At 31.6% G+C, this 134,294-nt stretch overlaps 12 protein-coding genes and 1 pseudogene across 17 annotated transcripts; 9 read left to right on the top strand and 4 right to left on the bottom strand.

Moving 5' to 3' along the window:
* The first annotated feature begins 10,478 nt into the window (after positions 1-10,478).
* LOC108466561 (myb family transcription factor PHL5-like) lies at positions 10,479-14,522 on the top strand. Of its 2 annotated transcripts, none has more exons than XM_053025151.1 (7): positions 10,479-11,492; positions 11,579-11,774; positions 11,848-11,924; positions 12,023-12,062; positions 12,149-12,185; positions 12,265-12,334; positions 13,985-14,522. In XM_053025151.1, the coding sequence occupies exons 1-7, from the start codon at positions 10,980-10,982 to the stop codon at positions 14,192-14,194; spliced, it is 1,143 nt and encodes a 380-aa protein (XP_052881111.1). In that variant the 5' UTR covers positions 10,479-10,979; the 3' UTR covers positions 14,195-14,522. The 2 variants fall into 2 exon arrangements, with proteins under 2 accessions (XP_052881111.1, XP_017622420.1); XM_017766931.2 differs by having other exon boundaries at positions 10,484-11,492; positions 12,140-12,185.
* Positions 14,523-61,176: 46,654 nt separating this feature from the next.
* On the top strand, positions 61,177-63,530 carry LOC108466529 (transcription termination factor MTEF18, mitochondrial-like). Its single transcript, XM_017766892.2, has one exon. The coding sequence runs from the start codon at positions 61,177-61,179 to the stop codon at positions 62,914-62,916; it is 1,740 nt and encodes a 579-aa protein (XP_017622381.1). The 3' UTR covers positions 62,917-63,530.
* A 1,872-nt stretch (positions 63,531-65,402) lies between these two features.
* Positions 65,403-67,421, top strand: LOC108463298 (uncharacterized). Of its 3 annotated transcripts, none has more exons than XM_017763250.2 (2): positions 65,403-65,871; positions 66,716-67,421. In XM_017763250.2, exon 2 carries the CDS (start codon positions 66,752-66,754, stop codon positions 67,163-67,165), a length of 414 nt encoding a protein of 137 aa, XP_017618739.1. In that variant the 5' UTR covers positions 65,403-65,871; positions 66,716-66,751; the 3' UTR covers positions 67,166-67,421. The 3 variants fall into 3 exon arrangements, with proteins under 3 accessions (XP_017618739.1, XP_052881109.1, XP_052881110.1); XM_053025149.1 differs by lacking the exon at positions 65,403-65,871 and adding an exon at positions 66,212-66,230; XM_053025150.1 differs by lacking the exon at positions 65,403-65,871 and adding an exon at positions 66,234-66,252.
* A 577-nt stretch (positions 67,422-67,998) lies between these two features.
* LOC108461916 (outer envelope pore protein 16-3, chloroplastic/mitochondrial) lies at positions 67,999-70,470 on the top strand. Its single transcript, XM_017761903.2, has 3 exons — positions 67,999-68,151; positions 68,981-69,321; positions 70,049-70,470. Exons 2-3 carry the CDS (start codon positions 68,985-68,987, stop codon positions 70,192-70,194), a joined length of 483 nt encoding a protein of 160 aa, XP_017617392.1. The 5' UTR covers positions 67,999-68,151; positions 68,981-68,984; the 3' UTR covers positions 70,195-70,470.
* A 2,250-nt stretch (positions 70,471-72,720) lies between these two features.
* LOC108465426 (rhodanese-like domain-containing protein 9, chloroplastic) lies at positions 72,721-74,833 on the top strand. Its single transcript, XM_017765753.2, has 5 exons — positions 72,721-73,092; positions 73,586-73,824; positions 73,918-74,068; positions 74,284-74,369; positions 74,458-74,833. The coding sequence occupies exons 1-5, from the start codon at positions 73,043-73,045 to the stop codon at positions 74,631-74,633; spliced, it is 702 nt and encodes a 233-aa protein (XP_017621242.1). The 5' UTR covers positions 72,721-73,042; the 3' UTR covers positions 74,634-74,833.
* A 706-nt stretch (positions 74,834-75,539) lies between these two features.
* Positions 75,540-77,907, top strand: LOC108467280 (zinc finger CCCH domain-containing protein 14). Its single transcript, XM_017767879.2, has 3 exons — positions 75,540-75,848; positions 76,064-76,124; positions 76,839-77,907. The coding sequence occupies exons 1-3, from the start codon at positions 75,776-75,778 to the stop codon at positions 77,590-77,592; spliced, it is 888 nt and encodes a 295-aa protein (XP_017623368.1). The 5' UTR covers positions 75,540-75,775; the 3' UTR covers positions 77,593-77,907.
* A 1,567-nt stretch (positions 77,908-79,474) lies between these two features.
* On the bottom strand, positions 79,475-81,575 carry LOC108461009 (late embryogenesis abundant protein 46-like). The gene is made up of 2 exons (XM_017760765.2): positions 80,049-81,575; positions 79,475-79,979 (listed from the first exon to the last, which is right to left on the bottom strand). Exons 1-2 carry the CDS (start codon positions 80,133-80,135, stop codon positions 79,572-79,574), a joined length of 495 nt encoding a protein of 164 aa, XP_017616254.1. The 5' UTR covers positions 80,136-81,575; the 3' UTR covers positions 79,475-79,571.
* LOC108461015 (amino acid permease 2-like) lies at positions 80,049-82,570 on the bottom strand (annotated as a pseudogene).
* Positions 82,571-84,015: 1,445 nt separating this feature from the next.
* LOC108466272 (18 kDa seed maturation protein-like) lies at positions 84,016-84,731 on the bottom strand. Of its 2 annotated transcripts, none has more exons than XM_017766608.2 (2): positions 84,558-84,731; positions 84,016-84,397 (listed from the first exon to the last, which is right to left on the bottom strand). In XM_017766608.2, exons 1-2 carry the CDS (start codon positions 84,642-84,644, stop codon positions 84,143-84,145), a joined length of 342 nt encoding a protein of 113 aa, XP_017622097.1. In that variant the 5' UTR covers positions 84,645-84,731; the 3' UTR covers positions 84,016-84,142. The 2 variants fall into 2 exon arrangements, with proteins under 2 accessions (XP_017622097.1, XP_052881108.1); XM_053025148.1 differs by having other exon boundaries at positions 84,016-84,355.
* Positions 84,732-98,507: 13,776 nt separating this feature from the next.
* LOC108466821 (VQ motif-containing protein 17-like) lies at positions 98,508-99,426 on the top strand. Its single transcript, XM_017767179.2, has one exon. It carries the CDS (start codon positions 98,709-98,711, stop codon positions 99,156-99,158), a length of 450 nt encoding a protein of 149 aa, XP_017622668.1. The 5' UTR covers positions 98,508-98,708; the 3' UTR covers positions 99,159-99,426.
* A 16,887-nt stretch (positions 99,427-116,313) lies between these two features.
* Positions 116,314-117,467, top strand: LOC108466854 (uncharacterized). The gene is made up of 2 exons (XM_017767213.2): positions 116,314-116,726; positions 117,378-117,467. The coding sequence occupies exons 1-2, from the start codon at positions 116,346-116,348 to the stop codon at positions 117,465-117,467; spliced, it is 471 nt and encodes a 156-aa protein (XP_017622702.1). The 5' UTR covers positions 116,314-116,345.
* A 2,406-nt stretch (positions 117,468-119,873) lies between these two features.
* On the top strand, positions 119,874-124,982 carry LOC108463401 (metal tolerance protein C2). 2 transcript variants are annotated; one of them, XM_017763348.2, is made up of 10 exons: positions 119,899-120,479; positions 121,731-121,839; positions 122,329-122,368; positions 123,028-123,104; positions 123,248-123,336; positions 123,888-123,957; positions 124,067-124,105; positions 124,259-124,409; positions 124,506-124,595; positions 124,687-124,982. In XM_017763348.2, exons 1-10 carry the CDS (start codon positions 120,050-120,052, stop codon positions 124,786-124,788), a joined length of 1,197 nt encoding a protein of 398 aa, XP_017618837.1. In that variant the 5' UTR covers positions 119,899-120,049; the 3' UTR covers positions 124,789-124,982. The 2 variants fall into 2 exon arrangements, with proteins under 2 accessions (XP_052881107.1, XP_017618837.1); XM_053025147.1 differs by lacking the exons at positions 124,506-124,595; positions 124,687-124,982 and having other exon boundaries at positions 119,874-120,479; positions 124,072-124,105; positions 124,259-124,393.
* A 789-nt stretch (positions 124,983-125,771) lies between these two features.
* On the bottom strand, positions 125,772-128,160 carry LOC108464225 (probable L-type lectin-domain containing receptor kinase S.5). Its single transcript, XM_017764393.2, has one exon. The coding sequence runs from the start codon at positions 127,881-127,883 to the stop codon at positions 125,910-125,912; it is 1,974 nt and encodes a 657-aa protein (XP_017619882.1). The 5' UTR covers positions 127,884-128,160; the 3' UTR covers positions 125,772-125,909.
* Between the last annotated feature and the right edge of the window lie 6,134 nt (positions 128,161-134,294).

The following is a 134,294-nucleotide window of genomic DNA, read 5'->3' as shown; positions in this document are numbered from 1 at the left end:
TGAATTAAGGAAATTGACAGAAGGAAAATGGAAAAGGAGCCAATGGGGAGAGGGTCGCTAAATCGGTACAGCGTCCCTCCGAAGCTTTAAGGGGCAATTTTCCATCTTTAGTAGTTAATGTGCATTTAAAAATAAAATAAAATAAGCTAAAATAAAGAAACTTCTTTTGATTTTATCCATTACAATGTTTTTTTTTTCTCATGTTAATCTTTTTATTAGACGAATAAATTTATTCATTTTTTTTAGAATTTTTATTTTAGACATTTAGCTTTGAACTTTTTACAATTTAATCATCAACAATTTTTGTTATTGTCATGATTTATTTGTTAGAGTAAAAAATTAGATATAAACCTTAATAAATTAGGATCTGTCATGTTAAATCATCAAAAACAAAATTAAATGCAAAAGCATACCTGAATCCATTGATATCTTGAAATCTTCGAGTCTTGTAGTTTTGATCTTCTAAATTAACATACAAGTAACTTAGAGAAAGTGACTCTTTTTTTTAAATATGAGATATTAAAAAAGTTACGTATATATAATGTGAAGACCATAATCTTAATATATAATTTTTGCACATTAACCTTAATTTTTAATCAGTCTATCATTAATTAGAAATTAGTTACGAGAGTATCTATACATATTTGACCTATATTTTATTTATTAATTGAAGTCAAATTAAATCACTTTTAATTTAGACTAATATTTTATAATAATAAATAATAATATATAATTATGCTTATTATATATATGATATCTATATTTTACCAACGTTATTATGAAATTAGGTTTAAAACTATTAATGATGGAAATGTTTTCGAACCACAACACTAAAAGCAATGGTGCTCAAGAGCAGAGAGAAGCCGATGAGTAAAAGTGGAACATCCCAAAAATGATTCAAGATGATGAAGACACCTAAATTAATCTTGATGAGATGGCGTGAGTTCACAGAGTAAGGGAGTAACTTCCTAGATAATCTCAAAATAAATGATTAATGTGTAAAAGTTTTAGATTTTTTTTTTTTTGAAAGATAATGATTTTCATTGTCAATGTTTACACGTTGATGAATTGAATGAAGGTACTCTTCAAATTCAAAAAGATTAAGACATGGACAGTAATCCTAACTCAGTTAAGACATGGACTTGTTTGCTAGCTTAGACACCCAACTAAAAAGTTTATCCGGAAAATAAGAAGATTTAAATAAAAATATAGGTATGAAGAAAAATAGAGTTGAATAAAAGTAAGGTTCATTTTCCAAATAGATTAGGGTTCGAGTAGGATTTTTTAGCCTGAGCTCGAAGAAGCTATTTTGTTGGTTTGCTGCTATTTTACTATCATTTTATTATTATATTACTACTATTTAATTGTTATTGTTTGGATGTTTTATAATTTTTTTTGTTAATTTTAATATAATTTTAGAAGCATTTGTTTGTTAAGTTGCAATTATCTTACTATATTTAAGTATAAAGACTTTTTTATTATATTTTGAATTTGTTAGGAGACATTTATTCTAATGTTTTAATATATTTGATGTATTATGTTTTCAAATTTATTTTTATTTAAAAATAATTTTAAAAATTAATCTGAATGGACTGAGTTAAACTCGAGTTTAACATTTTTATTATGAGTTAAATTTAGATAAAATTTTAGAACTATTTTTCGAATCGAACCTAAACTTAAAAAACATATCTAAAATTTTACATTCACATATAAAATCTACTCCCCGCATAACACAAATAGGAATAGGATAGATGCCCATCCCTCTTTACAACCATTCATAATAAAGCAATATAACAAATTGTTGAGACTAACTTATTACAAAGTCGTATTTGAACTTGACATTTATTTTTTTTAATTTGATATTTAAGGTTTTCTTTTTTCTTTTTTTTTACAATTTAGTACTTTTTACTCTTGTTTTCTTTATTATCTACTGTTCGGGAGAGCACAATTTTTTTATAAGTATTTTCGGACAAGTTCTTCCTCATGAAATTGAAATCTCAAAACCCTTTACAAAGACTCCAAACTCTCTTTTCTCTCCTTACAAGAAAAAAAAAAACCATTTATTCTCTCTTTTATGAATTTATATTTTGGATGTTTTATGTGTGATACAGGGATAACTATATACCTAAAATAGAAAATTTTCTATTTAACTAAAAGTAAAATGTACTTTGACTCTTCTGAAAATTATAAATTTTTATTTAATTTTTAAAATTATAAAAATATAGACTATTAAAATAATAAAATTATATTTTTATTATAAAAAATTACAATTTAATTTTGATTATCCTAAAAATAATTTCTAGTTTCGCCTCTAGTGTGATATGCTTCAATGTCTTCAAGGGAAGGGATTTGTAAAATTGTATGAGGGTAAAAATGTAAAAAAAAAGTGTATATTATGGAGGCAGAAATCACCGTACTAAAATTATCTATAGCTTCTCTCTAACCTGTTAATAAAGAGAATAATGCACTTCAACTTACTCAAATCTACATATTCTTATATTAATAGCAATATTCATATCAATCAAACTAAAACTCAATCAATTAATATTTAAACCGTAAAGAATGTAGATTTATTTGCCGTCAGAAGTTAAACCTGAAGACCTTTTTGTATAAGTAATAAATATGAGATGATTGTGATTTATTAATAATTCAGTATCCTAATCCAGAAAAAAGCCAAATGAGTTTTCCGGAGCTTCCCATGCAGAAATTAATTAATTATAAAATTATCATCGTTTATAGTGCATTGCTGCTTTGGATGCACCCTATTGAAAATGCCACCTCACCTTTTTCTTGTTTTCACTTTTTGTTTCTTTCTTCTTTATTCATATGTGATTTGTGAATTTATCACAACTTTGATTAGGAATTAGTTGTATTATTTTGTCACTTACTATTCCAAAATTCAAACCCTAACTAAATATGTGAAATCCAACAAAATTTCAACATCAATTATGAGATGGCATTATGTGTAACGACTAAATTATATAACTTAAAAAATCTCTTTTTTATTTTTTATTTTTTTGGTATATAATCAATCTTTAAGCTATATGACATGATTATATGATGCCTAAAATATCTCCAATGTCGAACTTATTCATCTAGATAAGTTTTTAGATAAGGGTGTTATAATAAACATTGATAATGGCGGTAGAACAATTGTAAAATAATAAGAAAAAAAAAAGAACACATAGATTTTGTATGAAAATTCTTTTGAAAAAAAACCACGAGTAGAGGAGAAGAAATTCACTAATGTCGAAAAATGAATGATACAATAGCAATTTCGACTACTTCTATTTAAGGGTTAAAAAACCCTGTTCTAATCAAAGTCAAATAGAAGAAGAACAATTCTATACGGATTCAACTTGTGTTGTAATGCCCTCGGCCTTTCGCCCTACAAATTCTCTTATTTTGCCATTGTATTTATTTCTTCAATAAGTGCGGAATTCAGGTCACACAATCTTTAACAAAGGGTTTTTCAAAAAGATAAATTGAAGTTTCAATCAATTTAAAAATAGTATTGGTGGTGAGATTAATTGTTGTGATGGTAAGATTAATAATGTAGCTATGAGATTAAAATTAGTGGTTGAGATGTGTGTTTGGATTCATGCGTAGCTACAATGGTGAAGTTGGACTAGAAATGAAATATTTATATATCATATATAAATAATATTATATTTATATTAAATTATAAAGGGTAAACTATACAAATGGTCATCTAACTTTAAAAATTTTCAATTTAGGCACTAACATTTATATATGTTTCTGTTTTGATCACATGTCATTAAATTGATAATGGAAATAATGAGATGGCTTTTTTTCTAATTGGTATAATAATACATTCAGTTCTCAATACTTATATATTCTATCAATTTGATCCTAATTCTAAATAATTCAATAAATTTAACCCTTCACATTTATAAATTTTATCAATTTGATCCTCAAATTTCCTAATCAAAGTTTTTCATTTTTAAAATAGAGACATTCCACATATATAAAATTACTAACAAGTTGTTTTCTGAGATTGTTATCAGTCTTGGCTCCATTAATGCTGGAGAGTTTGGGTGTTGATGCAATAACGGTTGAGTCGTAAGATTGGCAAGATTGCATGTAACATGCCAAACCCGATCCTTTAAAAGAATTCGAGTATGACGTGTCATTACTTAGAAATAATCTTAAATTTGAAACCAGTTCTGGAAAAAGCTTTGTAAAACTTCAATGTTTGAATTAAACCATTATTGGATTAAATATAATGTTTAAATCTAATGGCATGTAAACTCAAGTACAGTATAGTAACATTGTTAAACAACATATAATACTTAAAATCCAAAGCATGAAATTTCACTAAGATTTCATAGAAACAAAGTTTTAACAAACAAAAGTTTGTTACACAAGTTCTTCTAAAATATACATTTAGATGTCACCCCCACGCTTCATGGATAATAAAAACAAAGCATCTATCTCACATAGCAGCAGCGCTTTGGCCTAGTCCTTTAGATAAGGTTTCTTTCGGTCAGTAAGCTTGAGAAGGAAAAAGTTACCGAGTAAGTTCGTATGAACTTAGTGAGTTCTAAAGAGATCTTAAGTAAGAAAGTTAACTGCACAACTACATCTTTAAAAAGGAATTCACACATTAACATAGAGGATGCCCAACGACGTATACAGAACTCAGATAGAATCAATACGCCGATGGTGTATCACATAGGTGAATTCTATATGCCAACTCAACATAACTTAGACAATTCTTTCTCATGCCAGCCACGTACCCAGATTTTAGAGTCAAATATATAACTTACAATCTCATTCATATACATTCTTCACCATAACTCCTTATATCATTTTCACTCAGTATAAGATGTTTTATGGTGTTTTATCAATCCGGTTTGCAATATACCTACCCTAGTGGAGGCTACACAAACATATCTCCTCATCTCCATCTCCACATATCAGAAGTAGTTCGTAGTGGGTTAAACATGAAGAATGACTTGTACTTCATATCACAGACATATTGAACTCATGACTCTAGACAACCATTATTCACACACATACACTTTTCATCCTTTACAAAGAAAGGATACTTACCTTATACAATTATAAAACAAAAAAGGCCACAAAACATGGAAATAAGAAGGAACTCACCAGAAATAATAGCAAAGTTTATAAAACAGATCCTTTGCCTTTACCACTTGGACCTTTAGTAGCTTCTTGAGCTAAAAATTAGGATAATTATACATATCAGATCACTGATCTATCAAATCTAAACATGCATGAAAGAATAATCAACACTTAATCCAAAATCAGAATGTTTCCTTCATTACACACCATTCTAACATTTATGCACGCAGAACTAAAAATACGTAAATAACTTTGAAGATAACCTAGGGTTCATCAATAATTACTAGTGAAATGGTACAAACATATAACTTAGTTGAATACAACAAACCCAATTTTGGAGAAGTTTTTTGGACTTAAGCTTTTAGAGAGTTCAAAGAAAATCAAGAAGAAAGAAGAAGAAAAAAAGACGCAAAGATTTTTAGAGAAGTCACCGCTATTCTTATATACGTAAGTACGGTGACAAGGTTTAATAGAAGAATCAGATAATTCCACTAACACTCTTGATTCTCGTGATTAAGTACACTTATCATAATCTAATTCTTTTCATCTACAGTAGCTTAATTTCATTCTAACTAAATTTCAACTTAACTAACTGATTACCTTACTAAAATAATAAATAAATCTAATCAATTGCGAACTTGACTAGTTCGCCAAAGTATCTGAGATAGCGTATACTTAACAGAAGAGTCTGCCAAACCAAAAATCTCACCAAAACTAAGAGTTTGCCAATTGGCGTAACACTCACAACTCTATACTTTAACCAAAACAATCACTTACTTATTCTTATCTACCCTTATTTTACAAACTATATGCTAAAAGTAATTAGGTACAGAGACTTCGCCGGGCGGGCTGTTACATTACATTAGGCGGTGATCCAGGGAATTTGATGATGAATAACCCATTCCTGTTGGCTAGACAAAGTTGTGAGGGTGTTCTTTGTTCGGGGGTGGAGTTATAGAACTGTATTATCTTTTGCAGATTCACTTATTGATCCTTGACAAGTAGAGGCAAACACTAATTTTTAAAAACTAAAATACTTATGGACCTATCATTTTACTAAATGAGATGCTAGCAAAAGTACTCCTTTGAAAGGAGTAAACCTCGAAGTGGGATTTATAACATAATAGAGCAATATTAATTAAAACCTTAGAAATATTGTACCTATAGTCAATTGAAATATAAAAACCAAAGCAAAAAGTGGATTGATTTCATCGTTTTAAACATTTGGTAAGTAGATACAATTAACTAGATTTCTTAATTTTGAGCTAATGGTGCAAGTATCCAAGAAAACATATAGAACCATAGATAAAAAAAATTTTGTTTAGGGTTTTACAAATTTATAGACGTGGAATGCGTCTATTTTAAAAGTTGAAAGCTTCGGTTAGGAAGTTTGAGGATCAAATTGATAAAAAATTTAAATGTGAAGGGTTAAATTTATTGAATTATTTAGAATTAGGATCAAATTAATAGAATAAATAAGTATTGAGGACTAAATGTGTTATTATACTAGTTAGAAAAAGGTCACCTCATTAGTTCTGTTATCAATTTAACCGCGGGTGACTAAAACAATAATAAATACAAACGTTAGTACATAAATTGAAAACTTTTAAAGATGGGTGACCAAAAAAAGAACGTGAGCATAGTTGAGTGACCATTTGTAGAGTTCACCCAATTATAAATTAATAACATAAAAATTAAAACAAATGAAACATTATTTTGTATTTTTTATTATTTATGAGATTATTATTTTAATTTATATTTTTAAGATTATTGTATTTTAATTGATCATATTAATTATAATAACAGACTATATTTTTATTGAATTATAATGTAATAAAATTATTAATCATATAAATTTAAAATCATTTCACTATGTTATTTATTTATTGATTGGGTGGAAAAATTATTCACTAATTTATTATTTTTATAATTTTACAATTATTAATTGTTTTAATGGGAGAGCAATTTATTCACCAATAGTTCAATCCAAATAAACGGTTAACTGAACTGAACTAGTATTAACTGAATTAATCGAATTTTTATTTATTTAACCGTTAACTGAACTAAATCTTTTTTCAAAAAAAATTTAACTGAACCGAAATATTTGTATTTTTTGACCGATTTAAAACTACATATAATTTGTATTATTAATTATTAAGTTTGATTAATTCAGTTTATTATCTAATTTCAAACTAAATTAACTGATAACCGAACTTATAAAAAAAATTAGTTAACCTCAGACCGAATTAGATCAATTAATCGAATTAGATCAATTCGATTAATTAATTCGGTTTTAACTGAAGTTTGAACATCCCTACTCCAGTGTAGTCAAAAGGGCTTCAAACACTAATCGGATCAGAAATTGATCGATTCAACTATGTGTCTAGATTAATTGAATCAATTTTTTTTAATTTATTCAATTAAAATCGATAAATTATTTGAACTGATCAAATTGATTTGATTATCGAACTAACCCTTTCTTATCCAAAATCAACAAAATGATAAATTTGCGGAAACTCACTACACTGAAAGGCAGTGAGAATGGAAATGAAGCCTTAATCCAACTTGAAAGGTAAATTTATTTAACAATTATAGCCAAACATTCATTGGTGTTAAAATATGACTCCTATTTTCGGTCAAATTTGAAAAATAATCTTTCAGTTAAACTCTGTTTACTTGTTTCAATCAAACACTGATTAGTTTAGATTATTTTACTATTATTTGACTTATGAATTTAGCCTATAAATAGGCTCTTTTACAACCTTAGAAAACACCCATTAGAGATTAGAACTCATAACACATTTAGAGAATTTTGTGTTTACGTTTTGTGGGTTCTTTGTTTTTCAGGTTTTTGGGGTTTAGTTTTTATCTCCATCTTTTGTACTCTTCGTTCTTTTGCCATTATAGTAAAATTATCTTTGCCCGTGGTTTTTTATCCTCTTTGGAGGGGTTTTACTTGTTCACTACTTAATCGGGTTAAAATCCTAACAAGTAGTATCAGAGCTAGTTCAATTTTTATAGATCAGCCCGTTCAGAGATGGGAACAACAAGGTTTGAAATTGAGAAGTTTGATGGTGAGACAAATTTCAATCTGTGGCAAGTTCGGATGATGGAAATTCTAGTTCAATCAAGCTTGAAAAAGGTTGTTATCGGGAAAAAGCCTGAGAATCTAAATAAAACAGAATGGGAAGAGCTTGATGAAAAAGCTTTATCTGCAATCCAGTTGTGCCTCACGAATACGGTATTGCAAGAGGTATTGATGGAGAAGACCTCATCTGCCTTGTGGAAAAGGTTAGAAACTCTTTATGCGACTAAGTCTCTGGCTAACCGTTTAGTGTTGAAACAACGTCTATTTACGTTTCGTATGAATGAATGTGAGCTTCTTAGAGATCACATCAGTCAATTCATTACTCTTTTAAATGATTTAAAGAATGTTGAGGTTCATATTGACGATGAAGATCAGGCTATGCTATTACTGTGCTCTTTACCCCCTTCATACAAGTCTTTCAGGGAGACCCTGATTTATGGAAGAGACAAACTCTCGTTCGAAGATGTGAAGGGTCATTTGTTGAGTAGAGACAAACTCGAAAATGAGCTTCATTTGGATAGCAAGACAGATAGGCAAGCTTCCATTTTGGTAGCATCAAAGAAACGATATAAAAGGTGTCGCTATTGTAAAAAGTTAGGTCACGTCAAAGCAGATTGTTATAAACTGTGAAATAAAAAAGCTGCTGAGAGTAATGAGGAAGATGTAGCTAGTGCTAATTTGGCCGATGAAAATGGGGATGATTTCTTGTTAGTGTCAACAAGTGATAACACCAAGCTCACGTCCGAGTGGATCCTAGATTCAGGATGTCCTTTCCACATTTGTCCCAATAGAGAATAGTTCTCCACATACAGTTCGATTCAAGGTGGAGTTGTGCGCATGGGAAACTATTCATCTAGTAAGGTAATTGGTATTGGTACTGTTAAAATTAAGATGCACGATGGGACGATTAGGACACTCTCAGATGTTAGGCATGTACCTGATTTACGAAAGAATCTCATCTCCTTAAGTATTTTAGACTTGAAAGGATGCAAAATCAACATCGAGTCGAGCGGCATTAAAGTATCTTGTGGAGCTCTCGTTTTGTTAAAAGGTAAAAGAACCGGCAGTCTTTATATTCTGGAAGGTTATACAATGACCGGTGAAATCGGACGTCCCTCGTCCGTTACGGAGTTGAAGTCAAATTGTTTGGAGCGGAGGCAACTTGGTCATAAGAGGGAAAAAGGTATAACTATTTCGTTGAAGAGAAGTTCTCTTTTGGATGCAGGTTTTGAAAAGTTAGGGCACTGTGTTCGTGAAAAACAGACCCGGGTAAGTTTTGATTTGGCAGTGTACAAGTCGAAGGCTAGAAGTCTTCTAGTTTCTAAGCACAAATTTGACTCAGTTAATTTCCTGCATAGTTCAAGATAGGCTCGTGGCGGGCTTTGGCAAAGATGGCGTTGTGGAAATATGAGTCAAGGTGGAGATTTGTTAAAATATGACTCCTATTTTCAGTCAAATTTGAAAAATAGTCTTTCAGTTAAACTCTGTTTACTTGTTTCAATCAAACACTGATTAGTTTAGATTATTTTACTATTATTTGACTTATGAATTTAGCCTATAAATAGACTCTTTTACAACCTTAGAAAACACCCATTAGAGATTAGAACTCATAACACATTTAGAGAATTTTGTGTTTACGTTTTTGTGGGTTCTTTATTTTCGGGTTTTCGGGGTTTAGTTTTTATCTCCATCTTTTGTACTCTTCGTTCTTTTTCCATTATAATAAAATTATCTTTGCCCGTGGTTTTTATCCTCTTTGGAGGGGTTTTTCCACGTTAAATTTGTGTGTTCAATTTCTCAATTTATTCTGCTATTTTCTTGTTCGTTGCTTAATCGGGTCGAAATCCTAACAATTGGCATGAAGTTGATTGTATACACATTTAGAGAAAGATTCTATGTAAGTATATATACGATAATACATCGGCAAGATTCCATAGTTTTAACTTTAGAGATGAAAAAAAAAAATGAAGAGGTTAATTAATGAAGTTGGTATCATCCAAAGTAATTGGATTATCTTAAATGGAGATGGGATTTTCAACATGTTTTCGAATCTTACAGTTGAGAATCCACTCCCACTTTTAAGATATATTGGTATAATAGTACTCCATCAACTTTCCCTTTTTCTCTGGTAATTTCAGATACCCCATTTGATATGGGAAAAATGATAAAACAAAAGAATAATGCTATTTAATTTATACACATATTTGTTGAGGTGTCTCTGCTAAAATTGGAATTTATGCTGGTATCTTTTTTGAATTATGAAGGCTATAAGATGCCCAGGAGGAAACCCCCATAAATCCTTTGGTTTTGATGTTTTATAGACTTGGCTTTTTTGTCTTATTTCTTCTTTTGATTATTGAAAAGTTGGAAACATAAATTTTATATTGTGAATCAGTTTTCTCAAACAAGGACAATACCTTTATTTTAATTTATTATTATCTGGAATATATAAATGTAATGGCTTCGGTCGTGTCAAATTGGCAATAGATGAATGTTCATTCCAATCCATTAAATGTATAATAATAAATATAGTAATAAATATTATATATATTTTTTTGTTGTATTCATCATATCTTAAACTTCAAGTCATTGAGGAATATAAATCAGAATTTTTCTACCATAAATCTGAATTCTTCATCACACTGCCATGGTTCTCCTTCATCTTATCTGCATCTCCTTTTCTTTGGTTTTTGCGCGTATTCTGCGTGGCTTTTTCATCTTATAATTCATTCAATACTACACTCACTTGCTGGTGCCATCTTTGATTACTTTTGATTTGTAAATGAACACTCAGAAGCTTGATTGCCAAGAAAATGTAGGACAGAACCTTGGGTTCAATAGGGACTGCAATTTTGAATATGTTGGTTTTCAACAGCCATGGAACATGGCTACTCCCATGGTTGATGGAACTGTTTCGCATCACCCAAAATCATCATCTTCCAGTACAATTATGGGTGGTTTCCAGACACCAGGTGCTGCCTTTTATGCAACTGAAAGATGTATGGGGTTTCCACAGTACGGATCATCGTCTCAAGGAGCTGCCACTTCTTTTTGTTCTCAATACAACAAGCTGTGCAATTCTCAGCTTCCTTCATTCCATGCCTCCGGGGACAACTTTTCCCTCCAATCACTAATGAAATCCCAGATTTTTTGCAATCAATACCAGAAATCTTCGGATAAGTCCTGCACAACCACAGAAGATCCCTCACATGATCTAAGTAACTTGCTTGGAACCAATGCTGCCACCCTTCCCAATCACTTTTCAGTTCCTTTCCGAGGAAATCAAGATCAAGGGGTAAATTTCTTTTTCATTACTATGAATTCTAGTTAATCTCATAGGTGAAATGAAACAAGTTTGTTCTTAGCTGTTTTCCTCTGCAGGCTTATTGTAATTCACGTGGTTCTTCGCCTGCAAAGCTAAGTTTCTTTCTACAAGAGAAGCAGTCAAGTTCCGGAAGCTTTTCGGTTTCTCCTAGTTCAACCGGCACGGTGCTCACTAGTAAAACTCGAATAAGGTGGACACAAGATCTCCATGACAAGTTCGTGGACTGTGTTAAACGCCTTGGGGGTGCTGAGAGTAAGTCAATACTGCAACACCATGATTTTCAACTTTTTTTTTCTCAAATGATTTATTGCTTTGGACCTAACAGAAGCAACTCCAAAGGCAATTCTGAAACTAATGGATACTGAAGGATTGACCATCTTCCATGTGAAAAGCCATTTGCAGGTATTTGATGTTGTGTTGATTATATTATGCTGGTGAAGATATGAAGATCTTCTTGCTAAAATTCTAATATCAGACGTTTCCCTATGGTTTTCTTACAGAAATATCGAATTGCAAAATACATGCCAGACTCTGCTCAAGGTATAATTTGCATAAATACATACTGATTATATATGCTTCTGCAAAGACCAAAAGTTCATATCCTTTTATTGTTGCAGGAAAATCAGAGAAAAGAAACGATTTAACTCAGATTGATGTCAAAACGTAAACTTCTATTCTTAGTGTAGTGCTATTATGTTATTAGATGCTGCAATTTAATCACAGATTGTGATGTATATGGCAGTGGTTTGCACCTCACAGAGGCATTGCAGCTTCAGTTGGATGTTCAAAGACGTCTTCATGAACAATTAGAGGTAATAGCAATTGTTCTTTTTATTTTATCTCAATTTTTATACTATATCTCTTTTGGTTAAATTTCAACTTTGGTCCCTCTATTATGCTTAAATTTGATATTTTTAACGTAATTTGGTTTCTATATTTTTTATAATATTATTAATTAATCCAAATAGTTAATATCCTTAACTTTTAATTAAAATATTACATGATCATATATATTTTAATACTCCAAGGGTCTTGGTGGCATAGCTTCTCATGTTTTTTTTTTTTGTTTTGTCTTACCTTATTCTTTTAACAATAGTAAAATTTCAATTTTAGCTCTCAAGTGTAATTAATTAATATTGTTAACTATTTCAATTAATATGTCAAAGCCAATTTTTCTTAAGAACATTATTATCACAAAAATTATTTTATCATGGCAAGTTTGAATGAGTGTTTCTTAAAAATTCATATAATTATTTTCAATATTATTTTTATTGTTATATAACTACCAAGTGAATATTTTCTTAATTTCAAAATGTCACACTAGTGAAGTCAATAGAAGAATTTTAACTATGGTAACAATTGGACTTAAATTTTTAAATCCAAAAAAATAGAGCGACTAAATTCTTGAAGATAAAAATAGGGGATTAAATTCCAAATGTATAAAAGGTATAGGGATTTACAGCATATTTCAACCATCAAAATTTTACTTTATAATTTGACGTGTGCCCTTATTCTTTTTCTTTTATATACATTATAGGAATATGGTCAAATCTCATTGTAGTGCTTTAAAAAATCCAAGTCAACTACTAAAATTATAGGCACAACTCATTTTCCTCCTTTTATTTAGTCATTATTAGATATTAATAAGATTATAGCTACTATGTTTACATTTGAGATTTAGTCTTTATATTTTAATTCTACATAATTTGATCATATACTTTTACAATGGCATTAGTTAATCAAAATAATTAACATTCTTAATTATTCTAATTAAATGATGATGTAGATTTTCGTAAAAAACACATTTATAATACAAATAATATATATTTTTGCATGAAGTTGGAATGAGTATTTTTAAGAAAAATTTGACCTAAACATTTTAACTGGAGTAATCAAGAGTATCAACTATTTCAATTAACTAATGGTATTATGTAAAATTAAGGTATAAATATTAAATCTTAAATTTAAACATAATAGAGGATTATGTAAAATTTGATCTAAAACACTCCTCACTACCACAATCATTTGTCATTTGATTTAATAAAAAAATTTGATATTCAAAAAAAACGTATTTTTAATTTAATTGGTAAGTGATTATATATTTAGCCAAAGCAAAGTGGGGATAGCAAACTAGCATAACTTAAAGTAGTGTTTACTTATACTGATTAAATAGTGAGTTAACCCATTCCCACCTTGGTTAAATTTTATATTGTTTGTCGATTTTATATTCAAGTTAGGTCTATGTTTGTTCAAAGATTAAGCATTGTATAACCAGGGGTGGCGCTAGGAGGCTAACAGTGGGCCTAACCCCCTTAAAATAGAAAATTGCATGTTTAGCTATAAAATTTTTTTATAAAACTATAAGTTAGTACCTAGTGAAATTGCACTTTAATCCTATAAACTATTTGGTGGCTTCGTGTCATAACCTTACAATTAAGCTTTTGTTTCATTTTCATGGTCAGATTCAACGAAATCTACAACTTCGAATAGAAGAGCAAGGAAGGCAACTTAAGATGATGATTGATCAACAACAGAAAACTAGTGAAAGCCTCTTAAAAAATCAAGAATTCAACATCAGTCCATTTGATCCTTCATTTAGTTTTCAAGATGTTGTTGAAACTTCTATTCCAGAAAGTTTAGGAACTGGTAACTTATCGTCTAAGATAAGTTAAAGAGCTTAGTCAGTTACATGTCAAAAGGTTGGCCTAATTACAAGGCATGTCAACAAAGCCCAGTTCTTCCTCATAAAAACAAGACTATCAAAACAAAATGACTCTAACAAAAAAAATACAAAGTACAGAAATGAGTTTCAATCATATGAGTTGAGCCGCTTTATGAGCTTTGGACATGTGAATGTTTGTTAAACGATTCATGCACATCATCAAGCTCTTATGAACAACAATGACTAGTTATAACTGTCATACACAAGTTAATGTAATTCTCTCTTTTGATAGCTAGTTTGTTTGCAATAAAAATTCATTACTTTTTTATTTCCTACAAGTAGTGTTGTAATACATTTTTCTTCGGGCCGAGCTCTAGTTCAGAGTTTATATTGTGATTATTTTGATTTCTCATAGGTTCATTTTTTATAAAAAAAAAATTAAAGTTGAATCTTATTTCAGATTTTAGGGCTTGGTTTTAATTTCAATTTTTTCTTTTAATTTTGACTTTTTTTAGTTTTTATTTTATTTGTGTTTATTATTTTAAAGTTATTTTTAGTATTGTTATACCTTTATTTTAGCTTGAACATGTGGAAACATGCGGAACAACCCAAAAAATACCTACAGGTGACTCTAGCTTCGCGCCTTCCAATCGACCTAAAAAATGCGCGCTCACCATGAGGGGACCACTTAAGATCATTGAGACCTAGTAACCTTGTACTCCTTCTGTAGCATCCTTCACCCGACTCAATCATCGAGTCTGAATGCGAAGCACCACATTCATTACCAAAGCAACATGGAATAGCTTTTCTTTTATAATCAATTCAAAACATCATACATTTAACATATTATAGAAACTATTCATTTCAATCATAAACAAGTTTAAGGATATTAATTAAAACAACTAGATCTGCTTCTCATTCAACATCAACACAATATCATACTTTTATCACACTTTACAAAACATTCATATTGATTAGAGTTGACTTCAAGTCATTTAAAACACTTTTAAATCATTTTAATTTAAGTTCTAGGTGTTCAGAGATGATCCAAACCTAATCGGGTCTTTGAGGGTTAAAACAAGTCAAAACAGGGGAGGAACCATGTACTGACATGCTTGTATCGGTAACTTCTATCGGTTGAAGTCCCTACTACTATTCTTATTTTGGCTACTTACTTGTACTGATACATCTGACCACTTATATCGATAGAAGTTTGTTAGGACTACAAAATGACCCCAAAACACACCTATTTTGACCTAAAACAATACCATATCATATCCAAACATTATAATATATGTTTATCAAGTTCTAAACACCATTTTAAGCATGTTTAATACCTTAAATCACCTATTCACAAGTGTGATCACATCATTACTACCATCAAGCATCAATTTAACTTTTTTGGAAAGCAAACATCATATCAAATATGATCTAAACATAACATATTAGACAAGAATAACCACATATCCCTATATCCAACACATATATATACACAAGCATATATAGGCATGTTCATATTTCATACTATTAACACATTAAGTGACCAAAACATTCAACATGAAATCAAAGCAAACTATGACGCTAGGTACACGCCACTTGCTACAAAATATTTCAAAAACTATACAAACTTTGTTGAGTCAAGAATTGAGTCTTGGGTGTTGTCATTATAATGATCGGATCTTTAGTGGTACTAGAAAATGCAGTTTCAAAACCCCATTTTCGTAAACCAAGTCCATAAATATAAAATAGGAATATTTACAAAGTTAATATGGAAATATGCTAAAGAATGGTCAAGTAATTTCATCAATTAAAGCTCAGGGACCAAATTGTAAAAGCCCAATCTCTATTAAGTTTTAATTAAGAAAAGGCTCGAGGACCTAGAGAGCAATGGTCCAAAATGGTTATTAGATTATTTTTTAATTAAGAGTTAGTGGATGATGATGCCATTTTCCATTAAGTGTGATTAAGTGTTAATTATGCTAATTAAGCCATGACTAAATTAATTAAACTAGGTTAATTAATAACTAATTAAAGTATAAAAGTAAAATTAAGTGGAATTTCATCTTCATCTTCATCTTCATTATTTCACCATCCACAATAGCCAAATTGAAGAAACCTTCAAAATTTACCCTTTCACATTCAATCATTTGCTAGGTATGAAAACCAAGCTATTTTCTTGTAATTTTTTTGATTTATGATCATGAGAGCTTAATTTAGTTAGCTCATGTATCAATTTAATCAAAATTTAAAATTTTAAAAAGTTTTCATTGTTGATAAATTGATGAAATAGGCTTGAAATTGGTAGATATTAAGCTTAGATCATGAAAAGAACTAAATTGTACAGTTAGTTAAGTTTGTTCGATAGCTTTGTAACATTAGGGACCAAATTGAATAAATGTAAAAAATATCATAAAATTTTGGTAGAAATAGAAATTATAGGGTCCCTAATGAAATAATTCCAAATCGGATTTTAATTCGAAGCTAGGAATAAAAAATTATGCTTATCTTGACTTTAGAGACTAAATTGAATAAAATAAAAAATATGTATATATTGGAAAAATGTTTACTTTGAATAGTGAATTTCATGGCATTGTTGTTGCAATCCATTGAATGTCCATTGTGTGATAACATATGATAATGATGGGTATAAATCTATATATTTGTATAAAACCATAATTGGATAAAAGTGGAGCTTGTAGAGGAAAAGCAAAAATTGCGGAATAGGCCCTAAAAAACCTACTCGTTTTGTATTTTGAAAAATTTAAGTTCATATGGAACTTACTACCTTTCCTTATGTATGCTTATGTTTATTTCATTATATCAATGCTTTAACATAAGTTAAGCTTTGATGGAAATTGGCATACATAGCTAGTAAATGTGATTTGAATTGAAATAAATTGATATAGGTAATTTATGCTATATCTATTGGTTGTAACTAGAAGAATGACAAAGATCTTGAAACGTACCATTCATGGCATGTGTAACTCATGTTTTGATTCAACCGGCAAGATTCAGAAATTGATATGTGGCAGTTACAAGTTATGTATATGCGATATGAGTGATTAATGCCTATGTGAACTTAATAAATGTATAAGATATAGTTGGCATGCTAATAGGATCATATGCGCACTTGTGTATGGGATAGTTGATGATATAGAAAATCTGACTGTAATGACCCAAAAGTCAGTGGTGTCGAAAAATGCAATTTTTAGACTCCGTTTTTATAAATCGAGTCCGTAAATATAGGTGAATTGAATTTTGGATAAGTAATTCAGTTGAAACTACATGTAATTGAGCCCAATGATTAAATCATAAAGTTCAATCGTTATAGATTTTTAATTAGAAAAATGAATTGATGACTTAAATTGAAATTAATCTAAGGTCTGAATTAGCAATTATATCATGTATATACAGTATTGTCCGGTTAATTAAAGAGCGTTAACTTAAATAATTTAATTTTTAATTTATTAAATTAAGTTAAATTAAAAATAATTAAGAAATAATAAAAATGAGAAAGTGGAAGAAAAAGGAAACATTTCCTTCATCTTCTTCATTTTGACCAAACCTAAAGAAAGAAGAAAACCTAAGGGACGTTGGAAGTTTTAGCCCTAATTGGTATATTCAGTTGAGTCTCTTTTCTTTTAATTTTTATGTTTTTGAGGTCATAGAAGCTTGATTTAGCTAGACTATGTGCAAATTGTAAAACTTTTAAAGTTTTAGAAAGTTATCATTGTTGATTTGTTGATGTTTTAGGTATTAAATTGATAGATTTTAAGCTTAGAGTTGAAAAAGGACTAAATGTTGATGTTTATTAATAGTTTCATACATTAGGAACTAAAATGACTAAATTGAAAATTTGACCGAAGAAATGAGAAACAGGAGGTCCCTAATGGTTAATAGTGGAAACTGATTTCAATTTGGAGCTTTAAATTGAAAGTTGTGTTAGTCCTGATTTTAGGGACTAAATTGAATAAATTAAAAATTTTGTATAAAATGAAAATTGATTGTGAAATTGGTTAAATATTGATGGTGTTGTATGTTTATGTTAACTCATAGCTAATGACGATCTGGATTCCTCGAGAGGGAAAGGAAAAGCTAAAGTCAACGACAAATAGCTCAGAATTTTATGTTTGTATTTCTATGATTTGGGATTTAATTAAATGTTGTATTTTCATGTTATTTCACATTATACATGGTTGAGGTATGTCAGTAATGGTTAATTGAGTTGATTTGGTATATTCAGAATTGAATATCGAGATAGGTACCAAATTGAATAAAGTACAAATTTTTAATTTATTTTATTTGTAATAATTGATATGAAATATGGCTGAAACATGTTATGAATTCTATGAATTTGTGAAATGATGGTGGACTGTTGATATTGGAAGGTTTATTGAATTATATGTAATGAAATAGAAATTGGCTACCCTATTAGTTATTCAGACTGTGTTGGATATAGTTGGCATGCCATAAGATCAGAGTACTGAGTAAAACCATCATTGTTGAGCAATCTGGGATGGTAGATGTTATGCATCGAGTCATCATTTCCAGGAAATCCGGGTGACAAATTGATTGAGTTGAGAAAACCATTATTATTGGGCAATTTAGGGTTGTACTATGTAAAATTATAGCGTCATCATTGTAATCAACCCAAGGTGACAGATCCATTTAGTTGATTGAGTCTGTGTATGGTTAATAAGGTTATTACAAAAATGATGAATTGGATAAATGCATATGGAATGAAATGGAATCATGATATATGTTATTATGCAAATTGAAATGAAAGTGAGCCCGATGGCTATTTTGAATTATGAAGGAGCTTATCGGCTCAAATTGTTGAAATGAAAGTATGGACTGAATATATGTATTGGTGATATATATATATATATACTAAGGATGAAGATATGTGAAATTGATTGAACTCTATTTAGCCTTGAAATGAATCTTATAATTTACGAAATGGTTGGTAAGTTGGTGAACTTATATGTATAGTCATAGTTGTACTTGTACCATTATATAAGTGAAGGCATCATATACATACGGAATGGTTTGAAATTGATTGGGACTGAATTTGTGCACAATGTATTTGTATCATTATTTATCTTGAATCATAGATTACCACTGAATGTTTTACTCAGCGTATGGTTTGTTTTTCGTGCGTAGTTTAGGTTCAGTTAGTGTTTTTCCTGAGTATCAACTTCGATATCCAATCAACAATCCCGATCTCAGCAGTGTTTCTTTATTCTTAACTTTTGAGTCTAGTTGGGATGTACTTAATAAGCTAAGTTTTGTTGATATAGTGCAATAATTATACTTAAAGAGTTGCATTTGATTCCTTACCATAGTATATGTTTGATGTATATATATGGGTATGCAACTTAGAACTTTCATATATTCATTAAGGTATAAAATATTTGACGGCATCTTGAATGAAATATATATATGAACTTAGCAAGTGCTTGTTAAGTTATATGCTTATTGCATGCATATGGATATAACATAGAATTACTATGATATAATTAAGGATTACTTCATGAATGGCAATACAATTGTAATGTGAACAATGGAAAATAAAAACGGCATAGATGTGTATCTGGTATGACTTGAAAAATAGTTTTGAGTAGTGAGAATATTTAACATTGGAAGAATAAGTGATGTATATGTTAGTTGAATGTTTTTGATGGTGTTGGTGTTGGTGTTGGTTGTATCAAATTGATATTTTGAATGTGATATAAGTGTGCTTTGGACATGTTAAAAATGTCTAAGTACTGCTCATTTGGTCATTTATAAGGTAAAAATGTGGTTGTGAATTGGTTTGCTTGAAATTGTAGGTTTTTGAATGAAAATGCAAAAATAGTAGGTGACATCGCAACGTCACACGTATGTCATCGCGACAAGGTTTGGGCTTCAGGACACAGCGCGATGAGGAACCCTATTGTTAGAATTAAGTGACCCGAATTCTTATTTAAATAAAATACGATGGAAAATAAAATAAAAGTAAAATCCATATAGAACTAGATTTCTTTTATTTTATTTAGAATAAGGTTTTTTAAACCTTATTAAACTCCATCTATTTTATATTAATTAAGCTAAGGTGTTTCAATCCTACTAGAATATAGCTTTACAAGCCTATAAATAGACATAGTCTATTCCTCTTGTATTGATTCAAATTTTCGACATAGTGAATTTTCTTCTCCCTTGCTCGTGATTTTTTTCCTGAAAGGGTTTCCACGTAAAATTTGTGTATTTTTTTATTTTTATTTTTTTCACAAATTGGTATCAGAGCTTACGGGTTGTTCATCTCGATCACGGTAATAGCGTCTTTAAAGTATGAAATTTCACTGTTGGATCGCAACACCAGATTTGCATTGTGGCAAATTAAGATGTAAGCAGTTCTTGCGCAGATGGATCTGGAGGATGCCTTACTAGGGATAGATAAGATGCCTTCGACATTAACAGATGAAGAGAAGAAGCATAAGGATCGAAAGACATTAACACAATTACATCTGCATTTGTCCAACAAAATTTTGCAGGATGTGATGAAAGAGAGGACCGCTGCTGCATTATGGAAGAAGCTAGAACAAATATGTATGTCGAAAACTCTAACAAGCAAGTTGCATATGAAGCAACGTCTTTATGCTCATCGTTTGGAGGAAGGTGCGTCTGTACACGAACACTTAACAATGTTTAAAGAAATTCTCTCAAACTTGGAGGCTATGGAGGTTCAGTATGATAAGGAAGATCTAGGGTTGATTCTACTTTGTTCATTGTCCCCGTCTTATTCAACCTTTAGAGACACAAATTTATATAGCCGCGAGTCTCTCACAGTTGATGAGGTTTATAATTCTTTGACCTCGTATGACAAAATGAAGCATATTATGGTTAAACTCGACTCTTAAGGAGAGGGTCTCATTGTTCGTGGGAGACAAGATCGAAATGCTGATGATGATCGTGGAAGGATACAGGAACAAAATCCTCGCGGTAAATCTAACGATAGATCAAGTCTTCAAACAGAGGTAAAACTTGCAACTTCTGTAAGAAGAAAGGGCACTTTAAATCTGAGTGCTACAAGCTACAGAATAAGATTAAAAGGGAGGCTGAGAATTAAAAGGGAAAATAACCAGAAAATTTCGTTGAAGCTGATGTTGTAGAAGACTATAGCGATGGTGAACTTCTAGTCACTTCTGTCAATAATTCTAAAGTAAGCGAAGAGTGGATACTTGATTCAGGCTGCACATTCCACATGAGTCCCAATCGGGATTGGTTTACAACTTACGAAACAGTGCCTGAAGGTGTTGTTTTGATGGGAAATAATGCTTTGTGTAAAATCGCAGGTGTTGGAACAATTAAAGTTAAGATGTTCGATGGAGTTTTCAGAACACTTAGTGGCATACGACATGTTCCAGAATTGAAAAGAAATTTAATTTTGTTGAGTACTCTTGATTCAAAAGGGTACAGATACACAACTGAAAGTGGGGTTTTAAAGATTTCCAAAGGGTCCCTTGTTGTGATAAAAGGGCAGAGAAAGATTGCCAAGTTATATGTTTTACAGGGTTCTACTGTTACTGGTGATGCAGTTGTCACTTCCTCTTCCTTGTCAGATGATGATATTACTAAACTTTGGCATATGCGCCTAGAGCATTTGAGTGAGAATGGCATGGCAGAATTGAGCAAAAGAGGACTTCTTGATAGGTAAGGAATTTGCAAACTGAATTTTTGTGAGCACTGTATTTTTGGGAAGCAAAAGAGAGTTCGATTCACCAGAGAAATCCATAACACGAAGGGAACATTGGAGTATATTCATTCTGATCTGTGGGGGCCATCCAGAGTGCCTTCGAGAGGTGGAGCTAATTATATGCTAACCTTTATTGATGATTTTTCCAGAAAAGTTTGGGCATTCTTTCTGAAGCAGAAAAGCGATGTGTTTTTCGCATTTCAGTCTTGGAAAATTATGATTAAAAAATAGACGGGAAAACAAATAAAATACCTCCGCACAGAAAATGGCTTAGAGTTCTATTCTGATGAGTTTAATAGATTGTGCAAGTCAGAAGGGATTGTGAGATACTTGACAGTTCGCCATACTCCACAGCAAAATGGCGTTGCAGAACGAATGAACAGAACGATCATGGAGAAAGTTTGATGTATGTTTTCAAATGCCAACTTACCAAACTCGTTTTGGGCAGAATCAGCCTCTACTGCATGTTTTTCGATCAACCGATCTCTATCCATTGCCATTGAGAAAAAGACTCCACAAGAGGTATGGTCTAGTAATCCTGCTAATTATTCTGATTTAAAGATCTTTGGGTGTCCTGCTATGCTCCTGTTGATAATGGAAAATTGGAACCGAGATCCATTAAATGTGTTTTTCTTGGTTATAAAACTGGTGTAAAAGGGTATAAGTTATGGTGTCCTGAAAATAGAAAAGTTGAGATTAGCAGAGATGTTGTTTTTGATGAAACTGCTATGCTACCTAACTTATCTCTTAAAGACTCTTTCAATAAAGAAAATCAAAAGCAGGTGGAGCATCAGATTAATACAGAATCTACAACAGAGTCGACTTCTCAAGCCAGTACAAAATTTGAGAATAAAGTTGCTTCTTCACCACAATACTCTATCGCAAAAAATAGAACTAGAAGAGAAATTAAACCTCCAAAGAAGTATGCCGAGGCTGAACTAGTTGCTTATGCTTTAAATTTGGCTGAAGATATAGATGCAAACCAATAGCCATCTAATTATTATGAGGCGGTTAGTTGTGAAGACTCAGAAAAGTGGATGTTTGCTATGCAAGAGGAGATGGAATCACTCCACAAAAACAAAACATAGGATCTAGTGAACTTCCTAAAGGTAAAAAGGTTGTTCATTGCAAATAGGTGGATAAAAAGAAAGAAGGGACTCTAGGAGTTGAAGAACCTAGATATAAAGCAAAGCTTGTTGCAAAGGGTTACAGTCAAATTCCAATAGTGGACTTTACAGATGCGTTCTCCCCAGTTGTGAAGCATAGTTTGATTCGAGTTTTGCTTGGCATTGTGGCCATACATGATTTAGAGCTTGAGCAGTTAGATGTAAAAACTGTATTTTTGCATGGAGAACTTAAGGAGGATATTTACATGCAACAAACAGAGGGTTTTACAGTCTCAGAAAAAGAGGACTATGTTTGCTTGTTGAAAAAGTCCCTTTATGGTTTGAAACAGTCACCAAGACAGTGGTACAAGAGGTTTGATTCCTTTATGACTTCTCATGATTTCAAAAGAAGTAGTTTTGACTGTTGTGTTTACTTTAAAAAAACAATTATGGTTCTTTTGTGTATCTACTCCTTTATATTGATGACGTGTTGGTAGCAACAAAAGATAAAGGAGAGATAAGAAAGGTCAAAGCCCAACTAAGTGAAGAATTTGAGATAAAAGATTTGGGACCAGCAAAGAAGATACTTGGTATAGATAGAAAAACAAGTAAATTGTACCTAAGTCAAAAGGGGTACATTGAGAAAGTTCTCTGCAAGTTCAATATGAAAAGTGCTAAACCTGTTAGTACTCCTTTAGCAGCTCATTTTAGACTTTCATCGGCCTTGTCTCCACAATCAGATGATGAGATTGAGTACATGTCATACGTTCCATACTCTAGTGCAGTGGGACCTCTCATGTATGCTATGGTTTGTTCACGTCTAGATCTATCATATGCAGTCAGTGTAGTTAGCAGATACATGGCGAATCCCGGTAAAGATCATTGGAAAGCAGTTCAGTGGATTTTAAGATACTTACGAGGCACTACTGATGTTTGCTTACAGTTTGGAAGAACTAAAGATAGAGTCATAGGGTATGTTGATGCTGATTTTTCTAGAGACCTTGATAGAAGAAGATCTCTCACAGGTTACGTCTTTACAATCAGAGGTTGTGTAATTAGTTGGAAAGCCACTTTGCAAACTACAGTCGCTTTGTCTACCACTGAAACTGAGTACATGGCGATTACTGAGGATTGTAAAGAAGCTATTTGGTTGAAGGGACTATTTAGTAAACTCAATGAAGACCTTCAAATCAGTACAGTATTTTGTGACAGTCAGAGTGCCATCTTCCTTACAAAAGATCAAATGTTTCATGAAAGAACAAAACACATTGATGTTTGGTATCATTTTGTTCGTGATATTATTGCTCGTGGTGATATTGTTGTGAGAAAAATTAGTACTCATGAAAATCCTGCAGATATGATGACTAAGTCACTTCTTATAACCAAGTTTGAGCATTGCTTAGACTTGGTTGGTGTTCATTGCTGAAGTTAAACCCTTAAGGGGTTTTATGGAAGAGGTGGAGAATTTGTTCATTGAAAGTTTGCGATGAAGAACTTGTTCATTGAGAATTTGTGTCAAGGTAGAGATTGTAAGAATTAAGTGACCCAAATTCTTATTTAAATAAAATACGATGGAAAATAAAATAAAAGTAAAATCCATATATAACTAGACTTCTTTTATTTTATTTTAGAATAAGGTTTTTTAAACCTTATTAAACTCCATCTATTTTATATTGATTAGGATAAGGTGTTTCAATCCTACTAGAATATGGCTTTACAAGCATATAAATAGACATAGTCTATTCCTCTTGTATTGATTCAAATTTTTTACATAGTGAATTTTCTTCTCCTCTGCCCGTGGTTTTTTTCCCCAATGGGTTTCCACGTAAAATTTGTGTTTATTTTTATTTTTATTTTTTTTTCACACCTATCATTGTGATGAGAGCAAAACAGTATGTCAAGTTGCGATGAAGAAAACCTTTCACATCGTGACGTCAATCCTATATTTCAAAACTTTTACAATTCAATTCTAATTCAATATCGAGTTAACTTTAAAGCTTTCGTAAGGTTGTATAAAACCCAGGAATGAATATTTATATTATTTTTTGCTTATAGCTCTTATATTTTTATAATTAATGATGTGTATCCATATTTAAATTGATCGTAGTTGCTCCGGCAACGAACGTGGCACACTGTAGCTCAGACTTGACAATCGGGTCAAGTATAGGTGTTGGATTTGGTGCCCTAAGTGTAGTATTTTCGTATAAGTACAATTGTAATTTTTTTGAATAGGTTGGTGAATACAATTATTCATAAATTACATTAATACCTTGTATATTTTCCTTACATGGTTTTTGTACGCAAAACAACATGGAAACAAATGTTGCTCAATGGTTGTCTAAATGTTTAGCTAATACTAAGTAATATTACGTGGTCAGATTGTACTACAGAAAGACAACTTGTATTAGTAGACGAACCTAAACATGTCGTTTGTCTAATCAAAAATGAGAAAACTTATTAAAAGACTAATATTTTTCTTGTCAAGTCCAATTAAGGAGATGTCTTGTCTTGGGCATCGAAGCGGATAACTCCTAAAAGATAGAGACATAGATGTGACTGACTAGACTGATAGTACATCAGACAGGAGCCAATTAGAATAGATCCTAAATTCGTTTATAGATTTATTCACTTGTGACGCTCACAGTGTGGCATACCTAAATCCTGAGTGGATGGCGGACCACGTATGCATGACTCGTACACTTTGATGTAAGTAAAAGCCTGAGTTCAAATAGATAAGAAACAGAAAGCTGGTGTGTTGAGTGTAAAACTTTTGTAGTATGTAGTTTAATTCAAAATAGTGGGATTTATAGCCCGAGACATAGGTAAATGATACCTTCTCATTGGCATTACATGGTTGATGAAAGGTAAATGTTGCCACGAGTCATCCATCTTTGTGATGGATGACTTGATCACTATTTTATAGTGATTGACTTTTCATGAAGAAAGATGTAATGGTTACCATGAGATAAAATAGGATCATATTTAGAGAACGAATATTATCCTGAAGAGATCAAGGATATCCTATGAGGGTAATACACACTTATGACAAGGTCATTGGACGAGCACTAAGTAGTTATTTTCATAATGGTACGTCGTTGGGGAAAGCTCAGTCACGATACTATAGTGGAATGACTTCGCGACTAAATGAGTTTATAATTAATAGGCAAAAATTTGAAACTTAATTATAAATCATTTGAGCCTCAACCACATATATCCAATCGGTCCCTCCAGTAGCTCGTTCAAACTATAAATGAATTGTGTGTTTGAATAGAAATGAACAATATGATTAGGAAAAGAGAAATGGAAAACATTCAATAATGATTTTAGTTTTTTCTAAAATGGAAAAATGGAACCATTTGGAAATTAATGTAAGTTTCCAAAAATAGAAATGAAAATAAAAATCGAAATGATCCGTTTGCAATCTTATATAGATGACATAAAAAATGATCAAAAAGATGAGTTTATGTTTTTTAGACTGTTTTAAAGCCTAAAAATAAAAATAAAATCATTTGATGATAGTGAACATGTTGAATGCGAAATATTGAACATTTTTCTCGAAATTTTACTAGGGGCAAAATCATCAAGAGTTTACTAGGGGTAAAATCATCAAAATTTTGTTGTGGGTAAAATAGGGATGAGAAATTTGTTGTATATATAAATATTAAAGTTTATTTTTGAAAACAAAAAAATTGAATCGGGTTGGATCACATTACAGAGTATTAGGTCAAAAAGGCTTAGGAAGTACTCGTAATTGGATCCGATGTAAGAGAGGCATAAAAACCCCTCGTGGACATGAAGGAGGCGGCAACCCTAGTAGAAATACTAGGGTGTGTCGTCCACCCTAATCTTATTCTAATTAGGATGTTATTTTCTATTTGAAATAAACCACTACAACTCAACAAGGGTTCTACCTTCTCTTTATATAAATAGATGGGACTGATAGTGCTATTTACACAACTTTGATAGATTGTTATTCTGCCAAAAAATAGAGAGAATTTATTCTCAACTATTACATATATTTTCCAGAATGGCAATTCTATCGATTTCTTTTAAGAAGAGAGAATTTTCATTTTCACCCCAAAAGGAGAGAGAACTTTTTCTAGTTCTGTGTTTCGATTCAATTGGTCTGAGCCCACACTCGAAGCAGCTTGTGGTACGAGAATAATGGAAAAGATCATTTGGTGAAAGTTGAGAACAACTAACGTCTTCTAAGCCGAAAACATATGTACGAATTCAGTTAAACTTTATTGCTATAAATATTACAAATCAAGTTAGTTTTCAAAATTTTAATTTTTTACTGTGTACGAAAATAATTTTTAAACCAGATTTTTCCAACAATAGGGTGTTACAATGAAAGGTTAATTCGGGATCCAGCATCTATTGCGGATCATTGAGTATTCATTATCTCTATAGAGACCTTTGTGTGGTGGAGGGATGTATTTTAATATGTTTAAACATTTGATGCCTACAGACTTTGCATTTCGGTGCTTGGGTGTGGTTTAGCTTATGCTTATACAACCTATCTTGGTGTGGTATAATTCACTTACGTGTTTATAACACCTCATGCCCAACCCGATTGTCATGTCCGAGTGATAGGATGTCACATTCGTTTCCAGAGCAATTACGACCAATTATATTCAATTCAAACTATTCAACATTTAAATACGAGTGACATGTGTGAATAATATGTAATATAATCATTTTCGGGTCTTAGACAAGCTTACGAAAGCTCTTTTGCTAACCCGAGGTAGAATTAGGACCAAATTGTAAAGTTTGAAAAATGTTAGATTGACATCATGATGTCGAGGGTTTCTCATCGTGGTGCCACATGTTTACTTAGTCTTGTCGCGATGTTAGCGAATCGACATTACGGCATGACCCTTGTTTTCTACAAAGTTTAATTTTATGCATTGCCCAACAAGAATGCAGCATACATAGATGCCTTCAACACCCAAATTGATCAATTAACATGCATTCAACCTATTTAACAACCAATTTCTAAAACATCACACCATTTTCAAGCATAACTAATAACCATTTCATCAATTTACACTATCAATTCTCAAAATTGACCATTTGCATCATTTGAACAAAATAAAGCCTCGGTACATGCCATTTGACCAAAATGAAATGTGTTATACAAACATAGTTGAGTCGAAAATGGTGACCTAGATGCCAACTTCAATTTTTAAGGCTTCGAGGAGTACTTAAACCTACTCACGGATAAAACAAACTGTACCTTGAGCAATAAGGCTCAGTGATACATTTATTTAAGGTATATAAAACATAAGCATTTGCATTAAAGTTCAAGTTAAAACATGCAATTTGCACATAACATCTAGCCAATACATATACTAGTTATCAACCTTTCTAATATTAATCAAAGCGCATAACCATACTTGTCACACCCCAAATCTGGCGAATCTTACAAGAAAGCATGTAGTTATGAACTTATTTATTTAGCGTAATGTAGTCTGGCAATTTATAGTCTTCTGACGAATAAGAGTTGGTGTAAAGTATCTACCCTGGAAATAATTAAATATTTTTATCTTAGATTATTCTATGATCTAAGAAAAGAATATGACAAACGAAAAGTGAGTCAGGTGAGAATTACATTAAAACATATAGTACGTCTGATTTGCTTGAACACTGTGTAAAATGGGTTTTATAACGTGATCTGGTTAGGAGCCAACTGAACTGGTCAAATAGCATTTTTATAGGATTCTTATTTATTTTTCTTATATTTTGTAGGCCATTTATTAGGATAAATTCTAGATACAATCGACATTTTTCAAGTTCCACTAAGGGGAACTGGGTGTATATATATATGGTAAGAATAGTTTGCCTCAATGGTTTTTCTTTCGTCAATATTATTATTCTCTAGTTCTTTTTTTAAAACTTAAATGTTCTCTCGTCTTTATTGAGCTGGAAGTTAAGGTTTTTGAATTTATCAGTGGATGTTCCACCTCCTTGTAAGTTTGATAGCCTTATATGTTAAGTTTTTGAAAGAATAAGGTTGTTAAGAAGCATATAAATAGTAAGATATGAACAAGAGACCTTACATGGGGGTCGTCTATAGATGAGATTATAGAAAATTATTTGTAAATGGGTTTTAATGGTGATTTCATGTTCTTTAAGTAGTTGTTGTTGCTAGTTCTAGAAGGATGTTCAAGTTTGGAACTCCAAGCTACAAGATAGGTGAGCTTCTGGTGAGTATCTATCCTAACTCCTGTATATGAACTGTTCAAATAGAGATATATATGATGATAACATCTCTGATAACTGGTAAATGTGTATGCGAAGTATGATAAAGATTCTGCATGTGTAAGGATGATATGTGTGAGGTACTATTTGCAGAAGAAGTTACATGATAAGTATACATGTAAAATCTAATATGAGAAAGTAAGAATTAGGTCAAGTATGTGAATAAATCTGGGTAAGTAATTTCTAAGTAAAACATACCTTTATGATGCCTCTAGTAAGGCAATTATATTGCTAACCAGATTGGTACAGCACGATATGAATATATACGTAAGTCTATGTGGCAGATACCCATGGCATTATATGACAACAAATACACTTATGGTGTTGCCTCCAGTAAGACAAAGACTAGACTAATAGATCACGACGTGAGGATGTGTAAGTCCATGTGGTTGAGACTCATGGTATAATATGATAATAAGAATACTCATGGTGATGTCTTCGGTAATATATAAACCAGATTAGCAGCTCACAACATGAAGATATGTATAAGTTCATGAGAGAAAAACCTATAGCACCTTTTGTGAATGTCTTCTAGGACAGTAAAAACATGATCTTGTATGTTGCCTATGTGGTGTGATCTGCTAGGCCTTAGTGGTATGTTCTGTGTTGTCTTTGTGGTGAATTTTGAAATGCCTATGTGGTGTATTCGGGGATGCCTACAAGACAGAATCAAGTTATCCGCCTTTGTGATAAGATCTGGATAAATTCTGAGAGTTCTTCGATAGATAATTCTATGATAAGGATCTGATATGCCAGAATTTAATTTGGTTTGGTTAATATTTTGATGAAATTGAATGAATCTCAGAGGACGTTTCCTAAAAGAAAATATGTATATGTTTTTCTAAAGAGGGAATATGTTATAGTAGTCTACTAGTATAGGATATGGGCTTATTTGTAGTTATGAAAGGTATAAGTGTTCATTGGTCTGAGTTTGTCTACGCTATGTAGGGTCAAAATTTGAGCTCACTGGTACCCGTCATATCTAAATAGTATTATGTCTCATTCTGGGGTTATTTGGAATCTTAATCATTTGTCAATTTGGGCGTTCTTGTGTTATGTAACATAGAAGTTTGGAATTCTTCTGAATGATCTAGAACATTTCATCATCATTATGAGTTTGTTTTGGGTTTGAATTAGATATGCTCTGATTGGTAGTCTGATAGTTACCAAACTCAATATAGGAATCTGTAACACCCCCTAACCCTGTCCCGTTACCTAAACAGGATTATAGAGCATTGCCGATCGTTACACTGCATTTACAAATAAAACAAAAATAAATGCAATACTATATATCTAATCATAGATTTAATGGACCCATCGTACTTATTAAGTATAAATAAAACAAACCTAGGCTTGATTGGGAACTTAGAAAATTTTTCGTGCAATTTCAAATTTTCTTCTTTTGAACAGTACCACACGCCCGTGTGGCTAATTTAACATGCCTGTGTGGCTTGGGACACGCCCGTGTCTTTAGCTCGTGTGCAACACTGACTTTTATACACGGCCATGACACACGTCCCTATGACTTGTACGTGTACTAAACTGACTTTAAGACACGACCATGGCAACCAAGGCACACACCCGTGTACCAGGCCGTGTGGACTCAATAATGAGCCTTTCACACGTTACTATCCAACCCTGCAAATATCAATCCACAACCAATACAAATACCAATACTAAACTGTTCCAAACACATTTTATATACTATCCAATACTTAACTTTAAACACTTATCATGTATCATTATCAATTATCAATGTACTTATTTCACTATTACAATCACAATCCAATATAACACACTTAAGACATCCTAGGTACATGTCATTATCAACAATTAACATGCTTTACCTTATTGAGTTCGGGATCGGTCTGGGATGCTGATTCAACGATCTGACTTTAACTTAACCTGCGTACGGAAACAAACCATACGCTGAGTGTGAACCCAGTGGTATTTCTATAATTCGAACATTTAAAATGTAACATACACTTATTATCCTATAAGAATCGTAAATATTTATTTATTAATTTCATTGATAATTTCTTTATAACTCATACAACTTTCATCATCAAATAACTTGATTAGCTTTTCCATTTAATTCACAACAATAATATTCTCTATTCATATGTCTTACTTATATTTCTGTTCACTATTCAAAATCAGTAAACATATTTCAGTATCGATTAATTTTTCAGTTTCTTTCAGTAACATTTAGTTATTCGATAACATTTGTTATCCATGAACGATTATTCGTTCAGTAGCGATCATTTACTCGTAGTAATCAATTATTCGATGACAGTCAGTATTTTTCAATAACAATCATTTAATCATTATTATTCAGTATCAGTCATTTATTTATTCAGTAACAGTCAAATATTTGGTAGCAGTCAATTTTTCAGTACCTTAGTTGCCCTATTAACATGACTCAGACTTGGACAGATACACGAATCCAACCAACACACCGAGGATAGTATACAGTGTTTAATCGGCTGAAGCCGGAATACACCGTAACGATAAAGATATGATCCACGATCAGTGCATGAATACCTCTTCGGAATGAATCCAGAACAGTCACAGTAGTTGTCACATATAGTGTCCCATCGACACACAGTCGGAATATCCCTAAACATTTCCAATACTATGGCATGCCAACTATATCCGACTAGCCCGATACAGTTAATAAGGTATTTAGTGAACTTTCAAAATTTCAATTTCATTTGTAATTTAAATTCAATTCAATTTAATACATTTTTCCATATCAATCCATGCAATGCAATTTAATTACAATACAATATACATTTTGATTTATTTCAATAATCATAAAACACAAAAATGCTTACCTTAATTACTTACCATAACATTCAATCTAAATATAATAGTTAACAATTAAATTTCACTTTTCAATGTATCATTGTACACATTAAATAAAAAATTCAACAATTAAATATTAAGTTCGAATTATAGAAACACAAACCGTGATTTCCGAGCTAACCCTCGTTGACCTCGTCTTTTCCTTTCTTAACCGAGGATTTTCCAGGACCCCGTTAGCTATTTAAGCTTCAAGCATCAAACCCTCAATTTTCTCTTTTCTTCCTTTCTTTTCTTTCTTCCTTTCTTTTTCTCCCTTGCTCTCTATTTCGTTTCATTCTGTTTCTTTTCTATCCTTTTTCATTTCATTTTCTATTGTTTTACTTTTATATATATATATATATATATATATATATAATATGTTAACTTAATAAATATCTAATTAATATCAAATATTTATTTTACATTTGTATCCATTTATATCCATACACTTATCATAATTTAATATATTTATTACATAAAAATCTTATAATATAAAGAATAACAATAATAATATACTTATATAATAAACAATATGTAACATCCCGAAATAGGGCCTAATCGAAATAGTGGTTTTGGGACCAAAAATCCGACACCAAAATATTTATTTTATGATTATTATGACGCCTAGAATATGAATATATGCATGTGTTAAAGTTTCATGAAGAAATTCTAAGTATAAGATGTCTAATTTGAAATTTAGGGACTAAATTGAATAAATTTCAAAACTTGGATTCTAGAAGCAATTTGTATGAAATTGCTTTAAATTATGAATTAGAAGGTCTTAGAGAGCAATTTGCCTAAATTCTAATTTTTTGGACAAAAATGGGCAAGCATGGAAAATTTTGAAAGGTTATTAAGGAAGGGCATTTTGGTCATTAGGAATTTTAATGAAATAAAAAGGGAAAAATGGAGCAAAAATATGCTCATCTTCTTCCCATAGCTTCCAAAATTTGGAGGACACCATAGCTAGGGTTTCTTCAATTTTCAAGCTTAATAGTAAGTGCTCCCAAGCCCTATTTAATATTCTTTGTAATTTTGAAATCCCGATAGTTTGTTCTTTCCATTTCTACCCATATTTCATGCTAGGGTTTATGTTTAAAAATTTACCCATGCAAGAGCTATGTGTATTTTAATGGTTTATGGAGGAATATTAAAGTTTGATGTATACTAAACAACCTTTCCTGGTTGATTTTCATGAAAAACCCTTATAGGGACATTTTTGCAAAAGATGTAAATGTATGGTAGAAATGAGAAAATAATGGATAATGTGGGCCACCATAAGAATTAAAAGTGCTCGGCTAGGCTTGGGTAAGGTAAAAATTGGATGTGTTTCACTATACGATCCTAGGGACTAAATCATAAAAATGTGAAAAGGTTAGGGGCAAAACGGTCATTTGGACCAGGGGTAGATATTAAACTTGTGATGTATAATGTGGGGTATTAATGAATTAATCTTTTTGTTGTAAACCCCGAGGAACAAATTTCGAAGGTCGATCGTGGTAAACACAAAGTTTTGGAATAATCGAAACACAATCCCGAAAAAAATACCAGGTAAGTTCGAATAACCTGAAGTAAACATCTAATATGTATAATTGTATGATTTATGAATGCATTATATTTTCATTTATTGATGGTATGAAAATGCATGAAATGCATCTTTGGTAATGACTTGTTGATAATTGTCTCAGTTAAGGTTAAAAAGGTAATTCAATGGATAAACTATGTTTTACATGTGAATTGAGATCCTGCATGTGTTACAGTAAGGATTTAGCCTGATAGATAATCTGTGATCTGAAGTATGGAAAGGAATCTAGCCCGGACGGGTGTTCCTTGAATGATCGAGCCTCTCGAAGAATATGTGCATTATGGATTTAGCCCGGACGGGTAATCCGATTAGGGTCTGAATTTAACCTGGATTGGTAATTCAGATCCGAGCTCACTAAGGGTGTTTGTCGCCTATAAAGGATTTAGCCTGGACTGGTAATCCTGGCACCATCTTATGAGTTCATATAATGGGGGATTTAGTTTGGACTGATAATCCCGCCATATGATGTAAGGTTCGCGGAAGTGCATATATGGAATGATCATTAGTATGAATTGACGGATAATGGGTATTCCATCGAGATTTCCTAGAAACTCAACGAGATTAACATGGGATATACATATATGAATGAAATGTTGAATGATGAGCTCATCTAGTTAAATTACATGATACATGATTATGTGACTAACTCATTGATTAAGTGCATGTGATAGGAAATCATTTCATAATGGATGATTTCATGAATTAAGTATGGATGTATGCTAATTACTCGGTAAGTTTACTTTCCGGTTATTCGAGCTTACTAAGCATGAAAATGCTTACCCCCTCTCTTTTCCCTGTTTTACAGAGCTCGAGGACTTATAAGGACTGGAAGATAATTGGAGAGTCAACACACTATCAACTGAACAAGCTTTGGTACAAAGATTCTGTTTATTTTGTTCAATGGCATGTATAGTATTATTGAGTATTTTGTCATATGTGTCATTTGATTTGCCAAATGAAGGCCTGTAAAGATGTATTCATCTTTTTGTATAAGGCCATGAGAATTGGCATATTTGGAAGTAGGCTATGACCTACCTTTATATGCATGATTACATTCTTATATGACGGGTTGCTACAATTGGCAATGAGTTCAAAAACGAGCCAAACTTTGAATGTGCTACAATAACATAAGAACCCATAAATACTAGATGGGAAATAACCTTTTTGTATGAAACCAATGATATGAGGTTTCCATACAACTAACTTCATCAAGATCATTTACAAGTGTTTAATCATGTTTTACTTTGAATTTGGCATCTATTAAGAAAAAGAAGTAGAAAGGGGTGACTAAAGGCTTGGAAAATAGCCGTGTGTCCCCTGCACCTAAAACTTTAAGTTAAATTAGCACACGGGTGGGACACACGGGCTTGTGTCTGGGCCATGTTAATTTAACAAAATGCTCAAGTTTTGGACACGGGGTGAGGCCACGGGCATATGCCTTGGCCGTGCCTAAAAGTCAGTATTGCCCACGGGTTAAAGGCATAGACGTGCCCTAGGCCACATGAGCGTGGGTGACTACACGGCCCCTCATACACGGGTGTGTGACATTTCTAGTTAAGGAAATTTTCTAAAGTTAATGAATGTTCCCGATCCTATCCCGAATCATTTCTATGCATATTTAGGGCCTCGAAGGCCCATTTAAGGGACAAGATGTGAATGCCTGAAAGTTTCAGATCTAAGCTAAACCTGGTGAGTCGATCCATTATGTTTTAAATATAAAGTTCTGGTAATACCTCAAACCCTATCCTGATAACGGATACGGGTGAGGGGTGTTACATTTATTGGTATCAGTGCTATGATTTAGTCGGTTCTAGGACTACCGTAGAGGATGTTAAAGTTCGCTATACATGTCATTATTTGAATGTTGATAATGTGACGTCTCCTAATTGTTTAAATTATCTTGAATATAGTAAATGTCTTCCAATCAAGCACAAGATGAGTCCGAGGGAGCCGAAAGCCATGCTCCAGCTTTCGTACAACGAGCTGTATCTAGTAGTAGTAGAAAGCTGATGTCAGAAGGCCGAGAAAAGGCCCGAGCTACCTTCTTTGATATGATGGATGAATAGTTTGGGGATTATCTAAGAAATCTCCCAACATATCGAAACCTCCCCTGCCCCCTAACCAACCTATAAGGATGTGCCACGAGGTATGGCACCGGTGAGAATCGATAAAGCCCCTGTAGATAAGCTTAGAAAGTATGGGCCTGAAGAATTCAGAGCAAAAGTTGATGATGACGCTGAAAGAGCTGAGTTCTGGCTTGAGAATACTGCACGGGTGCTAGATGATCTGTCGTGCACACTCGAGGAACGTTTGAAGCGTGTTGTGTCCCTTTTGAAGAACACTGCATACAATTGGTGGAAGACCGTATCCTTGGTAGTGCCGAAAGAAAATATTACTTGGGATTTCTTCGAAGTAGAGTTTAGGAAGAAATACATTAGCCAACAATTTTTGGACTCGAAGCGAAAAAAGTTCTTGGAACTCAAACAATGGAACAAGACTGTAGCGGAATACGAGAGAGAGTTTGTACGACTAAGTCAGTACACAACTGAATGGGTCCAAACTGAATCAAAAATGTGTAAACGCTTCGAGGAAGGCCTAAATGAGGACATCAAGTTGTTGATGGGGATCTTGGAAATACGAGAGTTTACTGCATTGGCCGATCGAGCCAAGAAGGCCGAGAAACTTAATAATGAAAGAAAACAAGCTAAAAGAGAGGTTCGAGTTACGACCAAGAGGCCTAGCAGTAAAACACTCTCGTTCTTTAAAAAGAAAGCCAAGAGCCAGCATGAACGCTTCACTTCGTCAGTGGGATATTCAGGTAAAGCGAGAAGCTCTAACCGACGAGGTCAAAGATCTTCCTCCCCGATGGTAACTAGTGTGGCGAGTGTAGATGATCAAAAACCGAAGTGTAAGAGCTGCAACAATTTCACTTTGGAGAGTGCCGAATGAAAAGTGGCGCATGTTTTAGATGTGGTTCTCTTGATCACTTTCTTAGAGACTACCCAGAACGAACTGAAAAAGAAATGGAAATAGCTCCGAAGTCGAGTGCTCCCATTCCACGAGGTAGATCTCCGAGATACCCTGGGAGTGCTAGTGGCAGTCGAGTCGTAACTAAAGACGCTTAAAAATTAGAAGTTCGAGCCCCGGGAAGAACGTATGCGATACGTACCCAAGAGGAAATTACTACTCTTGATGTTATTACGAGTACATTCTCTCTTTTTAATATAAGTGTTGTTGCTTTAATTGATCCGGGGTCGACGCATTCATATATTTGCATGAGATTGGCATCTAGTATGAACATACGGAACATATTATTAGAGTGTCGAACCCACTAGGCAAGTCAATTCTAGTTGATAAAATCTGTAAGAATTGTCCTTTGACGATTCAAGGTTATTGTTTTCCGGCTAACCTTATGTTTTTACCATTTGACGAATTTGATGTAATACTGGGTATGGATTGGTTAGCCCTTCATGATGTAACTATGAATTATGGTAGTAAGTATATTAAGTTAAGATGCCCGGATGGTAAGATTCTACGGGTCGAATCAAGATAATTGGGTTCGCCGCCGGCTGTAATCACGGCAATGGTTGCCCAAAGATATATGAGGAAAGGATACGAAGCCTACCTTGCATTTGTGATGAACACTAATGAAATTGCATTAAAGATTGAGTCTATGCCGATAGTATGTGAGTATCCACATGTGTTTTCAGAGGAATTACCCGGATTACCTCCAGAAAGGGAGATAGAGTTTGGAATTGAGTTGGTGTCAGGGATGACTCTCATTTCTATTGCTTTGTACAGAATGGCACCAACTGAGTTGAAAGAGTTGAAGGCACAGTTGCAAGAGCTGACGGATAAAGGATTTGCTAAGCCAAGTTTTTCATCTTGGGGTGCCCCCGTGTTGTTTGTAAAGAAGAAAGATGATTCGATGAGGTTATGTATCGATTTTTGGCAACTGAACAAGGTGACTATCAAGAATAAGTATCCTTTACCAAGGATCGATAATTTGTTTGACTAGTTGAGAGGAGCCACCGTATTCTCCAAGATTGACTTGAGGTCTAGCTATTATTAGCTGCGAGTTAAAGACTCGGATGTACCCAAAATAGCTTTCAGAACGAGGTATGGCCATTATGAATTTCTTACCATGCCGTTTAGGCTGACAAATGTACCGACTGTGTTTATGGATCTAATGAATAGGATCTTTCAACCATATTTGGATAAGTTTGTCGTTGTGTTTATCGACGACATTTTGATCTACTCTAAAGATGAGATAGAGTATGCGAAGCACCTGAAAATTGTGTAGCAGACCTTGCAAGACAAGCAACTGTATGCTAAGTTTAGCAAGAGTGAGTTTTGGCTTTAGGAAGTTAGAGTTTTGGGTCATATAGTTTTGGGTGAAGGCATCCGAGTTGATCCAAGTAAGATTTTTGTAATTGTCGAATGGAAATTGCCTAAGAATGTAACTATGATTAGAAGCTTTTTGGGCTTAGCTGGTTACTATCGGAGGTTTGTAAAAGGATTTTCCATAATAGCGACTCCGATGATGAAACTGCTACAGAAAGATGTTAAGTTTGAATGGACGGAGAAGTGTCAGTAAAGTTTCGAGAAATTAAAGACATTGCTGACCAAAGCTCCTATTTTAGTGCTACCTGAACCGAGAAAAGAATTTGTGGTCTACAGTAATGCATCCTTAAATGGATTAGGTTGTGTGCTTATGCAAGATGGTAAGGTGATAGCCTATGCTTCATGGCAATTGAAGCTTCACGAGAAGAATTATCCAACCCACGACCTAGAACTAGCTACTATTATTTTTGCCTTAAAATTTTGGAGGCATTATTTTTATGGCCAGACTTGCTGTATATTCACAGACCACAAAAGTTTGAAAATGGCTCCTTATGAGGCCTTGTATGGTAGGAAGTGCCGAACTCCATTGTACTGGATAGAACTCAAGGAAAATCAGATTCATGGAGTTGATCTGATCAAAAAAACTGAAGAAAAAGTTAAAGTGATACGAGATTGTTTAAAAGCGGCATCAGATAGGCAAAAGTATTATGCTGGTCTGAAAAGAAAGGAAATTGAGTTTCAAGTTGGAGATAGAGTATTCTTGAAAGTATCTCTATGAAAAAAGGCATTGAGATTTGGTCGGAAAGGTAAACTGAGTCTACGATTTATCGGACCATACGAGATCACTGAAAGGGTTAGACCGTTAGCTTATCGTTTGGCGTTGCCACCCGAACTGGAAAAGATTCATGACGTGTTCCATGTATCTATGTTAAAGCGATACCGATCGGACCCCTCTCATGTGATTTCATCAACTGAGATTGAAATTCGACCGGACATGACTTATGGAGAGAAACCGGTTAAAATATTGGCTCGTGAAGTTAAACAGTTGAGAAATAAAGATGTGGCTCTTGTAAAAGTTTTATGGCATCGACATGGTGTAGAAGAGGCTACATAAGAGCTGGAAGAAACCATGAGAAGTCAATATCCGAATCTATTTTCTGGTAAGAATTTCGTGGACGAAAGTCCCAAAGGGGGAGAGAAATGTAACATCCAGAAATAGGGCCTAGTCGGAATAGTGGTTTCAGGACTAAAAATCTGACACCAAAATATTTATTTTATGATTATTATGAGGCCTAGAATATGAATATATACATGTGTTAAAGTTTCATGAAGAAATTCTAAGTATAAGATGTCAAATTTGAAATTTAGGGACTAAATTGAATAAATTTCAAAACTTGAATTTTAGAAGCAATTTGTATAAAATTACTTTAAATTATGAATTAGAAGGTCTTGGAGAGCAATTTTCCTAATAGTAAGTGCTCCCAAGCCCCGTTTTTAATATTCTTTGTAATTTTGAAATCTCGGTAGCTTGTTCTTTCCATTTCTACCCATATTTCATACTAGGGTTTATGTTTAAAAATTTATCCATGCATGAGCTATGTATATTTTAATGGTTTATGGAGGAATATTAAAGTTTGATGTATACTAAACATCTTTTCCTAGTTGATTTTCATGAAAAACCCTTATAGGGACATTTTTGCAAAAGATGTAAATGTATGGTAGAAATGAGAAAATAATGGATAATGTGGGTTACCATAAGAAGTAAAAGTGTTCGGCTAGGCTTGGGTAAGGTAAAAAGTGCATAAGTTTCACTATACGATCCTAGGGACTAAATCGTAAAAATGTGAAAAGGTTAAGGGCAAAACGGTCATTTGGACCGGGGGTAGATATTAAACTTGTGATGTATAATGTGGGGTATTAATTAATTAATTTTGTTGTTATAGACCCCGAGGAACAAATTTCAGAGGTCGATCGTGGTAAACGCAAGGTTTCGGAATAACCAAAACACAATCCCGAAAAAAATACCACGTAAGTTCGGATAACCTGAAGTAAACCTCTAATATGTATAATTGTATGATTTATGAATGCATGATATTTGCATATATTGATGGTATGAAAATGCATGAAATGCATCTTTGGTAATGACTTGTTGATAACTGTCTCGGTTAAGGTTAAAAAGGGAATTCGTTGGATAAACTATGTCTTACATGCGAATTGAGATCCTGCATGTGTTGCAGTAAGGATTTAGCCCGGACGGGTAATCCGTGATCTCAAGTATGGAAAGGAATCTAGCCCGGACGGGTGTTCCTTGAATAATCGAGCCTCCCGAAGAATATGTGTGCATTATGGATTTAGCCCGGACGGGTAATCCGATTAGGGTCTGAATTTAGCTTAGACTGGTAACTCAGATCCGAGCTTACTAAGGGTGTTTGTCGCCTATAAGGGATTTAGCCTGGACTAGTAATCCTGTACCACCTTATGAGTTCATATAATGGGGGATTTAGTCTGGACTGGTAATCCCGCCATATGATGTGAGGTTCGCGGAAGTGTATATATGGAATGATCATTACTATGAATTGACGGATAATGGGTATTCCATCGAGATTTCCTAGAAACTCAACGAGATTAACATGGGATATACATATATGAATGAAATGTTGAATGATGGTCTCATCTAGTTAAATTACATGATACATGATTATGTGACTAACTCATTGATTGAGTGCATGTGATAGGAAATCATTTCATAATGGATGATTTCATGAATTAAGTATAGATGTATGCTAATTACTCGGTAAGTTTACTTTCCGGTTATTCGAGCTTACTAAGCATGAAAATGCTTACCCCCTCTCTTTTCCCTGTTTTACAGAGCTCGAGGACTCTTAAGGACTGAAAGACAATTGGAGAGCCAACACACTATCAACTAAACAAGCTTTGGTATAAAGACTCTGTTTATTTTGTTCAATGGCATGTATAGTATTTTTGAGTACTTTTTCATATGTATCATTTTATTTGCCAAATGAAGGCATGTAAAGATGTATTGATCTTTTTGTATAAGGCCATGGGAATTGGCATATTTGGAAGTAGGCTATGACCTACCTTTATATGCATGATTACATTCTTATATGACGGGTTGCTACAATTGGAAATGAGTTAAAAAACGAGCCAAACTTTGAATGTGCTACAATAACATAAGAACCCATAAATACTAGATGGGAAATAACCTTTTTGTATGAAACCAATGATATGAGGTTTCCATACAACTAACTTCATCAAGATCATTTACAAAAGTATAATCATGTTTTACTTTGAATTTGGCATCTATTAAGAAAAAGAAGTAGAAAGGGGTGACTAAAGGCTTGGAAAATAGTCGTGTGTCCCCTACACCTAAAACTTTAAGTCAAATTAGCACACGAGTGGGACACACGGGCGTATGTCTGGGCGATGTTAATTTAACAGAATGCTCAAGTTTTGGGCACGGGGTGAGGCCACGGGCGTGTGCCTTGGCCGTGCGTAAAAGTCAGATTGCCCACGGGTTAAAGGCATAGACGTGCCCTAGGCCACACGGGCATGGGTGACTACACGACCCCTCATACACGGGCATGTGACATTTCTAAATAAGGAATTTTTCTAAAGTTAATGAATGTTCCGGTCCTATCCTGAATCATTTCAATGTATATTTAGGGCCTTGAAAGCCCATTTAAGGGACAAGATGTGAATGCCTGAAAGTTTCAGATCTAAGCTAAACCTGGTGAGTCGATCCAGTATGTTTTAAATGTAAACTTCTGGTAATTCCTCGAACCCTATCCTGATAACGGATACGGGTGAGGGGTGTTACATAATACTTTTATACAAGTGTACATTATTAATACATATGTATCCATATATCACCATGCATTTATCATTCTTTTCTTTATTCTATTTATTTAAATTTTATTATAATAAAAATCTATTTACTTAAATAAAAAGTAATTAAATAAACATATCACAATTGTACCAATATAATTATTACACATGTATATTTTTATTTCCATACATTTGTCTTTACTTTAATTTATTTCATAATATAATATCAATTTAATAGAAATAACATTAATAAATATCAAATAAAAACCATAATAAATAATAATAATAATAATATACATATTTATGCATAAAAATCAAAGATTTTTGTGCGTTTTCCGCCTCAACTATATCAAATGGCATATTTGCCATTTTGGTCCCCTTTTCTTTTATTAATCTATAATTAAACCTTTACACTTTATTCAATTTAATCCTTTTATCCAATTATCCTTAATTAAGTTAAATTTACTTAATTAAACTTTAATTAACCACTCACTTAACTTTGTAAATATTTGTAATAAATATTTACAAATTCATTTTTCAGAAATGAAGACCCAAAAATACACTTTTTCGATAACCGTAAAGTTCGGGTTATTACAGTATCCGCCAAGGAATAGTATCTATGAACAACCATTCTTGGGGGAAATATTAAATGTTTGTTTGAAAAGGAAACTCAAGTGGGCTCTGTATAGATATTCTTTTCAGAAGTACCTTCATTGATCAAAAAGAAAAGAATATATATATATATATATATATATATATTGTCCGGTAAGATCTAGAGTCAACCAAGGTGTAAATTGAGAGTTGATACATTAAGTATGGTAATTGGCGTATAAGTATATATCCAATATTATGATTGTATTCGCCAAATGATGTTCACAAAACTAACTATAAATACGACAAATGCAAGCGCACCTATCGAACAATAGTATAGCTACGGTGAGTAAAGACATCGTATCCACAAGGACTAAAAGTATTAGTAATTGTCGTTTTCTTATTATTTAGCCGACAATTTGGAGTGATAATTTTTAATCTAAAATTACTAAACTAATTTAACTAAGAATACAACAGAGAACGAATCAAGAAAATAATCGAAAGATAACCAATGAGAGAGGCAATACCTAGGAAAGAATCCACTAGACTTCATCTATTGTTATGACTCTGGATTAAACGATTTATTCACTTGGTGTCTTGATCCGTAGAAATCCCTAAATTATGTTAATATCTCTTTCGATACTAAGAACAGCTGACTTTAGGTTGATTAATACAAATGACTTTAAGTTGATTAATACAATTGACTTTAGGTTGATAAATTGAAATCTCTTTCTAATTAAATCCCCTATCGTCGCATTAACTCGATCTATGGATTCCCCTATTAGATTTGACTCTAATCCGGTAGATTTATGTCGTCCTATTTCTAGGATTGCATACAACACCACTCAATTATGCTAGATCTACTCTTAAACAGGGACTTTTCCTCCATTGAATTAAGCACATTAAACATGAATTAATATCCTAGAAATATTAAAACAAGAAATAAACACACATAATTGAGAACAAGAATCAAGTATTTATCATGTAAGTTAGAAGTCAAATAATAAAATTCATCTTAGGTTTCATCTTCCCTAGGTATCTAGGGAATTAGTTCATAATCCTGAATAAAAACATCTCAAAGTTAGAAAAATCACAATACATAAAGAAGCTTATAAAAACTTCAAAAGAAATTAAAAGGAGATCTTCAATCTTAATGGAGATCCGCTTCTGAGTTGGCTCTAATGGTGTTCTTCGAGTGTTTTCTTTGATCTTGATATTTATAGACTTTAGAATGCTCAAAAAGCCTAAAAATTGTGTTTTTCCATGTATTTGGGAAGCAGTCTGTGAAATCGACACGGGCTGGCACATAGGCGTGTGTCCAGCCAGTGTGGCTCTTAAAATCTACTCTTTTCTCTAATTTTCGCTCCTTTTTCTCCCAAATGCTCACCTATGTATAAGAACATGAATTAAAAGATTAGGAGCATCAAATTCACCAATTTGCATAAATAATCATCCAAAAACGCATTAAGAATGGGATTAAAATATGTTAGTTTTATCATTTATCACCAAAGATAGAGATGTAATCCAAAATCTTCAGAATGAGGAATTCAACTAAAAAGGCTCTAAGGTATTCTGTATTAAAACTCACTAAGTTTGCGTGAACTTACAAATACTTGTTCATGTGTCAGGTTTTGTTGTGATAGTGAGTATGCCAAGAAGGACCAAGCTAGGCATGCACCAAGAATACAGCGAGTTTGGGTTACTATGCATATAAAGGACATCTTAGGATTATGGCATATAGTATACCAAGCCTTAAAGAGTCTGTCTTTTAATGAAATTTTATGTTGTTGTAATGTATTATATTAATTCAAAAGCCTATTGTATTCTTGAATGTTTTCCTTATCTATTTTGTTCAGAAAATCTTTATTAAAATAATGTGAAGTATGTTTTAAAAGGATTATACGCAGATGTCTTAAAAATTATGCTAAGTGTTTGTATGTCGTAACATTCATATCCGGAATCAGTGACTCGGGTTAGGTAGAAGGTGTTACAATACTAGTATCAAATACCAAAACCACATATCCAATTTACCACAAGTATGACCAATTCCATCTTACCTATCAATAACTGACCATTATTTACATACCAATTCAATTTTAGCCATGAATCAAACATTCATTATAGCATATCATCAACATTACATTATTTATGTAGTATGATACACAATTCATTTACTTTGTTGTCATCTTATTCAACTCGTTTCTGGAGTCTATTGACTCCTTTACGTTCGTTTTGGCCCTCAAGACTTATTTTCATTTAATTTTCATAATCATAAGCGTAATTCCCTTTATCTCAATTTACATAAAATCATATTTAGTTCAATAGCATCATATGTTACCATATTCACATCATTTATCAAACTCACAATTTACAACCCCTATTAGACTTGGACTCGAACGAATACTCAGATCGTCCAACCAACATACCAAACTAGCATCGAAGTGCACCATTGGATAAAATGGAGTAAGGTAATTGACACGTAACGTGCATATTGGCGTGCAAAACGCATCCTAGTGCAAAAAACGCATACTAGCACATGAAGTGCATCCTGGCGCATAGAGTATGTATCTGGCACACAAGGTGGATCCTAGCATGTAAAGTGCATCATGGCGCATAATCGCATAATCCCGTATACAATTTTATGGCATGCCAACTATACTTGACTGATGCGGTCGTTGAGAGTACCAAAAATATCCTATCCCTATAAAATAATAAAAATAATAGTATAAGAGAAGTAGAGTCAAATCCTTAGGGACCGGATTTGCACAATTGCTTGTTCCTCGAAATCCTAGACAGAATCGTGCCCAATAAAACCTGCGTACCTGAAAAAAATAAAAAAATAGAATTAAAAGTTTTGATTTAATTAAAAGTGCAAAAATTAAAATTAAAATAGTAGAGATAAATAGAGTTGAAAAAAAGTTTCTTATAGAGAGGTTCTAACCTCCGGTTGTCTCAATCCACCTTGGGTTCAATCTTCAACTTTTAGGTGATCCTTCTTAAACAGAATAAGCCAGTTATAGTGGAAGAGGACGCCTACGACCACCAGTTCCAAGAATTTAGACTTACGATTTAGAGGAACCTGACTCTAGCCAACAATTGTTTCTGTTGGACCATCTTATGCTAGATCATCGTTTATCAATGGCGAATCCCACCCCATTTTGTCTCTTAGGCTCGTCAACCTCTGACGCAGTCAGCTAACGAACCAACTGTGCAACCTTCCCAAAACATACAAAGCGATCGCCTTTGCACGCATTGAAAAGATCACCTTTCAAGGGACATGGATGAAAGCATCAGCCCTGTAATGTGGAGAAACGACGAATACTCGTCGAGAAGGCTAAGTACGGATTCTAAACCTTATGAACCCTTTTTTGGGGAACTTTGACAACTTTTGACTAGATAAATTTAGCGGCTCATGCTTTTTGAGAAAAAAAATATAATGGAAATGGAATTTTTATTGAAAAAATATGGAAAGAATAAAAAGCTAAACTTTTTGGGGGAGAGAGTGTTTACAGAAAAGATGAGTGAAATTTGTGTCCCTCCATCCCCTATTTATAGTACTTAGAAAACCTAGTCCATTCCTAATTAAATTCTAAAAGATAATTAAAGATAAATAAGGATAAATAAAGATAAAAGCTAAAATTAAATCTAAATAATTATCCTTAATAATTATCCTAATATAATTGAAATTAAAATAGAGTCTTGTGCTATAAAATCTCTTCTTTTGCATTTTTTTCTCCCAAAATCTTCCACGCTTTGTATTTTCGACACCACTTCTCTCCCACTTCGCATGCTGGCCCAATTTAACTTGAAATTCACTCTTTCAGCCCTTAAATTTCTTTTTGCCTTCAATTTAGTCCCAATAAGATAAAAAAAATCATAAATAGCTCAAATTAGTAGGATCATACTCAAAATAAACATATAATTAATACATAAAAATATGTCATCCTAGAGTACTATCACCGACACAGCCCGAACAACCAATACGGTACCAATATTCAATTTATTTACAATTTAGTACAATTACCATTTATCAATTATATTCATAATCACAATCCAATCAATTAACATATCACATAAGCTTCATGTCATTCAATACATTTAGAAATATCAAGGTGAGTACCCAGTGATAGTGAAAGCTATTGAATTGAGCTTAATTATGAATTGCCGAAATGAGGGACTAAATTGAATTAAGCTCAATTCAATAGCTTTCACTATCACTGGGTACTCACCTTGATATTTCTAAATGTATTTAATATGAAGATGCAATCAATTAATACAAGCCTAAATCGTAAATGTACAAGTCGTAGTCTCGCGTCACTCGTCGTAACTCTCATTTTTCCTTTCCTTTTCGAAAGTTCCGCATCAACGTTAGCTACAAGTAGTCACAAAACAAAAAAAAAATCATCAATTTCCAGAAAATTCATAATAAATTATCAATTCAAGCATATTTTGAAATTTATTCAATTTAGTCCCTAAAATTAAGAGAAACATAACTTTCAATTTAGGACTTTGGATTAAAATCCAATTTCACTAAAATTCATTAGGGACCTTATATTTTCTATTCTTATCATAACATTTTTTTCATTTTATTCAATTTAGTCCCTAGTGTATGAAACTAACAACCAAGCTTTACAATTAAGTCTTCTTAAACTAAGTTTAATTTCTAACAATTTCACGCCAATTTTATTGAATTTTCAACAATGGAAACTTTCAAAAACTATAAAAAATTTACAAATTAGTATATGGGTTAGTTAAATCAAGCTCACATGATGCAATTTCCATCAAAATCTAAGAAAAATGACTAGGTACTTACTTGAATTAAAGATTAAAAGCTTTAAAAAAACCTTAGCAATGGCATTAAGCTTCTTCCTTTCTCTTATGGTCGACTGCAGAAGATAATGTTTTATCTCTCCATCCACCAAATTTCATTGTATACTTAGATTATTATTTAATTAACCTTAATTAATCCATAATTATCATTATTATCCACTAGCAAGTATTTAATAATGGTTTATTAACCATTTTGGCCCTTTAGATAACCGTTTTGGCCCTTTAGATAATTGCAATTTAAGTCCCCAAGCCATTTCCTAAGTAAAAATCTATAGCAATTTGACTTTACAATTTAGTCTCTAGGCCTTAATTAATTATTATTTCGGGTAAATCACTTATCTAAATTTTAATTCATCTATACACTAACTTCGTAAATATCCCTATTTAATATTTACGGACTTGGTTTACAAAAACGGGGTCCTAAAACCATTTTTTTGATACCACTAGAAACCAAGTTGTTACAGTGTCCAGGTCTGTTTTACTAGGGTTCCATTAGGCGAAACATTGAAATTGAATCTTGAAATTGGAAAATGAAATAAATTCAATTTGGTAATCTATTATGATATCTGATTTAAATTGAAATGGTATGAACTTGTAAATTGATTATAGTATATGAAATTTGATGATCTTGTATGAATTGGAATAAGTTGGTGATGTTTTGGACATGCTATAATGCCTAACACATTTGTATACTTATGCTTGTTATGCACTTTTTTGTGACATTATGTACCAAGCTTTAGCCAAATGTATGTCAAATCCTTTTGGTAGTAGCAGGTAAGTGTTGTAATTTTTATATGAACTTACTAAGTGTGGGTTTGGATGGACAGTGTGGTGCAGTGCATTTAGTTTACTTTTTGTCTCATGCTACAGTATCTAATTTCACTGCTACCTCTACCTTTACACTAACCGCAGGTAAACGCACCGTCCATCCAAACTTACACTAAGCATTAAATGCTTATCTATCTTTGTTTTCCTACATGCAGATCCCCAACTTGCGGAACTCACCAAGCCAGATCAGTGTGGATATCCCACTATCATCAAGACGGTAAAAATATGTACATTTTGGTATCTCATGTTGTGGCATGTATATAAGGTCTTTAATATGTAAATGGTCATCCCTAATTATGAATGTTATTGTTGGATTTGTGCCTATGGGTATGTGTAATTAAGCTTGATCTATGGCCTAATTATGCCTAGTTTTTGGTCATGAGTTGTGTATGCCATTTGAGCATTTGGTTATAAAGGTTTTTTAAGCCTTAATTGCATAAGTTGGCATGATATGATGAATTGAGAAGCTGGGATGAAATTTTACTTGTTATGCTTGCCATTATAGGTCCTAAAGTTTGGTCATTTTATGTGATTAATAGGGTGGAACCAAAAATGGATTGAACTTGTAGTAGACTACTCTCAAGATCGCAACACCACCTCATAGATGTCGTGACACCAGCCTTCAATGTCGCGACATTGTACCCCTATTATTGTGACACTAACTCAATGAAGTCTGGAAACTTTACATTTTAATCCTCAAGTTGTAATGCCAACTTACTGTTTTGGAGGTCACAACATCGAACCCTTAAAGTCGTAACTCCAACCCGAAATATTTTGAAACTTTGCAATTTAGTCTTTCAATGGTATTAGGTTATGAAAAGAGTTTTTGCAAGCTCGTATAAAGCCAGGATAAGATAATATATTATAAGATAAAGGTGTAATAATCAGGTTAGTAGATATAATATGTTGAATCAATATAAATTATGTTTTTGATTGTAGTTGCTCTAGCAATGGATGTGACATCCTATAGCTCAGACCCGACGATTAGGTCTGGCAAGGGGATAGTTATACTTCTCAAGTGTTAGAATTAAGTCACCCAAATTCTTATTTAAATAAAATACGATGGAAAATAAAATAAAAGTAAAATCCATATAGAACTAGACTTCTTTTATTTTATTTTAGAATAAGGTTTTTAAACCTTATTAAACTTCATCTATTTTATATTGATTAGGATAAGGTGTTTCAATCCTACTAGAATATGGCTTTGCAAGCCTATAAATAGACATAGTCTATTCCTTTTGTATTGATTCAAATTTTTCAACATAGTGAATTTTCTTCTCCTCTGCCCGTGGTTTTTTCTCTGAAAGGGTTTCCACATAAAATTTGTGTGTTCTTTATTTTATTTATTTTATTTTATTTTATTTTTCCACAAATTGGTATCCGAGCTTCCGGGTTATTCATCTCGATCACGGTAATGGCATCTTTGAAGTATGAAATTCCGCTGTTGGATCACAACACCAGATTTGCATTGTGGCAAATTAAGATGCAAACAGTTCTCGCACAGATAGATCTGGAGGATGCCCTGCTAGGGATAGATAAGATACCTTCGACATTAACAGATGAAGAGAAGAAGCGTAATGATTGAAAGGCATTAACACAATTACATCTGTATTTGTCCAACGAAATTTTGCAAGATGTGATGAAAGAGAAAACTGCCGTTGCATTATGGAAGAGGCTAGAACAAATATGTATGTCAAAAGCTCTAACAAGCAAGTTGCATATGAAGCAGCGTCTTTATGCTCATCGTTTGGAGGAAGGTGCGTCTGTACATGAACACTTAATAGTGTTTAAAGAAATCCTCTCAAACTTGGAGGCCATGGAGGTTCAGTATGATAAGGAAGATCTAGGGTTGATTCTACTTTGTTCGTTGCCCCCGTCTTATTCAACCTTTAGAGACACGATTTTATATAGCCGCGAGTCTCTCACAGTTGATGAGGTTTATGATTCTTTAACCTCGTATGATAAGATGAAGCATCTTGTGGTTAAACCCGACTCTCAGGGAGAGGGTCTCATTGTTCGTGGGAGACAAGATCAGAATGTTGATGATGATCGTGGTAAGACATAGGAACGGAATCCTCGTGGTAAATCTAAGGGTAGATCAAAGTCTTCAAACAGAGGTAAAACTTGCAACTTCTGCAAGAAGAAAGGGCACATTAAATCTGAATGCTATAAGCTACAAAATAAGATTAAAAGGGAGGCTGCGAATCAAAAAGGAAAACAACTAGAAAATTCTGGTGAAGCTGATGTTTTAAAAGACTACAGCGATGGTGAACTTCTAGTCGTTTCTGTCAATGATTCTAAAGTAAGCGAGGAGTGGATACTTGATTCAGGTTGCACCTTCCACATGATTCCCACTCGGGATTGGTTTACAACTTACGAAATAGTATCTGAAGGTGTTGTTTTGATGGGAAATAATGCTTCATGTAAAATCATAGGTGTTGGAACAATTAAAGTTAAGATGTTTGATGGAGTTGTCAGAACACTTAGTGACGTGCGGCATGTTCCAAAATTGAAAAGAAATTTAATTTCGTTGAGTACTCTTGATTCAAAAGGGTACAGATACACAGCTGAAAGTGGTGTTTCAAAGATTTCCAAAGGGTCCCTTATTGTGATGAAAGGCGAGAAAGATTGCCAAGTTATATGTTTCTGTGGTTCTATCATTCATGGTGATGCATTGTCGCTTCCTCTTCCTTATCAAATGATGATATTACTAAACTTTGGCATATGCGCCTAGGGCATATAAGTGAGAATGGCATGGCAAAATTAAGCAAAAGAGGACTTCTCAATGGGCAAGGAATTTGCAAACCTGAATTTGTGAGCCTTGTGTTTTGGGAAGCAAAGAGAGTTCGATTCACTAGAGGAATCCATAACACGAAGGGAAAGTTGGAGTATATTCATTCTGATCTGTAGGGGCCATCTAGAGTGCCTTCGAGAAGTGGAGCTAATTATATGCTAACCTTTATTGATAATTTTTCCAGAAAAGTTTGGGCGTTTTTCCTGAAGCAAAAAGGCGATGTATTTTTCGCATTTAAGTCTTGGAAAATTATGATCGAAAAACAGAAGGGAAAACAGATAAAATACCTCCGCACAGATAATGGCTTAGAGTTTTGTTCTGATGAGTTTAATAGATTGTGCAAGTCAGAAGGGATCATGAGACACTTGACAGTTCGTCATACTCCACAAGAAAGCGGCGTTGTAAGCGAATGAACGAACGATCATGGAGAAGATTCGATGTATGTTGTCAAATGCCAACTTACGAAGGCATTTTAAGCGACGACCTCTCTGCATGTTTTTGATCAACCGATCTCTATCCGTTGCCATTGAGAAAAGACTCCACAAGAGGTATGGTGCGGTAATCCCGCTAATTATTACGATTTAAAGATTTTTGGGTGTCTGCGTATGCTCATGTTGATAATGGAAAATTGGAACCGAGATCTATTAAATGCATTTTCTTGGTTATAAAGTGGTGTAAAAGGGTATAAGTTATGGTGTCCGAAAATAGAAAAGTTGTGATTAGCGAGATGTTGTTTTTGATGAAACTGCTATGCTACCTAACTTGTCTCTTAAAGACTCTTCCAATAAGAAAATCAAAAGCAGGTGGAGCATCAGATTAATATAGAGTCAACTCCTCAAGCCAGAACAAAAATTGAGAATAGAGTTGCTTCTTCACCACAATACTCTATCGCCAAAAACAGAACTAGAAGAGAAATTAAACCTCCAAAGAAGTATGCCGAGGTTGATCTAGTTACTTATGCTTTAAATGTGGCTGAAGATATAGATGCGAATCAAGAGCCATCTAATTATTCTGAGGCGGTTAGCTGTGAAGACTCAGAAAAGTGGATGTTTGCTATGCAAGAAGAGATGGAATCACTCCACAAAAACAGAACATGGGACCTTGTGAAACTTCCTAAAGGTAAAAAGGCTGTTCGTTGTAAATGGGTGTTTAAAAATAAAGAAGGGACTCTAGGAGTTGAAGAACCCAGATATAAAGCAAGGCTTGTTACAAAGGGTTACTGATCAAATTCCGAGTGGACTTCACAGATGTGTTCTCTCCAGTTGTTAAGCATAGTTCGATTCAAGCTTTGCTTGGTATTGTGGCCATGCATGATTTGGAGCTTGAGCAGTTAGATGTAAAAATTGCATTTCTGCATGGAGAACTTGAGGAAGATATTTACATGCAACAACTAGAGGGTTTTATAGTCTCAGAAAAAGAGGACTATGTTTGCTTGCTGAGAAAGTCCCTTTACGGTTTGAAACAGTCACCAAGACAGTGGTACAAGAGGTTTGATTCCTTTATGACTTCTCATAATTTCAAAAGAAGTAGTTTAGACAGTTGTGTTTACTTTAAGAAAAGCAGTGATGGTTCTTTTGTGTATCTACTTCTTTATGTTGATGACATGTTGATAGCAGCAAAAGATAAAGGAGAGATAAGAAAGGTTAAAGCACAACTAAGTGAAGAATTTGAGATAAAAGATTTAGGACCAACAAAGAAGATACTTGGTATGGAAATTCTCAAAGATAGAAAAGTAAGTAAATTGTACCTAAGTCAAAAGGGGTACATTGAGAAAGTTCTTTGCAGGTTCAATATGCAGAGTGCTAAGCCTGTTAGTACTCCTTTAGCAGCCCATTTCAGACTTTCGTCGGCCTTGTCTCCTCAATCAGATGATGAGATTGAGTACATGTCACATGTTTCATACTCTAGTGCAGTGGGATCTCTCATGTATGCTATGGTTTGTTCACGTCCAGATTTATCATATGCAGTCAGTGTAGTTAGCAGATATATGGCAAATCCCGGTAAAGAACATTGGAAAGTAGTTCAGTGGATTTTAAGATACTTAAGAGGCACTACTGATGTTTTCTTACAGTTTGGAAGAACTAAAGATGGAGTTATAGGGTATGTTGATACTGATTTTACTGGAGACCTTGATAGAAGAAGATCTCTCACAGGTTACGTCTTTACAATCGGAGGTTGTGCAATTAGTTGGAAAGCCACTTTGCAAACTACGATCGCTTTGTCTACCAAAGGTTGAGTACATGGCGATTATTGAGGCTTGTAAAGAAGCTATTTGGTTGAAGAGACTATTTAGTGAACTCAATGAAGACCTTCAAATCGATCAGATTTTGTGACGATCAGAGTGTCATCTTTCTTACAAAAGATCAAATGTTTCATGAGAGAACAAAACACATTGATATTCGGTATCATTTTGTTCGTGATATTATTGCTTGTGGTGATATTGTTGTGAGCAAAATTAGTACTCATGAAAATCCTGCAGATATGATGACTAAGTCACTTCCTATAACCAAGTTTGAGCATTGCTTAGACTTGGTTGGTGTTCATTGTTGAAGTTAAACCCTTAAGGGGTTTTATGGAAGAGGTGGAGAACTTGTTTATTGAAAGTTCACGATGAAGAACTTGTTCATTGAGAATTTGTGTCAAGGTGGAGATTGTTAGAATTAAGTGACCCAAATTCTTATTTAAATAAAATACGATGGAAAATAAAATAAAAGTAAAATCAATACAGAACTAGACTTCTTTTATTTTATTTTAGAATAAGGTTTTTAAACCTTATTAAACTCCATCTATTTTATATTGATTAGGATAAGGTGTTTCAATCCTACTAGAATATGGCTTTGCAAGCCTATAAATAGACATAGTCTATTCTTCTTGTATTTGATTCAAATTTTTCGACACATCAAGTCATCAAGATCTAAGTTACCTACACACGAAAATAAGCAAAACGCATGTTGAACAGTAGAGCTCAATGGTGCTACATTATTTGGAAATAATAGAACACATATATAAGATTCAACAATAGATTAAATCATATCTATCTTTCTTGTCTCATGCATTTATTTATCATGTTTTCATACTTGTTTAACGTACCACATATCATTATCTTGAATTCAACTATTATACCATTTCAATTTCAAGTATCATGATGTATATCAATTACACACATTAAACTATCACATATTTGCCATACCATCTCAATCACATGTATTCTATGACATTTCATAATAACATATTGACTTTCTCATTTCTCACAATTGAATCCATTGATTTTTGTTATATCTATATTAGCCTTCAAGGTTTGTAATAATCATATCACATGGTCTTTATCATGCTATCATCAATGCTACGATGTTCATATACAATTTCAAAAATCAACATTCAATATTCATCATCATTAACCAATTCACATGTTTTATAATCCATATTAACCAGACATAGACTCAAGACAGATACACGGATTAGCCAATCACCACACCAATATAACTGGCACTCAGTGCATCATCGGCACGTTCGAAGTATATTATACTTCTTGCCTTATCAGTATAAACCGAAGTAATAAATATAAATGTGTCTAGCACCTCATTGGTACGTCCGAAATATAATGTGCAGTCCATGCCTCATCAGTATAAACCGAAGTAAACACCATATACTAACCTTATAAGATGCCAACTATACCAAATTTAATCCAAGATTGTTAATACGGTATTCAATGTTTCATAGCATTCGTATTTCACATATTCTAAGTCATCATATGGCAAATTCATATCATACACAATTTATTTTCATACCATTGAATATCAAGACATCACATTATCATGCTTTCTAATTGTACATAACACATTCATGTTATATACATGTGTTTACATCAAGACATCATTTGCTTATCATCATATACATATATATATATATACTTTCATCTCATTTCCATAATTCAACCATAGCATAAATATACTCACCTATTGTGCTATGTATTAAGAACAAATCATGAAAATAAAAACCAGGATAGGTTACTCATCTACTACCTTCGCATTTCCTTTATCTTGAGAAGGTCTAATGTTGTTTTTAGCTAAGTACGTTAAATTCGATAATAGAAATAATATTAGTTTCACACAATCACATGTACATACATTAATAAAACATAGTTTGCATTTTATTCATCTTAGTCCTTATATCTGAATTACTCATATCTTTTGATATTTAGTATCGAATCAAAATTCAATTTTATAATTATTCATTAGGGACCTTATACTTTTAATCAATAGCATAATTTCTTAATAGCTTTCAATTTATTCAATTTTTCCCTAATATAAAGAATTAACTATATAGCTAAACATTTAAATCTACGCTAATTTCACTATTTTATGATACAATCTTAACAAAATTTAAGCTTAACAATTAGGCATCCATCATTTTCAAGCTTAGAACCTAACAACTCTTTATTGGCAACTTGGTATAAAGTTAACAAATTGAAAATCTATTACTTAGGCTAGTTAAACTGAGCTTAAATGATAAAGAAAAATCTATTAAAATTTCATGAATTTAACTTAATTACCTTATAGAATTTTAGACCAAAGTGAAAGGAATAAAAAAACCTATTTTTTTTGTTTTTTCCTTCAAGCCTTGGAAGACAAATCCAAGGGAAGATGATGACTTTCATCTCTTTCCCACCAACTTATCATATATATACTTAGGTTAATAGGTTTAATTAAACTTAATAAACTTAACTTAACTTAATGATTATAATATATAATTATTTTTCTTAATTAAAGAATGAATAGATGAAATAATCACACTCCATTTATCTATGTTAAAAATGGTTATTGATAACCATTTGCCTTGGTTGAATTACTAATTTAGCTCTATGACATTTTTCTAAATTAAAATTTAATAACGATTGAACTTTTACAATTTAGTTCTTGCATTATAATTACTTGCTTTCTCGATTTAATTATTCAACAATTCAATAATATATTTTGATACTAAATATGTAATTTCTTCTATTCATAATTTCACAGATTAACTTTATAGAATTTGATTCCGAAATTGCAGTTTTGGACACCAGCTAAAATTGGATCATTACACCTTCAATACGGGGAATGATAGAGTATTACATGACAACTAGTGCCCTAGGCTAGCACGATCATCTTATCCTAAAATTGTTGATGAAGTGGCATAATTAGACAAGGAAACCCCTCACCTACAAGTACCCCATAGAAAAGGTAGCAACATACTAGACTATCATTCTCCTCTTTGCATATTTCGACTCTCTGCTTAACTCAAGTGAACTGACTTGTTAACCATCATTACCATCTTCTCCTTATCTCTTCCTTTGTTAGTGTCTTGCATCAAAAAGTCTTATTAAAAAGGGCGGGGGATTGTGAAATGATGGGTGGGACTTAATGTTCCCCCATGCATTTAAGGGTGCATGGGCCTCTGTCACATTTTTGCAATGAAAATGAGTAAAAGCACAATATATAAATGCAGGAAAGAGGCTACAAGAAAAGAAAAATGAAGGACCATGCATGGGAAAGCTAAAGAAGTACAAAAGCTTAAATTGCTTGTAAAGGATTACACCGCCATAAGCTAAAGTATATTTTTGAGTTATAAGTTGTTTATAATTTTGTGTGCATATTGATGGATGAATTTTTGTTGAAGTAAATTTGTGATGATTTTATTGTTATGAACATGATACATTCTTGAAAATTTTGTGTTTTTGTAAAGTCTATTGTGTTTGGCTATTCTCCATGATAAGTATTTTTTTTGGGTGAAAAACATAGAAATAAAATTACATCAATATAAATTGAATAAAAGCATCATTATTCTTATCTTGTTGAATAAGATCTAAAACTTCATTCGGGGCACTATCATAAACCTAAATACTTGAACTTTATGCTGGACTTAATTTCGCCAAACAATTACCAACTTTATTAAAATCTCTAGGACATATCTTATGCATCATTGCCCTTCAAATCTCATAATTCTTTGAACTCTTCTGAGCACAATGATATTGGAGTTTGTCATCATTTGTAAAACCCTAGCAACTTCCAGATTATCCGTTTGAATCGTGGCCCTTTTAATCCCTTTGCTAAGCATCACCGGTGAACCATCCAAGATTCCCTAAAGTCTTAATTTGAAGATTGAGCAACGTCTCAAACAATGATTAAACCTCAAAATCCAACTCCCATGTTGATATCGTAAAACACCCCTAGCAGAAACACTTCCTGCACCGCTAATAACTGCACCATCAGTTAACAAGTTAACCTATGTATTGGCCATAATTGGTTGAGGAGCATTCGTAGAGGGAAGTTGTTGATTGCCTCTATGGCTAAGATCGAACTATTGTGCCCAACTAATGGAAACCCTAACGGTTTCAAGAGCCGTCTAAGTAATGCCTTGAAAAATGAACACGTTCCTGTTTTTCCAAATGCGCAATACGATTAACCTGAAGAGACAAGACCAAGAAAGCCCTCGATCAAACACTTGTACATATGAACGGAGATTAGAAGTCAACCAATATTGTAAGGATCTGGAGAAGAAATGATTTTTCCTATCGATAGCAATGACCTGTAACCAAGCTTCCTTTGCAGCCGAGCAATCTCTAAGAGCATGGAGAGTATTTTTAATTTCACAACTGCAAACACGACAAGAGCTATTATGACCATTTCCTCGCCTAGAATGCTCCAAATTAGTCAAGAGCCTTTGCTTAGAAGCTAGCCAAAGGAAAATTTTAACTCTCTGCGGCCTCTGATACTTTTAGAATACATCTTTTGCGTTTCAAGAATGCTTTTTAAGAGACCAAAAGGCGCTACGTATCAAAAGAGATCCTAAAGCCATACATGTCCAAATAATTCTATCTAATCCTAAAAAGGGATGAGGAGGGGGAATACAAACTATCTCCATGATCACTTCCTCAGATAACCAAATGCGAAACAACTCAAGATTTCAACTACCATTTGGCATAACCATATCACTAAAATTACAGATCAAATTGAGGTTCACATGAAAAGGAATTTGCGATATCAAAGGAATTTGATCTCTTGATGCTCTAACATTATATGGCTTGTTCATGTCATCTTTTGGCCAATGTGGGGTAAATTACTATTTAATTTTTTTTCCTTTTTCAAAATCCATTTTGTTTAAACTTTGTTTAAATCTCACATGTATGATTCAGTACTAAAATTAATTTTATTTATTTCAATGATATTTTTAAATTAAGAATATTAAAATAAATAACTTTGCTAACATTTTAACAAATTTAAATGTGATATATTTCTATTTTTATTAGATTTATAATTAAATTAACATAATGTAAATATTGAGGGTTAAACTTGTTATTAAGTTAAATTTAGAACTTCCATGTCTTATCTCCATCACAAAGTTAATAAAATTAGATATTAAAAAAAAAGACAAATGTGAATAGTTAAGTGATTATTTTAAAAATTTTATTATTGGATGATAAAAGAAAAAATAAAGCATAACTTTGGTGACTTACAATATAATTTACTCTTAAAAATTAATAGACCTATGGATGGTGTATAATTAAAAAAAAAAAGCGTTAATCAAATATGATGGGTTTCCACCATTCTAATAGCGTTTCTATAGGAACCAATTTTGTTCCAATACCACCTATAATGGCAAGAATGCTCCATTTTGATAAGAGATCGGGACACTCACCCCTAAATTACGTTCTGTTTTAAATTTCATTGGGCATTCATCGTTGCATCATGTTTGAGTCATTTTTGCCCATTTCGTCAGAATTTGAGGTACCGAACGATACCCAAGCAGAGATTGATTTCAATGCATTCTTAAGGGAAGAAAAACGAAACTGCAGATTGCATAAGCTATGGGAGATAAGACGATGGCGTAAAGAAAATATAAACAAACCCTAGAAAAAAAAGAGTATCCCTAGACAATTGGGCCGGCCATAAAGAATAAGTCCCAAAATCTTTTTTGATGGTTTAATCTAAATTCTACCTCAAAATAAATTTTCAATCATTATTTTATAATTTTTTTACATAAGTATGAAAAAATTCTTAAATTTTTTCTTTTAAAATTAAACTTATATTTTTTTTCACTCATTTGGGTACTTGAACTTTCAAAATGCATAAAAAAGACTTTTAAACTTTTTGAAAAAGCAATTAAACCCCTACTTTTATTAAAATTAGAAAAAATTGTAACACTATAAAATTTTATAAAAACATAAAAATTTATAAAATATATAGAAATATAAAAATTTATAAAATTTTATAAAGTCTTAATAAAATTATACAAAATATAAAGAAATATAAATTTTGTAAAAAGTTATAAAATTTTTGTACCAAAAGAAACATTTTATAATTTTTCTATAACATTTATTGATTTTTTATTTTTTTATCGTTTTAGCCACATATCACGTTGTGTTGCGACACGTGATGACTTTAACTGAAAAAATTAGATATCGTTAATTTTTTATGATTTTTACAATTTTTACTTTTTACGATTTTTATAAAAATTCTAATTTTAATAAATTTTAATTTTTATTTTTATTATAATTTAATAATTTTTCTAAAATTTATTATTTATTATATTTTTTTCTAATTTTAATAAGATCGGGGCTTAATTGCTTTTTTGAAAAATTTTGAGGATTTTTGATGCATTTTGAAAGTTCAAACACTCAATTGAGTGAAAACAAAAGTAGGGGTTTAATTGCTTTTTTTTTTTAAGAAGTTTGAGGGATTTTTTTTTATGTATTTTGAAAGTTCAAGTGCTCAATTGAGTATAAAAAAGGAGGGGCTTAATTGCTTCTTTTTTTTTTTGAAAAATTTGAGGGCTTTTTACACCCTTAAACCTAATTTATTTTAAGTTTAATGAATAAAATGTAAATTTATTAATAATTTAGTATATTTAAGCATAATTTATCTAATAATTAAAAAGATTATAATTTAAGGGATAATATATTTTTTACCTTTAAACTTTTTTTATCTAATTTTATCTCTAGACTTGAAAATCGTTATTCTTTTTAAACCTATTTTATTAATGACTGTAACAAATAAGAGGATAATGTAACTTTTGATCTCTAAACTTGGTAAGCAGGTTCACTTTGGCCCCTGAACTTGACGACTAATTTCACTTTGGTAGTTGCAACTTTTTTTAGTTCATTTCAATACTTGAACTTGACAACTAGACCCATTTTGAATCGTGAACTTGAAAAATCTAAAAGTTCGATGATGTGACACTCAAAGTTTGAAAAATATTATTTTTTAGATAAAGATGAGGCACAATCTTAGAGTATTATATTCAATGTTTTAATAACTACAACGATGGTTGAACAAGTTAGACCCCCAGTTCTTGGTTCAACCGTTTGGTCGATTTGACCGTCGAACCAACAATAATTAATTAGTTAATTAAAAATTCATAAAAATCTAAAAAGTCAAGTAAAACTATTTTTTTTGGTCCAACAATTGAACTAGTTGAATCAAGAACTGGTGGTCTAACATGTTTAACCATCGGTTCGATTATTAAAACATTGAATATGACACTCTGAGATTGTATCACATCATCATCTATTTTTTTTTATTCTTTAAGTGATGATGTGGCATAATCTTAGAGTGCTACATCATCAAACTTTTAGATTTTTCAAGTTCAAGGATCAAAATGGATCTAATTGTCAAATTCAAGTGCCAAAGTGAACAAAAAAAAGTATAGGTACCAAAGTGAACCTAGTTGTAAAGTTTAAGGGAAAATGTGGACCTACTTTCCAAATTTGAGGGCCAAAAGTTACATAATCCCCATTTTTTTTTTCACAGTCATTAACATAATGGGCTTAAATGAATAACAACTTTCAAGTTTAGGGGTCAAAGTGGATAAAAAAAAGTTTAGGGGCCAATATGGACCTACTTGCCAAGTTCAGGGGCCAAAAGTTACATTATCCCATAAACTAATAACCATTCTACCCTTGTTTAAAGTCTAATTCTAAAACCCGCGTCGTCCAAAACCCCTGCCGGAATCCGAATTTGTAAAACCTCAGCGGGTCACTGCAGCTGCTTCATGGCTGCCACTGTATCACTTGACGAAGATTAAACCAAAATATACTCTCAAAACTTACCAAATCCAAGGTATATTACCTAAACTTAAGCCCTCTTTTTTTTTGTTTTCTTCTTCAAGCTGTAAAAGTTCCTCCTTTTTCTGCTCTCTCTACCTATTTATTTTTAGCAAAGATTCATATTTTTTTGTCAAATTAATAATGACCCATTTTCGAAACCTTAGAAAACCAGCAATTCTCAAATGGGCATCTTCTTGTTTCTTTGAAAACCAACTCAACCCCCCAGTTTTTGTAATGGGTTCGTTTCACTTATCACAAAGGCAAAACCCTAGGTTTTATAGGTCAAAAGGATCAGCTGTAGCAGTGAAGCGTGAGGTTTTAGAGGCTCCCAAAATCCCTCAGGCCACTTTGAAAGAGGCTCAAGCTGCTTTGTTGGAATATTTGCATTGGACTAGGAGTATTCCGTTTATGGATGCGGAGAACATGAGCAAAAACTCACCTCATTTTTTACGAAACCTTTTGAAAAAGGTTAACATTGTTAAGGATGTTAGAAGCTCTATGGCGCGGTTTTTACGTTATCGTCCCATTAATGAATTCGAACCTTTCTTTGAGAGTTTGGGATTGAAGCCTTGGGAGTATACTCCTTTACTTCCTAGGAATTTGATGTTTTTGAGTGATGATTCATTGTTTTTTGAGAATTATAGGGTCTTGTGTCAATTCGGGATTGAACGAAATAAGATTGGTCGGATATATAAGAAAGCAATTCAAGTGTTCCAACTTGAATCTGGTGCTTTGCCATTAAAGCTTCAAGCTTATCAAGAACTGGGGCTTAGCCACTCTTTTATGGTTAAGATTATTGTTTGTAGCCCTTGTGTTTTGATTGGTGATATAGATATGAAATTCATTAAGGTATTAGAGATTTTGAGGAGTATGGGATTTGATCATGCTTGGGTTCAGGAGCATTTGTCAGATCAAGATTCATATAATTGGGGTTTGATACTTCGTGTTCTGAGCATCTTTAGTGAGATGTTCTGCGGTAATGAGTTAGTTAGGTTAATCAGCCAGCATCCAGGGCTTTTGTTTGAGGGTTCTGGGTATGCTACTTTTTCACTAGTCGGGTTCCTGTTGAAATTTGGACTTCCAATAGATCAGATATCTTCTATGTTCCTACAGTTTCCAAAAATCCAAGTTCAGCAATTCGTTTCAAATCTTATTAAATGTTTTGTGTTCTTTCACGAGATTGAGATGGAGGTGGATTGGATTGCGAAACTTGTTTGTTCATACACTGTATTACTTGGTTCATGCAGGTTGAAGAAAACTAATAGTTTACTTAGTAACTTGAATGTTGGAAAAAAGAGGCTTTGTAAATACATCCAAGAGAATCCCCAAGAATTGAGTAAATGGGTTATTGGATTAAGAATTGTGCCATTACCAGACTCAGGAGAGAATATAGAGTCAAAAAGGTTGAAGATGAAGTTCCTTTTAGACTTGGGATATGGAGAAAACCCAAACATGATGAACAAAGCATTCAAGGTGTTTCGAGGCAGAGGAGGGGAGCTCCAAGAGAGATTTGATTCAATCGTAAATGCCGGTTTGGATAAGGCAGACGTGTCTGAAATGGTCACCGTATCCCCTCAAATCCTAAATCAATCAAAAACTGTTATCCAATCTAAGATTGATATTCTAGTAAACGAATTGGGTTACCCCTTATCGTCTTTAGTATCATTCCCCTCTTTTCTTTCCTATACAACACAAAGGGTCAGGCTTAGAATGGCAATGTATAATTGGCTCAAAGATCATAAAAAAGCAGAGCCTGACTTGGCCTTGAGCACCATTGTTGCATGTTCAGACAAAATATTCCTGAATCAATATGTGAATCATCATCCTAGTGGCCCTCGAGTTTGGCAGGATCTAAAAGCAAAGCTTAGCATGGATAAATGATACATTATTTACCTATTTTATTGCACCATTATGAGTTATCTCTTGCAATTTTCCACTGATACTTTATGCTGTTTAACATCACTTATCCTGCATTCATACATAGTAAAGAGGAACCAATTTTCTTCAACTACCAGATTAGCCTGTATGGACAGAGTTTATTTACGTCAGGTAATAAAGTTTTAGATTCTGGTTCCTACTTTATGCTTTCTTTTTCTTTTTTTAGGGTTCAGCATTTAGACATCCATCCATATGCATTACTTATTATAACCATTGACTTCAAAGTGAGTCCATCATGATCCTAATAACTTGTTACCAGCTGTAACTATTTATTTCAGTCTCTAAGATGAAAATTTGTCAACTTTGTGTTCTGGTGGTAAAAGTACTATAGAGGTTTCTATACTAGAAGTCAGATTGCATGACTATGTACCACATGGTGTGCTGCATGTGCCTTATGCTGATATACAAGAATCAGTTTGTTCTTTGATCTAATGTACGTGTACCATAGTATTTTTATCTTTCTGGTTCTACATATTTGTATGAGAGTTCTTTGTTTGTCAATTGTTTGTTGGGACTTGGGAGTGGCATAATATGTAATTGACAATAACTTGTCAAAAGGACTTAACTCTTTGTTTTCGCTTTTTCACAACAACACATGACTAAATCAACTACTTCTATATAATCATACTTGGAATTTGATTAAATTTTCAAGGTAAATTCATTGAACAATCAATTAAGCCTCAACTATCTATTTTTATGTCCTAATAGAAAAGTTACTTGCAAAGTTACTTGCGTGACTTGAATTCAGACCACATCTGAGGCGGTGAACATCTTAGTTAACACATGGGTTTTTTTGTTTTTTTCCTTTAATTACTAAGCACTTTGTTTTGGTATTTGAAACTATTTTATTAACACCCCAAGTGCCTGAATAAGGAACATTGTCCATTGTTGGAACTTGAAAACGTACAATCTCTAAACCCAAGTCTTTTTTTTTTCCATCCTCCAATAATAAAAGTTATTACTAAATAAATTAAAAGAAAAAGGGGAAAAAAAAACCCTTCTTTTATCTTTTGTAATGGTGTGAAAAACACCATTCAACTACAAAGACAGATCCATTTCATCAGATACAGACATTTATCGTTTATATATTTAGATATAATATAATTCCATGTGTAATTTTCTATTTCCTTTTGGGATATTCCAATATTATTACTCAATGACGATTATACCCTCGTGTCAATAGATACTTATTAAAATTATCTGTTTTAGTTTTAGCTTTGAAATTCCCCTTCAAGCCTTCAGCCAACCATGAAAAGAAACAAATAAAAAATGTAAAATGCCCGGGTAAAAATATCATAAAAGTTCTTGTATTAAGAGTTAGATTACATTTTACTCTTTCTACTAAAAAAAAAGGGTAAATTTGTCCTTGTATATTAGATCTAAAAGTAAATTGATTTTTCTTTTTAAAAATTCATCAATTTCTATTGTTAAGAATTGGTCCCTATACATCGGCATATAGCATGCCACGTGTCACATTGTTTGGTTATTTTGTGAATCATGCTAGTTTTGTAGTAGAATTAGAGTAAACTATGGGATGGGTCGGGCTAGTGCAAAAAATCAATTCCATTTTTTAAGCTTGGGCTTGACCTAAAAAATGGGTCTAAAATTTTACCAAGTCCAACCTAGATTAAAAATACAAAACTCGAGCTCGGCCCGGCTTGGCTCAGCCCAATTTTCCCATATTAATTTTTTATATTTTATATAAAAATGAATTTAAAAATATAATACTTCAAGTAGACTAAAAATATTAAAACAAATGTTTCCTAACAAATTGAAAGTACATATAAAAAATTATAATTAAATAATACTAACATAGTTACAACTTAATAAGCAAATACCTCTAAAATAGTAGCAAAATTAACAATAAAACAAGAATGATATAACATTTAAGCAGTAACAACAAAATAATAGTAATTTAATATTGAAATAACAGTAAAACAAACAACATAACAATAGTAAACAACAACAAACAACTGAATTTTTTTATGTTGAATTTGGGCTGTGCCAAGCCCATGCCAAAAAAGAATTGTTCGAGGATTGGCCCATTTTTTAAATTAGCCTAATTTTTTATTCAAGTCTATTTTTTGAGTTTATATTTTTGTCCAAATTCTCTCACTTTTCAAGTGAACTTTTGAGTTGAGATATGTGGCCTGACCCATGACCGGGTCTAAGTAGAATTGGATGAAATTTTTAATAAAAAAAGATCAGTTCATTCTTTAATCTCATGTATAGGAATTAATTTATCTATTTTTAGTAAAATTAAATATGACATCTAGAAGAAGGACCTTCATGGCAATTTTACCCAAAAAAACCCTTACTCTTCTGATATAATGGCCATTATCACCCTACACGTGTCAGTGAAAAACCTGTTGAGAGAGATGATGATGATGATCTAAAGTGTAGACAAATTGTTCTTTGACAGTGAGGACTGAAGCAATGTCTGTTAAGTTAAACCTTTTTTCTACTTTAGTTTTTTACCCTACAAAATATTTTTTCTAACTCTAGAACTAGAACTAGAACTAGAAAACAACCCTTCTAAGGCACACCCAAGAAATATACAATACATATCATTTTAACACTTTTTTCTCTTCATCTATTACCCTTCTTCCTTCTCTACATTTTCTCTTTCTCAACTCCATGGCTTAGAGCTCTGCTTAAAACCCATTGTGCCTTTGCTCATCTCTCCTTTTAACTGATCTGGGTTTTCTTTATTTCTCATTCAGATCATAGTTTTCCAAGAAAAAAAAAAACTTCTCTCTTTCTTTCTTTCTTTGCTTCACTCAACCTTTGAAAGAAATAAAAAATCCAGCTTTTCTTTTTTCTGTTATAGTAAGTTCTTGGATTGGTAAACGAGATTCTGAAAAATGGGATTTTGTTTCAAAGATGCAGAATATTGATGTATGTTTTAAGATCAGCTTCATTTTTCTTGCTTCTTTCCTTATTCATAGAGAAAAAGCTGTGTATGTAAATGTTTCTTTTATGTCGTATTGATTTATCATTTATGAGGAGTTAATGCTGTGTTTGGTGGTGAAATTATAGGAGTCATAGATGCTTTTATCTTTTAGTAATTCAGAAAATGATAAAAACTTTTGCTTTACTTAAACCTTAGATTGATCTACTGAAGATGTTATGAGTTCATATTGCAAAGTGAATAACATTGAGTTATGGATTTGGTATTGATTTGGGGGTTTCTCTATTCTTTGTTGGTTACTCAAACTTGAAGATTTGTATGGCTTTGGGGTTGTTTAGATTTTCAGGTTAAATTCAGTTTGGGATAAGGTTGATTTGTCTTGAATCTTTTTTATTTGATTTATTATAGTTCGATTCAATGATTTATGTGTTTATGAACTCTTTTATCTTTGATTTATTCCTAGAAAATGTAGGGAAAAAACAGGAATTAAAACAAGAAAATGCATTTCTTATTAATTAAAAATGGGGAAAACCTGCAGTTGGATGAACCAAATAGGAGTTTCTGTTTTGATTTAGGTGGGTTTTTACAAAGTTTCTTAGGAGAGTGAACATTATACATACATACATATTATATATATACAGACACATAAATAAGCAATTTCTTTTGTTGTAATGATGGAATGACAGCATGACTGTTTCACTTATTTAGTATTGCCTGTATGTATATAAACTGATGACCTGCTATATGTATTTTGCTTAATCTTTAATTGGTTAATCTTTTCTTACTTAATGTGGATTATTTTGGCCTGAATCCATCTTTTCATCTTTGCAGAAACCTTCTTTAGTTGTTTGAAATTGTTGTTTTACGATGAGAAGAGGAAGAGGAAAAGCAAAGAAGCAGAATGTTGTTTCATCTCTGGAAGATCCGGGTAGTGGTGAAGATGAAAAAATACCGGCATATAAGAGAAGAGGAAGGCCACAAAAGCAGATGAAGGATGATATCGATGAAGATGAAGCGGAGAAGGTTGAAGAAGATGGTGAAGATATAAAAGTTTCAGTTCTTACCAAAGAGATGAAAAACCAGGCTGTCACGGAGAACGGACGGAAGAGGAAAAGATCAATGCAAGCAAAAGAAAACATAGATTCAATCAAGAAAGGAAATGGCATTACGACAAAGTCAAGCACCGATGATGCAACTAAATCGGTTGGGTACCGACAAAACGGTAGCAGACGCAAAAACAAGCCTCGACGGGCTGCTGAGGCTGTTGTCGAGTGCAAGTAATGCTTGTGAGATCATGTATGGATTGAGATGTTTCTTGTTGTTACATGGTATTTGTTTTTTGGGGTTCCAAGTATTCCATTTTGATAAGTTTGCAGTACATGCTTGTAATATTCCATGGTGTCATCACAAATTTTAAAAAGAAAACTAGTGATTTTTTTTTTCTCTGAGAAAATCTTGTTATTCAGATGAGAAATTTGTCTCTCTTCAACATCTGTAAGGAACCTTGTTTTTATATCTATCTTGGTAATTTTCTTAATGGAGACCAGGTTATATGTAACATAGTAGAGAGAATGAGTGGATTTATGCAGAGTTAGAGAAAGAAGATGAAGTCTGTAAGCTCGAGAACCGGTGGAGAAATGCTTGCGTATGTGCCGAGCAGTGAGCCAAAGGGAATCTTTGTGGGTTACTTACCCCAATTTTTTACGTCAAAGGTTGTTGTTTTCAATAATGTTATTTTTTAGATTCAAACTTTCGTACTTAATAATATGTAATCATTAAATTAATAAGTCTCGTCAAATTAAATTAAAATTTTCAAGTATACTCTATAGCTTTTAAAAGTAGAGTGAGAACTCGAGTAATTAATAAAATTACATATAATATTTATTTATTTATTTTTGTTAATTTTAATAGTAATTATAGTCTAATTTAATAGTAAGTAGTTCTCTAATTATAATTCATACTATCATAATTATATTTTCATCTAATTACTTTTACATATATAAATGTAATAATTCAACTCGATAAACTTAAAAATTTAGAATTTTAATTAAAAACTAATTATTTATTAAAATACGTCAAAAAAATATATTAAAGTTAATTCATATTAATTAATATGTAACCTATCCAGACCCGAATTTATTAGAGCCGGGCGGGGCGGGTAACAGGTTTAGTAGCGCATCATCAACAAGCAAATGAATTTCTCGAAAACCTTTGTGAGCTAAACGCCCTCACTCTTTCACTTCGTCTTCTCCAATTTCCTCCGAAAGGTAATTTTTCTCCATTTTCTCTTCCTTTTCTTTTTTCTCTTCTTAATTAATTACCGCTATTTTCCTACAACTTATCGCTTTCAAGTTATTGGAGTCAGCTGCATAATCTAGGGTTTTCTTTTTATAAATCTAATCTAATCCTTTGGTTTGCTTGATTCGATCTATTCTCAATTCCTTTGTTTCCTCTTTTTTTTTCTCAATTTAATATAATTTTTTTCCGTTGGGATCTGACCGATAGTAAATTAGCATTTCAGAAATTCTTTTTTCTCATTTTCGAAATAAAAAAGATGTTTTAATTTGGTACATAGGCATTGTTGGTTCGCATCTGTGCAATTAAACTGAAAATGATTGGTTCATTGCCCTTTTTCCCTGTATTTAACGGTTTCTAACTCTTGTATATGGATGTGTTTTTATTTCAAGTTGTAAGTGTTTTTATTTCATGTTGTAAGTGCTTTTCTATATTATTATGAACATATGACAGTATGATTATGTTGATTTTATGCATTGAGTTTGTGTTGTTTTTCCGGTATTATCGAAGGTCCATTTTGAATTCTAATTTGCTTTAGATGATACGCTCGTTGTTGTGTTCCAGAAAGGATACCAAATGGTTAAAATTTGAAATTGAACTTAGAAGTCTGAGATTCTCAAGCTTGAGTCTCAGGAAAGGATGGGATTTATGGGATGGAGAGAACTACCTTCCTCTATGTAGCCCACGCCCAATCCTTGTTACTTTCCAAATGTATTTTAATTGTGTCATTTCCTTTTCCTATAATATATATGCTAGACAAAGTTCTATGGCTAAACACATTCGATATTGGTTGTTATGCAGTAAGATGGCTGTGGATCCCTCAGAGCTTCGGTATTATGAGGATGATGACACTCCAACAATGAAAACAATCAAGGGTGCAACTACTGGTTTTGTTGCTGGAACTATCTGGGGAACCGTTGTTGCTACATGGTATGATGTGCCTCGTGTTGAGAGAAGTGTTGCCATACCTGGGCTTGTAAGAACGCTAAAGATGATGGGAAATTATGGAATGACATTTGCTGCAATTGGGGGAGTCTATATTGGTGTTGAGCAACTGTTGCAGAATTATAGGATGAAGAGAGACTTTGTCAATGGTGCTGTTGGTGGTTTCGTGGCTGGGGCTTCCATTCTCGGTTTCAAAGGTATAAATTTTATTCAGAGTGCTAGTCTGGTATGCTTTGTGCGCCTCATGACTTTCTATCTGATTTTATTATTTCTTACAGCAATATTTTCTGATAATTGGCATAGCTTGGATGATTCATCTAAACTAAGTCACTGAAAACTTTAACCTTAGAAAACTTTACCTCTTCACAATTTCAAAACTTGTGATGTTTCTTAGGATCTCCTCTACCATCTAAAGAATGGTGCTAAAGTTATACTCATATATTCCAGTATTGCTTTGACTTGTTTTTGTTTGTCTTGTTGATATTTACTAAACATATTTACTTGTTATACATGTAGTGGTAGGAGTTCTGCATCTTGTGAATAGTAAAAGTTAATACTTTCTGATTTCACCTATCATTTCCCCTTTTTTTTTTTTTTTTTTTTGTACATTTCGATAGTTGCTTGCTTTGTTGTTTACATCTGTACAGTGAACTATCTGTAGAGTTGAGCAAGGCTTGACAATTTTGAGCTGAAATATGTTGTGGTAAAAATCCTTGAGTTAGGGGTCTGAGTTTGTCTTTCGAAGCAGAGGGTTGCGTAAAGGCATTACTTCATATAGTGGATCTCCATAAGTTTTTGTGCTTTTAAGGAGAATAAAATGGATTGTCGATGCCCTTTTATGGGTTTCTTGACCTATGTTAAACTTAATCTGCTTTGGCCACTTGTAATGTTCAACAAATGTATTACGTGTTATGTATTTCCTAGGGAGGAGCATCTCAACAGCTATTTCTGCCGGATCAGCACTGGCATTCACCTCTGCGGTGATTGATGCTGGAGGTCAGACTACAAGGCTGGACACAGGGAAGGAGTATTACCCATACACCACCAAGAAAAGGCCTGTTGAGTCATAAATCTTGCATGTCGCTGTTGAGAAGGCACTTCCAGTGAAATGTGAGATAATTGATCCTGTTCGATGATCTGTCTTTGTTTTTTGAAGATATAATCATACTTGCGGACTCCGTTTTGCTTTTCGCTGTTCACTTTTAAAGCGAGGATGTTGATTTGAATAAAAATGCATCGGAATTTATGGAATTCTCGATGACGAATTGTTGCATTCGTTAAATATTGGTGCCTGTTATAATGAGTATTGTTGTTAATGAAATGAAAGAGAAGATCTTCGCCATAAATCTGTTATAGCTTTAGCTAAATGTGAAATCAATTATTGCACTTGTTAAATTTAGGGTTCCATGTTGACATTGCCAAATGACATGCCATCTAGGTCCCAATGTTCACGTGCCACACCATAAATTAGTACGAATCCCGTGACTCCCGTTTATCAGTTTTACCAATTAGCTTAAAAGCAGAAGGGCATAAGCACTTCAATTCATTATGATGGGTCCAATATGCCCACTTCCTAATAGTAAAAGGACTGAATAGATATATTAACGGTCAAGCTCTTAGATACTTATCAACTACAAGTGAGATTTAAAAAATGATTGTCTCATTTATTTAATTTTTATTTTTTAAAATGCTAATTAAGGACACGTGTCAATTTATGAAGTTGAAAATTTTCACTAAAATATATCAAATAATAATTAATTTTAATACAATTAACTTATTTAATTACTAATTTTAATCTGTGATTATTTTTATACCTTTTATCTTTTCACAGCAATGGGGTTATCTCAGATCCATTTCTCATGCCATTTTAGAACTTTATGAATTTGTCTTATCAACAGTTCATTTTCATAATTAATAATTCTATAACTTATAAAAATAAGGGTTAATGTACCATTTTGTACTTAAATTTAATTTCAATGTTGAATTTGATATCTAGATCAAATGATATTGTATGTCCCAATTAATATTTTATGTATGTGTTCTAATAAAAAAATATAGATATTTTTTTATACAACGTTAGAACTACTTATAATATCTCCCCAACTTTTAAATAAGAAGATTGTTGGTATAGATTATCAATAAAGGTGGAAAAAGAGGAGAGGGGATGGTGTCGAGAAAGACCAGTTCACCCAAGTCGGGCCCGAGAGTAAAAAAAGTTGGAGAATGGAGAGGAGAAAGATGAGGGCTTAGCATCTTAAGATTTGTTGGCGGGAATGAGAGAATCTCCTTTCTATATGGTAACTTGGGATATTTATAGGAGAGGTAATGGTTTCCGAATGATCCCCTCTTCAAGAGAATACAGCTATGATACGAGCAGCTCAGTCCAATTCAAAAGTCATAATAGAGATGTAATTAGTTTCCCTCAAGACTCAATCACGAGATCCAAATCCAAGCAGCTAAAGTCAAACCTTAACTTATTTGTTTAAGACTTTATCACAAAAAACATAAAAATCAAGAAGAGTTGAAGCTTCAAACCCATATGGAGAATGTTAATAAGCTTAAGCGTTTCATTACAAGGACCCTAATCAATTCCACAAGCTTAGGCGCTTCATATTGGGTTCGGGTCCTAGTCTTAATTTTTATTATACATAAGCCCTTTATTATCTGCTATTATTTTATTATGATTTCTTTATAATTATTAAGTATTCTAAGTAATTTAAGAGTTGTATGTTAATAAAAAGTTTTGTTTAAAACTACTTATTTAGATTAAATAGAATTTTAGTATACTTTAAAGTTTTATTTGGATGTACTTAGCTAACCTATATAAAGACTTTTTCATTGTTCATTAAGCAGACAATTTGATTTTCATTAATAAAATTTTCAAGTTTGGGAGTTTGTTTCTTTGTGCAATATTTTTTTGATTAAAACTATTAATTGAGTTTGTTGAAATTTATATCTCAAAGAGTTCAATTTGGCATTTATCATTCTATCTGTCATATCCCATCGGTTTACTCGTCTATCTTTCAATTTGTTCTTTTTTATACTTTTATTTCTTATTTATTTATGATTTTATTTATTCTTAAATTTCTTCTTATTATTTTTTATTTCCTTATTACCAAATATGTTTATTTCTTCTTTTTAGATCAAATTCAAATCTTTCCTTTTTGAGTTGAATAACTTGAATTCGATTTTTCTTCCACTTCCTCCATTCATTCCGTATCAACCTGTTAATAGCAAATGGCTTAATAGAGGATCTGATTGGATGGATAGTCCCTCCCATGAAGGGGTTCGAGGCACTTGGGTAGTTGGTCACTAAATGACCATTCGGATGGTAAGTTGCTTGTGGGTATCATTAGGTAGTTCCTGTGTTGTCATGTTTCCCAATCGGAGTAGGGGTATGACAAAGATAATTATGCTTCAGTGCGTTTAAATGCATGCCCTCTTGCAAAGATAATAATATGGATGTTAATTGAGTTAAAACTCATTTAGTAAAAAAATATAAATATCAAATAGAGATAGAGAAAAAACTCAAAGAACTAAATTGATACAGAAATTTTGAATATTTGAAAAAATTCGGATACCAAAATTAACATTTACATCAAACTCAATTGCAAAAAAAAAAAAAAAAACCTTAAATTTCAAAGGAGTGGGGTGTGGGTCAATCTAAAATCATACAATGTAGTTTCAACTTTTTATATTGCTTGTTGTTCTTGGAAAGCAAAATCAAAGGAGGAAGACTCCAGAAATAATAATATCATATATCCGATTTTGATGTACACGTGGCAGAAACCCATTGCTCCTTCCAAATTTCTTGGGTCAATCTCGTGGCTATCCTCAGTTCTAAGCTGGCTCCAGTTTAACCACTCTGAAAACACGGAGAGGAGCAGCAGCAACAAAACCAAGTAGATATTTCTTTCAATGGCTGGAATTGCTACTACTTGTTATTATTTGACCCTCTCTTCTACAAGGTAAACTTATTTTCTTCTCAAATTTGCTTAATTTCGAAACCTGATATGTGGGTCTACTGTTTGGTTTCTGAGAAAATTAGAATGCTTCAATATTGAGCTTTATTTTGAGTTTGGAAAGACAAGTTTCTCGAAGAAATATACATATTGAGTGCTAAAATTGAAAATGTTCTACAGTAAAGATCACTGTGTTTACCAAGAAATGTGGGATCGGAGTGTTACAATGCATTCTACTCCATCCTACATTTGTTGTGTAAATTTTTGTTTGGATTCCTGAGAAAATGGACAAAAAAGAACGAACATGAATTTTTGAGTTTTCCTATGTCTATGGGTTAGTGATCTTAGAATGTAGTAGTTTGTTCAATGCAGTTTGATTTTGCTCTATGCATGAACATTTTTGTTGGGATATTTGTACTTAATATCACAACTACTGTAGAAATTTAAATAAAAAAGAAGATATGAACATTGGAAGTAATGAATTGAGATGAGATTTCAGCACTAGGAAAACCTGGTTGGAATTAAAGACCAACTATGGAAGAGCCACACCTATCCGGAGAAGAAACTTAAGCATTAGAGCTGAAGTCAATTTTGTAAATGCTGAAGAAGCCAAAAAACTTATAGCTGTTGAGGGTTATGCCGTTCTCGACGTCCGCGATAAATCTCAGTTCGATCGAGCTCATATCAAATCATGTTATCATGTTCCCCTTTTCATTGAAAACACAGACAATGATCCTGGTGAAGCCTCCTATATCCAATCCTTATAAACTCAGCTCATTTCTCAGTTTAAGTACTACATAACTTACATGTTGATCTGTTCTGTTTGTGCAGGCACAATTGTTAAGAGGACTTTGCACAATAACTTTTCAGGCTTATTCTTTGGGTTGCCATTTACAAAACTCAATCCTGAATTTGTACAGTCCGTGAAAAGTCAGTTTTCTCCCGAATCTAAATTGTTACTTGTATGTCAAGAGGGGCTGAGGTTAGTTCTTACTCTGCTCTGGATATGCTTGATTTGCAATCTGATTTATTAGTATACATCCGAATCTGATTCATTCTAGATCCGATTAAAGGCTATTCTGCATTGAATATACTCAACTGATGAATGGTCTGAATTTATTTCGATGCCCTTATCTTCATTTTAGCCTCAATGTGAGTAATCATTGATGGAACTGAACTTCTTTTTTCAATGTGAAGGTCTACTGCTGCTGCCAATAAATTGGAGCAAGCTGGTTTCCAGAATATAGCATGTATAACATCAGGGCTTCAAACTGTAAAACCAGGTTAAACATCAACCGCGTACTGTTGTAATGACCATGCTTGTGATGTATGCAAGGAACAAAAACATGAAATGGTTCTTGTTTTTTGCAGGTACATTTGATTCCGTAGGTAAAACTGAGTTGCAAGATGCTGGCAAAGCTGGTTTGGTGACAATTCAAGGCAAGATTTCGGCTGTGCTCGGAACTGTACTCATCTGTGCATATCTGTTTATAACTTTGTTCCCGGATCAAGCGGAGAAGCTGCTTCAGATGAGTCCTGTAAGGTAGCCCTTTGCAAGGAGCCTAAAAGTTTTGTAGTTTTCACAGTGCCAATGCCAACAAAGGAATTCTAAACATGGAGTTTCGTCATTCACACTGTATATTTTATTTTGTTAAATCATTTTCTTTTAAAGATGATTGCTCAAAAAATATTCTGAAAATTCAAGGTTGAGTATGAAAGAAATGATGGTGGTGAGATTTGTCAAAAAGTATAGGTTGTCACAAGTTGAGTTCAATAAACGAAACTGAATACAAATATTAGCTAAATAGTAAGTCGGTTTAGTCTTGTTTGATTATAAAATTCAATAAACAACTGACATAATCAAATAAACCGATCCTACAGTTGAGTTAATTTCCAAAATCAACTTAACCAAATCGATTCCATACTTACTTCAGTATTCTTTAGTTAGCTCATTTTAATTTTTCAAGGGGTCGATAATAGTTATATATATACATATATATATATATAATATAGCACTATCATTTTGTATCGTCGTTTCATTTTTTTACTTTTATACATCTAGTCATTAGTTTTTGACGTTAAATGTTAACTTGAATCTAACATATCAAAAATATTAATTATTAATCCATATTTATTAAAAAATATCACATCAGATCCAAATTGACATTTAATGCCAAAGTTAATTGGCTAGAAATACTTTAGTTCAAGGATTAAATTGAAACATTTTGAAGTAAGGGAACCAATTTGAAAATTAGTTTATAGTTTGAAGGGTATCAAGTAAAATTAACCCAAGAGGAAATGGCAGTTTGGGGCTGGACTTGAATGGATATAAAGAAAGTTAGGCTGATTTGGACCTAATCGAAGTTGGATTAGAAATAGAGCCCAAAAAGGATCTCAAAATGGCTAAGATTCTTTTGGATTGTTATGGCCGTGAATTATCAGCCCTAGCTACAGCTATTAAATATCTCTATCTTTCAACCTTTTTTCCCACTCTCTGGCTTTGTTTCTCTTCCTCATCTTCTCCCAAGCTAGGGTTACTCTTCTTCTTCCTTCTCTCTCTGGGTTTTTACATTCCTCTTTCTTGGGTTTTTAGGGTTCCTGAAACTCTTGCAGTCGTTTGATTTTTTTGTTGGTATCTTTTTCCTTTGGATATGGATCTGTGATTTTTCATTAAAAGCAAAGTTCTCAAATGGATACTCGTAAAAGAGGAAGACGTGAAGCTGGGTTCAATGCTAATGGCGGCATCAAGAAATCTAAGCCAGGTTTGCCCCACCCCTCCTTTTTTCACTCTAATAAATGGTCTTTGTTCCTGTTAATATTCACCAGCTTGTTCATGTGTTAATATAGAAGTAATTAATTATATAATTATTAGTAATTAAATTTCAATAACATCTCAAATGAAGAATTAATAACGTGTAATTTTTTGGAGGTAATTTCAATAAAAGAGAAAAAGTAATTAATTAATGTTGTGCAACAGAAATGGAATCTTTATCAACTGGTGTAGGAAGCAAATCGAAGCCTTGCACCAAATTTTTCAGGTTAAAATTCTTATACCCACCTAAATAATAAATATTGGTGTTGTTCAGTTTATATTGTACTTAAATTCTGTTTTTTTTTTAATAATTCATTTCTAATGCTTTTACTGTAAAGAATTTAACTTTATAAATTAGCTAATACTGATAGTTAAAAAATTGTGGTTTTGCTAATCAAATGTGGGGTATTGAGCTATGACAGGTACATTACTGTTGTTTGATCATAATCAAGTTAATGATTAACAGAGATCTGCTTGGTGAAAAAGGCAAATTATATCAAACATGTATCATTTGTTTCAACTTATAAACTGTACCTAAGATTGAATTAAATGGTAAAAACTTCGTACAGTTATTGAGTCCGATGGTAAGTTATAAATCGAAGTATTATGAAATTCAGGTATGATGTGTTTTTGTGAAAATTATGTCATTGGAGCTCTGTCATGTTTAATGTTGTTTTACTATTTTCTGGATGAAGGTTTTGTGGTTTGTTTTGTTGATCCGGTGATTGCAATCTCTAATAGAAAACATGACAGGGAACTAGTGTGGTCTGGTTCTTTTCGCTGTTATGCGTTTACTCTTGATATATTTATTGTGTGCTTGCACTAGCTAGGTTTCTGGCCTACTGAATTTCCGGGTTTGACATCTTATACCGGTGAAGTGTATGTATGTCATCTTCTAATGGTTTATATTTAGCTGATTCCTGTGTTGGTTTAATTGCAGTACTGCTGGTTGTCAATTTGGTGAGAGCTGCCATTTCCTGCACTATGTTCCTGGAGGTTACAATGCGGTGGCCCAGATGATGAACCTTGCACCAGCTGTTCCACCGGCTTCTAGAAATGTGACAGCAACAGCTGCAGTCCCGCATGGATCTGGCTCCCAAGTCAAAACTCGCTTATGCAACAAATTTAGTGGTCCTGAAGGTTGTAAGTACGGTGACAAATGTCATTTTGCACATGGAGAGTGGGAACTTGGCAAGCCTATTGCTCCATCTCAAGATGATCCCCGTTCCATGGCACCTCTTCCTGGTCGCATGGGCAGTCGGATGGAACCACCACCCCCATCAGGTCCTGCTGCTACATTTGGTGCTTCAGCAACTGCAAAAATTAGTGTGGATGCTTCCCTTGCAGGAGCCATCATAGGGAAAGGCGGTGTGCATTCGAAACAGATATGTCGTCAAACAGGAGCAAAGCTATCTATTCGGGAGCATGAGTCAGATCCATCACTTAGGAACATCGAGCTTGAAGGATCGTTTGAGCAAATTAAAGAAGCGAGTGCAATGGTTAGAGAACTAATCAGCAGCCTAGGTCCGGTTCCAGGTCCTGCCAAAACACCCGGTGCGCATGGTGGTCAAGGGCATCCAGGAAGCAACTACAAAACGAAGTTGTGCGACAATTTTGCAAAGGGAAGTTGCACGTTCGGAGAAAGATGTCACTTTGCACATGGTGCAGCGGAGTTGCGGAAGTCAGTAGTGTGAGGGCTTGCATTTGTTACTAGTGCATTCCAAGTAGTTAATAGCTGGAGATTCATGTAATGAAGTGTTGTATCAGATAGAGCCCTTGTTTAACATGCTAGCCGTTGAATTGCTGTCATTTTACTGTTTGAGTTTTTTACTTATTAGTCTCAGGTTTGGTATCCGCAATTTTTCAGTATCTAATGTGGTTTTGTAAGTGTTTTGATTGGTAGGCCAAATAATCTAAGTTTATGCGTTGATGTCCTTTCTTTTTTATTTCTTTTACTAGACAATTCCATTTCATTAAGGAAATACTTGATTTGAGTCATTTCACAGTAATCCTGTCGACTCCTACATATTCTTTCAGTAATAAATCGGTGCAATCCGTTTTGCATTTATCAAAAATTTCAAATCTATAACTTTAGTTAAAATTGAATTAATTGGTTAAATTAATTTAATTTGGTTAATTTGTCAATGACTGAACTTAGTTTAATTAGAGGTTCGGTTAATAATTTTTTAAATTTTGGCTATTGATTAATTTGATTTGAGATCGGGTAATTAACGGAATTAATTGAATTTAATAATTAATATTATGTATTAATTATGTGTTAATTTCAAGATTTAATGTAGTGTGTTTAATTATATAGTGTTTAAAAATATAAAATTTCGATTAACTTTCAAAACAAAAATTTAGTTAATTTCAATATATTTTTATATATTTTATACTTGTTTTAATCAAAAGGCAAAAACATATAAATTTTAGACAAAAACATATAAATTTTAGTTCTTGAAACTTTTTATTTTATTTAGTTAACAGTTAAAAGATTATACAATTCACGGACCATCTAAACACCTTACTAATTGAAACATTGTCCATCGGTTAATGCATGAATAATATTGAAAATATTAAAATTTCAATTTTTACCCGTAATAAATAATAATTTTTATTGAAATTCATGAATATTTCACATTTCAAATTTGTTTAATATTATTCATTTGTAAATATTTATATATATTAAATATTTACTTTTTAATTTTTTTGATAGATCTGAAATTACAGAACAAAATAAATTAATATCAATTGATATTGATATGCTAGAAAAACAGTAACATCATTATATCTTTATGACTCTTCATAATTTGACATTTCATTTTTGGAATAATAATTTCACATTATTGATAGAATGGTCTTTGTTCTCTTGTCAAACAGGCCTGTAAATTATCACTACATTTAGTTTAATAGCTTCCATTTTGAGTCAATAATATGATATAATTAACTAAAATAATAATTAATTAAATTTTTAGTACAATTGTAATTTAAACCTAAATAACCAATAAATAAAAACTAGTACAATAATATTTAATTCGCTATGGTAAAATTGCACAAATAAATTGTAACAATCAACTATACTTCGCTACAATTGGCTATGCATTATTTTTTAAGCTTCGAAACATATACAATGATAAGTTTAACATGCATGAAACAAAAACCAACAGGTTTGTTCATACAAGGATCAACAATAAGGAAATAAGAAGAAGACAATGGCGGTAACTGTGTAACATGCAGAGAGTTGGAAGGGGGAGAGGGGAGAGGGGAGAGGAGAAAGGAAAGGAGAAGGTTGGTTAATTGACAAATTGTTACATGTCAATTGTCATCAAAGCCTTAATAGTTCTTCAGTAGTCGCTGACCAAAAGTGATCACCTATTGTAATGGATGACTTTTACAATTTTATATTTGTAATGATAAAATAAAAATTTAATTTAATTTGGAAGAGCGAAGGGAGGAATTCAAATTACCAAAACTTTTCCACTTTATGTCCCAACCGAATTCAAAGTTGATTTTTGTTGAAGATAATGTCTATGCGTTATCATAACCATTAAGCTCAAGCTTCATGCAAAAACCTCGTTTCAGAGTACTAAGCTCAATATTTGATTTCTATCATAACATAACTGCATCATCTTTTGCATTACTTATTTCCTCAAATAAAACAAGAAAAAAGGGATTAACTGTAAGTCCCTCCAGTACCATATCCATGGGGATTTCCCTCCCCTCGAGTATTATGTGATTTGGCCCCTCCCACACCAGGATTTGACCCAATAGGATGGGCAGCAGCAGTACCCTCAACCACTTGCCCTGCAGGCTGCCCACTCCCATGTCCAGGCAACGCCGACATCTGATGAGCTCCAGTGGATTGTCCACGTTCCCCAGTGGTGGAATAAGAGTGAGTCCCAGTTGCTTTGTAAGCACCAGTTCGCGTTGCGGTGAATCCGCCCTCTGCTCCGGCTTGTTTGGCAGCCGCATTATGCTGACGAGCCTCTAGTTTGTTAAGCTCCGCCTGGTGGATCCTCTCCTCTTTCCTTTCCTTGGCAATTTGTTTCTCCATTTGGTCATTGCTTCTTGCTTTCTCCACCTGCACGATAATCCAAATTAGAATTAAGTTTTTGGTGTGTAAAATACAAGAAGGAAATGAAAGGACCACCTTCTCTTCCATGGTGGCCTTGGTCTTTTCCAAGCCAGATTTGGCCGAAGCCGCGACGTTGGCTGCTTTTTCCTTCATGGACTGCATTTTTCTTTTCTTCTTCAATGGATCAAACTTGTCAAAATGAACATGGTTTTTAGCAGCTTCATCGTTTTTCAATTAAATAGAAGCAAAGGGGGATGTGGATTTCTGCCACGTATTGCTAAAATTGCACGTGGCACTTCCTGAGATGTCTTTTTCTAAGGTGCTGCCACGTTGTTATTTATTTATGGCGGTTTGCATTTGGGGAGGGAAGTTTTGACCTGACACATGGCGAGCTGAGGATATGCGGTGAGAGGAGGTCCTATTAGGAGGACTAGTGTTGATTTCCATGCCAATTCACCTTCCCCCTTCTTTCAACTTTCAACACTTTCTTCTTTTTTCTTTTCTTTTGGCTTATGATTCGGCTCATCAAACTGTTCAATAGTAGGAAATGGAGCATCCTTTTTCAATTTGCTACAAAAAAGAAGAAGCAAATATGACATTGGATTATGGGGTTAAGTGTAAGCGTATAATCCAAAATATAACCCATTGCTTGTTATAATAAATAACCAAGTCCTCCAAATCCAATCAGCTAGAAGGACACTTGGAGAGAAAATGATGCGTTTAATATAAACCCAAAGAAACTGCCCGCTGTGGAACTACTTCTTCCCTTCTCTTCTTCATCGCCAGTGTCCGTTGGTGTCCGTTTTCCAACTCCGGTTTCTTGACCGTGTCGAACTCTTTCTTTTTGTCGTATCCCAGCGTGTCTTGTACATATCCGAGCTTACCCGTATGACACCGATACGATGGCGGAAGAGCCATGTCGGTGCTTCATAATTTCCGGGGGACAAGTCTCTGAAAGTAGCATAGCCCATGCAACAACACAGCATGCAGAACAAGGTTGTCACTCCAACACTTAACACAGTTGCCTTGTTCATTGTCTTTGATTCGGATGGTGGAGCCTTAAGTGTGTCCTATACAAGTATCGTACTGTTATCGGAGTTAGATAAATTGGATAAAATGAAGTTACATGACAAACCTGAATTTCAATGAATATGAGGGAGTAAGTAAGGCAAAAAGCTATATCTCCAAGTCCCTGGAACCTAAATGTTTTTTGTGTTTGGATAACGGTTCCAACACTGGTCCTAGTCAGGCTTTCCCTAATTTTTCCATTCGCTGGTACATTATCCAAACAAAGCACCCTAAGTCAGCTAAACCATACCCATTTTCCTTTCTAAAAAGTTCATCTCAACAACATTAGGCTGCCTCCATTTTAAGTGTAAAAGAATGCTGTTAATACATACATACTATTTTAGCAATTCCAAGAGCAAGTCCAATCCCAATTGTTGTGTAACTGAAGGACACGACAGCAGCAACAATGGAAAGCCAAAGTCAGGGACTTGAGAGAAAATGATTTCAGCAATGCCTAAAGCAATCCTACAAGGGCTGCTATTCATGTGAAATGGATTTTTGCCACCGCTTTCATGGAAGCAATTAGACCTTTTTATAGCCCTGTTATAATGAAAACACCAACAAACAAAGAGAAAAAAAACCTGTTAGCCCCCCAAACAAATGCAAGTAAAGAAAGCAAACATGTTCTTGGCTGGAACCCTTGTGTTAAGGAACTCACATCATGCTAATTGATGATGCAATTATGTATCCAATGGCAACTCCAAAAAGGTTCAAGTATTGAACCCACCCACATATCTTCACCTTAAACCCACCAGAAAAGACAAAAGGGTTAAGTTTACAAGTTTAGGAAGAATCCTCCCATTTTGTTAATGCAAATGAAAGTTTCATTTTAGTTTACCAAGATTTGATCTGACAGCATCCATGTAAGTATAGTTTCTCTTGCCATTAACAGGGTCATCACAGCGGTAACAAGCAGCAAGAAGAGTAGAGGTGTAGTAAGTTACAAAAGAGAACAAAAACATAACTGCTGGGCTAGCTATCCATCCAAACTGAGCAGTGGCCCAAGCCAGGGACAGGACGCCAGAACCAATCACAGCCGTAATAATATGAGCACTTGCCGTCCATACAGTTCCTGGCACAGGAAAAAAAACAGTGACATCACATAAGCATGTGTTTGGTGCAAAGGGATGTCGTCATAAACTTGGTGGAATTTACCAGTTCGCTTGAGTCGGCCGTCGTCATCAAAGCATTTGGAACCACCTTGTGGAAGCACGGAGAGATCAAAAACTTGGTTGTTGTGAAGGTGAGTTTTCCCAGCACACTTCTCCCCCGTCTTTGCTAAGTGACACTGAGATTTACACAGAAAAAAACCAAAACAACACCTAGAGATCAAGGAAGAGAGTGTTGCAGGGGTGGAAATTAAAGAAGAAAAGAGAAAAGGCCGGTGAGAAATGAAGAAGAAGAATAGAGTGCAGTGGAGCATGATGTCAAACCTCCCCTGCGCCTCCATTTCCCCACAACATTGGCCCCAAACCTACCTCTTCTAGTACGCGGTTTAAAATTTAATCTTACTTTTTATTTAAAAATCTTCAAAATGCACATTATAATAAAAAATAAAAATAAATCCATTCGGTACTTAATCTTTAAAATTACATTAACAATTACAAAAAATTTTAAAATTATTTTTCAATAAAAATATAAAAATTTTGAAAAATAAGAAATCTTTAAAAGAGAAAAAAACATTTTAAATAATATTAAAAAATAAGAAAAATAAAATTTCTAAAATTCAAAATTTATGTTATTTGTTCCATAAATGGTAACAAGGCTACTCATTAAGTTTATATTAAATTAAATTTAAATAAGTTTTATTATTATTTTAAATCAATTTATTTATATACCAACAATATTTTTATATAAATTTAATTATAAAATATATAAAATATCAATATAAAATAATTTTATAAAATGATGAAAACTCTAAATCAATTCAAATTAAAAAGTTGATTTCGCTTTTAATTTTGAATAATGTGTTACCTTACATTCACATGCTTTACTGTTGAAATAAAATTCTATTCGAAGTCGCAAGTTCATTAAATTCTAATAATAATAATAATAATAATAATAATAATAATAATAATAATCATTAATATTATTAACATTTGATATTTTAATTACTCTTTTAATTAAATAATTAGTGAAATACTAATATAATATTTTTATTAGCATAATAATAAATTTAGTCATCTAATATTTACAGAATTTATTAATTTGATCTTGAATTTAAAAATTCAACAAATTCTATTATTGACTTTACACATTTTCTAATTTAATTGTTTTCTAAAACGTTGACAAAATAAACATTAAAATAAAAATTATTAGAAAATCATTTTCGATAAAAATACTTAAAATTGTAAAAACTATAAAACAATCAAATCTATAAAAATTCTATTAATATTGTATCATTTCACAACTATTCAGGTTTTACTTTATATATGTTATTATAGAAAATGATTTTTAAATAATTTTTATTTTAAATTTTTAGAATTAAAACTAAATTAGTAGAATATCTAAAGTTGATGGTTAAATTTATTAATTTTTTAAAATTAGAACTAAATTGATAATATATATAAATTGGAGGATAAAATTTATTACCAAGCCATTAAAAAAGGCTGCAATAGTATTCTATTAATGATTTAACCGGAGAGTGGAAAAATATTAAATGTCAATAACATTATGATTAAATTAAAAATTTTAAAAATAGTAACTAAAACAAAAAAACATTATTTAATTCTTTTTACTTTAAACCAAAAATTAAATGTCAATAACATTGATGATAAAATTTATTTTTTATTTTTAATACTTTATTTACATAAAACTAAATGAACCAATCGAATTGAAATTTGATGGTCTAATTAATTTTACTATTATTCGATTCCAAAACATTGGTCGTTTTTTATCAAAATAGATTACAAAAATAACAATCTAGGTAATAAAAAACTAATATTTAAATATTTATGGGTGCAATTTACCCAAATTTAAAAGAAAAAAAAAAGAATACATAAATTAACTCAACAAGTGGTTGAAAATATATTTAACACAAAATCAATTCAAGTACCATGGTGACACAAAATCAAGATACTGACATTACATAATGAAGACTACTACTTGAGAGAAAAACTGCGACCTCCATTGTAATGTGCAGCGGTTGGATAGATGGGAATCCACCCACCTTGAGAGTTAAGATCAGTACCTGCAGCCGTGAATCCACCGTCTCCTCCCATATGCTTGGTCACAGCATTGTGTAGGCGTGCCTCTTCTTCATCGAGTTCCGCCTGCTCCATCCTCACCTCTTTCTTTTGGCTCACCGTTTCTTCCTGCTTAGCGTCATTACTATTATTACCTTTCGTTTTCACCAACTGCACCACCACACACACACACACACACATATATATATATATCCACCATTGTTAAAATCAAACATATCGTTAAAATAATTGTAATAACATTTTACTTTTTCATTACACTTGAAAGACATAAAAAAAATTTGGGTTCCTTCATGTTCATCTAATAGACCACCTTGTCTTCGACGGTGGCTTTGACCTTTTCCAACCCAGATTTGGCTGAAGCCGCTGCATTGGATGCTTTTTCCTTTATAGCTTGCATTTTATGTTCTTCCTCCACACACTAATCAAAATCTTGCATGTTATTCCCAATTTAACATGATTTTTTTTGGTTCGTTAAACAAAAAATGAGGGAAGTACTGTTCCATTCACTTGTTTATCTAAATCTAGAACAAAGATCCAATAGACCCGTTCTTTTTTGGTTAAAATATGCACTTAATCCCTTTACGTGTTTAGAATTTGAGATTTGGTCCCTATATTTTAAAAGTTAAATATTCAATCCTTTTATTTTTTAATTTAAAATCATAATCCAAGCATTATTGTTATTGGTAGCTTTTATCCAAATTTGTCAGCAAAACATATTTATTTTTTGTTACTCATATGCCACATTATATGAGAACAAACTAACCAAAATTTCAAATTGACAATTTGACCGAAAATACTTATGATTTTAATGATTGAATTAAAATTTTTAAATAAAGAAGTAAGAAGACTTAATTTTAACTTTTAAGCATAAGGACTAAATCTCAAAATTTGTCAACATATAAAGACTAATTGCAGACTTTAACCTTCTTTTTTATCCATTTTAATCAAAGCATTTGAATCTTATTTATTTTCATTTATTAATTTCGATAAAATAAGTTCACCAAGCTTTAATTTCAAATTATAATGGCCGTTGTATTAGGGTATAATTTTGATTTGTCATATAAACCTTTTTATGCATGCAACAAAGTTTAAATCTCATTTAACTATTTGAACAATTTTAACATCACTTCATTACATTTTTTTATGATTTAACAAGAGAAAAAGTGCTTTAAGACATTTAACATTATTATTTTTTCAAAAAAAAAAATACAGCAAAATAGTGACTATAAGGTAAAAAAACACTAACGGCGACATTGGACATGGTAACAAGATTGTCATTAAGTAAATCTTGGATCGAAATCGGAGGTTCTTCAAACAATTGCAAGTTGTTGTAATTTAAGCTGGCAATTTTAGCTATAAGATCAACAACTTTGTTGTGGTCCTTAAGAATATGTTGAATTCGTACTTCCCAATTGTGGCATAAGAGACAATGGATCAAGACATCCTACTATTTGCAACACCTCTAGCTAGGGGTGTTTCAACTAACAATGTGATTACTTGATCCATTGTTATTTTAGGCAGTGTTTGATACCGAATTATAAGGTATTTTGAATGGTCTGATTCTTTTTTAAGGCCGAAGGTACCAAAGGGTGATGATTCAAAATGATTACTTGGAGGTCGTCAAGGTTCTTCAAGACACTTCATTGGCAGTATTGAATTTACGACAAGTCTCAAGGAGGATAAACAAGCTGCTAACTGTATGTTTAAAATGGTCTCGGAAGGGAAAAAGGGCTTGCAGGTGTTCAATGATCCTCCTAAGGAGATGCTAGCAAACTTTTACTTTGATAAAATAAGTGGTGTTTTTGCTCAGTTTAATATAATGCAATTCAACTGTTTTAATTTTATTCACCAAAAAAAAAATGATTCATAATTTTTTTTTGACAATCAACCCAAGTAGCTTGGTTTGTCTAAATTTGAATCATAAATCTTTCGCAATAAATTTATTTTATTGATGAATTAGATGGATCAAACTTAAAGAATAAAAAAAAAGATAAAAATTACAAATATTGTAAGGGAGAAATTGTCATGCTTAAGATCCTCTTCTTCGTCAAGTTTCATCTGTTGGTTGGATGCTCTCCTCTTTCTTTTGGCTCGCCGTTTCTTTATGCTTTTTGTCTGTGCCTTTTGCTTTCTCCAACTGCACCACCACATGATCCGAATGTTAAAATTTTATAATAAAATATTAAGCATCGAAGCAATAAAACTTGGATTGGTTTATGTTGCTGAAATAATAATAAGTTGTGGTCATAAAACAACACTAATCTATTTGACCTTCTCTTCAACAGTGTGCTTGGCCTTTACCAAGCCAGATTTGGCCGAAGCCACTATGCTTGTTGCTTTTTCCTTAATCGCTTGCATTTAGTTTTCTTCTTCATACTAATTAAAACCTCGCAATTTAACATGTTTCTTGTATGGTGGACACGATATGAAGTCAGTTTGGGTAGTTATTAATAGAAGTTTAATCTTGAAATGAGGTCTTACTCTTGTTTTCATCCCATGACCAACTATTTTGAAATTTGACCTTTTTTTAGTTTTATTGTTTTCATCCCAAACACCAATGTTGCACTTTTTGTCTAATTTGAGACTAAACATCCATCACAACTATTTTTTTTCATCCACTTTAATTCAAATTAAATGAGCTTATCAAGTCTGAATTTCTATATGTGAAAATAAAATAAAATAAAATAAAATGAAATGAAAAATACATATTTTTACGTGAAAACCCTTTCGGGAAAAAATCACGAGCAGAGGAGAAGAAAATTCACTATGTCGAATTCGAATAATTATAAAAGGAATAGACTATTCTATTTATAGGCTTGTAAAGCCATATTCAAGTAAGATTGAAACACCTTATTCTAATCAATATAAAGCAGATGGAGTTTAATAAGGTTTAAAAACTTTATTCTAAAATAAAATAAAAGAAGTATAGTTCTATATATATTTTACTTTTATTTTATTTTACCACTGTATTTTATTTAAATAAGGATTCGGGTCATTTAATTCTAACAATCTCCATATTAACACGAATTATCAATGAACAAGTTCTTCATCGCGAAAATGAACAAGTTCTCCACCTCTTCCATAAAACCCCTTAAGGGTTTAACTTCAGCAATGAACACCAACCAAGTCTAAGCAATGCTCAAACTTGATTATAGGAAGTGACTTAGTCATCATATCTGCAGGATTTTCATGAGTACTAATTTTGCTCACAACAATATCACCACGAGCAATAATATCACGAATAAAATGATACCGAATATCAATATGTTTTGTTCTCTCATGAAACATTTGATCTTTTTTAAGGAAGATTGCACTCTGACTGTCACAAAATACTGTACTAATTTGAAGGTCTTCATTGAGTTTACTAATGATTCCCTTCAACCCAATAACTTATTTACAAGCCTCAGTAATCGCCATTGTACAACCTTCGATTGTAAAGACATAACATGTGAGAGATCTTCTTCTATCAAGGTCTCTAGCAAAATCAGCATCAACATACCCAATGACTCCATCTCTAGTTTTTCCAAACTGTAAGCAGACATCAGTAGTACCTCGTAAGTATCTTAAAATCCACTGAACTGATTTCCAGTGTTCTTTATCGGGATTCGCCATGTATCTGCTAACTGCACTAACTGCATATAATAAATCTGGACGTAAACAAACCATAGCATACATGAGAGATCCCACTGCACCAAAGTATGGAACATGTGACATGCACTCAATCTCATTATCTAATTGTGAAGACAAAGTCGATGAAAGTCTGGAATGAGCTATTAAAAGAGTACTAACAGGCTTAGCACCCTGCATATTGAACCTGCAAAGAATTTTCTCAATGTACCCCTTCTGACTTAAGTATAATTTACTTGCTTTTCTATCTCTGAGAATCTCCATACCAAGTATCTTCTTTGCTGGTCCCAAATCTTTCATCTCAAATTCATCACTTAGTTAGGTTTTGACCTTTCTTATCTCTCTTTTATCTTTTACTGCTATCAACATGTCATCAACATAAAGAAGTAGATACACGAAAGAACCATCACTGTTTTTCTTAAAGTAAACACAATTGTCAAAACTACTTCTTTTGAAATCATGAAAAGTCATAAAGGAATCAAACCTTTTGTACCACTATCTTGGTGACTGTTTCAAACTGTAAATGGACTTTTTCAACAAGCAAACATAGTCCTCTTTTTCTGAGACTGTAAAACCCTCTGGTTGTTGCATGTAAATATCCTCCTCAAGTTCTTCATAAAAAAATGCAGTTTTTACATCTAACTGCTCAAGCTCCAAATCATGCATTGTCATAATACCAAGCAAAGTTCGAATCGAACTATGCTTCACAACTGGGGAAAACACATCTGTGAAGTCCACTTCTGGAATTTGACTGTAACCCTTTGCAACAAGCCTTGCTTTATATTTGGGTTCTTCAACTCCTGGAGTCTCTTCTTTCTTTTTAAACACCCATTTACAACTAACAACCTTTTTACCTTTAGGAAGTTTTACAAGATCCCATGTTTTGTTTTTATGGAGTGATTCCATCTTCTCTTACATAGCAAATATCCACTTTTCTGAGTCTTCACAGCTAACTGCCTCAGAATAATTAGATGGCTCTCGGTTTGTATCTATATCTTCAGCCACATTTAAAGCATAAGCAACTAGATCAGCTTTGGCATACTTCTTTGGAGGTTTAATTTCTCTTCTAGTTTCGTTTTTGGCAATAGAGTATTGTGGTGAAGAAGCAACTCTATTCTCAATTTTTGTACTGGCTTGAAGAGTCGACTCTGTATTAATCTAATGCTCCACCTGCTTTTGATTTTCTTTACTGGAAGATTCTTTAAGAGATAAGTTAGGTAGCATAGCAGTTTCATAAAAAATGACATATCTGTTAATCACAACTTTTCTATTTTCAGGACATCATAACTTATAACCTTTTACACCGACTTTATAACCAAGAAAAACACATTTAATGGATCTCAGTTCCAATTTTCCATTAACAACATAAGCATACGCAGGACACCCAAAGATCTTTAAGTCAGAATAATTAGTAGGATTACCAGACCATACCTCTTGTGGAGTCTTTTTCTCAATGGCGACGAATGGAGATCGGTTGATCAAAAAACATGCAGTAGAAGCTGCTTCTGCCCAAAACGACTTTGGTAAGTTGTCATTTGACAACATACATCGAACCTTCTCCATGATCATTCTGTTTATTCGTTCTGCAATGTCATTTTGCTGTGAAGTATGGCGAACTGTCAAGTGTCTCACGATCCCTTCTGACTTGTAAAATCTATTAAACTCATCAGAACAGAACTTTAAGCCATTTTCTGTGCGGAGGTATTTTATTTGTTTTCCTGTCTGTTTTTCAATCATAATTTTCCAAGACTTAAATGCGGAAAACACATCGCTTTTTTGCTTCAGGAAGAATGCCCAAACTTTTCTAGAAAAATCATCAATAAAGGTTAGTATATAATTAGCTCCACCTCTCGAAGACACTCTCGATGGCCCCCACAGATCAGAATGAATATACTTTAACGTTCCCTTCGTGTTATGGATTCTTCTAATGAATCGAACTCTCTTTTACTTCTCAAAAACACAGTACTCACAAAACTTCAGTTTACAAATTCCTTACCTATCAAAAAGTCCTCTTTTACTCAATTCTGCTATGCCATTCTCACTCATATGCCTTAGGCGCATATGCCAAAGTTTAGTAATATCATCATTTGACAAGGAAGAGGAAGCGACAGTTGCATCACCAGTAACAGTAGAACCCTGCAAAATATATAACTTGGTAGTCTTTCTCTGCACTTTTATCACAAGAAGGGAACCTTTGGAAATATTTAAAACCCCACTTTCAGCTATGTATTTGTACCCTTTTGAATCAAGAGTACTCAATGAAATTAAATTTCCCTTCAATTCTAGAACATGTCGTACGTCACTAAGTGTTTTGACAACTCTATCAAACATCTTAACTTTAATTGTTTAAACACCTACAATTTTACATGAAGCATTATTTCCCATCAAAACAACACCTTCAGACACTGTTTCGTAAGTTGTAAACCAATCCCGATTGGGACTCATGTGGAAGGTGCAGCCTGAATCAAGTATCCAGTCCTCGCTCACTTTAGAATTGTTGACAGAAGCGACTAGAAGTTCACCATCGTTGTAGTCTTCTACAACATCAGTTTCACCAGAATTTTCTGGTTATTTTCTCTTTTGATTCGTAGCCTCCCTTTTAATCTTATTCTATAGCTTATAGCACTCAGATTTAATGTGCCCTTTCTTTTTGCAAAAGTTACAAGTTTTACCTCTATTTGAAGACTTCGATCTACCCTTAAATTTACCACGAGGATTCCGTTCTTGTGTCCTTCTACGATCATCATCAGCGTTCTGATCTTGTCTCCCACGAACAATGAGACCCTCTCCCTGAGAGTTCAAAGATGCTTCATTTTATCATACGAGATTAAAGAAGCATAAATCTCATCAACTGTGAGAGACCCGTGACTATATAAAATCGTGTCTCTAAAGGTTGAATAAGACAATGGGCAACGAACAAAGTAGAATCAACCCTAAATCTTCCTTATCATACTGAACCTCCATGGCCTCCAAGTTTGAGAGAATTTCTTTAAACACTGTTAAGTGTTCGTGTACAGATGCACCTTCCTCCAAGGGATGAGCATAAAGACGCTGCTTCATATGCAACTTGCTTGTTAGAGTTTTCGACATACATATTTGTTCTAGCCTCTTCCATAATACAGCGGCGGTCTTCTCTTTCATCAAATCCTGTAAAATTTCGTTGGATAAATGCAGATGTAATTGTGTTAAAGCCTTTCGATCCTTACGCTTCTTCTCTTCATCTGTTAATGTCGAAGGCATCTTATTTATCCCTAGCTGGGTATCCTCTAGATCCATCTGCACAAGAACTGTTTGCATCTTAATCTACCACAACGCAAATCTGGTATTGCGATCCAACAGCTGAATTTCATACTTCAAAGACGCCATTACCATGTTCGAGATAAACAACCCGAAAGCTCTGATACTAATTTGTGAAAATAAAATAAAATGAAGAACGCACAGATTTTTACGTGGAAACTTTTCGGGAAAAAAACACGAGCAGAGGAGAAAAAAATTCACTATGTCGAATTCGAATAATTACAAGAAGAATAGATTATGTCTATTTATAGGCTTGTAAAGCTATATTATAGTAAGATTGAAACACCTTATTCTAATAAATATAAAATAGATGGAGTTTAATAAGGTTTAAAAAACCTTATTCTAAAATAAAATAAAATAAGTGTAGTTCTATATGGATTTTACTTTTATTTTATTTTACCACTATATTTTATTTAAATAAGGATTCGGGTTATTTAATTTTAACACTATATTTAAATTATCATTTTCGTACCTATTACTCTAATATGATTGTTCATTAAAAAATTAAACCAACCAATGACATGTTGTCTTGTGCCAAAAAAAAAGTTACATAAAAACCATTAAAAATCCCAAAAAGAAAATGTTGAAACTTGAAAAATTATAAAAACTAAAATAAAAAAATCAATTATCAATTTTTGTTAGGATAAGACATTTGAGACTTGATTTTCTATGCGTTATTGGTACAATACGATCTCTTCGAGGCTATTGGAAGTGATTAATTGTTTGACCAAAATTTTCCGTAAGATTAGTCTAATAATGATAAGACTAAGATGCAATTATTGACGGTTGGTCAAGGTAATAAATCTTTTGTTTGTTTCCAAATTTGAATTCAAAGTTGTAGATGCTGTCAAATTATCTTTATTCTCTATTAGACTCTTTTTGGAAACAGTTGCATTTGTATACTAATTTGAAGTCTTATACTATTATGTGTAATGTTTATATTTCTATTTTTATATGGTTCTTTTTCTTAAAAACAATGGTAATCTTAATCAAATGCAGGTATATAGAAACCCAAGCGGCTCCACAAATTCTGTACTGTTTCACATCGATTGGGGAGTTTTGCTAGTGGCAGAGTAACGCTTACTCCGCTTTGGCGACTCAAATTTTCGAAGTTACTACTTTACACCTTATGGTATTCTATATACTTTTTTTATATATATTTTATATATACCAAGGTTGATGATCAAATTTTGAAGTCGTCAATTTTTGATTTGTTTGTTCTGTTTAATTAAATAAATAATTAAAAATTTGTTAAAAATTTAAACATATTAAAATAGAAAAAAATCAGTTTAATCGAGTTTTTAATTTAATTCAACTTCGCTTCAAATTGATACCTTAATTGATTTTTAATCCAACCAATCTAATCTATCAATTCAATCGATTATAAAGAAAGTGATACATATTAAATATATATTAAAATATATATTATTGCCAAAAGAAAATTATCTATATGTGAACATATGTTGTATATATTTTGTATATGCTACCATATATATACACTAAAGAGTCATATATAATGAAATTATTTTCATGAATGAATTATAAATATATATAGTTTTATAATACTATTTTTTAAAATCAATAAAAGAATTTAGATGGAGCATATATAGAATCAACATTTATAAATGTAGATGTTTTTCCATATCCCTAATTGAATGTGTTGGGTAAAATCATCAAATTAACCTAAATTTTAAATACAATTTTATCTTGACTCAAAATCCATTTGATTAAGTTGAAATTTGATTGAAAGAGAAAATATTAAGATTAAATATGAAAATAAGAGTAAAACATTGAAATAGCGAAACATGTTAAATTGACTCAAGGCTAGTTGGTCCACAGTTGTTAAATACAAGCAATGTACAAATATATGTCTGATCAATTATAATATAGAATTCAATTAATATAATACATAATAAATAAATAAATTGAACAAAAGTTAAATTAATCTATAAATAATTAACTTAAATTTTTACCAACAATACTAAGGTTTAAAAAATTATATAATTGATGTATTAATTAAAAAATCCAAATATAACCTCACAAAAATTGATCCCACAAATTTTCTTTTTAAAATAATTATTTTATAGAATAAATTAATTTATATAAAAATAAATGAATTCCTCTCCAATCACTAAAACCCAAAATCTCTTCTTTCTTTTTTACTATTTTCTTCCGACACTTTACTTTTTTTCTCAATTTTTTTATTCTCTTTTTCTCTAAAATTCTTTCAGGATAAGTGTTCAATTTTTCATGTTGGTCTCCTAATTTGGTAACACTTCTTCTTTTTCTTTTCGTAATTTACTGATTAATCTCTAAAAATCTAGGATTGTGGTTTTTCTTACTATAGATTAGGATTTTATGCAAGATTTAGGTTTTTTTTCTTCATTGAATGATTTTTGTAAGAGATTCCTAATATTGTGAGTGGGTAATAATTTTTAGAAGATGATTAATACAAATCATTGAAGAAATTAGGATTGATTAGAAATTTAACATTTTTTTAAAAAAATTGGTGTTGCTAGTGTGATTATCGTGAATCTTGTGTTACTAAGTAATGTTTATTTTGTAAAAGAAAATTATTAGTGATTTGTTGATTTCATGAAAACTTAGATGTGTTTAAGGTTTAGACATATTTAGCCTAAATATTTAACAGAATTAAAAATATTTTAAAAGAATGTCTACTAATAATGTAAATGAAGAAAAGAAAAATATTATATTTTAATTTATATAACTTCTATAACCATTTTAATTTTTCTTAAAAATTTGACCCCACGCTCCAAATTTCCTAACCCCTTCAACTATCTAATTTTTATCTAAGAGCTATTTTCTCCCTTAGCCCAAGAAGCTATACTAAATAAGGTCGGTTTTGAAATAATTATTTTGAAAAAAAATAGCAGATAGAATTTAGTGAGAATAGATTATATGAAACTATAATTTTACGTTATTCTTATTCTTTTCAATAGGAGAATGACAAATCAGATTTTTTTCTTTTGATTTTTAGCATTTTAGTTAGATTTGAATTTTTTAAGAGAAAAAATCTGATTTGTCATTATTTTATATTAGAAAGGGATAATAATAACATGAAATCACAATTTTATACAATTTTTCTCTAATTCAGAAATTTGGTTCAAAAAAAATTTCTTTTATGAAAATAATTTGATTCATTATTATATAAAATCTTTTATGAAAATATATTGGGTGATCGTTCAATGATTGAATTTGAAACATAGATGATCTATGAAGTAGATGAGATAAAATTTGAGAAATAAAAGGATTATAAAAATATACAAAATTACAAAAATTAGAAGGAAGAATTAACATTTGGTTGATTGATTGGATCTGAAATTTATTGATATCTAACGAGAGAAAAATTAAAAATAATACAAATAAATCAAATCCAATTAAAATTTATTAAATTAACGATTAAACTAAATTTTATAATTTTTAATAATTTATCAAAATAAACATCGATGATTTGACCTATCTGTTCCCATGTTATACGGTGAGCCAAGACAGCTGCAGCTTGATTTTTTTCCAATTACCATGCTTTTTGAATTTTGACTAATTTTTCTTATTTCACATCATATTAAGACAAGTAACATTGAATTCTTTTTCTCTAAATCCAATAAATAATTTTTCTTCATACAATTTCATTATATTTATTCTTTTTTATATAATATTTAGAATTATTTATAACTTTTCTCCAACTGATAAATAAAAAGATAATGCTTTTGAGTATATTTAACGTCATATTCTCTTATATTGACAATAATATCCATACTAATAAATCTTTTTAATTCATTTTAAATCAAAGAAACAGAGGTTAATAAACACGGGTGAATGGATATTTATCTTAATTTTATTAATTTCCATAAAACAAGACCACATAAATCTTTTTGTCTTAATTAAAACAGTAGTTAACATAATTAATAGTTCCACTTTAACATTGTATGTATAAAATAACTACTACCACCACCATATATAGAATAAAATATTAGTAAGCGAATGTTGGTGTTTTACTTAAAAAATTGGTGAAAAATAATTAAATACATGTAGATTATTCTAGAATATGATTGCTTTTTCTTTAAGGATATCTAGAAGCAAATATTAGATACCAGCTTGAATATATTTTCCCAAATCTATATTTAAGTAATATCCAAAATTACTTTTCTTGTAGGGTAGTTAGAGGTTGTGTAATAAAATAAACATAAATTTACAAGTAATAATTAATTAGAGCTAGGTATATTCATCCCATTTGAGTCTCTACGGGAGCAGTTCAAACGTCCAATCTAAGGACAGCTCTTTGTTAGATATGGATATGTAAGTACTAACCTTTTTATTATATGGTATTTTAAAACAATGTTAAGATAAGATAAAACTTAGTTTGTTACAACTTATTTTACAACATACAACGGTGCAAAAAATTAAATATAAATATCTCTTGTTATTGTTTAAATTAAATGTCAAAATCTAAATGCTATAATATTATTATTGAACACATTGAACCACCGACGAGATTGTCAAATTTAACTGTAAGAAAAACAGAGAACTGTCAAGGTCTTCAAAGCACTCGAAAACCTCAATAAATTATTTTTTTTAAAATTTTTTCGTGCCTAGGGGTACGTTATGTTAGTTAGTATTTATAGTGATGATTCTCCATTAACTACACGTCTCACTATCACACATACAAAAGTGTAAAAGTGGTGGGAAACAAAATATGAACATGTGGGAGTGACCCCACTAAACGTGGGAATGTGGGAGGCTTTTCCACGAACCAGTTCCAACAATCTAAATTAGTTAATTAGTTATAATAGATTATAAAACTATAAATATATAATGATAATCAAATGGTTTTATAGATAGCAACCAATCTTGTTTATCATGAAAGAACTAAATACATAGAGAAAGATTGATCAAGACACAATATGTTTCAACTAAAGAACATATTGCTGACATTAATTCTACAGCAGCATGAGTATGTTAGCTCCAAGCTGGGAATGAAAGAAATTTTTCATCTGTTAATATAGGATAGAAGTTAACTAGTTAGTTTAATAAAGCTATAAATACATAGCTTGTGTAAATAAAAATTATGCAAAATAGAATAAAGATGTATTTTTCAATGTTACAGCTTGAGGTTCATCAGTTTTAACAAAAATAATACTATGGGTTTATAGGTTTATAAATGATAGAATTAGAGAGAGTAATAGCCCACACCATTTAGCAAAGCATGGCGCATACAGGCACCGAAAGAGACGAATAAAACATACCTAAAAACACTCATCCAATTAGCATAGCATACAAACTAGGACACCTCGAAGCAGGATAAGCATATTACACCACGTTAAGAACAAGTTCTCTGACAAAGAGTACTTATGCTCTCTCCCACACAGGAGCGTCAATGCTCTTCTAAGCATCCTCATTCATTGTACTCAGCAAACTTCTATATTCTTTCCATTCAATTTAATCAAAAGAGCACAAAATGTACAAGGATTAAATTTGATGTATTATTTCTTTAAATCCGTATAATTGAATTAAAATTAAAGTTTTATATATACATTTGAATTACAGTCAAAGTTCCATATGTATAATTGTATCAAAATAAAGTTCATGTACCAAGTTACACACCGCATCAAAATTTATATATAATTTTGAAATTTATCTATTTTTTTTTATAGAGACTTGGCTTTTACATAAGGTATGCAATATATAAAAGGGCTAAGCCAACATTTAGCCCCTGAGTTTGGTATTTTTTATTTCAATTTGGTCTTCGAAATGATTTTTTTTCACATTTGTCTCTAAACTTGTTAATTTTTTTAAATTTTTTTCCTTATAAATAATGTGACACAATATTTAAGTACCACATCAATACCTCATCACATGGATCAAATTTTTAAAAAAAATATTATCAAATTTAGGATCAATGTAAAAAGTAACTATTAAGTTTTAAGAAATATTGAAAAAGAAAAAAATTGCCAAGTCCCTATTGGGTAAAACGCGGAATATGGAAGGCATGACATTGGTTTTTATTCCAACTATGTGGGCGGGTTGGTACTTAAAGTAGTGATATGGTCACTTTATTAGGAACAATGATTTTTATTCTTAGTGCAAGGTTCATGACCAGATCAGCGACCCAAGATTTTCCAATTTTGATTTTTTTTAAAAATAATTTCTTTATAAATTTTGATGATATATATATTTTTTTAATATAATACTTAAAATTATTCATAATTCCTCCCTAATTTATAAAAATGAGGATAATATATTTAAGCGCATTCGAACTAATATTTCGCTGCATTTACAACAATTCTCATGCTAATCAAATTAAGACTCAATCAACTTTAATTTTTTCAATTTTGTGTTATATATGAACAAGCATATACTATCTCCCATACAATAATCAAGATGTGTTTCAATTGAATGTAGCTAAGTGAATGAATGATTTTAGTTTTCCTATTTATTTTAGCCAGGGTTTGGGATTTGTTTTTCTTCTTCTTCATTTCTCAAGTGAAACATTAATGTATATACTTGGGATTTATTAATACTACTCCAAACTCAATAAAAGATATATATTTAATAGAAGAAAAAATCGGTTTAGTCGGTTTATAGTTTAATTCAATTAGATTGTATCAATTCACAGGTTAAATTTCTTGTTTTAGACTAATTATAATTAAATAAATTATTAATTTTAAATATTAAATAAAATAATAAATATTTGGATTTCTCAAGTTTTAATTAATTTTAATTATTATTAGATATAAATATGATTGTAATAAAATTTAATAATTTAATAATTTTTAAATGTTAAATAATCTAAATTTTTTATTATATACAAGACTTAACTAAATGTCATTAATAGTATTTATTATTATAAATCATTTTTAATTTATTGTCTTTAATAGTTATTTTCTATTCTCATCTTACCTCTACTGATTGCATTTGAATCCAAACATACACCTCACATTATTTTTAATCCCATTTTACGTTTCCACTGTTTTTAAGATCTCTAGAAGTGTAAACACACCGCCTATCTAAAAAAGACCTTAATGTCTCTTGAGATTTTAAATTCAAGCCTTACCTCTAAATTTATTATATATATACACAACCGGCTACAAATATAAATGTAGTATCAAAACAATATAAAATATATCATATAAAAACCAAACAAAATTCACACATGAAATATGCAGATGATGAGAACCACAATAAAACTTAAACCTGGATACACGAAGCCCGGTCATGTTAGACTTAACCAAGAATTTAAGATATTATTGGTAATTAATTAATGAATTTATGTTGGTAGGGACGGTTTAAGTCGTCTATATTATTTTATTGAATCTCTTCCATTTGGAGAGACAAGGATTCATCGAGTCGTTTGTCCCCAATTCTCAAAGACAGCTTGTCTTTTTGCATTACAAAATCTTTCCCATCACTTTCTCTCCTTATATAAGATTCCCCCATCGATCTTTACACACCAACTCATCCATCCTTTCTTTGGTTTTCCCTTTGTTTTTCCTTTGTCTCAGACATTCATTTTTTTTCCATGGAGAATTTGAGGATGATGAGGAACCAAACTAGAATGTCTCCTTCAAACTCATCACCATCATCATCCCTATCCATTCATAAAGATTCGCAAACAATATCAAAGCCAAAGATACGGATCATTCACATATTTGCACCAGAGATCATCAAGACCGACGCAGCAAACTTCAGAGAATTGGTGCAAAGACTCACTGGGAAACCACCTCAACAAAAGGGTGGCAAAAGGAAACCAAGAATCGGCAGAAAAGATGACAAGCCAATGGAGCTAAAAACTGGGTTTCTTGCAGGGATTGAAACAAGAGAAAGGGTTAAGGAAGAAGAAGGAGGTGGTTTCTTAAGTGGTTTTGGAGATTTAGATGGTTTTATTCAAGAGATGGGTGAATTCCCTTTGCTTCCTTTGGATGATTCTCATCACATGCATGGATTTGAAGAAGCTCAACTAATGGCATAAAAATTGATTCTGAGTCTTTTAATTTTGTAATTTTATGTTCCATCTTCCATGATTTTGGTTTTGGTATATATGGGGTTTAGATGTAGATTTTACTGAATTTTATGATTTTATCATGCATCTCTTTCTCTCTTTCTCTGTAAATATAAGAGATTAACTTAATTTCATACTCTCTTTTTTTTTTTTTTTTTTTTGAACTTTCTTGATGCCTCATTTCAATTTGGATGTAATAGAATTAATCAACTGATCAAAACATTTTCAGTTTTTGGAATATGGAATGGATTTTTTTTATTTTTTTTTAAATTTCACTTTCTTCTTACTTTGGGAAAAGAATAGGCGCTGTTTGGCAGACCAAACATGAACTTGCAAAAAAGAAAAAAAAAATAAATGTCTTACTTTTCTTGAAAGGCTCTCTTTAATTTTATAAAATTTCTACATAAATATAACAAATAAATTTATCCCTTCAAGTCACCTCCCACTAGTATGATGTTTTGTGCATATCTCATAAGCATCCCAAATTTGAGAAAAAACTATTGCTTTTGATTTTGATGGAAAACTGTCTTTCAAAAATCTTTAACGAATATCGGTCTAATTTGATATATAAATTTTGATTCAGTATAATTATACATATAAAATTTTAATAATAGGTAAATATAAATTGATATTATATCGATAATGATATTAGTAATTTGATGAATTGTAAGAAGAGAACAAAGTCCTAACAACAACTAGATTAGCATAACTTGAACCCAAATCACATCTTAACTATTAAACACTCTGACCATCAAATTAATACACAGATTTAAATTTTAATTATTATTAAATTCCTGATAATTACTCAACCAAATAAGTCAACCCGTTTTAATCATTTATCAGAAAAGTTTTGGTAGATAAAATGTTGTGTCCCTTAAATTAAACATAAAAACGTGTTATGCTTTAAGAAAGACAGAGATTTACAAATCATTAGGTTTTAAATAGTAGACTGGTTTTGTGAATAAAATATGTGTAAATGGGGTTGTATTTTAAAATTAATGTGTAATTTCCAGATAAGATGTTGCATTTTAAAAGGAATACATTCATCTAATTTATTCTTTTCAATATTTTATAATTTTAATAAATCCGACTAAATAGAATAAATGTGTAAACTTGAAGGTTAATTTTTTAGAATTGAAACTAAATTGACATAATATGTAAATATTTAAAGTTAAATTTGTTTAGCTATTTGGTAACTAAGAATATATAATATCGAATAGTTGAGTGATCAAATTGTCAACTTTTATAATTGGATTAGAAAACTCACCTTTTAAAATTAAAAGACTTAAATATCCATAATTTTCTTTTGTTATTGAAATTATATATCTATACTCGGGGTGAAGCTAGAAAATTTTTTAGGGGGCGGATGAAATTTTAATTTTTATAGTTTATATTTTTATAATTTGTAAATGATTAAATCAATTTTTATAATTTTAGGGGGCAAAGTGTAATTTTACCTTTATTAATTTAAAAGTTTTAAAATTTTCAAGAGCCTAAAATACAATTTTACATTTTAGGGGGCCGAGGCCCATGCCAACCCCCAGCTTCACCCCTGTCTGCATACTATATATTAATTATTTTACTAAATTGATAACACAAGTTAAATGGACACTAACTTGGGTAATGAGAAAATATTCTTTACAAAATAAATTATATTATTTTAAGGGTGATTTTATCATTTTATATATTTTATATAGAAAAATACACGTATGTAATAAGATTTAAACCTATGCCTCTATAATTTTTATCACTTAAGGGTGTAAAAAGCCCTCAAATTTTTCAAAAAAGCAATTAATCTCTTTTTTTTTTGCACTCATTTGAATACTTGAACTTCAAAATGCATAAAAAGACCCTCAAACTTTTAAAAAAACAATTAAGCCCTGTTTTTATTAAAAATTATAAAAATTAAAATCAATAAAAGGTATAAATATTATTAAATTTTAATAAAAATTCAAATATTAAAAATTAGAAAAAATAGAAAAATAGAAAAATGTAAAAAATAAAAGTTGCAAAATTTTATAAAATCGTAAAAATTATAAAATATATAGAAATTTTAAAAAGTATAAAAAATTTTATAAAGTCATAAGAAAATTATACAAAATTATACCAAAAGAAGTATTTTATAATTTTTCTATAACTTTTATTGATTTTTGAAAAATTTTGAGGGTCTTTTTGAAAAATTTTGAGGGTCTTTTGATTCATTTTGAAAGTTCAAGTACCCAATTGAGTGGAAAGAAAAGGTAGGGGCTTAATTGCTTTTTTTGAAGAAGTTTAAGGGCCTTTTTGGTGCATTTTGAAAGTTCAAATGTTTAATTGAGTGAAAAAAAAAAGGAGGGGCTTAATTGCTTTTCATAAAAAATTTGAGGACTTTTTACACTCTTAAACCAATTTTTATCATTTATACTTTACTATTTAACCAAAGCCTTGTTTGTCATTTATATCTTTTTTTTATAAATATATTTGTCACATAGTTAAAATATATGACACATTTATAATGTGGGTGAAAATAAAATTAAGTTGATAGACACAATTTAATAAAGAATTTTATAATGACACAATTTATTATTTAACAAAAATATTTTTATATTTTTCTAATTAAGTTACACTCATTTAATTTTGGAAACCAATTTAATCAATTACTTAATCAAAAGACATATTTTTTAGATTTTTGGCATAAATTAATCAAACCAAATGATTCGATTTATGTTTCAAGTCATGCACATGTGTTTTACTTTTCTTTTTTCTTAGCAGTTTAATTTCCAATCGACATTATTGCTTGGACTTTCCAAATTGCCCATGAAAGCTCCTTCATCAATACCCCATTATTCTATGTTATTATTTTGGGATAATTCTATAAAATTATATATCAACTTTTATCTAATATTTTATTTATATATATGAATTTTATTTTGTGTAATTTTATACATTAAATTTTGATTTGATCTTATTCTCACAAATTGACACAATTATTAATATTATATCATTTTATGTTTATATATTGCATACATAAATAATTATATTTATCTAATATAAAAATAAATTAATGTATTTTTCTTTAAACTATTATGATTGAATTAAAATTAAGGTTTCATGTATATAATTACATCAAATCAAAATTTATATATCGAATTAAAATTCATGTATAATTTTAAAATTTATCCCAATTATTTTTCAACCGATATGTAACCTTGATGAACAAAAGGATGAAAATAATGGAAGAAGATTCATAAACTTGATATAGTGCAAAAGGCCACTTAATTAGTCGCTTTCAAGCTCATGGATAAACTCTATCCATTGAATTAACCCCTTTTGAAGCACATGGGTAAACTCTATCAATTGAATTAACCCCTAATTATTAAGCTTATTTTAGTAGCACTTGTTTGAAATTAAGGAAGAATGGGAGAATTGTAGGCAGGTAAAAAAGATGACATGATTGAATTTGATTATGTGGCGGACGAAATTGTAGAGTATAGAATATGATGAAACTGAGGATTATATGTTGAAATTTTAGTTATAAAGTATAAAAATGAAACCCACCATTGTAGCCAAAGGCTAGCCTTCATATTTGACTTTACCCACTTTATGTTTAAGTCAACATTTTTGGTTAACTTTATCACAAATTGCAATTAATATTAATTTACTTCCTTTGGACGGTATTTTATATATAATGAACCGTCTAATTTTAGAAAACTGGAAACTAGCAGGATGAAAATTGATGTCAGAACCACCACTTTAGTTGCGGTTTTAGTATTAATTTAATTAGTATGAATATTGTTATCACTGCATAAGGACGTGAGCATTTAAGAATTGAGAAAAGACTATGAATAATTCTAAGTATTACGTAAAAAAATATATATATAATTAGAAGAGAAAAATAAAATTCCAACCATACCATACCAACTCGAGTTGTTATATTGACATTTACTAATTATTTTCAACTAGTTAATCAAACAAATAAAAATTGAAGCGTTGACAAAAGATATACTTTTTTTTTTGACTATCAAGAACTTGAAGATTAGGGTATTATTATAACTATTTATATACGAATGTGCAAAAATTATTAGGTATTTTAATTACATTTCGAGAGTATAAAATATAAAAATTAAAAGATAATATGTACTTAAATATATTAATCAAATTTATATATTTTAATTATTATAATTATAATGATATTAATTGAGAATTTTAATATAAATTAATGATTAGAATTAAAACATTAAAATAGTAGCATGTGATAATGTAGTTGTAATTTATATTTTAATCCAATTTCCTGCGCTTGAGGTTTAGGTTCCTACTTTCATACAAAGATGAATAAAAGAAGGGCCAAACTTCTCTTTATTACAATTTGATTGAATGTAAAAAGGCTGTTAGATGTAGATGTGAGCCCACCATAACTCTTAAGTAATTTATTAATACCAAATATCCCACTAATCCGATCAATATGATGTGAATGTAAAAGAGGAATTTTTTTTTATCTATTAGTTCGATTAGTATTAATATTGTCAATATATAAAGATGTAAATTTGAGTGTGTTAAAACGTATTATTCTTCTATTTAAGGGTTAGAAGGGACTATAAATGATTCTAGACAGGGGCGAAGTTAGAAAATCTTTTTAAGGAGGCCAAAATTAAATTGTAATTGTTACAATAATAAGAATATAATTTAACTATTTTAATAGCCTATCTGTTTTATAATTTTTAAATGATTAAATTAAATTTTTATTATTTTTAGAAGGAGTCAAAGTACAATGTTACCTTGACTAGGACCTAAATAATTTTTTTTCCATTTTAGAAAAATTAGAGCCTGCTAACCGCCTAACTATGCCCCTATCAAAAGAGCAAATATGTAGATTAATGTTAAAAAATTTATAAAAAAATCATATAAATTCTATTATAACACATCACCACATGTTTTATTTATTTATCTACTTTTAAATATTAATTATGCATGTCTATTAGTTTCTTAAATTACCTTTGGAAACTTAAAAATTATATTTAATGTATGAAATAATAATCTTTATATATACTAAAGTAAAATTATATTGATTTGTTAATCCACAATCCTAAATTTTATTAAGGTATAATGAATTTTTTCTCTCTAACTTATAAAAAATCATTTTAATCCTCTATTTAATTTTTTACTTTTTAGCTCTTAAATTTACATTTTAATAGTAAATCACCCCAAAATGAATAGAAAAATTAACATTATTTAACTTTGCTGGTATGCTATATATATATATGTGGGGCAAAGCCAGAAAATTTTTTAGGAGGGCGGATGAAATTTTAATTTTTATAGATTATATCTTTATAATTGGTAAAGGATTAAATCAAATCTTTATAACTTAAGGGGCCAAAGTGCAATTTTATTTTTACTAATTTAAAACTTTTAAAAATTTAAAGGCTTAAATAACAATTTTACATTTTAGGGGCCCTTATATATATGGATTGTCACATGAATAATACCTCAACATTTAATTAAATTTTTCAAATTTAAAAAATTAAAAATTATGAAAACTATTTTTCAAATTTTAAAAATTAATTAAATATTGATGTATCATCTACATGGCAATCCATGTGTAAGCCAATCAGCAAAGTTAACAAACGTTAACTTTTTCATCCATTTTGGGCTAATTTGACCAAAAAATGCCAACTCAAAGACTAAAAGAAATAAAAAAAATAAATAAAGAGCTAAAATAACTTTTTTTTTTGTAAAGTTAGAGAACCAAAAAAACTATTATACCGAGGTTGGATTCTAGAATAAACTTACAATCTACATGCAGTGGTGGAGTTTGAAATTTTTTAAGGGGAATCGAAATTAAATTGTATATTTTAGTATAGTAAAATATAATTTTATCATTTTAATAACTTATATCTTTATAAATTAAATTTTTATGATTTGAGTAAAATAATAATTTAAAATTTAACAAATTATAAAAGAAGTAAACTAAAAATTATTATTTTAGAGTGGATAGTAATGCTCCACCACTGTCTACATGACAGCAAAAATGATAAATATTAGTGATTAGTTGTTAGTCAAACATTTAGGCGGTCAAACACGTTCACATTTAGACAAGGCAAATATCATATGATTATGAGTTTGGAAAATAATATATGGACTATGAATACAATAAAATTAATTGTTAATTAATTAATTTTATAAAATTACTATTGCATGCAACTTGCTTCTTCCCTTCCCGGGCGGGGGGTATTATCTTTCACAATAATCTATGTGTGAATTCAAATATCATCCAATGCCCACACACCTCTTCAAACTTTGATTTTATTAAAGTGGACTAATAATAAAAAATAAAAATATATAAATATTACGTGAAAATTTTTTCGAGAAAAAAAATTATGGGTAAAAAAGGAGAAATTTATTAATGTTAAAAAATAAATGATACAAGAGGAGTTTCGGTTACATCTATTTAAAAGTTAAAAAACTTTATCCTGATCAAAGTCAAATAAAAAAAAGAATAGTTATAAACGGATTCAATATGTGCTATATAGCCTGTACCGCCTCGGTCACAATCACAAATCTCCTTATGTTACCATTATATTTATTTTTTCAACAAGTGACGGGATTCAAGTGATATGATCTCTGATATGACCAAATACAATAAAATATATTTACCTATTAACATTAATTTTATTTGATACATGCATATATATGAATTTTGTTAAAAGAGACTCATCAACAAATTCTTTTAAATATAGTTGTTGCATTAGTACACTAAAATATTGCAATAAGGTGTGGAATAATTTACTTTTAATAGCGATAGTTAAATACTAAAGATGTTTAAGTAGTTTGATGATAAGTCTTAAAGAAGCATTAATTTAAGTTGAACGAATTAAACTTAAATTATCATAAAAGAAGAATTATGATAGTTTTCTATTGAGAATAAATTAGTGATTCTTAAAACAATTAGGTGATATTTTTATTTTACATTCAAGGAATTGTTGTTTAAAATTGAAAAATAGGTGAAACATAATTGGTATTATTTTTTTCGAAAATAAAAGGAAAAAAAATTACTGCTAAAAAGAAAACTGACGAGCTGAAAAAAAGGAGAATGATAGAAAAAGTTGTTTTGCCTGCTTCAAAATGAGTATAATGACTTGCTATACATGAGATTTACCAAAGGGGTAAAATGGTAAATTTTTAATGTAAGTTTTCGAAAAATATGCAACGGAAACTAATCAGGCAAGGGAATTTTTTTTGAAAATAATTTATTTAAAAAATATAATTTTATCTAAAAAGAAGCACATATACGATGCATATTAACACGAATTAAGTAGGCAACGACAAAAGCATTTAAGGCACATATATGTTGAGTCTTTAGCCTTAATTATTTAATAAAATAAAAAACGAGACTATATTTAAACTCTCTTAATAATCTTTTCTTAATTAATATAGGATAATCCACTTTACATTACCGACACTTTTTAATTACAGGAATCAAGGTGGTAGATAAGAATGATGAAAATAGAAAAAGGTTAATCCCTTCATCACTTTAGTCAATCTCAATCCCATAAATACTAGATTGACTTCATCTATTTTTCATTTTTAAAATTAAATTATTTAAGTTTGCAACCAGTGAAAGATAAAACTCCAAAGATTACAAGTCAAAATTATCAATAATAAAAAAAACTTGAATTACCCATAATGTTACAAGCACTGTTGCAACATATTGTGTAACATTCTATTTTCAAGCAATTTACGCCAACAATCACCCTTTAGTATTTTCTACTTACTCATCCATCTTAGCCCTATTCTTTTTTCTTCAAAAACACAAAAAAGAGAATCCCATCTTATCACTTGGGATGTAAATGAACAAAACGTTTAATGAATTGATCGTATAGCGTTCGTTTATTATGTTAAATAAACGAGTATGAAAAAAATTTATATTCGTTTAATAAACAAACGAACACGAACAAAGATGTGTTCGACTCGTTTATGTTCACGAACAAACTCGTTTATTAACTCATTTATTTATTAATGATATTTTCTTATAAAAATATTAAAATAATATCTCCCTCTATTTTTATATTTGAATTTCAACTCATTAATCTTGGAAATATATATTATATTTGCAATCACTATTGATAATTTCACAAAACAAGTTATGGACAGTGTGCTCTAAATGCTTTACTCGATTGAAACAAAAAATAATATAAAACTTAAAAAGTAATGAGAAACTAAAAATATAATTTAAAAAGCCTTAGCCGTCATTAGCTTTTTTCTTTATGACTAAAATTGAAATTAAATTATTCTTGTTATAAAATAAAGAGAGATTGAGAGAATAAAGAACAAAAAAATATGAAAGCAACAGAGAATGAATTTTATTGATTAAAATGGATGATTACAATGTTTCATCGAGTCTCTATTTATAGAGATAAGAAGTATAAAAGAAATATAGATCTAATTCTAATAACTATTATAATTTAAAGTATATTAAAATTTTATCTTTATCATGATGGATATCCACTTAAAGTTATTCATAACACTCCTCCTTGGATAGCCATTAGTAGATAATGTGCCTTGTTAAAATTTTATTAGGAAAAACCCTGTGGGATAAAAAACCTAATGAAGGAAAAAGAGTACACAATCTTCTATAGGAGTGTGCAAAATTCGAGTAAAATAGAAAAAATTCGGTTAACCGACCGAATTTGGTTAATCAGTCGGTTAACCAAATTAATTTAATTGGGGGTCGGTTAATAATTTTTTGAATTTTCAGTTAACAGTTAATTCGGTTCGAAACCGGTCTGTTAACCGAATGTTTTCGATTAAAAAAAATTAATAAATAAAATTATAATATATAAATAACTTACTATTTACCCAAACCTAATCCAACATAAATTCAATCTAATATATATAAACTCAAGTACTCAACCCAACCCTATTACCCAACATAATTATTCAACCAAATCATAAAAATTACAAATAATTTAATAAATAAAAATAAAAATCTAAAAGTAAAAGTAAAAGTCTCGTAAAACTAAAACATAGACACACTCACACACACAGAGTCCACAGACTACAAAAAAAAAATCCCTAACCTTTCAAGTTTCAAATCCTTAATTGAAATCTCCCAAAACTTTCAAAACTTTCAAAACCTTCAAAACTTTTTGTGTATTTTGTAGAAACCAGAAAGTATCATAGCTGGAGCTACTATTTGGTCTTTGGTGTTGTCGCCAAGCGACTCACATTACTATCTTGAATTGATGCTTTCTCTGTTTCTCCCTTCCTTCTCCCAAATGTAGGTATTTCTTATAGATTCTTTCAATATTGTTGCTCCCTCTTTTCAATTGGACATGCCTAATAAATTCAAACTTTAGCTCTACAGTCTGCTCCATGAAAATAGCCATTCGTAATTTATTGAAAATAAATTATAGCAGCATGCGAAGAATAGGATAAACCTAAATAAAAATAAAATAAAATATTAAACCTATATGCATTTCCTAAATGCAAGTACAGTATACACATTTTAAGGTAATGGATCAATTAGAGCTAGACTTATGAAATTAAAAAATTTAAATTTTACAATACTCAGAGTACTTCATCTGGATAACATCATAGACATTTGAATGATGCTGCATTTCATCCGGATTTCTTGCATACTGTTATTTGTGGCCACCTTTTAACAATAGTAAATGTTGTCATTTTTTGGGTTAGTTGAGCCCTTTTTCATTTTTTGCTTTTGTTTTTTTGTAATTCGGTTAATTTTTATACTTATTTTAACCAAAAATAAAAAATGTATAATTTTCGGTTAATTCGGTCGGTTAAAAATGTATAATTTTCGGTTAATTCAGCTAACCGACCGAATTAACCAAAAAAATTTCGATTCATTTAATTTTTTTTGAAAAAATTTTGATTCGGTTAATGGTTAAAATTTTTAAAGGGTCGGTTAATTTGGTTAACTGTATTTCGGGGGTTAACCGACTGAACACCCCTAATCTTCTATTACAAGCTATCTCGTTAAAAACATTTATCAAAAAAACCCAATGGGCAAAATCTTGATTAAAGGAAAAGAGTACAACTTGTTTTTAAACTCTCTCTGATGGTAACATTACATTACATCTTTGAGTCGACGCATTCCAATCTTGTTTAGTAGTCTTTCGAATGTTAAAGTTGGCAATGCCTTAGTAAAAAGATCTGCTAAATTCTCACTAGAATGAATTTGTTGAACATTTATATCACCTCTTTTCTCAAGATCATGGGTGAAGAATAATTTTGGTGAAATATGTTTCGTTCTGTCACCTTTGATATAGCCACCCTTCAATTGAGCTATACATGATGCATTATCTTTGTATAAGATAGTTGACATTTTTTCCTATAAAGACAAATTACATACCTTTTGGATATGTTGGGTCAATAACCTTAACCAAACACACTCTCGACTTGCCTCATGCATTGCAATTATTTCTGCATGATTTAAAGAACTAGCAGCTAATGTTTGCTTTGTTGATCACCATAATATGGCAGTATCCCCACATGCAAATAAATACATTGTTTGAGATCAACCTTTATGTGGATCCGGTAAGAATCCAGCATTAGCATAGCCGACTAATAGGGATTTTGAATCATTTGAATAAAATAACCCCATATCAATAGCCCCTCTAAGATATCTAAATACATGTATTATTTTATTCTAATGTTTATATGTTGGAGAAGAACTGAATCTTGCTAACAAGTTTACAGCGAAAGCTATATCAGGTTTTATGTTGTTTGTAAGATACATCAATGCCCCTATGGCATTTAAATATGGTACTTCAGGACCAAGAAACTCTTCAGCATTCTTGCAAGGATGAAATTGATCTTTATCCACATCTAACGATCGTACAATCATCGGAGTACTTAATGGGTGTGCTTTCAGAACGGAAGGATGAATAGCTAGAACAGAGGTAAAGGCCCTTTTTTCTTAGTATATATATATTTTGCGAAAATAAAAAATAAAATGGAATTTGAAACCAAGGAAAATACCTAGTTCTTTTCTTTTAAATCTTACTGATCTTTTTTATTCGATTTTGTGTGTAAAGAATTACATTGACTTGGTGATGGCTTTTTATAGCTGAAATTGATACAATATATTATTATTATTATTATTATTATTATTATTATTATTATTATTATTATTATTATTATTATTATTATTATTATTATTATTATTATTATTATTATTATTATTATTATTATGTTTTGCTACTATTTGCTACTGTTTTATGTTGTCAACTTTTTCCTTTTCATTTTGCAGGCGTTGCGTGCTGGTTCCTCTTTACAGGTGGCAGAGATGTCAGAGGCGTACGACGGTAGTGGCAGAGGCATGCGGCTAGGGTTTCTTTTTCTCCTTTTTTTCTTTTCTGAAAGTTAAGGTTGTGGGCTAAAGAAATTGGGTTAGAGTTTTTATTTTTGGGCCTATATTTTTGTCGTGTTTGAGCCGTTAATATATTGTGGACTGTTTAGTTTATTTTGGTTTTAATTATTTTTGGGTTATGTTTCTGGTTTTGGGCCCCGGGCAAAATGGGCCAGCTACAAGGTAATAAATAAATTGCTCTTCCGGAGCCTTCAATAAGTTTTGAACTACCCGAGATTGTATCAATATGAACATCACTTATTGTTAAATGAGAAAAATATTTTTTCTCTTTAAGTATCATATGTGTTGTAGCAATCGTTAGTAAGACATATGTCTCCATTGATTTTGATCTAACAAAATTTTGTTGATCATTCATATTCTTCATAAAAATAAAAATATATAACATTAGAAATGTTGCAAATATTTAATGAATATGTATAACTTGCAAAATAAGTAAAATAAATACACATACTCTTTTTTTTGAATCAAGAAAATGAACATATTTAAAATAACACAATAACACCAACTTACTACTTATGCAAGGAAATGAAACATACTTAAAAATAATATAAAATGCTAAAATAACACTAACTCTTCTAATGATTCTCAAAGAAATCTGTCACATCAAGGTGAGTTATCTCATTAAGGTCATGAATTACATCACCCTTCTTTTTTGCCTCCATTTTATCATTTTTGGATATAAAATTTGTCTCAATATTATTTTTCTTCCCTTTAATAGATGCTTGATAAAGTTTCACTAAATGTTAAGGCGTACGGTGCATTTTGATTTTTTTAATTTTGTGTGAATCTCTTTCCTTTTTACTTTACTTTCTTTCTCGGCCAAAAACAAGAAAGTGAGAAGTCAAAACCGATTCAACTTGGATTCAACTTAATTTCATCTTCAACTCAAGAATTTGTTGCATCTCTTGATAGATTTCATCATTCAACTTTATTAGTTGTCTCGATTTTTATTTCCCAATAGTATGCAAGAGAGTTTTCTTTTCCTTTTTTTTTGTTTCATATAGTAGCAATATGCATATCCTCCTAAGGCCCGACTCTTTCTAACAATCTCTCCAAAAATGATGTTCGAGGAGACCACAAAGAGTTCAGGAGAGACATTTTCAAATCTTTATTTGTGGTATACCATTCTCATTTATCTTGTTTAATCAATTTATTTTAGTATAAATAAATGTTGAGACATTTCAAGTTGGAATTATAATTTCGTAACTATTATTTTGCTATAATTATCTCCAAATTTAACTTTATGAGATATTGCTTTAAACCTGGTGCACATTGTTGTGGTTCATACTTTGATATTTTTTAAAGATATTTCATATTATTAATGGTAAAAGAAAACTATTTGAAATGGTGTTTAGCCTATATGTTTTATTACTTTTATAGAGCTTATTTATTAGATTTGGTGTTATCCATTAATAATTATTTAAGTTTTAATTTTTAGGTATGTCTTATAACTTGGAACAAGGCCATTATTCCTATTCGTGTACTGATTCTTCATCACTGATGGCTGTCATTGAAGGAAATAAAAATTTCCAGTGCTCGGGATACTACTCTTGAAAGACCAACCCTTGAGGAGGCTGAGTGTTTGGATGATATTGAAGTTGCCACTTATACGAGGAGAAATAGAAAGAATACATCAATTGTGTGGCAAGAACTATCGTAGTTAAGCTTGTTGATGAGACTAAAAAAGTGCAATGTAATCACTGCAAGATTAAACTTGCCAAAAACAAGGATGGTACAACTACACAATATAAAAGACATTTAGATGGTTGTGTGAAACGCCAGGTATCTTTAAAGGGACAAGACAATCTTTTTCTACCACCGCAAGCACCTAGATTTGACAATGCGAGTGGTATCCAGACTTGGAAATATGACCAAGCTAAGATCAGGGAAGTTGTTTCTCACATGATATTGGTTCATTATTGAGTGTGAGTTTTTCACTTTGTTGATGAAAACTGCAAGTCTTCACTATGTAAGAATTTCTCGTGCTACGGCCAAAATTGATTGTTGGACAAGTTACGAGGTTGAAAAGAAGAGGTTAAATAGGTTGTTGAAGACAGTAGATACGATTAGCATTAAAACTGATATGCAGAAGTTGGGTTAAAAGATTAAATACATGGTCTTGACAGCTCATTTTGTGGACTCAGATTGAAATTTACAAAAAAGAGTTTTAAAATTTGTTGATGTGCCTCCTCCGCATTTGGACTTGTTGTATATGACGCATTGTACAAATGCTTACAAGACTGCGGTATTGAAGGAAAAGTATGCTCAATTTCCATAAACAATGCTTCTTATAATGATGCAGTTGTAGCAATGTTGAAAGATAGTCTTTCATTTCATAAAAGGCTTCCTTTAAATGGGAAATTGTTTCATGTCCGTTGTTGCGCATACATCTTGAATCTATTGGTGCATGATGGTCATTCCGAAATTGAAAACATAATTGTTAATGTAAGAGAAAGTGTGAAGCATATCAAAGCATCCACAGTGCATTTGACTATGTTCAGTGATATTGTTAAACAACTTCAGTTGCCAAATAAAAGGTTGATTTTAAATTGTTGTACACGATGGAATGCAACTTATGCTATGTTGTCATGTGTATTGGAGTTTAAGGATGTATTTCCGCGATATGTTCAATGAGATGCAAGTTATAAGTATTTGCTAAGTGATGAAGATTGGGTGAGGGTTGAAGAAGTTTGTTATTTCTTAGCACTTTTTAATGAAGTTGCTAGCATTATCCCAGGTAAACAATTTAAATATATTTAGTTTTATTTCACTATTTCTTAATTTTCATTTATGTTACTTAATTTGATACATGGTAGTTCCTTTATAAATATTAGGTTCTGAATATCCAACTTCAAATTTTTTTTTCTTGACATTTGGAGTATCAAAGAGTTATTGATGGAGAAATCTTTGAGTGAGGAACTTAGAATGAGACAAATGGTTGATAAAATACAAAGAAAATTTGATAAATATTGGGGTGAATTCAATTTGTAGATTTCTATTATTGCTATACTAGATCCTAGGAATAAGATGTAATTAATTGAGTTTAGTTTTTATGTTATTTATTCTAAAGAGGAAGCTCCTAGATAAATTCGCATTGTGCGTGATAGTCTATATGAACTTTATCAGGAATATGTGGATGAATATGCAACAGCTAATGTTGGTACATCAATGGAAAATGATGTGCAAGAAAGTGGTGTCAGCAATGCTTCTACCACTAGTAGAATAGGCAAAGGAAAAGTTATGATTGAGAGATCCAAGTTTGAGAGATATATTAGGAGTGTTGACACAGTTGACAATGTTAAGTCTGAACTAGATATATACTTGGAAGAATGAGTGTTCATTTGTAAGGAAAACTGTGGTGATTTTGATGCTTTAGAGTGGTGAAAGTTTAACAACCTTAAGTTTCGAATTTAATCAAAAATAGCTTGTGAAATCTTGTCTATTCCTATTAACACAGTGGCTTCAAAATCTACTTTTAGTGCTGGTGGTAGAGTGATTGATACATACCGTTCTTCTTTAGGAACTGATACGGTGCAAATGTTACTTTATGGTTTCGATTAGTATCAAAACTTTTATGGGTTGAAAAAGAAATTCAATGTGAGTAATTTTCAAGTCTTTGTTCGATTTATTTAATATTTGAAATATTATTTAATTTGGTCATCTAATTTTAATTTATTATGTAGAGCAAAGTAGAAATTAAAGAGATTTCTTTACTTTGAAGTTAGAATTTTGAAGAATTTAAAGATACTTAATTTTGGGGTGTGTACATTTTGGATGGTATTAATGAGAAGTTAGTGAGCATTTTAACTTGATTGGTGATTGTCCAATAACTTTGTATGAATATATTTTTAACTTTTTGATATGATTATCTTTGTAAGGAAATTTTACATTTTAACTAATTGTACCTTCTATAACCTTATTTTCTTTAATAAATAATAATAAGAATAATGGATCAAACAAAAGGTTTGTATGTTGTTGCCTTATTGAATTTGATGGGTGAAACTCATGAATTTTTTTATTTGATGTTTTCAGGATTTGGTATCATTGAATTCATTGCAAAGGAATGTGCTATTTATGTTGTCAACTTTTCTAGTTGGATTTTACTACAACATTTTTGGTGTTATCTTTTTTAATTGCTTCTCTTGTAATATGTTTTGTTTTGAATTGATCAAATAACTTTTTTTCAACTTAGTTTTTTATGATATTACAAATGCCTTCTTCAACTTTAAAACTCAACAATTCTCATGTTGAAATGTAAGTTTTATTAATTAGTTGGTTTTGTTTTATTTAATTTTATTGTTTGTTTGTTTAGTTAACATTTGCGAACGCTAAACGAATCAATCCTAAACACACCAAATAATAAACGAACCGAGTTCGAATATGATTTTAAAAATTTAAACAAATACGAACCAAATATGAACATGAACATGAACTTGAACAACTTCAAAAATAAACAAACGAACACAACCTTATTCGTTTGAGCCCGGTACATTAACACTTTTACTTACCACATTTTAAACAATACCAAATAATCATGTACTATATTCGTATGTTTAGTTTTTTCCATGTATTCATCCCTTCTTAAAAATGATTTCTTTGTATTTTAAATATGAAGAATATCGGTAATCTTAACACAAAACCAACTTTATCCTTTTCTTTTCTTTGTTTTCTTAAATCATGTTTTTTCGAAATAGAAAAAATCTATATACTATAAATAACATTGATAAATATGTAGAATGTGATACACCAAGTTTAAATTTGTGTTACACTTATATTTGACAAAAAATTTAATCACCATTCCAAAAGAAAATAGTAATTAAACCCAATCATTTTAAATTGGAGACATTTTAACTACTCATTTATTTTATTTAATTTCAAAATTAACATGGTATCGATGCTCATCATTTTCAAATATCAAGTGAAATTCGAAAAAAGGATCTAAATAAAATTAAGTGTTTAAGAGAATTTGTCACGTATATGATTATATTCTACCTTTTAAAAATTTTGTGCTATAATATTACCAACTTGAAAGCATTATTGTTAGTAGAGATAATCTTAAATATAGAACATAAAAAAGGTAAAAGTACTTATTAAGAGTCGGATTACAGTTTGTCCCTCTACTTAGAAAATGGGTAAGTTAGCCCATATACATTACATTAAAGAGCAATTTGATTTTTCAATTAAAAATGAGTCTTTGTACGTCAGAATGAGGCATATATGGTAATATCATATGTAATTGTTTAGTTATTCTATTAACAAAGCTAATTTTTAACAATAAAAATGGTAAAATTTTTATTAAAAATGTCCAATTTACCTTTTAATTTAACCAAGGTCGATGGAATTAGTCAGGGCCTACATGGGGGTCCTTTCATCCCATTTATGTGTGGATTTCTGTCGAGATTAATAATTTAAATAAAAGTGGTTAAATTTCAATCAGGTCCCCGTTTGTCTGGCAAGCTAACATGGGAGGAGCGCATTTTTTCAGAAAATTGATTATTTTTGTTATAAGTAAATATCAAACCCAAATTCCCTTCACCCCTAAACCTAACGGCTATATTGTATAAATTATTCCAATCCTTAATTTCTTCACTAACCCCAACGGTCCATTCCCATTTTCCCACATTGTATTTGGCTGTTTCCCCACAAACCAACAAAAAACCAGCCTTTTCCTCCCCCCGCCGCATCCCCCTCCCTTCGTCGAGCCTTTCCTTCCCCATTCTCCATTTATATTCCTGCCATTTTCTCATCTATACCGAATCTCTCTCTCTCTCTCTCTCTAAATTTCAACAATGGAAGCTGCTACTGCTAATCCTAATGATGTTCAAGTTCAACATGTTACTAAGAAATCGTCTGATGAGTTGCTGAGGAAGTTCGTTGAGCTCGATGATGATGATGGTGGAGGTAATAAGGGGGCGGCTTTTACGAAAGAGTTAAGGGTAATGGTGGTGAAACGGCGAAAAAGGAGTGGGTTTCCCAGGTCCAGAAGGGAATCATTAGGTCACTGTGAGAGTCCTTCCAACAATGGTACCACCGGCTTAGTTGAGCGGAAATGGCTTCTTCCTCCGCCCGCCACACGCCGGTCTACTTTTCTTAAGCAACTTGGGATCGGGAGGTCGCAGATAAGAGCTAGGAAAATCAGGAACAGGTCCATCTTTGGCACCATTGAGAAGGTACTCTTCGTTAATCCCTTGGTTAATTTATGGTTTTGGTCCCTCCATATTCTACTTAAATTTAAGATTTAGTCTGTTTTTTCTTTAATTTGGTATAATTTGATCACTCTTCTTTTATAATTGAGATAAAGTAATACGTAGTCCTTGAATTAGGTAAATTTCTCCAACTTGGTCCTTCAACTTTTTTTTTGTCCACCATCACCTAAAAATGCCACATCATCGCATAGACAAAAAGTGAAATTTTTCCCAAGTTTAGGACTAATATAGATAAAAATAATTTAGAGACTAAATTAAAAAAAATTAATAAATTTAAAGACTAAATATTGCTTTATCTCTTTATAATAGTATTATTATTTTTATATAAATAATATTATTTAATTCAAATAGTTAACATCTTTTCTTCTAATTAAAAAAATCATAACTCTCGCCTTTATTTAATCGAATAGATAACAATTTAATCATTTGTAAAATTAGAAAATCAAATTAAAATCTATTTAACATTGTAAAGGGACCAAAATGAGAAATTGAATTGAATTTGTTATAAATTTCATTATTGTATGGTATATAAAATAATTTGTTATAAATTACATTGGTATCATATATAATATAATAATATTTAAAAATAATAATTTGTTTTAATTATGGATGCAGACATGGCGTAAAACCATAGAAGGAGCTTCCAAAGTATTCATGGAGAAACATTATAATAGGCACAGGCGTTTGATTAATGATGTTGTCTAGCAATTTAGGCTCACCAATTTGTATATTGGCCATAATCAAACCATATCGATTACTATTTTAATATTTTTTATTCATTTATTTATTTTTGTTATCAACAAAATAAAATTAGTTTACTATCCAAACCAATCTTATTTATGAACATTATAATATGTATTTGATATTGTCTTTTAAGGATATTTCGCTTGTAACATATTTTTTAGGATTCAACAAATTTTTCTAAAACAAGAACTGGAATACCCAGAAATATTAAGCAAAGGAGAGAGTCATGCATGGGCCTAGAATTTCATGACTGCCCTAAAAGTTTTGCCATAAATCTCACTACACCATACATAAAAGATGAAGAGTTTTGCTTATCTTTACATGTTTTATAGGAGGGACACAATTTTTATCATGCTCAACAAATGAACTAATGATTTGTTATGACCCATACAAACCCAATAGTATGAGTTGGGTTGACCAAATTCACTTTTGACTTCATATAATCAATTGATACAACTTCATATTTTTGTAATTCTTTTATCACATCATATCTTAGATAAATTATTGTTTTTGAGTAAACCCTTTTGCAATTAATCTAGTTTTACATAGAATCACCACGTTTAAATTTCTTATTAGAAATTCATTTAAAATTGATGGGTTTGTATCAAGAAGTATATCAACTAATATTTAATATTATTTTGTAAAATAAAATAAAATTATACTTTAATGTAGTTTTTTCAAAAAATAATATCAAATAACAAAATTACTTATTATTTTAGAAATACGCACAACATGTCATAAACCATAAGAATCAATCAAGTAAACAAAAGAATTAGCATAAAATTTGAATTCAAATAAATTTAAAAGTGAAGAAAAAGTTGGCCTTAGCTAGGCAATTGGCTAATTACTGATTGCAATCGCTAGTTTAACTAAATGATTCTATTAACTGTTTATTTAAAAGTGGTTGGTAAAAACTTAATTTATAATTGAAAGTGATATGTGTAAAATAAAAAATAAGGGCATGATACATTTTATTGTTAAGTATTTATTTGTTTATAACACTTTAATTTTTATTGGGTGAAATTATTGAAATAAAAGACTATTAGCAAGGAATTAAAACATTTATTATGGAAATTAATTATTGAATATTTTTAAAATTTACTTTGGACTTTGGAGGAGAAAATGAAGATAAGAGAATATGGCAAAAGGAGTAATTTTTGAATAAGTATGGTCAGATATGTCATTTCACATATCTCATTTCTAATCAACTGTAAAAAAAGTTGCTAATCCATCTTTTTTTATTTTGGAGTTTTTAGCTTAACAAGCTTTTGCAAATCTCCATTCACTGAATACTGCAATTATAGGGTTTGACTACTCAATCTTCCATTTATATCCAAATTAGTTAGAAAAAACCCAAAACTCTGTTTACCAAACACTCTCTATATATGCTATCAATAAATTATTTTATTTTTAATGGAATTCCAATTTAAATTATTAAATAAACCAGATACATAAATATAGTTGAATTGAAATAAAAGCCTACTAGTAGCATTTAATTATTTATCATGCACAAATAACTTTAATATCTCTTAATCTACATGTTGAGTCGCTGTTATTCTCCAAACTTGGGAGTCGATTCAGGCTGCAATCCAATTGAAAAATTTTCAAGCCCAATGGCATATTTTACTATTTATTTATTTATTAATAATATATTAAAATATAATATTTTAAATTAAGTTTATGTATTGATCACTAAATTTTAAAAAATTATAAAATGTCACTATATTATTCCACTGGACTGTTAAAATTATTGTTGCACGGTTCTATCTCTTTACACCGTCTATATCAATCGAAAGCTTCTATTCGCTTTTTTTCTATAGTTCAATTTCTTTTTCATGAAACATTTTTGAACATCGTGAATCTGTTAATAAAAATTTAAACAACTTTCTTCTTTAATCTCTAACATTAACTATTAGATCAACTTGGATCTAAGGTATGTTATTTTATTGGTCAATAGATATTGATTCATCGTACCGATTGTCAAATTGTTGCTTGGAGCTCACTAGCTAGATTTAAACTTAATAGCCCAATAACTTAAATAAAAACTTTTGAATAATTTGATAACCATTTGAGTGACCAAAATGTAAACTTATTAATAATTTAATCACTTTAGTTGCAATTTACCCAAAAAAAATAATTATCTAAATTCCACTTGACCAAAGTCTACCAAACTGAAGGAGCCAACCTAAGTTGGTGAACAGGTCCCTTAAGGCAGCCAATTGGTTAGAAAACGTGTAAAAATATGTATCATAAGCTCTATTGGTACTACCATTGGATGATCCAATCAAGGATCGCAAGTTGTGAATCTTCTGGTGGTCCCAGCATTCATTTCTAGCTACTCTAGGCATTAATGTAGTGTAACCTAATCCCTCCGTTTACTTCGATCCGACCCCCTCCCAAGTCCTTCTTTTCGGAAAAAAACACACTTTCCCTTCCGTTTTTATTCGAACAATTGCAAAACGCTGAATACCTAAAATTTTGCACTAATTTCAATTTTCCCCATTTAGGGAAAAAAATCGTTTTTATTGTTCTTTTTTAAAAAAATGGAGAAAAACAAATCTTTCAAATACTCCTCTCAGGAGCCCGAATCACCTTATTCATGGAATGCCGAATTCGGAATCAGCAACGCAAGCGATCGGCGTTACGCGTTTTCGCGGCAATCATCGTTTAAACAGTCGATGAGAGATCCTCAAACGCCCAGCTTTTCCAATGGTTCCTCCAAGCCTTTCTTATCGAGGAATGTTTCAAGCATCGATATACCCCCAGGGTTTTACTCTGTTGACCATTCAACGGAAGGAAATTTCGATGCCAAAGGATCGGCTGATAAATTCTTGGTTTTCGATTCGGTTTTCTGGGTTTTTCGGGTTATGAGAACTGGTAATCGCCAAATGAAGAGGTTGCTGATTATGATTTCACTTAATGTGGCGTATTCTACGGCTGAGTTGGCGATTGGGCTCTTTACGGGTCGTATCGGTGAGATTCTGATATCTTTTATGCTTGGTTTTCGCATTTATATGCATAAATTGTGATTGTAGTTTTATCGGTTTGTGATTAAATTAGGATATTTATTTGTATACGAAAGAGTTTTGGCTAATAAATATGGACAAAGAACAGCTCAAGTATCAATTGGACATGCTATTTCTATGTAATAACGGTATTTGCTCGCTAATTAACTGCTTTTTAGCATTCTCAGCTATAATTTTCTTTCCTAGTTTTGATAGTTTGCAATTGAACTAAGCTTCTACCTGTGTTGACGCAAACTTTTATTTTTTTCCCCTCACTTTTTCAATTTTAAAATTTATTGTCGACTATAAACTAAAATGATCATATTCTATGGGTGCGCTTGGTTCAAGCAATGTAACATTCTTGGGGTAATGTGAGATTCCATAACAGGGTACTTGCATTTGGATTTCAAACATTATCCTGAGCTTGAGCTATTAATCATATTACAAAATATTACTTTTATAACAATTTACCATTTTTTTCTCATTTTGGTCAAATTTGCTTTTAAAGCATAACAAGTAACATGTTTTAATAATAAAAGAACATATTTTTCTTATTTCTTTTCCCTGTCACTTTTAGTTTAAAGAAAACCCTAATTGCTTATCACTCCTTGATTCTAGTTTTTTTTTTTTTTTTGAGAAAATAGAATTGAAATTAATTTATTAGAGAAATGCATTCATTTATCAGTAAAATAGATTGCTATAAGCTTTCAACCTTTGTGTAGTAAACAATAAAAGAAAGCAAATTCTATAAGGATAATTTAGTAAAATATGCTTTTAGGTAATCTTACATTCTGTCCTGTCAATCAAATAGCAAAATCTTAAGTTCTACCCAAATAAACCAATCAGTGCAATGCAAAATACCCGGTAATATGTCAAGTAATCTCATTACCCAAGGTAATTTTGCATTCTGTGAACCAAACATTCCAAAGTATTACTATGGATGGCATGCATTCTTTATGGCTGTAAATGCTTTTATCTTCACAATTTTGTGATCCTATTTCTAAGTGTTCAATTGTTCTTTATTATTTTTTGAACAATTTGCTTTGAATTTGATGTCTTTAATTCTTTGTGTGAAATCGAGTATAATGCTTGAAAATATCATCCCTGGTTGAGTAAAATTCCTTGTTGATTTTAGTTTGTATCAGGTTTTTAGGATTCCTCGTTTTATAGTTACAGTTTTTTTCTGTTAATCATTTTGTTTCTATGGTTGTCTTTTCAGGTCTGGTATCTGATGCCTTTCATTTAACATTTGGCTGTGGTCTCTTGACGTTTTCATTATTTGCAATGGCTGCTTCTCGGAGAAAGCCTGATAGTGTTTATACTTATGGGTGAGATCATAGAGGTTTCAATATGTCATGAGATAACGTTGGTTCAGTTTATTGGTATTTCTTGGAGTTCTTGAGCTTATTAAAAATTTCCAGAAAGTATTTATTTCCTTGGTTCTGATTTAAGTTTAATTATTCTCAAATATGCTTTTTACTTGAAGTTACGCCTCTTACTAAGATTATTTCTTTTATCAAGCACATAGCCAATGTTAACACAGTTACATTCACTATTATTCACTGGCCTGACTGATTCATTTGCTGTTTCCCAGTTATCTATTATTTTCCTTTTTCATCAGTTATTTGTGGCAAAGGCATAATTTAATTGGTAGTCATTATCTCTCCTCTAAAAAGGGCATCTCAATTGCATATCGTCCAACCCCCAAAATCACTTATGAAATGACAAAGGAAAATTTTCCTTTTCAAATTATTTTCTGGAGATTATATTGATAGTTCTACATGAATGCTAATAACTGTAAAAAATTTCATTATCAGGTACCAAAGACTTGAAGTATTGTCTGCTTTCACCAATGCTGTAAGTATTTGTTTATTTGCAACATTCTTTTTGTCAAAATGTAGCGTACAAGTTTTAGTCTATCAGTTTGTACCATGTTTATGTTATGGTTTCATTTTAGTGAAGTTGAAGTGCAATAACTTAGGAAAAGGATGAGATAAATTGTCCCTTAAAATCCCAGCTGCTGTTTGCTAGAAATCACTTGGTATTAATCATGTTGGTATAGACATCCATCTCCGACATTTGAATTTCAAAGTTTAAATTGATAGTAGAACTAGATATTTGTTGTCTTTTGGATAATCCATATAAAAGCTAGATAAAATATACTTTTATTTCACTCAAAGCTTACCTTCACAGTTTAAGATGTAATAGAAAAAGTGAAAAATATTTACAGTCAATATATGCAAAATTAGGAAACTACATTAAATGATAACTCATAATTTAAAACTGCATGGGAAATGGTAAGTCATAAGTTTAATTGTTGGCTTGCACTGTTCTGTTGAGCTGCTGTCAAGTCCATGTAGCTATTATAATTGATTTTTGTTTCTTGTTCTCTTCTGCTTTACAAATAGTTCTAGTTCTTTTAAATATTTCAGCAATTTTATTTTGTTGATTCTGTTTTACTTACATAAAATGGGTTAACATCTTGATATTTTTGATTTTGCTGCATGTTTAGACAGCTATTTCTATTGTTCTTGTCATTCTCCTTAGCTGTGGAAGCACTTCACGCTTTTATCCAAGATGAATCAGAGCACAAGTAAGTCATCATTCCCTTGATTGGTAGTACGGTGGTAAATATTAGTAAGTTGTTAGATATTTAATCTAAATTTTTTTATGATTAAAAGGAAAAAAAAACTGAAAAATGTTTACTAACTTTTTTTTTTTTGTTGTTGGTTATAGACATTATTTGATTGTTTCGGCTGTGACAAATCTGTTGGTGAATCTCATGGGTGTTTGGTTCTTTAGAAATTATGCTCGAGTCAATCTTGGTAAGTTAGATGTTACATTTGAAATTAAAATGAGAATGCTTATGAGGTTCAGGATGGAGCAATGGATTAGCCTTTTACTTTTAATTTAGGAAGATGGACCCAGCCATATGCAATTGCTTTTTAAAGTGTGTATCAAATAATAATTTTAGCAAAAACCATCATCAGCTTAGTGCTTTTACGATGTTAAGGGGGTTGCAAGTAGTGCTCTTTGTTTTGGGGTTGATGAATGTGTAGAGTAGTGACTTCAGTCTGATATCAATTTATTGTGAACTTTATGCTAAGAAGAAACATTGTGGGGTTACATACAGTGATGATAGATGTTTGCCATGCCTGTATGATTTTTCACTTTGCTTTTGTTCATGCTAGTATGTGTGCTTGCTTTTCTGTTGTCAGTGGAAGTGTTCGAACTGACACAACTATGTTATGTTTAAAGCATTACAATATGTTTTATCATGATATGAGAACCTAGAGCTTAATAAGGTTATGATTGCCACAATTTGAAATATGAGCTTGGGATTGTTTGTGTTTCTTATATGTATATTTTCTTGCAGTATACAGGAAACCTGAAGATATGAATTACCACTCAGTTTGCCTGCATGTTCTTGCAGATTCCGTTCGCAGGTGTGCCAGTTGTCCTGTCTCTATATATGCATTACTTTTTTCTCTCATCATGTAAATTGTCTTAAACTTCTGAATATTTGTTTTTCTTTTTTCTTTTTTTTTTTCTCAGTGCAGGTTTGATATTGGCATCCTGGTTTCTCTCTCTTGGGTAATTTCTTGCTTCAATTTTAAATTAACTGCTAGTGAAGAAACAAGCCAGATGTCAACTATTCTGCTCCTTCAAACAAAAACTTCGCTTGTTCCTCTGTTTTCCCCCTTGTTCTTTCTTCATTTTGTCTTATTTTTCTTCCCCATCTTGCAGAGTTAATAATGCAGAAGTTCTGTGCTTGGGACTAGTTTCGGTGGCAGTCTTTATGCTTGTCATGCCTCTATTTAAAGCTAGTGGTGGTGTCTTGCTTCAGATGGCACCACCCAATATTTCATCTTCAGCCTTGGCCAAATGCTGGTGGCAGGTGTTTGCCTTTACCTTCTCTATTTTTATGCAATTTCTTGTCAAATATACACACCTTTCTTTTGTGATCTATAATTTAATTTTCTATCTTGTTTAGATTACGTCCCACGAAGATGTTATAGAAGTTTCTCAAGCTCGGTTTTGGGAACTAGTGCCTGGTCATGTTGTTGGATCCCTTTCACTTCAGGTATTTTACTGTTAATCTCATGCCTTTCCAAAATGTTTTTAATCCATTGTTGGATGTTTAATGCTACATTTCTTATCGACACTTTGAGCAGGTGAAGAAAGAGATGGATGATCGGCGGATACTAGAGTATGCGCATAATTTGTACCATGAATTGGGAATGCATGATTTGACAGTGCAAACTGATTATGCATGAACTTTATCCCCCTTTACGCTCGTTTTTTCATTGTATTTATGAGATTGGTGATGGGAAAAGAACCTTGTATTGTAGTCATTTTGTCATCCCAAATGGAAAGATTATGACTAGGGGGGGATCTTCTTCTTGGGTCAAATTGACCGTTCAAAAAGCAATATTTCATATTAATTTATATTATTTCTCTAATTAAGAAATTTTGTGGGGTTTCATCTGTTGGCTTTTATTATTTGTTTTTCTCTTTCTTCTCATAGATTTGGCTTTAGTTTTGGACTTAAGTCTTGCCATCAATTTTTCCTTATCTCAACTCCTGGTTATAACAATGGCATGTATTGAGCTTCAACTCGCTTATGATAACCCTTGTATAATTTTGTCTTGTGTGAGATCATAATAGTTAATTGAACTTGACATGTTTGTACGGGATTCTGAAGCTTCCCCTGTTTTACAAGTATGTATTGCAATTCCTTTAATCATATATGATCTTACAGTTATGATGGGGAAAGAGAAGAAATGATGAAGCTACATTATGTGATAGAATAATAGGACTGTTGCAGTTTAGATATAAAAAATGTTCTTATCTCAACTTCCTGTGTCATCAACCGCGTCTCTTGGCGACTTTCTTCCACTATTCATCATTTTTCTTGACAATTTTACTGTTATCACTAAAAATATTATGGAGGTCAAGAGTCGGATTATATTTTACTTTTCTATAAATCCATTCATTTTTACTGTTACAAAATTAATAGCATGAGGTGTATGCGACACTTCACGTATAATTGTTTAGTTATTCTATCAGTTACACCAAGTTTTAATAGTAGAAATGGATGAAAATTTTAACAGAAATGATCAGTTTATTTCTCTTTAGTTTAATATATAGGGATTAATTTGTCCATCAATAGAAAACATGAGAGTGATAGTTGAAGAAAATCCTTGTGCACATGGATTTCTAAAAGGGAACATGAAGATATATACAAGTTAAGGAGACATTTGTATTTGAACATTTGATGAGATATAATCGAATAATAATGACAAAATAAAAGTACCCCATCGACAAAAAGAAAAGGTTGGAGTATTCTGGTATAGTAATATTGCAGAACTGAGTAACAGTGATTAGCTAAGGTGGTTCATCTTCCATCGACCTCAGAAAATGTACTGAATTGGGATTGGGATCCGGTGAGAGAATAATCTGACTCGGTGAAAACAGGGGGCACTGCAGGCCACACAAATGAAGGCCTTTCTAGTGGCACCTGTGGTGGATCCATTTCCCCTGCAAGAACCGCCGAAACAGTCTTCATTGATGGCCTGAAATGTGGGTTCGGATGGCAACAGGCTAAACCCAATATAAGTGCGGATTCCACTTCTTTTTCCGCAAAGTCTCGATCCAAATTCGAATCCGCAGCATCTGTAATCCTTCCTTTGCTATAATATTCCCATAGCCAATTCACAATGCTGTTGTTATAATTACTCAACTCACTCTGATTACCAAGCTTCCTTCCACATACAACTTCAAGGAGAAGCACACCATACGAATAAACATCGGTTTCAACCGTCGCTCTGCTTATAAGAAATGTTTCCGGTGCCATATAACCAGGAGTGCCTGCGATCTCTATCGTTGAATGGTGCGTTTTTTCTCTTTGTTGAATCGTTCTTGCCAATCCGAAATCTCCCAATTTAGCATTGAACTCCGAATCCAACATTATGTTGCTACATTTTACGTCCCGATGAAGCACCCTTTTCTCACACCCATTGTGAAGATAATCAAGTGCCTCAGCCACCCCTTGTATAATGATGAGCCTAGTTTCCCAACTGAGATTTGGTTGATTTGATTCACCTTTCCCTGTTTTCTCATCATAGAATATGAACTTATCAAGGCTTCCATTCGGCATGTATTCATACACAAGGAGGAGTTCTCGGTTCTCATAGCACCATCCAATTAGCTTCACAAGATTCTTGTGGTTTAAGTTACCAATTGTGGTAACCTCAGCTATGAATTCTTGGTTACCTTGATGTGATTTCTTGGACACCCTTTTCACAGCTATTTCTTTTTCTTTCCAAACCCCTTTGTAAACTGTCCCAAATCCACCTTTCCCAAGCTTGTTTTTGTGATTAAAATTGCCTGTTGCTCTTTTCAGTTCTCTTAGTTTAAACCTTCTTGGAGCAGTAGAGCTCTTAATATGAGCTTCTATATTTGCATAACCTCTTTCCAAATCATCCTTTTTGGATCTCCTCCTCAAATAAATCCCAAGCCCCAAAATCAAACCCAGAACGAGAATTGGGATAACAATCCAAACCCACAATAGATTTGAATCATCCCCAACATCATCACCATGGAATTCCCAAGCTCTTACACAGTTCAACTCTGTGAAGTTTCCAGTTGAAGCTGAGAATCCCACATGAACAGTTTCAGGAAGAAACGAGGAGAGATCCACAGGCACTGATAATACTGGATTACTACTTTGGGTCTCGCTTCCATTAGAAACGAAAACAGTCATGTTTTTGCCATCGTATTGAACAACGGCCCGTACATCGACCCCCATGGAAAGGTTAATCCCATAGCCACTCAATGATTGCTGTTCAATTGAATAACAGCTATTAATATCCAAGCCAACATGGTTACCGTCAGGTTCTTCTTCATAACTCTTCCTAGTGTCGAACTCCACGCCGACGATCCTAGCTCGAGAGGTTCCATTGGTGGTTGCATTGACTATGCCGAGCCATTGGCCGAAGCTCTCCTGTGGGACATTAGAATCTGCACTTAGCACAAAGGCTAAACCTTCCCCAACCTCTGGTGAATCTTTGTTACTGATATTAATAACGAAAGTTGTGTTGAAAGATGCTATTTTTCCTTTCTTTTTGCTCCACAGCTTGAATTTCTTCCCATAGAATGCCCTGCCTGGTGTGTTTTTAATATCACCATTAAGATCAGGTGTGATTTGGATGGCATCTCTGAAAATAGTTGAATTCTTACTCAGCAACAAATCTTTTCTGTTCTCTTCTTCGAAATCTGAAAACTTGAAATCAAAACACTGCACTTTAATGCAAGAAACTACGATTATGATTGCCAGAAGCAGCAGGTCGACTATCGGCAAAGTTGCCATATAGCATGTGAGCTCAAGAGAGATTGCACTGAAAATTAATGGAGGAATTTTTCTGGGATAAGAATGTGGTTAATTTCAGGGATGAAGACAAGATAGATGGTGTAACTTCCTAGAAATTTAATGCAACTTTGGTCAAGTTTGAGATTCTATGACTTTAAGGAAACCACTTGTTATTTGTCACCTGTATTCCACTAGGAAGAAAAAAGGCTTTATTTCATTTTTCCCTTTAATTTAAGATGTAATTTTATACTCTTTCAATAAAATTAGAAGATATCAAAATACTTTAAAAAGATCCCCAACTTTTGAATTACAGCTAATTTTTTTTCAAATGTGTTCACATTTTCTAAAATTATTAAATAGAGATAAGTATTTTAGCATGTTTAAACTCATATCTTCGTATATTAATAATAATATCAATATCAATCGAGTTAAAACTCAATCAACAAAAAATTTAACTTTTATAAAAGTAACTTCCAGATAAATCTTAATTTGGGCATTTAATGTTTTTAAAATAAACGATACTTTTTAATAAGAAAATATCATCTTCAATCATATATAAATTTACACAACATAAATTTAAACAATACTAAAATATAAACATTTTAAAATTACTCATAGTCTCTCCTCAACATATAAATAGAATGATAATGCGCTTCAATACATTTGAACTCACATTTTCCTGTATTAACAATAATACACATGTCAATCGAACTAAAACTCAATTAACTATTATTATTAATGAATTTTAAAAAATAAATCCACTCATTCATTAATATTTGTTATGATGGGAGTTTGCACTTTTGTGGTTAATGATGGGCATTTAAAAAAGGAATATATGCAGTGCAAGGATATATCTAAAATTAAGGACTTGATTGACAAAGAATAAAGGCATCCTTTTCCTTTCATCAACACATTCAAATTTTGATTGCTGGCCGCCCCAAAACAACGCGTAATTGTTGGGGTCTTTTTCATTGTTAATGCCATATATTGACCCCTTTATTGGATTCACGTGTTTCATTAATCTATAAATAAGTAAAGATGACCAACTCTTCTTCTAATCAACCTCCAAATTTCGTTGCAAATGCCAATTTTCAAACTTAAAAAAAAGTCATTTTGACTGATATCTATAAAATGTTTTGGTGTGTAGTTTGAGTTTGAGTCATATTAATCGCATCATTATTAGAGCTTTATCTTCTTTTTGTAATTCTAAAAAAAAAAAACTAATCATTTTAAAAAATTCAATTCACGATCGTAATTAATTGAATTAAAATACGAAGAAAGTTGGTGTTTACCATTGATTTAATTTTACATGTTAGAAAGTTTATATTAATAGTTTGTAGGATTAAATTTAACAAATGGTTCTAATAATAATATATTGTTATGTAGTTTATAAGTTTGATTAGCTAAACGGTTCACTATCAGAGTAAGTGTGACTATTAGAAATAGTCTAAATTGAGAATACATTTTACTAGACTCAAGTTGAATTTATGGATTTATTCACTTATGATGTTAATAGTCTGACTTATATTAATTCTAAATAAATGAATGATCATATTTGTATGTTGGGCGAGTAGAATGTTGAGTATATTGAGTGCATGACTTTTGTATGGCATGACATCACTTACAAAAGTAGAATTCATAGCTTGAATAAAAAGTAAATAATATCTCTCGTTGACATTGTGTGGATTGTGAAAATGGAACATGGTCATGAGTCATTTGTATAGGATGAATGATTAATCATTATTGATTATAAGTAATAATAATTTTTATCACGGAAGATACAATCGCGACCAGAAGATAAAATGAATTGAATTAGGTGAACGGTTTTAATCTAAAAGGATTACGGATTAGCTCTCATGATGGTATATAATAAGGATATTAATTATAACTTTTACTCGATTGACTCCTTAACTAAATAATTTTATAACTAATAGAAAAATAGTCAAAATTTAATTATAAATTATTTAAACTCCAATTATATATGCCCGATCGATCATTCGTTAACTCATCGTAATTCCGTCTTTATTGCATAATAAGAATTGATTGAATCTATAATGAAAATGATGTATGATAAATAAATTATATGAGCCACTCTTTATAATAAATTCATTTCTTAAGAAGTTAATAAATTATTTAGAAATTAATTTAATTTTTGGGTATTATTTAATTAATTAAATAATGGGTTTAAAGTGAGAATTAAATTATTAGTCATTGTAGTTATATTTCATGTAGGAGTTAAATTAAATTTGCATAGATTGTAAAGTATTTATGATTTTAACGTGAATAGATTGGATTGTATAAATTATTTAATTGAATTAATTGATATTAAAAATAATTATCTTATAGATAGAAAATCAGATTAAATAATTATATGAATTTGTTTTATTTTTAATTTAAAATCAAGAAGGGATAGCACATATAATTAACTTCAGCATGAATTGGCTCGATTAACTCATCAAAGATTAAGCGTCGCAACACACGAGGGGAATACCTTTTGTGCCGTCGAATTCTCCTTTTAGAGCCTTCAAAGGTCTTGATTTTTTATTAAATAATTATTTTTATGAACTCTTTTGAATTTTTTTCTATAAATATGTAATCGAATTTTATATGTTTTGTTTTGTTTTTTTGTTAAAATAAATATAAAACATATAAAAATAAATTTATAATGTTTATTTGATCGAATTAACCAAACTAATAATAGCCTAATACATATTGTATATAATATTATGGGTAATTTACAAAAATAGTCACTTTTGTTTGCCTCAGGTTACATTTTAGTCACTTATGTTTGAAATGTTACGTTTTAGTCACTTATGTTACTCTTTTGTTACGAAGTGATCCCTCTACCGTTAAGTTCCGTTATCTCTCTAGCGATAATCCTACGTCGCAGTCCAACTAGATTTTAGATGCCAACTTAGATTTTTAAATGGGATGAAAATAGATTTTTAATTAAAAATTTATTTAATTAAAATTTTTAAACCTAAACCTTAACTAAAAAATCTGTTCATCTCTTCTTTTTAATTTTTTAAATTTTCTTTAGTCTCTTCTTTTTTTCAATGGTTTTTTTTTCATTTGATTGGAAAAACTATTATTAAGATCAAAATAGTTGAAATCAAATTGACTACTTCATAAAGATGGATTCAATGGATGGTTCAGGTATGTCTTCTTTGCATTCCTCTATCTCTTTTATTCAATCTTGAGAAATAAAAGATTAGATTTTTATTATTTAATGAAAACCCTAAATTAAAATTCTTAATATGAATATTAACAACTAAAAGAATTTCAAATCAGAAAAAAAGGGATACCTGATAATACTCTAAAATGACGTGTTTTTATATATTAATCATGTGTTTATTTTGAGCTTGAGCCTACTAATTTGAGCTATTTATGTCTTTTTATCTTTTAGGGACTAAATTGGAGGCAAAAAGTAAATTCAAGGGAAAAAGAGTCAATTTGGAGATTAAATGGGCCAATATGCAACGTGGGACAAATATGGTGCCAAAAGTGCGAACATGGAAGGCACAAGGACTTAAAAGCAAATAGAAGAGATTTTATTTTGGAAGACTCTATTTTCTTTTATTCTATTAGGATAATTAATATTTAGATAATTATTAGGATTATTCAAATTTAGGATTTTATTTTAATTATCTTTGTTTATCTTTAATTAAATGTATTTATCTTTTTAGAATTTAAGTTCAATTAGACTATCCCCCTAGCACTATAAATAGGGGGTGAAGTGACTCTATTTGGGGGTATCTTTTTCTGTAAACACTCTCCCCCAAAAGTCTTTTGTTCTTTCATATTTCTTTTCAATAAAATTTTTTTTTCTATATTTTTATTTATTTGCTTTCCCTCCATTATCATGAGCCACTAAAAAACCTTTCTAGCCAAAAGTTGTCAATATTTCCCCAAAAAGGGTTCTTGAGGCCTAGAATCCGTACTTAGCCTTCTCGCCAAGTATTCATCGTTTCTCACTTTTCTGGTGACGCTTCGTCCATGGCCCTTAAGTAAGCTTTCAAAGCATATGCAAAGGCGGCCGCTTTGTATGTTTTGGAAGGATTGCATAGTCGGTTCGTTAACTTCTGCGTCGAGGTTGGCGAGCCAAAGAGACAAAATGGCGTGGGATTCGCCATTGAGAAGCATTGATCTAACATAGATTCTTGGCTAGAGTCGGGTTCCTAAAAATCGTAAGTTTAATCTTTGGAGCTGGTAGTCGTGGCGTCCTCTTCCACTATAAGCGGCTTACTCGAGTCGAGAAGGATCATCCAAAAGCCAAGGATTGAGCCCAAGGCGGAATGAGACAACCGAGGTGGAACTTTCCATAAGAATTTCTTTTCACTTAAAACTCTCTTTATTATTTTATTATTTTCGTAATCATAATTTCATAAACTTTAAAATCTGTTTTAATTTTATTTTCGCTTCCAAAATCAATTCTTAAAATCTATTTTTTTTTCGAGAACGCAGTTTTCTTGGGCACAATTCGCCTGAGATTTGAGAAACAAGCATTAGTATAATCCGGTCCCCGAGGATTCGACCCTACTTTCCTTTACTATTCTTTTTCTATTTTATTATTTTATAGGAATAGGTTATTTTGGTGCTCTCAACGACGCATCAAATTTTGGCGCATTCTTGGGATTGGCAACATACTAATCTTGTTTTTCTTTGTTTTCTATGACCAGATCTGCTCCAGGTACTCTTGCGTTCGACTCAAAAATTGAAAAGACTGTGAAAGCTAATTGAAAGGAAACAAAACTAAGGAAAAAGTAGTCAGTGGTGGTTGGAACTCAAAGCAATCCACAGCCAGAAATTAGAATCGACGATGAAGTAGAGTCTAGGGTTAACGAAAACCCTACTCAAACGTTAGAAAGTAAAGAAGAAGAAGTCGATTCCCCTGAAGAAGTGCTGAACACTAGGGTTGACGAAAACCCTAATTTAACACCTCAACTTATGGCTCAGACAATTGACAGGCGGCCAAGTTAAACAGAACAACCGCCACTACGCATCGCGTATCCTACTATGGATCTTGATTTTGAATTAAAGTCGCTTGATTCACTCATCGCCAACTTTCCGTGGGTTACAAAATGAAAACCCCCACAAGCATTTAAAAGAATTTCATATGGTTTGTTTGAGTATGAAACCTCAGGGGGTAATTGAGGATCAAATTAAATTACGCGCATTCCCTTTTTCCCTAACAGATTCAGCCAGGGAATGGTTATTTTATTTACCTCCTGGATCTATTACAACTTGGGCTGATCTATCTCATTTATTCCTTAACAGGTTTTTCCCTGCATCATGAGCGGCTGAGTTAAGAAGAGAAATTGTGGGCATAAGGCAAAAAGACGCAGAGACTCTATACGACTATTGGGAGCTATTTAAGAAGTTGTGTGCAAGTTGCCCACAACACGGTATAACGGAACAGTCTTTGCTCCAGTACTTTTATGAAGGCTTGAAACCCATGGAGATGAATATGGTAGATGCCGCGAGTGGAGGAGCGTTAGTCAACATGACTCCACAACAAGCAAGAGACTTAATCTCCACAATGGCTGCGAATTCCAAGCAATTTCGAGCTAATCCTGAACCCCTTAGAAGGGTTCACCAACTAAGTAATTCTACAATTGAAGATAGACTTGATAGACTTACTAATATTGTGAATTCCCTTGTTACAAAAAAATCGAAACCAGCCCGAGTATGTGGAATATGTGCTACACCTGAACATACGACTGATGCGTGCCCTAGTCTGTATGACGATTCTATGGCCCATTTAGATGCTATGGGAAATTTTCCTGGGCCACCACAAAGACGATACGACCCTCACGCCAATACCTACAACCTAGGATGGAAGGACCACCCTAATTTTAGTTATGGGGCTAATCCACGATATAACCAGCCATACCAAAATTCGGCCCCACAATAGGCGCAAAATTCAGGTAATTCTCTGGAAACTTTGGTCAATAAATTAGCAACTAATGTCCTTGATTTTCAACAGCAAACTCTAAATTTCCTAAGAGAAATGAAGGGTTTTCAGCAGAAAACTGAAGCATCCATAAGGGAGTTGACCACATCAATTGAGAAATTAAACTCTCAAGGGAAACTGCTATCACAAACAGAACCAAATCCGAGACAGAATGCAAATGCAGTAACGTTACGAAGCGGAAAGGTCCTGGAACTAGTTCCTGGCAAGAATCTTGGTCAAAAAATTACCCAGGAAACTCTAGAAAATGACGAACAGATCCGAGCGAAACCCCCACTGCCAAAAATCCAACCTCCATTCCCAGGACGATTAAATCAGTGTCGAAAAAGTAAGGAAGACAATGAGATCCTTGAAACATTCAGGAATGTTGAGATCAACTTACCACTGTTACATGCCATTAGACAGATTCCGCGGTATGCCAAGTTCCTCAAAGAACTTTG

Source organism: Gossypium arboreum, chromosome 2 (assembly GCF_025698485.1).
Source record: "Gossypium arboreum isolate Shixiya-1 chromosome 2, ASM2569848v2, whole genome shotgun sequence".
Lineage (NCBI taxonomy): Eukaryota > Viridiplantae > Streptophyta > Magnoliopsida > Malvales > Malvaceae > Gossypium > Gossypium arboreum.
The sequence above is the reverse complement of the archived record's forward strand: the minus strand, read 5'-3'. Positions and strand labels throughout refer to the sequence as shown.

Coding starts and splice junctions, on each gene's coding strand:
- LOC108466529 (XM_017766892.2), top strand. CDS start 61,177: ATGACCCATTTTCGAAACCTTAGAAAACCAGCAATTCTCAAATGGGCA.
- LOC108463401 (XM_017763348.2), top strand. CDS start 120,050: ATGGAGAAAAACAAATCTTTCAAATACTCCTCTCAGGAGCCCGAATCA. Junction 123,105..123,247: donor CAAGATGAATCAGAGCACAA/GTAAGTCATCAT, acceptor TGTTGGTTATAG/ACATTATTTGATTGTTTCGG. Junction 124,106..124,258: donor TCCTGGTTTCTCTCTCTTGG/GTAATTTCTTGC, acceptor CCCATCTTGCAG/AGTTAATAATGCAGAAGTTC.
- LOC108466854 (XM_017767213.2), top strand. CDS start 116,346: ATGGAAGCTGCTACTGCTAATCCTAATGATGTTCAAGTTCAACATGTT. Junction 116,727..117,377: donor TCTTTGGCACCATTGAGAAG/GTACTCTTCGTT, acceptor TTATGGATGCAG/ACATGGCGTAAAACCATAGA.
- LOC108461916 (XM_017761903.2), top strand. CDS start 68,985: ATGGCTGTGGATCCCTCAGAGCTTCGGTATTATGAGGATGATGACACT. Junction 69,322..70,048: donor TTCCATTCTCGGTTTCAAAG/GTATAAATTTTA, acceptor TGTATTTCCTAG/GGAGGAGCATCTCAACAGCT.
- LOC108466272 (XM_017766608.2), bottom strand. CDS start 84,644: ATGCAAGCTATAAAGGAAAAAGCATCCAATGCAGCGGCTTCAGCCAAA. Junction 84,398..84,557: donor AAGCCACCGTCGAAGACAAG/GTGGTCTATTAG, acceptor GTGGTGGTGCAG/TTGGTGAAAACGAAAGGTAA.
- LOC108463298 (XM_017763250.2), top strand. CDS start 66,752: ATGAGAAGAGGAAGAGGAAAAGCAAAGAAGCAGAATGTTGTTTCATCT.
- LOC108467280 (XM_017767879.2), top strand. CDS start 75,776: ATGGATACTCGTAAAAGAGGAAGACGTGAAGCTGGGTTCAATGCTAAT. Junction 75,849..76,063: donor CATCAAGAAATCTAAGCCAG/GTTTGCCCCACC, acceptor GTTGTGCAACAG/AAATGGAATCTTTATCAACT. Junction 76,125..76,838: donor CCTTGCACCAAATTTTTCAG/GTTAAAATTCTT, acceptor GTTTAATTGCAG/TACTGCTGGTTGTCAATTTG.
- LOC108464225 (XM_017764393.2), bottom strand. CDS start 127,883: ATGGCAACTTTGCCGATAGTCGACCTGCTGCTTCTGGCAATCATAATC.
- LOC108461009 (XM_017760765.2), bottom strand. CDS start 80,135: ATGCAGTCCATGAAGGAAAAAGCAGCCAACGTCGCGGCTTCGGCCAAA. Junction 79,980..80,048: donor AGGCCACCATGGAAGAGAAG/GTGGTCCTTTCA, acceptor ATTATCGTGCAG/GTGGAGAAAGCAAGAAGCAA.
- LOC108466561 (XM_017766931.2), top strand. CDS start 10,980: ATGAACACTCAGAAGCTTGATTGCCAAGAAAATGTAGGACAGAACCTT. Junction 11,775..11,847: donor ACGCCTTGGGGGTGCTGAGA/GTAAGTCAATAC, acceptor TGGACCTAACAG/AAGCAACTCCAAAGGCAATT. Junction 12,063..12,139: donor CATGCCAGACTCTGCTCAAG/GTATAATTTGCA, acceptor TTATTGTTGCAG/GAAAATCAGAGAAAAGAAAC.
- LOC108465426 (XM_017765753.2), top strand. CDS start 73,043: ATGGCTGGAATTGCTACTACTTGTTATTATTTGACCCTCTCTTCTACA. Junction 74,069..74,283: donor GTATGTCAAGAGGGGCTGAG/GTTAGTTCTTAC, acceptor TTCAATGTGAAG/GTCTACTGCTGCTGCCAATA. Junction 74,370..74,457: donor GCTTCAAACTGTAAAACCAG/GTTAAACATCAA, acceptor TGTTTTTTGCAG/GTACATTTGATTCCGTAGGT.
- LOC108466821 (XM_017767179.2), top strand. CDS start 98,709: ATGGAGAATTTGAGGATGATGAGGAACCAAACTAGAATGTCTCCTTCA.